Below are 116722 nucleotides of genomic sequence, written 5' to 3' on the forward strand. Positions count from 1 at the left end.
ATGACTTTAAACACAAAGTTGGTTGCATTATGTTGTTAAGCCTTGAACCTCATAGAAAGGTATGTTTAATCATGAGAAAAGGTATTTTAGGTGCTTAAATGCAAGTTACACTTCTCTTTGACTCTCTGCTGAAGTGAGACAGAATGGGATCATCAAAGCAGCTCCCAAAAGATCTGAAAAACAAAGATTATTCATTGTCATGGAATTGGGGAAGGCTACAAGAAGCTTTCCCAAAGGTTTCAATTGTCAATTTCAACTGTAGGGAACGTTGGAATATCCAACCCCTGCGCAACTTCAACTTTGTGACTGATGCTTGAACATTATCCTGAATAATCTGTTGAAACTGGGTTGAATTCATCCGACTATCCACTTTAACGAGGGCCCCAGTCCCTGAAGTGGCCACAGCATGATTGAACCTCCACCAAATTTGAAAGTAGGTAGCAGGTGTTTTACTTGGAATGCAGTTTTATCCTTTCGCCACGTAAAGCACTTTTTATAATGACCAAATAACTTATTTTTTGTCTCATCAGTCCAAAGCATTTTCTTCCAATATGAATCTGGCTTGTCTAAATGAGCTTTAGCATACTCCAAGCAACTGTATCTGTGGCGTGGGCGCAGAAAGGGCTTCCTTCTCAGCACCCGGCCATACAGATGTTTTGGTGCAAATTGCACTGAATTGTTGAACCATGTACAGATACACAATATGCAGCCAGATGTTCTTGCAGGTCTTTGGAGGTGATCTGTGGGTTGTGTGCAACCATTCTCATAATCCGCCGCATATGCCGCTCTTGTACTTTTCTTGGTCTGCTAGACCTGGGTTTAACTGCAACTGTGCCTGTGTCCTTCCATTCCCTGACAACATTCCTTACAGTAGAAATTGACAATTGAAACCTTTGGGAAAGCTTCTTGTAGCCTTCCCCTAAACCATGACAATGAATAATCTTTGTTTTTAAGATATTTTGGGAGCTGTTTTGATGATCCCATTCTGTCTCACTTCTGCAGAGAGTCAAAGAGAAGTGCAACTTGCATTTAGGCACCTAAAATACCTTTTATCATTATTAAACAGACCTTTATATGAGGTTCAAGGCTTAACAACATAATCCAACCAATTTTGTGTTTAAAGTCCTCAGTTTTACATGCTGTTACATCCATTAAAATCAGCAAAACCACAAGGGTTCCCATATTTTTGCACAGCCAGTTTTTCACATTTTATTTAATTTCATAAAACTAAATACTGCTTTTCAAAAAATCTTTGTTTGGAAAACATCCCATTACTTAGCTGTTCCTGGTAAATTAAAGACATACCACTTTTATCTTTTTTGTGTGAAAGCAGAGTCAATTATAATGCCGGCTGAGAGGGGTTCCCAAACTTTTTCATATGACTGTACAAAACATGTTTGCCCTATAGGTTTAAAAAAGAAGAAGAAAAAAAGTTTTAGACGATTAAATAATGGCGGATGTTCACATATTTCATACAGGCGCTACAGTGCTGGTTACATTGGCGTCTGCACAGTAGAACATCTCCACACCATGTGAACAGTCCTGAGGGTAGAGGACCGCCATGGTCAAACCGGTGATCATGACAAACAAGCCGATCAATATCAAGAGGATGGGTATCAGGTTTTCACTGTGGAACCAGCGGCCGGAGGAGAGTTTGAGGTAGCACGCAGATGGAATGATGAAGATGAGAGGTGTGGCACTCAGGACACCCTGGAGGGTAGCAGAGAAGAAAACCGTTCAGGCAAAACAAACACTCATACATAATACATACACAATAACCTCAAATGAACGTAGGTAGGTAGTGGACTTGATGAGTAAACATGACTAACGTTCAGCGTCAACACAACTCCCAGACAGTCGTAGGCCAAAGACATCGCTGTGCAACATGCAACTATGAGCAACGTGATGGCCACATGTTCAGCTTTTGAAAGATCCCTGCTGCAAATTACATTGGACACCACCTGAGAGCACAAACAGGAATACATGAAAATGAATGGTTTTTCCTTAAATGTAGTTTCTGCTAAATAATAGTATTCCATTATGCATTGTTTTTGCAAGTTTGAGTTAGGATAACACACCCACATGCACACACGCACACACACGGACAAACACACACACACACACACACACACACACACACAACCCGTGCAGGGCCAAGTAGTGACAAGCCTCTACAGCTGACATTGTTTAATGTTACCCACTGAGCAGCTCTGCGGGAGCAAATTGGGTGTAAAGTGCCAAGCTTCCCCTTTCTGCTCATATTGTTACAAAAAGCTCAAATCCTCCCAGTACCACTTTCCCCTCACATATGCAAACGTTTAACTGATAAATTCTTTGGTTCGGCGCATGAGAACGTATCACTTACCTCTCGTGTCACAAAACACTCCAGTGGAAATGTGGTTATTATGCTGAGGCCAAAACAGAAGCGACCAAATGTTGCCAGGTTATCATTTCGGCAGTAGTTCTCAAAAACATCTCCTGGAAGAGTGGAAAAACAAGATAAAAAATAAGATAAGACATTTGTGATCTTAGAAAATCAACAACAACAAGTGGCGTGAAGTTCAACACTGATACCTTGTGTGTAGCCGGTGAAGGTGGTATAGCCGGCCACAGCAAATGCGGCACTGATTATCAGTGCAGAGCCGACAGACACGTGGGTGACCCGAGACCAGTTAACCAGCGTGGGCTGCTCCAAGGAACCATAGATAAGAAAGCTGTTGTGGTGGCATATAAAGGCTATAGACACACATAGGGGCACACATGCAAGAGTTTCAATAACACACAAAATTAAATCACATCTCATAATAACGACAGCTTTAAGCCCTCTGATGATTTGCTTCAACTTTAAAGCTCCTTTTGAATCTCAGTATACATGTAGAACTAGAGCATTGGGCATAGACTGAACCTTTGCACACACTTGAATATTGGCCTACAATATGTCCTTGTTGTAGTTTTCTTGTTGTATGAACCAAGAGGCTCTCTTTCCTCACTTGAGATTGGATTCAATGGTACATTGAGCAAAATGTACCCCCTTTGAGACTGTGAGAGACTGCCAACTGTGCCTGCCTTAAACCAGACTTCACAGCACTATATTTTCCTAAGAGTGTGCACATCCCCGTCTAAACAGCCTCCTTTACATAATCCTGAAATGTGTGTTAAGGTCTTGGTGGACTGAAAAAGACCCAGACCTCAGGTTGCACTGCTGGGCAGCGTCATACTCAAACGAGGGATGACAACAGACATTCTTTTTGAGATGTTGCGCAGTTATTTACCAAAGGTAGAACAAATATTTAGACGGGGTGCCAATCTCCGTCATCATCAGAATCAATATCAACTCACCAAAAGACATGACACCAACTGCCTGCATTGCATTCCACTTTGCAAAAGCCCATGCATTCTCTGTAGGGGGGCTAGAGAGAGAGAGTGAAATTCATATTTAGTCACCACGTAACACAAAAGCACATGATTATGTTTGTATACTAAAATGTTGGTGGGTATTCAGTAAGAAAAAATAAAATAACCCCATGTTTCATGCACAAATTTGATTAAAATCACTATGGAAACAGAATATACATACATTTGGGGTCCAAGGGTTGCTGCTTTGATGATTACAATGATGACGATGGTAAATGTCAGCACCATAGACAGGAAGGACACCTGGTAACACACACAGATGTTTTACAGGCAGCTTTGAAATCACTTTATGACACTGACAACTGTGCAATCACCAGACGTACGTACCTTCCCAAGTCTCTCTATGTTTCGATATAGTGACAGAGGCAGCGTGAATGCAATGGTGGTCAGCAAGATCACAAAGTGCCGCTCTGCAAGTATGTGATCCGGACCAACTGCAAACACAATACATGACAACAGTAATGAGTCATTTGAAGCATTTGAACTATCCAAGAAGTGCACTGTGTAGGTTTCAATGTAGGAACTTCATTTATTGCACATGCAGTGTTTGATTATTATCTGTAATCATACCTCCTGGTATTCTCTGAAATACTTTGGTCAGTGTGTCGCCTGTTGTGATGTTGTAACTGATCATGGCTCAGAGAGAAAATGGAGGACAATAGAAAATAAATAGCAAAAGCAGGATAGAATGGAATAAATGGAATAAGACTATTTGCCAGACCATGCTGGGAATTATACATTAAATGCTACAGTATATGCAATGGTTTCATTTGAAGTGAACTCCTTTCAAACATTAAAAAACTTACCAATGAAAGGATAAAGGAACTGCAGCGCAGATAAAATCAGGAATCCAGGGAAACCGAATGTGCTTTTCATCAGTGACTGATAACTGTTTGTCCCTGACAGGTTGCCTCCTTTGATTAGTAAAATGATTGAGTAATCTGCCATGAAATGCAAACATAATGTTTTTAGTTTGTTCGTTTGGCGAGTTCACATTTCCATTTTCATAATGACACCTTCAACATACTCACCTGTGATTAACCCTACAACTATCAATAGCAGAAGGCCAAAGGGGAGGCCCGCTTGGCTCAGTGCATATGGTAAACCTGGACACATGAAATGAATAAAACAAATCAATAAACACGGTGTGTACACATAACTGCAGCTAAGTAATTCAATAAAATAATAAACGATCTCAAGAAAGCACAAAGATATAGAGCACAATTAAGACGAAAGACACAACCAAAAATACATTGTGTTACTGTAAGACACAATAAGGTGCATTAGTATGGCAAGAAACAAGAGAAGTATGGATTAGTATGATTAATACGTATTAATAAGTAATTGCTTTTCACTCATTTGCAGACAGAATATATTTTTACCCTTGATAAAATGAATTTTCACTTTTTAAGTGCAATTCATTTATTTAAAAAAAAGTAACTATCTAGTCTGAACATGCTATGCCGAGTCGGTGCTCTTTTGTGGTTTTGTGACGCTGCATAATGGACCCGGTCAATTTGTGAGAATGAAGGAGTTAATGGGGGCAACAGGCGCTAGTCATATGATACGGAGGCTTTACCACCGCAGGCTGGAACGGTATGAAAGCTTCTCCTTGTTGCACAAAAATTAGCAAATGCAGCTGATTATTTTACCGTATCCTCTCAAGATTAAGAGTTTGAAATACATATTCCAAAGGCAATGATTCATAATTCAAATAATTGATTGCATACAATTTAATGAATAGTGTTGTTAGTCAATTTACAGAGAGGACTACTTGAATTGCGAAGTGAGCATTTACCTATGATTCCAGATCCTATAATGGAATTGATAAAATTAAAAGACGCAGATATCATTGAGTTTCTTGACTTTCTGGCATCTTTTTGGGAAGGAATTAATGATCCAATTTCTTCAGCGTTTGGCTGGAAAACAGGAACACAGTCTAGTAAGTAAAAACAACAATAAACTAACAGTCTGTTTATGTCCTGCGACAGACACATCATTTTAGACGTACCTTCTGAGCCATGTTGAGCACCTGCTGGACGCTGATTTGGTTCCTCTTTGTCCACGTCTCTTGTGTGTTTTCTACTCAATCCTTTGTGGTGTGACTGAATTAGGCGATGTTAGTAAAAGAAAAAAGAAAAAAAAAGTCTATACATTTTTCTCAGCTCTATCCTTGAATACATCTCAACAGCGCCCCTGGCCGGTTATATGTCATTACTTCTACAGAGATTTTCATTGATGAGGAAGTTTAGACAGTCTCTTCGCGAGACTACTCAATACACTCGAACATTCTCCGTTGTTAAAATGTATCATATTTAATAGTCATCGATACGTTTGTCTCCAAATTGAAAGAGGTTCTGAGCGCGATTTACGCACGTGTTTTTCTGTTCTTGTACGTTAGAGTTATTATTAACCGAAAAGCAAATAGGTAAGGTATTGCACGCTGATTACAGTAATATCAATGGAAGCATGAGTCCATGACGTGGCACCATCAACGTTCTCGGTACAATTTTACTATCAGCAAAAGTCTAAATTTCTCCTCTGGAGATTGATAGTATTTTTAAGTGACCGGGAGTTTTAGTTGCCAAATAAAAATAATAATTAAAAAAACGAAATAAAATGTTGTAGCCTACTTAGTTACAATGAATGGTTAAGTTCAATAACTTACTTTTTAACGAAAAATACAATCGTTTGTATCAACAGTCAAGTTATTTTGGTGCCTAGAAATGTTGTTTTTCTTTAGTGATTGTGACATCAGTGCTTCATCGAGGACCTCAAATTGATTTTAGGGGGCGCCCTACCAAATTACCAATAATCAAATCAACGGAAGATATATAGGCTAAAGAAAGAAAAAGAAAGAAAACCTCCCTACTTCCTGGTGAATGGCCATTTAGATAGGCTACTTCGATCCAATTTGAGATATCTGTTCCTAAAATGTCATAATGACCGAATGAATTAAATCGAGTTATGAAGAAAAAGGGAAAACATTAACCCATTAGTGAGTGTATATTATAATGCTATGCAGATCAAGCTGGTGTAAATACTAACTTGTAAATACTAACTTGTTCATACAGCCTATTTGCATTACTGTAATTCTAACTTCTGGGGAACAGGTTACACTTTGAAACTTGATGCCAAAATATGTGATAACGCATTGATGCAAATGAGGAATTAAAGGATTTGGGGATTTTACTGTGAATGTGAATATAAAAAAGACGCCTTTGTTCAGGGATGGAAAGATTAGAGAATAAGAAAGTAATTTGAGATATAGCGTACAATAAGAAAAAATAGAGAACTTTCTCATGTTTGGAATTGTGAAATTGACCGAACTGTTTTCTGATTTTATGGCAGTCTCTTTCTGTTTTTATCCTACAATAATAAACTATGTTCAAGTTGCAGAGAAAACAGTGGCCGCCACAGCAGAATCAAGAATATGACGGCAAATGTATTTATACTTTTGTAAGCCTACTTTTCCAGAAATAACTATTTTTATTTACTTTACTTTTATATATATATATATATATATATATATATATATATATATATATATATATATATATATATATATATATATAAAAGTAAAGTATATATATATATATATATATATATATATATATATAAAAGTAAAGTATATATATCAATATATAAGTTGTAAGTTAGTATATATATATATATATATATATATATATATATATATATATATATATATATATATATATATATATATATATATATATATATACAAAACGTTTTAAAGTTTATACATTCTAAAGTATATTTGTATTGATATTGGGTGCCTTTGATGTGCTTTTAAAAAACTACTATTGGTACAATTCAAAGACGTTTAGAAATGTTTCCTTGCAATGCTGTATGTGTCCACCAGATGGCATCAGACTCAGAGTAAATGTCCTGGCTTAAGCTACCGTCCGAACACCAACCCCACTTCACAAAATAAAATAAAAAATTATATAAATATAGGCCGTCTCACCTTTAGGTTATCTTTCAATCTGACATGGCGTTTTCTCACTGACTGTAGGTCACACAGCTGGTGGCATGATTAAAATAATTGAATAGGCTTGAAAAACAAACAAAAAACTAACCTGGACTAAACTGAACCCCTCCACACACACACACACACGAACTGATCTCATTGTTGTGACTTAAGCTTTTAGTTTCTGATACCCGCCGGATTGCAAACATCTGCGTTCCAGACACCTCTGCACCATAATGTCCACCACAGTATTATCTCAACAGCCATTCTGGCGTCTCTGCCCTCACTTGGTACCCAGGATTCAGAACATCCGGAAGCGCAGCAACACAGTGCTCTGACTCTGCCGCTCGAGGGGCGGATGAAATAGGCGCTCTCTCGAAACCCTGGAAATTACCAGTTCTGCGCTGGGAGAAGCGTCACAACAACTCTAACCTTACAGGTTTTATTCTACACAACCTTTTAAACACGGAGAAGCTCTTCTACTCCATATTCTTTTTATATTGTTCACCTGTCGTGGATGGAAAACTGACGGTGAGTTAACAGAATCTGTTAAAGTTGTATCTCAGTGTTTTTTTCTCTAAAGAAAATGTATCCAATATACACTGAAAAGTTCGTTTATTTCCGTGAAGGATTTATGAAAGTCTGTGGCTGAAAATAAATGTATGCTATTACTGATTTGTTTTTTTTTTTTATTTATTTTTTATTTTATTGTATCTATCGGTCTGCCTATCGTAGAGCTAATGTGTCTGTTCAGCATGGAGTGGTTTCCCTTTATTGGAAATATTAAATGTTTAAAGAAGTGTGCCTGACAGGTGTCACACTTGACAATATGGGGTTGACTGTTTGTATTATATTCTATCATATTAATTTATTGTTGCGAATTGACATTTGCAATGATAGTAGTCTACATGTGGTTGGAAGGGCTGCATGGAAAAAAAGTGATTGATCCATTTTTTGCAAATCATACAGAGACAAAGCCTAGATTGCAAATCGTAGGCTTACAATGTAAAAGTTAATGGGCATTGCAGCAATTATGAGCCCACACTCCATCTTGACGACTTCCTGCTCGCATGACTGTCAACATCATTATTAGATTGCTGTCAATTAGAGATTAGACTGTTCTGTTTGCTTTTCTATCCAGAGACTGCACATACACAGCATAGCCGGCCCGGCAGAGATGATAAAAAACAACAAAACATGAATTAATTCCAGAGAACTATGTTGACAGCTCCTCATCACCAGCTATCATGCCAACGCCCTGAACTAGCAAGATCTGATTCTGTGTCCTGTGGTCTATAAGAGGCGGCGTCAGGCATTAGTAGTGGGCACTTAGGAGTTCTGAGTGTGTCTGTCCCTTAGGAGTCCACAGATGGTGAACTGTGATCACTCTGTGTATTTACGTGGAACGGATATATTTTTTCAGATCCTACTCATGGATGAAAGTCATCCCACTTATCTCTAACTCTCCAACTGAGTTGCCTTTGTTACACTTCTTCAGCTTAGTTGTTGTACTGTGCAGGTGGTCAGCGTAACCAGACAGGCAAGGATTGGCCAAAACCAAGCCATAGTACTGTATGTGTGTGATTTTGCTGAACACCCACACTTTTTATGTATCACAAAATACAACCTTATCAAAGATAGTATAGAGAGGAGGATTGATTACATCAAGTAACTCTTTAACTATACATACTGGACATGTGAATATTATATGGAGACAAAGTGAATTCAAAAAGTGTGAACTCATCCTTAACCCCGATCCCAAAAAACCCACCCGCACCGATTTTCTTTTGTGTGACAAAAGCATTGTCAATGGCAGCTGCAACTGGGCAATTTGAAAACTGCTGAAGCTGATTCTGCTGAAATATCGTACCACATTCCATGTCTCTCTTCTTGACTGCCTGTCTTTATTTCCTCATGCTTAGTTCACATACATGCTAAGTCTGCTTTCAATAATTAATTAACAGCGTCAACGACCACATTCTGAAGGCAGAAGCAGGACCCTAATGAGTGCTCTGTGGAGTGCTGTGTGGTGCAACCACCAAAAATACCAAAACTAATGTGTTGACGTTCTGTTCCACGAGAGTTGAGGGAAACAAATGTACCCATTTTAGGTTAGTCAGTGTGAGGTCATGATGCCGACAGGTTGCAGATAAATTGAAGTGGGCCTATTTGAAGCTTCAAAGTGGCAGCCCATATCTCAAGTTATGTGTAATGAGTTGGGAACGGATTGACAGAATGATGCATAACTCTTTAGAGGTTAGTCACTGCTGGTTGACCTTGTTAGCTCGAAATCAAATCAAGGTATATTTTATTTTACGGTTTCAGATAGTTATCACACTTTTGTTCCAATGCTTGTTTTCAATTGTTTGTTCCTTTTAACCAAAACTATTTTCTGTTCCTCTAAAAAGTGTTGGGCTACACTTATAGTACCGCAATATGGAGATACTGTTGTCTTTAAGATCATTGCACATCAGAAGGACATAAACAATGCATTTGATGCTGAGGAAAGCTATGTACTCAGTACTTACTGCACTATACACTATGTAAACAGTATGTGGTGCTCTATTTTAACACTGAACTGTGATTTTATGTACACTTATCACACTTTTTCCACTCATAAAGGCCACTGCACAGCAGAGCAAAGTAGTTGTGTTATGAACAGTATCGTCCATTAAACTGTGCATATGTGAAGCACATTGCTCCACTTATAAAGCCATTAAAATGTTTTTATCTCCTATAATGTTCACTCAGCTGTAGAATACAGTCCTTTAATGAAAAACCTTGACCAGCATTTTGTGTGAAATGTGATGATTGAAACACTGGTCCTGAGTGGTTTACTTGTACTTAGTGAAAATGTAATGTTAAAAAGCATGTTTTTCATTGCAGTGGTGTGTCTGGGATGGAGATGGGTTTTGGCTTGTTTTGTAATAGAATAGAAACAAATGTTATTCAAAGTGTCTATATGAGAACAGCGCCTTTGGTCTGACATAGAGGTTGTGACCAGGTCTATACACACAATGACTACTACAAAGATCTTGGCTTTTATTCCTCATGAACATTTGATTAGTTCAGCAATCCAGTCATCTTTCTGTTCAAAGATGGCATCATCACTGATGCACATGTGCAAATTATCTTCTCTCTGGGAGAGGAAAACAGGAAGTCATTCAACAACCAGAGGCAATGTTAATGCTCTTGATTTGCACTGCTTTGTACAACAGATGCTGATATTGTTGAATACCAAAGTCCTCTGATCAAACTCCCACTGTTTTCATTCAAGACGCTAATTTAAGTAGACCAGAACGGAATGTCCACAGACACATACAAAGTCAACCCTTTTTTTTGTAGGTGGACCTCCCTTTGTTTTCGCAATTACGTCACACATGTGCAACCCGGTGCTGGGGCAGTTGATTGACCAGTGTGTTTCTGATAGATTTTCTTGCGTCACAGGCCTATGTGTGGAAGTATTCTATTACACTGTTCACATTCAGATGAGGGAAAAGCTCTCAGTGACAGGGCACCCGGAGAGATGCAGTGCAGACTGTAGTGCATTCATATTTAATACAGCATAGGTCTGCCTAACACATCATACCAGTCAGGCCTATTAGCAGGATGAATCTTTTCCTCCCACCCCTCAGGCTCCGAGGGGAAAAGTGGGCTCTTTTCATTTTGAGGGATGGAGGAGAGGAGCAAGAGTCTCACCTGGAATTGATCATTGTCATGTCGAATCGTAATTTTATCTACAGGGGAGCAGATAATTAGATCTAATTTTACCACAGCTGGCAGGAATTTATGTGTTTAACAGCCATGTCTAGGCTCATTATAGCCCGCCACTTCCAGAACAGAACCACACCCACCTTCCTCTCCTCTCCATTTAAATCAGTTTTAATTTGCCAATAGAAGTGTGCTGCCAGGCATACTTTGAATAATTATTTCCAATAAAGTAAAATTCCATGATAAAGATCAAGAAAGATATAACTTCAAAATATATAGTATACTTTTAGTTTTGTCTGCCTCTAACCAGAGCCTCGTGTCCTTATTAATTCTCCTCAGGCCTTTCCCATGTTGGAGGCTAGCTGTTTACTCTGAAGGAGCAGGATGAAAAGATGGCACAGCTGCTTGTACCACCAGGTCCAGACAGCTTCCGTCCCTTTTGCCGTGAGTCCCTCAAAGCCATCGAGAGACGGATCGCAGAGGAGAACGCCAAGAAGCCCAAGGGAGAGAAGAGAAAAGGCGACGATGAGGATAATGTCAAACCCAGCAGTGACCTGGAGGCGGGCAAATCCCTCCCACTTCTGTACGGGGATGTTCCCAAAGGCTTGGTGTCGATACCGCTGGAGGACCTGGATCCCTTCTACTGTAACCAGAAAGTAGGTTTGCTTGATTTCCTGAAGTCTCAAGGCAGAAAAGTTGTAGAATCCTGATTTCAAATTGTTCAAATTGTTTCAAATTTGATCCATTAAAACTTCTGCTTTAAAGGTCAAGCACAAAGTTGCAGACATACAGTAGGTATTCATTTGTGGTCTAATATTCTTAAAGAGTTTGGAGTATAGCCGATCATAGCAGTGTTATCAATCATGGCAGTGTCATCATCATCTAGCCAGTGGCTTTGATGGCTGTCAGATGACAAGAAGACAATATGAGTGTCATCGGCAATAAACAAAATGTGATTAGCAATTTGTTTGCTGAAATCTGTGCTGTAATTCGTAGTGCCTTTGATAAGTCGTTGTAGGTAACCCTATGATGCGGTCATTTATTATGTTTGTGAACTGTAATGAGATAGGTCAGCCAAACAGGATTAAGAGTATTTTCTACATCCCTCTCTTTTTCTGACAGACTTTCATAGTGGTAAACAAAGGAAATTTCATCTACCGCTTCAACGCCGCTCCTGCCTTGTACCTCCTGAGCCCCTTCAACCTTCTCAGAAGAATATCAATTAGGATTTTGGTACACAGATATCCTTTTATCAACATATTCATCTGATCAGCATGAATCATGTTTATGGTGAGCCCAGAGTGAATCTGTGGTTCCTACCCTATATTTGTGAAGGGTGAATGGTTTGTATTGCTAACCTGCATGACACATGATGAATTATACAAAAACATGTGTTCATTTCCCATTATACTAAGTTGCTTCCTTGACAACTGCCTGCAAATTGTTCAGTGTGGTGATCATGTGCACTATCCTTGCCAACTGTGCATTTATGACAATGTCTAAACCGCCTGATTGGGCAAAGAATGTAGAGTAAGTTTCCCAAGAATTGCACATCATATCACGTAATTAGGATCTATGAACCACTCATTTAGTGAAACTGCAGTTTAGTTTAACAATTACGTTTTTCTTCCAACAGGTACACATTTACTGCAATCTATACTTTTGAATCCCTCACGAAAATTTTAGCTCGAGGGTTCTGCATAGGAAAGTTCACATTTCTAAGAGACCCCTGGAACTGGCTGGATTTCAGTGTGATTGTCATGGCGTAAGTAGTTGCCACACGTTATCACAAATACTGCTTTAAGAGTTGTTACAGTTTTTCCCCAAAGGTTTGTTAGTATAGAGCCTGTGTTGAAAGCGCATGAGCATACAACAAACAAGTTGTTTTATTTGTTTCACTGGTTTTTTCTTTTTTTGTAACAAATCACTCAACATCTTACATCTATATCACACGTTATCATTTAGTTCAAAATACATTTTTAGGTTTGAAAGGGTAAGGTAGGTTATTCTATATTTTTCAAATCCAATGATGCATTAGAATTCCTCTAAGTACTCTCTGATTTCCCTTCCTTGTCTAGCTATAAAACCTACTCGTTTTTACTGAAGACATATACAGTATTTACAGCTCACAAATGTGTACATTATTATAACTATATTATAGTTTTATTTAATTTCCTAGAATATCACCATCCGTAAAGTTTGAATACCATGGGAGCTGGTGAAAATATTATTGCTCTGCTCATCACAGTGACCTCATTGTCATTCCGCCTTCACTGATGTGCATGCCTCATTTTATACAGTTTGACTACTTCATATGATACTGTATGTACTAAATGTACTTGTGTTGTCTTTTTTTTTTATCTAACCTGGTTGGCTTCACCCTATGTTACATGTACTGCTGTCTCAGTCAATGTTTTGTTTTCCTGCAGGTATGTTACAGAGTTTGTAAACCTTGGCAATTTCTCAGCAATTCGCACATTCAGAGTGCTGAGAGCTTTTAAAGCTATTTCAGTTATCCCAGGTAAGCAGTAGGAGCGAGTTCATCTTAGTTAGCCTCTTGCACCATTTTCTCCTGCTGCCCCTCAACCTCCCCTGCTCCAGTTACTTTCTCTCCTGCAACTGTCATGACATTGTCCATTGGATGCTCCCTTGTATCAGCAATCTGAACATCCACAATCATTTAAACATATTTTGGGCATTACATGTGAGAGCTTGTTAAAATGGGCATGTCTTCGGGTCTTAAATGGATCCATTCCTGGGTCGACTCTCATTACATGTAAAATGTAGCAACTGTAAGAATATTTAGGAAACAAAATTAAATATTGAATGTTCCTACAGGAGAACAATAGATTTGCATAGTTACTTTGTGCCATTTCCTTATGTTTTTTTTATTCTTTTTTATTTACTTCTCCTGTTTCATGCACGAATGCTTGACTATTCCTTGACCGCAATTTCCTCCTCTTTGCTTATGGTAAATGAAAGCACATCGTTGTGCAATGTTTGTGTGGGTGTGTCCCAATGTTGTTTCATGTGGATCATCAATGCCATGCATGATCATAGCCTGGTGCTACCAGACCATCGTACTTCATTTCAGACTACTGAAGGGAAAATGAAATTTGTCCGGAAGTAGGTAGGTGGGCGGAGCCAGGCTAGCATGATCATATCCCTTGGTTACTTTTTTTTTGTCGGATTACCGCATGAGCCTCAATGTGAAAGAAGGAGAGGGGTGGGGGGTAAATACTGACTGTTTTCCTATTATTTCTACTGTTTGCCGTTGAACAATGGTGAAAGATATTTATCTCACACCTCAAATCTAAAAAGTTGTCGGACAGATCTGAAGACTACAAGTTTGAAAATGTAAAATAAATCAGGGTGTGAGGAGTTACCAAGAAGTGACCTAACCAGACCATGTAGCCAGCTCCACATCACTGCTCGAGGTTGGCAGTTCAGTGATACATCAGCTACTATCACCTTGAATCTTCGATAAAGCTCACCGGCATTTGAGTTGCATTGTGGATAACTTAGGCGCTAGGTTTTGATGAGGAATAAAAAGTCCATTGTTAGACGAACAGTTATGTGGTCTAACAGACCTATGTTAGGTGCATTTCGAAATCCTTGGAGTGCTCTTTTAAACACAAAGCTCACTGGCATCACTTGTATTGTCTGCATAAGCCTTCTGTTAATGTTGAAAGTTGTCTTTCAATTGACTATTCAGATTAACAAGTCATACTGTATCTGGCAGGCCTGAAGACCATCGTCGGTGCGTTGTTCCAGTCGGTGAAGAAGCTTGCAGATGTGATGATCCTCACCGTCTTCTGCTTGAGCGTCTTCGCCCTCATAGGGTTACAGTTGTTTATGGGCCAATTAAAGCAAAAGTGCATACGGTGGCCAATCCATGACTATTCCAACTGGACATACAATGAAACAACATTTGACTGGGAGGGATACATCAACGACAAAAGTGAGTATTTCATGTTTTACTTATTTTACTTATATAAGGGTGAATGGTAGGTTATATGTTGGTTATGGGTGTGGTTACATTCTTTAAACTGGTTAGCTTACACCCACCACTTGTCATTTCATTGACGTTTTCTTTCTATGTACACTGACTTAACTCTTCATTGGGTTCTCCTCTACAATTTATTGAAATCAAATACAACAAACTTGCAATATATTCCATCTGATCATCTAATGTGTAGTCTTAAGAAACAAATATGTTTGATATATCACAGTTAGGATACATATTTTCTTGGTAAAAAACAATCAAACAATCTGGGCAAGCCGAGCCTTCAGCCATGGTGAATCTTTCCAGAGGTTTGGAAGACTGGAAAGATTCATCTCCCCCTTGAGGCAATTCCAAATAAATTAGGAAATCAATGTAGGACTGAACGTTAGCGGAACTAGATAGCTTTTTCAAGTGTAAGGACACTCAGGATTGTCACGATTCGAGGCTGTCCTGATAACGGAAATTCATCACAATCAACATATTGTGAGTGTTTCTTTATTCATCCTGACTAGCGATAACATTTTAGTATCCTATTTGTTTAAGATATGTTCAATCCTCAGCACAGATAGCAAAACTCAGATTTTTCTTCTTTCCGCATCAGGTAATCATTATTACCTCCCAACTAAACGAGATCCATTGCTTTGTGGAAATGGCAGTGAAGCTGGGTAAGAGTATTCCTACAACTACTGTACTAGAAAACTTGAAACAATATAGGATGAACATAATCCCTGTATAATGCATCTGTTTCTGCATTATCATAGTGTGTCATAGTGCCATAGTGTGAAGAGGGGGAGGGATGAGGCGCTCTTAGCCTTAAAGACTTTCTTTGTGTTGCAGGCAGTGTCCAGAGGGGTACTCTTGCTTCAGAGGGGGAAGGAATCCCGACTATGATTACACCAGTTTTGACACATTTGGCTGGGCCTTCCTCTCTCTTTTTAGACTGATGACACAGGATTACTGGGAAAACCTTTACCAGCAGGTAGGCAGTGGGATTAGACAGACTGGAAGTGCTTCAAGGTTTATCAGGTTTCTTGCTATGTTTTCTTGGAAGACAACTTTGTGTTTAAAGACAGCCATCTGAGGTGTGTTTTAATATTTACCAGAAGTGGCTGCACCAGTAAGGATGATCTCTGATAAAGAATGAAAATGTTGCATCCTGACATAAATACAAACCGTTTAAATACAATCAACAGCTTCCCACCCAATGTTTAAAGGTACCCATACAGCACTGTTTAGTGGACAAAATGAAAGGATCAGGAGTAATTCATATTCTAGACTTATATTTTAAGACAGTTTAAAGATTCTTCACATCTGCGATTGATAAGTCAGATGTTTTATGCATAAGAATTTTAAGCCATGTTTGGTGGTAACAGCTTGTTATATTACTTTATAAAGTCCATATTTTCACTTTTTCCTCTCACTGCGCAATGACCCTGTGAGAAGAACGTGTTTAGTTGCAGGTTGATGAAATGTTTGATCTTGTGTGTGTGTGCTTATACTGGCTTCTTTAAATGCACAAAGAGGCACGGCTTGCTGTGTTAAGGAAAGGCTCTGACAACGACAAAACATTCTCATATTACAATATTAAGTGTTCAAACAAACCTCTAAATGAAGTGCAGGTGCATCTCAGTCAGAGTGAACAAAGACACGTCCCTTTGTGACTCACTCAAACACAACTTGAATGGCCCTAATGCTAAATGAATAGGCTCCCGTTCAACATTGTTGTATCAGCAAGTAAAGCAAACAGAAATACAACAAAGGTCCCACGAGCAAATCTTTTAAGCAGTGTGTGTAATTGGGTAGCATTACCTGTTTGAGACTGTGAGCTCTTTTGTCCGTGTTTCTCTGGCATGACATGGGACAGTCAGTGAGTTTTCTTTTTGATAGATAATCATATTCAAAGCCAAATTTGACAACCATTTCGTAAATAAAAGTAAGCAATGTTATTCATTGGTATTTCTTATAGAGCAAAACAACATTGGCTGTTAAATTGGCTGATTTAATCATGTATAGTTTGTCACTTACACAGTAAACATTGTACCAGATAAACCAACCGAGGTGACACTGGCATGGCACGTATTGCAAAAAAAAGCAGACAGTTTTAAAGTTGTTCTTTCCTTCCAGACGTTGCGGGTAGCTGGGAAGCCCTACATGCTCTTTTTTGTGCTGGTGATATTCCTGGGCTCCTTCTACCTAATCAACCTGATCTTGGCTGTAGTGGCTATGTCCTACGAGGAGCAGAGCCAGGCCACCATGAAGGAAGCCATCGAGAAGGAGGAAGAGTTTCAGGCCATGCTCGAGCAGCTGAAACGGCAGCAAGAGGACGCTCAGGTACAGGACACTCTCCGCATAACTCTATGTGCTCACTGAATCTTCACAAGGACTGACTCCAAATCTATAAAAAAAATGTCAGGATGCATCATGCATGTCTTTAGTACTAGAAATTGTATTGTAACTGTAGTATTATATACTATTACAAGTGAAAGTCCTGTTTTGAAAATGTTACTTAAGTAGAAGTACATATGTATTGTCAGGAAAATATGCTGTAAGCATCAAACGTTTAAGTGCCCAATGCAGAAAATTGCCCCCATGAGTGTTATATTACTGCTGGTTACAGCTACCATTGAGGCTGCTGATTCCTCTGTATTTTCTCCCTGCATGGCAAGTTGGGGTTGTAAGCATGCTGTTGTCTGCAGTTTAATATCAAAATTTTACATGATGGGTATTTGATTGGCTGGTTAGATCAATGAATAATAAATATATGATACATTTCTTGATCCGAATTCAGCAATTCAAAATTAAATTTAGACCGTAAAGGGATAGTACAGTATTTTTTAAGTGGGTTTGTTTGAGGCACTTAGGCATAGTTAGTGTATTATCTTATGGAGATGACGATCAGCACAATCACTATAAGGAGTTTGAAGTCAGCCTTGTACCGTGGACAGGGCCAGAAGAAAACAATTTTCTCTCCATATATTTAAATGCTAATGTTTTAGGTTAAAGTGGCTACGAGGAACTTTGAAATATCTTTAAAACAGCTTAATTTTTCCTCTGATAATCATAAATCACCTTTAACAGCAAACGTGACCATCGGTGCAAAGGAAGCAGTTGTTATATAGTTTTTATTAATGCCTTTGGTCTGGTCGCACACCAAGTCAGATTGTCACCTTGCGCATGCAGGCTCTATGGTCACATATTCGTATTGATCGCAGATTTCAGTTTAGCGCAGCAACGCGATTTGAGTAGCCTATCCCTCCAGGTAAGGGAAGGGGAGCCTTGTTTGAGACAGTTATGTGTCGTCATAATGGCTGATAACGGGGCAGAACCATCTAAGAAAAAAAGAAAATTCAGTGAAGAACAATAAAAAGCTAAAAGGGAGAGTGATAGAGGCGCGGGAGGAGGGCGTTGCCAAGCAATGTGTAAACAATTTAACAGGAGTGAACTAGTCCTGCAGTGTTTACTCCTAAGTGAATGAACGGTACTAAAACAAAGTTTTCTTTGCTTCATCATCATCAGATGACCATTATTCATCTAAAATAGTCATTATTTAAAACAACATAAACCCATTACCTCATTGTGATCCATACTGCCGTCTCTCGCTCATTTGCTTTCTGAGGGCACGGAATCTTTCAGCTCCGTGATAGTGGTTTGTGACACTGCATCAACTCATTGCAATCAGGTGTGTGTGTGGCACTGACTGGCATTAGTTGATGCAGTGTCACTAACCACTCTCACCGAGCCGAAAACATTCCGTGCCCTCACACTTTCAACACGGACATGCACTATATTGCGTCCTAATCATTTGACACTCGCAACGGCCTGCACACGCTAGAAAACAGCTTTACGACAGCTGGCGTCGTAAAAATACTACCGCTTTTGTCCAAAGGGGCCGCCAGCCGCCAAAGTTCCTCGTAGCAACTTTAACATTTATAGATGTCGAGAATTTTTTTCTCCCCTGAACTCTGCACTGATCGCCATCTCCACAAGGCAACACACTAACTATGTACTTCACACAATCCAACCTCATAAATACTAAACCATCCCTTCAATGTCGGAAAATAAATGATACTCATTCATAGCAAATTAACTCTTAACTTTTATAGGTACAAAATAGAAATGATGTCAAATTGCAAAGCAGCCTAAAACAGAAGGAGATCTTTTAAACAGATATTGTAATATTCCAATCATAAACAAGGTATTAGTAGTAAGATGTGTACGTACTGTGTATTCCATGTTGTGTGCCGGATGGGCAACACCCCTTTGACATTTTTGAACATAAGAATTCCAAAATATTCATTCCACCTGATTACTTGTTTCTTCCTCTAGGCAGTAGCAAATGCAGCCGCTGCAGAGAGTGGGGATGTCAATGACAAAGGCGTTGGCGCTGAGACGTCCTCAGACAACTCCAAGCTCAGCTCCAAAAGTGCCAAAGAGAGACGCAACAGGCGAAAAAAAAGAAAGGAGGAGGAGGGCAAAGGAGGCGATGACAAGTTTCCCAAATCCGAGTCACAGGACAGTATAAGGAAAGCACGCTGCCGCTTCTCCGTGGAAGCAAACTTGCTGAGCTACGACATGAAATGCTCATCTGCACATCAGGTTCAGTACGATCTGTCAGCATGCTTTACCCATGAAAACAGTGATATTCTCCTACCTATTTATCTTGAATCGTTTCCCTGGCTTCAGCTTAATAGTTCACTTATCCATTCTAGTGCAGTCAGGAAAAATGCAATTCCAGCAGTTGTCCACCATTAACATCTAAAATGTGTTCCCACACAGTTCCAACATTTATGTTAAGTTGTACTCAATGTCATAATTAATTTTTCTATTTGATAATATAAAGATACTGAGTTTGTCAGACAGTAGCATATAACGAGTCTGTCAGACAGTAGCAGCGCATGAAATTAATGAATGTTCCAGTAAATCTTTATTTATTAAGGTTTTCATCAGGGTAAATCAGTCTCTGAGTATGTGTTCTCTTAATTGGATGTCAGATATGTGTGGGGAATTTTGTCAACCTTTGGTCAAGGAGAAGACTCGTCAGCTTTTGAAAAGCTCTGTGCAGAGTTCAAAACCATTGACATGGCAGTAGAAGGAAATGGATTGATAATGTGATCCCAAAGCTTGCATTATAGCCGTAGCCGGTTCAGTGAGCCTTTATGAGTTGCACTTGTGATTGTGATTTTGTGATTACTTTCAAGTCATGCAACTGCTTCTTTCGCTGCTATCGCAATGACATTCTTTTTTTCATCTGTAACATCTTTGTCGTCATCATAATCATCATCATCATCATCATCTTCATCTTCTTCGTCTTTACCGTCAAACACCATCAAGATGCATTTTTTTATTTTGCAATGTCCCTTTTTTACAATGCTTACCATGAGTATGACCATCACCAGCATCACTGCCATCTTTTTCTGCAGCATAATTATCATGATCATCATCCTTACCATTCTCAGCCATCAACAACATCATCTTCAACATCATCTTCATCATGCAATTGTAGAAATAACTTTTATTTAATTTGTACAGTACGTAAGAAGACCGTAACAACAGCGTTCAAGCCTCGCAGGATTATCAAGTGTCCACTCAAGATTATCTTTCTCTTCTAGTCCTTTCTGAGTATTCGTGGGCCCCTGTTCTCATCCAGACGGAACAGCAGGACCAGCCTTTTCAGTTTCCGAGGCCGACCGCAGGACATGGGCTCAGAAAATGAGTTTGCCGATGATGAGAACAGCATTTTTGAGGACAACCTGAGTCGGAGGGGCTCTTTGTTTCTTCCCCGGAGTCGTGATCGACGCAGCAGCAGTATCAGCCAGTGCAGCTTCTCACATTTCCTATTTCAACCCAGGGTGATCAAACACAGCTCTGTAGACTGCAATGGGGTTGTGTCTCTGGTGGGTGGGAATTCACTCCCAGCGTCACCTGTGGGGCTGTTTCTGCCTAAAGTGACAGTAGATATGGCCTCCACCGGAGACAATGTAAGAAAGGGTTTGGGTAGCCCAGATGGCCCTATTTCATTTGCCTACACCCCACAGCTCTGTCCATATTGGTTTTCAATCTTTTCCTTTAATTTTGACTCTCTGTCTCACACTTTGTGTTGCACAGTGTGCCTTCCTGTGAAAGACCATAGAAGTGATTTCTCGCTCGTAGTACTTGAATTATTGTTGATTATTTCCCAAAGCATGTTTCTGTTTTTTCAATATTTTTTATGTTAAAGGTGAGTCATTGGATTATATTAATTTCAGTAGGCAGGTGATGTTTTTGTGGCCTGTTTATTTTTTATTGTTTTGTGTCAAGTCAAAATTCCTGCTTTGGCTATCGCTACTCCAAACTGTGCATCAGAATGCTAACATGCTCACAATGACAGTGATAATATGCTGATATTCAGCAGGCATCAGTCTGCTCTACTGCTGTGGCTGATGTCATTGCTGTTAGCAGGTAGTTGGTCACAAACCAAAGTGTTTGACTAACTAAAAATGTTGTTGTTATAGAAAAAGTCAGGGGATCACCAAAGTCATTGGGATTTGTCTTTTAGGCACCATGTATCTGTATCAAGGTCATGAACACCAATTTGATAGTTGTCAAGATATTTCACTGAAAGACAAAAAATGCAATCGTACTGGTATCATTGTAAAGTTAATATATAAGCAATTAGCAGTGAGCACCCTTTATAAATGTCTATTTCCATCTGTGATACATTGGCACCAAATTGCAGTTTCACACAAGAAGGGGAGCAGTTCACAAGACTTCCCATCACCCTGTTAGACACGAGAGCCATGGCCTATGTTGGATCCTAAAGCTAACTTTTAACTGGTAATGCTGGTTTGAATGGTCAGACATGACAAAAAAACAAAAATTTCACAGTAACAATTTTGTTTCAGACCACTGTTATTGGCAAGCTTAACTGCGGCTTCTGACAATCTGTCTGCTATTATTGTCCTGAGTCATCACTCTTTATACATTTTGATCTAAGATTGACTGTAGGATTGCCTAATGGACTCAAGAAATATGCAACCTTCTAATGCACAATTTGGTTATTTTGTTTTACTTTTTGCAGCTTTGCACAGTAATGCAAAATACTGACATTTATATCCATGTGTGTAGCTACTGTATATCCGTGGTAATGGTGGTGGTATTTTCTGTAACACAGTTGCATCTGTAACAATTGTTGTCCAGGCTGACACCACTGACACAGAGTACAGACAGGCCGGTGGAGGAACACACCAAGAGTTTATGGACTTCCTCGATGGCCCTGAGGCCAGACAGAGAGCTACTAGTATAGCCAGTGTCATAACCAGCACAATGGAGGGTAGGTAAATTGTACACCATGGCGTGAGTATCTTATCTTGATAATTGCTTTGGCTATTGAAAATGGTACTTTCAGATAATATTTTTTTTTAATTTTGCCATCACTTGTTTCCATCAGAGCTTGAAGAGTCGAGGCAGAAGTGTCCGCCTTGCTGGTACAGCTTTGCCCACACCTTTCTCATCTGGGAATGTTGTCCAGTATGGTTAAGGATCAAGAGGGTGGTTAAAGAAATTGTGATGGATCCATTTGTGGACCTTACCATCACCATCTGCATTGTACTCAACACTTTGTTTATGGCCATGGAGCATTATCCAATGACCCCTCATTTTGCCCGTATGCTATATATAGGCAATCTGGTGAGTTAATTGAAGAGTACTGAAAATGTTCAATGCAATATTGATATCATGTTTATAAACTATATTAATATATATATTATTATTTTCTTTAAAGGTATTCACTGGCATCTTTACGGTGGAAATGGTCCTCAAAATCATTGCTTTGGACCCGTACCATTACTTTCAGACGGGATGGAATATATTTGATGGAATCATTGTCAGTTTAAGCTTGATGGAACTTTGTTTGGAGAAGATTGGCATGTCTGTTCTGAGATCATTCAGATTGGTATGTTTAAATGTGTCATTGTCCATATGTTTATGTGCATTTTGAGTGCAGAAACATGTGAAACTAACTTCTCTTTTTTTCTTTTTACAGCTGAGAGTATTCAAGTTGGCTAAATCATGGCCAACTCTCAACACACTGATCAAAATCATCGGTAACACGGTGGGGGCTTTGGGCAACCTGACACTGGTGCTGGCCATCATTGTGTTCATCTTTGCCGTGGTGGGAATGCAGCTGTTTGGAAAAAGCTACAAGGACTGTGTGTGTAAAATCTCTGAAGACTGCACACTGCCCCGTTGGCACATGAATGACTTCTTCCATTCATTCCTCATTGTGTTCCGAGTGCTTTGTGGAGAGTGGATAGAGACCATGTGGGACTGTATGCAGGTGGCTGGGACAGCCAAGTGTCTCGTTGTGTACATGATGGTCATGGTTATTGGAAACCTGGTGGTACATTATCTTCTCTTATGGTCAATTCATGAGTCCAACTTGTCCAAATCTGTAGTTTATAGCTACACATTTTGTTGTTATCATAAAGTACAAAAGCTTAAAAAAATACATTAAATAAAAAAATACATTAATTCTTATACGCCACTGTGTCTTGTGATAGGTGCTGAACCTGTTCCTGGCCCTGCTGCTGAGTTCATTCAGTGCTGACAACTTGGCAGCGACAGAAGATGACAGTGAGATGAACAATTTGACAGTTGCCATTGGGCGGATTCACAGAGGATTTGCCTATGTCAAGTCCCTGCTTCGAAGCAGCTGTAACAGTTGCTGTCTCAGGGGTCAGAAGAAAGAAAAGAGCGAGGAAAGATCTATGGATGAGCTCCACAAGCCTTTAGGTGCAAATGGTATCCCCAACCATACTATCAAAGACTTCCCTAAGAGTGGTAATGGGGACGTGACCGGAGTGGACAAAAGTGGTGACAAGTACATAGTCAGCAGCAAAAGTGACGATTCTATAATGTCTTTTATCAACAATCCTAGTCTGACTGTCATCGTTCCTATTGCTGTGGGGGAGTCTGACTTTGAAAATCTCAACACGGAGGACTTCAGCAGTGCCTCGTCCGATGCAGCAGGATGCAATGTGGTAAGGTTGCTTGTGTGGATTGGTGGGCTTGGTCTGCCGAGGAGCATTACTGTTAGAGATGAGTCAAATACTGCTCTTTAGAAACCAAGCCGTATCAGCTACATGGCAAGCAGACTAATGTTTATGATGTGTGATGGATGAAGAAGGGTTTCAGTGATGGCTGTGGTTCTTGGGGAACATGCAGTATCTGTTGTTGTAGCTAAGTGGTGTGACACATTGCAGGAGACACGTTGTAGCACTTTGCGCACACAATGAGGAATGAGCGTGTGACGTTACGTTTCCCCTGAAGACCCCATATACCATGATCCTTGAACTAGGAGAGGCCATTTAGACAGGAAAATACCAGCGTGTAGATTACATTATGTGCCATTTAGGTCTGAGTGCTTTGGATCCTTCTCTTAAGGGGGCTGTTAGCTTTATGTTTGAGAAAAACTCAGTGTGAAAGACAAAAAATAAGGTCTGTCTGTCCATAACATGATTGTTGCGAAATTACTGTTGCATATTAACTTCTTTATTTGCTTTGTGAACTTACTTTTAAAAAAAGAAATTTGCAGCTTGAAACTATTTTGCCTACAGTCAATATTATTTAAAGTCATCGCTGCTGATGGCTTGCAGATGCTTTTAAAGTTTGAGGAGACTCGTAAGAACACTTTATTATAAATTACACCCATCATGAAGATTGCCTGCCTCATTTAAAATGACAATCTAATAACCTTTTCAGCGGATCACTCATCATTCTTTGACCTTACTTTATTCACCTTCCATCTTCAATTGGATGCTGGATGTTAGAATATATTATTGATTCAAACGTAATCATGTTTGCAAAATCATATTATATTGTCTATTTTGACTTCAATTGTTTGTTTAGTTGTATTTATTAGTTTAATTTAACGTGCATTAGATGTGGAGTCAGCGTTTCTGGAGAACGATTGTTGTCAAAATCACTTTTTGTCAAAATAAGTGAATATATTCTCACAATCTGTTACCTACATACTGTGTGTAAACTGAAAACAAAACTGGTGTTAATACACAGCTTATACTAAAAATGGCACATAAACAAAGGAGCCCACTTTACCTAGCAACATGCCCATTTACAGAGCCTACGATGTGTATTAACACTGGATCATTTTTCAGCGCGCACACAGTATGTACATGTAATGAATCGTGAGAAGATTTTCACAGATGTGATTTTGACAACAAGCATTCTCCAGAATCGCTCAGGAGCTTGACAAAACTGTGCATAGAATTTGCATTGTGACATCAAATCCATTGAACTACAATGATTATGCACTGCCAAAACAGGATAAACAGTATGTTGTTTTAAATTACATTCATAATGGGATGATGTGATTTTCTCATTTCACAAATGCTTTCTGGTAATCATGCTTCCGATGATTCAAAATTACACTGGATATTAAACAAAAGAAAGATAACATTAAATGTTCCACAGTTTACTGGTGGTTCTGCTGAAGCCCTTCCGACAGAAACAGAATGGATGGAATGAAAGCCCAAACCATCAACTCATTGACAATAGTGCTTGCAGTAACATACTTACATCATTCCCTGCGCTGCATTAGCTGGTCCCAGGACATCCTAGTGCTTCTGCATTCTGCAGGAAGGCATTGAAGTTGTTTTCATCTACCAGCTATTAGGACACACCCTGTAGAAAGCCATAAAACAACAGGCTGAGGTAGAGACCAACACTTGGTGGCTAGGCTTCAAATCTCCATAGATGTTTTGTTCTGCCTTACTAAATGATATTTGTTTTTATATTTCATCTGACTCATGCATAGCGCAAGTACTGAGCATATTTTGTGTCTTTTATTGGAACACATAGTTGTAGTTGTATGTTTTAAACATTTGAAATAAGAGCAAATAATCAGTGTCACGATCACCTGTGGCGTGATTTCAAGTATTTGAGAGTTGGCTATCCTCTATCACAGTTGATTAGGAGGCTAAATAACAGTAGCAAGTGTGATGTAGACTCTTGCCTTCTCTGATCAAGGGTGCTTGGTTGTAATTTTGCTGTAGAGGTGATAGAGGAGCTCTAATGTTTGTTTGTTGGTTTCAATTATTTACACAGCAGAACAAGGACATGCTTATGTTTTTTATTCCCATAAGATTTTTTAAATCATGTTACAGCACATCTTAATTTATCCATGTTTGTTATAAGCCATCAGACATCTGATTCACACTGGAAATGAATGCCTGTCAATAATCCTTCTGACAAACCAATTGCACATGTCTTGTGCGAGTCTCTTGTAATCTTTTAGACAATATCTTCAATTAAATTAAGTATGGAGTGCATGAACTGTGTGCACAGACGGTCGCTCAGCATGTTAGCACCTTACATGTGCCATGGTTTTGTTATATTTGCTCATCTAACATTGGTTTTAATCGTCTTCATCCGCAGATTATAGATGATGACGATAGATGTTCCAGCTCCTCTGAGGGCAGCACAATAGATGGCGCGCTAGGCGGGGAAGGGGGAGAGTCTGTAGAATATGACATGGAAGAAGCTATGGAGCCTGACGCCTGCTTTCCTGACGGTGAATACTACAACTACCACTGGTGTTATTCTGTTAATACTCCATACTACTCTGGTAAATCCCCATCTACCCTGTGTCTCTGCTCAGGCTGTGTGCACAAGTTCCAGTGTTGCCAGGTAAATGTGGATGTGGGCTGGTGGAAGATATGGTGGACGCTAAGAAAGACCTGTTTCCGGATAGTGGAGCACAACTGGTTCGAGAGCTTCATCATCTTCATGATCCTGCTTAGCAGTGGAGCACTGGTAAGTGATATTTTGGTGATCTAAAGGCAGTAGATTCTCCAACTACTGTGTATGAAAATTATTTCATTTCATGTAGCCTAATTACACTCAACAAAAATATAAACGCAATACTTTTGTTTTTGCTCCCATTTTTCATGAGATGGACTTAAAGATCTAAAATTCATTCCAGATACACAATTGTACCATTTCTCTCAAACATTGTTCACAAATCTGTCTAAATGTGTGATAGTGAGCACTTCTGCTTTGCTGAGATAATCCATCCCACCTCACAGGTGTGCCACATCAAGATGCTGATCTGACATCATGATTAGTGCACAGGTGTGCCTTAGACTGTCCACAATAAAAGGCCACCCTGAAATGTGCAGTTTTGTCTCACAGCAAAATGCCACAGATGCCACAAGCATTGAGGGAGCGTGCAATTGGCATGCTGACAGCAATGCTCGTGCATTGAATGTTCATTTCTCCACCATAAGCCGTCTCCAGCAACTTCGCACAGCCATTGAAGAGGAGTGGACCAACATTCCACAGGCCACAATTGACAATCTGATAAACTCTATGCGAAGAAGATGTGTTGCACTGCATGAGGCAAATGGTGGTCACACCAGATACTGACTGGTTCTGAGTCCCCAGACCCCCAATAAAGCAAAAAAATGCACATTTCAGAGTGGCCTTTGAAATGGCCTTTTATTGTGGACAGTCTAAGGCACACCTGTGCACTAATCATGATGTCAGATCAGCATCTTGATGTGGCACACCTGTGAGGTGGGATGGATTATCTCAGCAAAGCAGAAGTGCTCACTATCACACATTTAGACAGATTTGTGAACAATGTTTGAGAGAAATGGTACAATTGTGTATCTGGAATGAATTTTAGATCTTTAAGTCCATCTCATGAAAAATGGGAGCAGAAACAAAAGTGTTGCGTTTATATTTTTGTTGAGTGTATTTAGCGAATCAACTTATGCCAACCTCACATCAAACGACTTCTCATGCGATTTGACAGTCGCAGACAAAAATTTACAATGTCGGACTGAAATCACGAGAGTCTTGCTGGAGTTGTGGCGCGCGCCCGTAATCTCAGTCGTTTGGTGTGAGGTAGTCATCCGACCCGATTGCAGTCAGTTCTTCTTCCCGTCTTGAAGTTCCGACAGTATCATACATGTTTGATATTATTGTGAGTCTTTAGGGTTGGCTCATGCAAATAGGTTAGTTAAAGGACGTGAACAACCAATGGTTGCGCTCTCTCCAGCACCAAACACGACGCAGGAGGAGCGGCATTAGTCGCGACCTGTGTCAGCCTGTGAGATACCTTTTTCGGACACTTTAACCTAGTCTACTTAGGATAAGGGTCTACCCAGTCCATTTTACCAGCTTAAAAAATATTTTTATTTGACTGAAATAATTTTTAATCCCCGGTAGCAGGATTGGAAATAATATTAATCCCAAAATAATTCTAGTTTTAGTCTTGCAATATGAGACCCCCTGTCTTTGCAAAATCCCAGTCTGTGACTAAGAGCTCAGAGAATTAATTACTTATTGTCAGCCCAAATAATTTTAAATGTATGGATATCTGTGTGTCGGATAACAAAGCGATTTCATTTCATGGTTTTATCTGTTTTGAATGCAGACCAGGAAACAGCTGTCCGCCACCAAGTTTTTAACCCTTTGTCTGCTTTTAAGTTTTCGGATCTTTTTAACTCTGCTTCTTTTACCGCTTTTAACCAAAATTTTAACACGGAGGAGCTGGTCTCCAATTTTAACCAAACTTGTCTATCTGTCCTTGACAATGTTGCTCATTTTAAATTAAAAATATTGAAGCCTAGTCCACAGCCCTGGCTCAACAATTTTACCCACGAGATTAAGAGAGAGTTTAGACTTTATGAACGTAAATGGAAAAAGACCGGCCTTCAAGTATTCTATAACCTATGGAAAGACTCAATGAAAAAATTTCAATCAGCAGTAAAAGAAGCAAAACATTCCTACTTTTCTAACCTGATTTAAAAAAACTTTCGAACCCTTGAGTTTTATTTAAGGTTTTAGATTCAGTCACCTCCTCTTCTCCCTCTTATTTTAATGATGCTACCCAAGAGACCTGTGAGGAGTTTTTACAGTTTTTTAAAGACAAAGTCGATTTTATTAGGCATCAGATTACCCCTATAGACAGCATTTTATCCACCAGTGGTGACATTTGTATATATTTTACCCATTTCAACCTGTTTCACTGTCCTTTTTATCCGAAATCTTAACAGACATGAAACCAACCACATGCAGCCTTGATTTTATTCCCACCAAGTTTCTTAAAGAGGTTTTAAATACAGTCGGACCCAGCCTTTTATCTATTATTAACAGTTCTTTAATCCATGGTCTTTTTCCATCTGCTTTTAAGCATGCTGTGGTCCAACCTCTTTTAAAGAAACCCAACCTAGACCCCTCTGATCTTAATAATGTTAGACCTATTTCTAAACTTCCATTTTTATCAAAAGTTTTAGAAAAAATTGTGTCCTCCCAACTTTTATCTTTTATGTCACAAAATCATTTATTTGAAAAATTTCAGTCTGGTTTTAGAGCATTGCACAGCACAGAAACTGCCCTCCTCAAGGTAACCAATTACCTGCTTTTAACTACTGACAGAGGAGAGAGTGCCATTTTAATTATTTTAGATCTAAGTGCCGCTTTCGACACTATAGATCACACAATTTTAATAAATCGTCTTAAATCTTTTATTGGTATCAGGGACACTGCACTTGGTTGGTTCAATTATTATCTTTTTAATAGAACCTGTGCGGTCACCATCGGCAACCACTCTTCCTCTACAACCCAAGTAGCCTATGGTGTACCGCAGGGTTCGATTTTAGGTCCTATTTTATTTTCAATATATATGCTCCCACTCGGCCAAATCATCCAGCGGCACAATGTTTCCTTTCATTGCTATGCTGACGACACACAGATATACCTACCGCTGAGACCCAACGATCCCAGAAGCCTGGCTGCTGTTTTAGACTGCCTCAAAGATGTGAACCGCTGGATAGCCCATAACTTCCTCCAACTTAACAACTCCAAATCTGAAATAATACTGTTCAACCCGCCAAGCACCATCACCAGCCCCATCAGCCTCGGTCCATTATCCGATAATGTTAAGCCCACTGCCAGAAACTTAGGTGTCATTTTAGATTCAGACTTCACTTTCATCCCTCACATTAACAAAGTTGTACAGTCATGTTTTCTCCACATCAGAACCATCTCCAAAATTAAACATTTTCTATCACAACCCGACCTTGAAAAAGTCATCCATGCACTAATATTCTCCCGTCTAGATTACTGCAACTCTCTGTTAACCGGCATCAACCACAAATCACTCTCCCGCCTCCAGTTGGTTCAGAACTCAGCAGCTAGGCTTCTCACTGGTTTTAACAGACGGCATCACATCACTCCTGTTTTAGCTTCTTTGCACTGGCTCCCTGTCCGTTTTAGAATCGATTTTAAGATTTTATTGATCACTTTTAAGGCTCATCGGGGTCTTGCCCCCGAGTACGTCACAGACATGCTGACCCCGTATGAGCCTGCTCGCAGCCTTACATCCGCGGGCGAGGCCCTCCTTACTGTTCCAAGGTCGAGGCTCAAGACTAGAGGTGATCGGGCCTTCTCCACAAGGGCGCCTCGGCTTTGGAACGACCTGCCCGCGGAGATAAGGCTGGCTGAATCAGTAACCTCTTTTAAATCACTTCTTAAAACACATTTTTATAGACTTGCTTTTACGTGATGCCGTCTATTTATTCTTTTTATTCTCTTTCTCAATGTATTTTTATCCTAGCACCTATCAATCTTGTTTGGTGTGTTGTGTTGTGTGTGTATATATGAGTATGTGTATTTATCTTTTTGTATGTGTTTTTTGATTAATGTATTAATTTGATTGTACTTGCTCGTATGTATTTTGTTAAAGCACTTCGTAAACCAATGTTTTTAAAGGTGCTATATATATAAAGATATTATTATTATAGTTGTCAATTGATTGTATTTAGATGTGAGGAGATGTCATTCTTTAGTCTTTTCAAAGTCTTTCAAGAGTCCTCTAGTGTGTGGCATTTGTCGGTAACAAATGTCCCAATCCAAGCAAAGTAAGGTCACGTATTTAAATAAGATGTAATTACTTATTTACTTATTTATATTTACAATTAATTACTCACTGTCCCTTTCTTTACGTTCAGGCACTTGAAGACGTCTACATTGAGAAGAGGAAGACCATTAAAACGATTTTGGAGTTTGCAGACAAAATCTTCACCTATGTCTTCATACTGGAGATGTTACTGAAGTGGGTTGCGTATGGATTTGCCAAGTATTTCACAAACGCCTGGTGTTGGCTCGACTTCCTCATTGTCGATGTAGGTTGAACACCTCTGCTTATTCAGAAATTATTCTTAGTTGTTTTTTTGTTTGTTTTTTAAGATGAGAGGCTTGCTGTAGTGACTTGACATCTGTGTGTCCACGAGTTCTAGGTCTCGCTGGTCAGTATGGCAGCAAACTTCATAGGATACTCTGAACTCGGTGCCATCAAGTCTCTGAGAACCCTACGAGCTCTAAGGCCCCTGAGAGCCTTGTCACGCTTCGAAGGCATGAGGGTAAGAGTCAGTGGATTTCCCCAACCACTCTGAGTCACGGTGCACTGCCCTGCACTGGCACAGAGCACAGGCACTCTGCAGTCTGGAAAAGAGAAGCATAAAGCTCTATGACTTTGCAAGACCAAGAGAGCAGATACCCCAAAAATGTCTTGTACATGAAGCATTCCTGCCCTTCCCTAATCCTCTTTCTCCAGCTGTTTTGTCCTGACTGTGACTTATGCCACTTTTCCATTACATAGTACAGACTCAACTCATCTGTACTCGACTCGACTCGACTCGACTCGACTCGACTCGACTCGACTCTACTCTACTCTACTCTACTCTACTCTACTCTACTCTACTCTACTCTACTCTACTCTGCTCTGCTCTCCTCTCCTCTCCTCTCCTCTCCTCTACTCTACTCTACTCTACTCTACTCTACTCTACTCTACTCTACTCTACTCTACTCTACTCTACTCTAATCTACTCTATTCTCCTCTACTCTACTCTACTCTACTCTACTCTACTCTACTCTACTCTACTCTACTCTACTCTACTCTACTCTACTCTACTCTACTCTACTCTATTCTCCTCTACTCTACTCTACTCTACTCTACTCTACTCTACTCTACTCTACTCTACTCTACTCTACTCTACTCTACTCTACTCTACTCTACTCTACTCTACTCTAATCTACTCTATTCTCCTCTACTCTACTCTACTCTACTCTACTCTACTCTAGTCTACTCTACTCTACTCTACTCTACTCTACTCTCCTCTCCTCTCCTCTCCTCTCCTCTCCTCTCCTCTCCTCTCCTCTCCTCTCCTCTCCTCTCCTCTCCTCTCCTCTCCTCTCCTCTACTCTACTCTACTCTACTCTACTCTACTCTACTCTACTCTACTCTACTCTCCTCTATTCTCCTCTACTCTACTCTACTCTACTCTACTCTACTCTACTCTATTCTCCTCTACTCTACTCGCCTTTGATACCATGTCCTTTTTTGTTATTGGGTTTTCCATTGCGAGTAGAGTCAAATAGTACAGTGCAGTACAGTCAGCACCATGTAGTGGAAAAGCGGCATTAAATAACAGTTGCTCACACCATTTTATTTTAAATTACCATCTCATAATACAACAGTGATGTGAGGATGGATTTTTGTTAAAGGAATAGTTTGACATTTGGGGAAATGCCCTTATTCACATAGATGAGTTAGATGTGACATTGTAATACTTATCTCATGTGTGTTCATTAGATCTGATGCTAGGGCCAGCAGATGATTAGCACTCAAAGTGGTAACAGTATCAAAAAGCTAGCCTTTACCCTAAGCTAAAACAAGTTTGCCTATAAACACCTCTTAAATTCCATAATAAACACTTATACTCAGTTGTTCAAAAACAGAAATATAAAAACAGCAAGTTGTGAAAATGTTGGGGGATATCTGCCATAATGTTTTTTGAATTATCCATTCGTTGCCCAGCTAAGCAAACCCTTCCCTGGCTCCAGCTTAATGTTTGACATATATATCTCTAAGCAAGCAAGCGAATTAGCCTATTTGTTTAAAATATCTTAAATCGGCACCATGTCTGTTATCTTACAGTAACATTTATGTTAAACCTAATACTATTACATTATTTTGCTGTGCAATGTAGGCTAAGCATGGTGTAATCAGAGTTTGATGGCTTATGTAATTGAAGGGTGACAGTTGCAGGCTGCTGAAATCAATGTAGCATGTATTGATTGGTTGCTTTCATATTGTGTTGGTCTAGATTTACATCACTGTTGAGTTGATGGTCTCTCCTCATTTGGTAGCCAGTGTATTCTCTCATTTGCATGAACAGCCTTTCAATTGCATCAGTAGCGCTCCATTCATTGCCATTATAATTTCACTGCTTTGGATATTGTTTGCTTTAATATGATTTTCTTCATGTTCTATCTATGTTTCTGTTTACAGTAATTGTGTGGCATCCTCCTACCTCTACAAGGTGTTCTGTTTCAATGTTTCTCTTAAATGTTGCTGTAACCCACAAGACATCTCTCTCCTGCCTCCTCTCCTTAATTCTTTTCCCACCTTTACTATGCAGTTATCATTTGACTTGTGGCTTTGGTGTTAGTCATAGCTGTGATGAGCTCATGCTGTTGTTTGCGCTGGCACTCAAACATTCATTCTTGTGTTTTCCTATTCTTACCATTACCGGAGTTTGCAGTGTGATGCTACATTCTGTGATCTCTGCCTGCTGTACAGATGGGTTATGTTTGTGTGTCGGTGTGCAGGTGGTTGTCAATGCCCTGCTGGGAGCCATTCCTTCCATCTTCAATGTGTTGCTGGTATGTCTCATCTTCTGGCTCATCTTCAGCATCATGGGCGTCAACTTATTTGCGGGGAAGTTCTACTCTTGTGTCAACAGAACCACAGATAAGCCTTTCCTTCCAACAGAGGTGCAAAACAAGAGTGTATGTGATGGATTGGGCAACGAAATTGCCCGCTGGAAAAACTACAAAATCAACTTTGACAATGTTGGCTTGGGTTACCTATCACTGCTGCAAGTGGTAAGTAACTGAATTGTTCTTAAATGGCACATTGTGTACAATTTTATTGTTGGAAAATTGGCAATGATGGAAAGATCAAAGGACTTATCCATTATTTCTATGTATTGTTAATTTCTATAAAGGCTACGTTCAAGGGCTGGATGAACATCATGTATGCTGCTGTGGACTCTGCAGGCAAGGTATAATCAGATTATTATGTTTAGTTTATCTAGTTTATTGCATTTGACAATTTCTCGGATATACTGTGCATCAGTATCGCAGTTATTAATAATCCTTAAGATTTTCATGATATCACACCACATTTTTGATAGCATTTTTTGAAATAGCCATTCATTATATCTAGATTGTGTATTATGAGATTTAAACTGCCCAAAAAAATATATCAACAAAGATTCAAAAGAAACACAATACAGGTTTTTTTATATCGCAAAAAGCCAAAATAATTATCTTCTTGTCTTTTTAAAGGGGATTATTTGTTTTTCTTGTTTGTAACACTGAATTTATATCCCACATTGAAATCCTGTAGCCTGGTCCAACCAGACCATCGTACTTCATTTCATTTGTACAGAAGGTCTGGAAGTGCTGTAATTGGCAAACGTTCACTCACTTGGAGGCGGGTGTCTGTTGAAGTTTAAAACTATTGGATTTGCCCAGTGCCACTCTGGATTAGCCAACCAATCACATCACGTTTGGTCAGACGTATGTCATGAGTCGGCTTCTGACGGTGCGTTTTAGATGTACAGGGAAATAGGAAATTTTCGACTTAACTATATTGTAGTCTATGGATCTACCGGTACCTGGCAACGGTAACTTGCTAGAGCCTAACGTAACATTTAGTTATCTGGATGAGAAAGGTTGTAGGCGTCCATACTTTCCCGAGTAGATGCACTGGAACACAGACAGGTCGGGACTCGGAACTACCAAGTCGGAAATTTCCGAGTTCCGAGTATAAAGGAACGCAGCATTCAACTGAAACTGGAGCGCGACTTCGACGTCATCATTCTCAGCCACTCGCTCTGATCGCTGATTGGACCGCCAAAAATTTGGACGAGCAGAATCCCACTAACACACCCCACCCCCAGACTGACTACTGAAGTGAAATGAAAATTGAGCGGAAGTAGGTAGGCGGGCGGAGCCAGGCTAGTGATCCTGTACTGTCACATACAGCATGAGTTTGTTTGGCTTAGACAAATACACGAAGGTCTGATCGAGGAGGGTTTGCCTCCCTTAGATTTATACTGTACCTGTAGAATAATTTTTTTCAAATTTGTATTGATTAATAACAAACATACACACAAACAACAACAAAGACATGAGACAAACCTACAAACCCCCACCCCTCCCACCCTCAGGAGAAATAAAAAGGCATTTTTGGACACTACATCATGAAAACAGTTTCTAGTAGAGTCACAAAATAAAAATCTGAACCCGAAAAATAGCATCATATGCGGATAATATAAAGTTATAATTTAAGGATTATAACTTTAACATGCTAATGTCTGCATGTTCTGTTCCTATTATAGGTAGAAGACCAACCAGGGTATGAGATCAACCTGAAGATGTACATGTATTTTGTTGTGTTCATCATTTTTGGAGCCTTCTTCACCCTCAATCTCTTTATTGGTGTCATCATAGACAATTTCAATCAACAAAAGAAAAAGATAAGTATCAAATCTGCATTCTTTACAAAATGTGATCATTTCCGGTTCCTCCCTCTTTGGTCTGTGCTGTTTGATATTGCTGTGATTTAACATGCCTCACTCTTTACCTAGGAGGTCAAGACATTTTCATGACTGAAGAACAGAAGAAATATTACAATGCCATGAAAAAGTTGGGGTCAAAGAAACCACAAAAACCTATTCCCAGACCATCTGTATGTACTTTTAACCGTAACTACATCTACATCTGCTTTACGAATCTTTGTTTCATAGCACCTAAAAATGTATTTCTCTGCCTTGTGTCTATTTCAGAACACAATTCAGGGATACCTCTTCGACTTCGTCACAAATCAAGCGTTTGATATTGCAATAATGGTTCTAATTACGCTTAATATGGTAGCCATGATGGTGGAAACAGCTGATCAGTCAGATGAAAAGACCAACGTTCTCAAGTTTGTTAATCGAGGATTCATTATCATCTTCACTGGAGAGTGTTTGTTGAAGATGGTCTCGCTTCGCCAATACTTTTTCAGAAATGGCTGGAATGTCTTTGATTTCGTCGTTGTCATTCTGTCAATCATGGGTATGACAACCCCCTTTTTCACTGTGCTTCTCAAATACATTCATTCTTCCAGTCTATATGTATTTCTCCCAGTTTGTTGAAAATGTGTTGCTTTCTCTCCTTAGGTGCATTTCTCCAGCAACTGATAACCGATTATTTTGTTTCGCCAACCCTGTTAAGAGTCATCCGATTGGCTCGGATTGGCCGCATCCTCCGTCTAATAAAAAGTGCCAAAGGAATCCGCACCCTCTTGTTTGCCTTGATGATGTCACTTCCTGCCTTGTTCAACATTGGTCTCTTGCTCTTCTTGGTTATGTTTATATATGCAATTTTTGGCATGTCAAACTTTGCTTACGTCAAGAGGGAAGCAGGCATCGATGACCTTTTCAATTTTGAGACATTTGGCAACAGCATGATCTGTTTGTTTCAGATCACCACCTCAGCAGGGTGGGATGGCCTACTAGATCCTATTCTCAACAAACATGAAGATGATTGCGACCGTAACAAGGAGCATCCTGGCAGTTCTGTTACAGGGGACTGTGGAAGTCCTGCCGTTGGAATTGCTTTCTTTGTGAGCTATATCATCATCTGTTTCCTGGTTGTTGTGAACATGTACATTGCAGTCATCTTGGAAAACTTCAGTGTGGCCACCGAGGAGAGCGCAGACCCACTAAGTGAGGATGATTTTGAAATGTTTTATGAGGTCTGGGAAAAGTTTGATCCTAATGCAACACAGTTTGTGGAGTACAATAAATTGGCAGTATTTGCAGATGCTCTGGCGCCACCACTGCGCATAGCCATGACTAACAAGCTCGAACTGATCTCTATGGATTTGCCCATGGTGAGTGGTGAGCGCATTCACTGCCTGGACATCCTTTTTGCATTCACAAAACGTGTTCTGGGAGAAGGTGGGGAGATGGACATCCTAAGGGAGCAGATGGAGGAGCGCTTCATGGCCTCCAATCCTTCCAAAGTGTCTTACGAACCCATCACTACCACCCTGCGCCGCAAACAGGAGGATACTTCAGCGGTAGTCATCCAGAGAGCATACAGAAGGTATGCAAGGCAGCATCCTGACCATAAGCCCTCTGCCACATCCAGTTATAACAATCTAAAGGATGAAACACTCACGGACAAAGAGAATATTGTCACAGAAAAAAGCAAAGAAATTTGTACTGCAGATAAAAGTGAACTAACATCTTCAACGACCCCACAACCTTTGTGTAACAGTGTGACACCAAACGGCAAAAACAAATATGAGAAAGACAAAAGTGAAAAAGAGGTTGTGGGCAAAGATGTCAGAGAACAAGATGGATAAAAGAAAATGGCTGGAGATGCAACAAAGACATTTTAAGCGGTGAAAAATGTTTACAACCTATGAAAGTGACAATGGACATCCATTTAACTCTGTTTGTCAGTATGGATACATCTATATGTATGCCAAACTGACCATGCCTACTTTAGTCTAAAGGTTGTTGCCTAAAATGTAAAAGTGGCTCTTTCAGGCTGTAGTGGGACACGTTTGGCTTTGTGCAGGAGCAAGGATGCCTTTTCGTTATTTATGGGGATGATGTTCTGAAAGTCTTAAACTACTATTGCAGCTAGTTCTGCTTTCCAATTATTGTTATATCACAGATTGTTGTATTATTTTACCAACTAGTTTTTCAAGTAGATTTTTTTTTTATATGTTTTACTTTAAGAGTTCGTAGTTTGGTTTTATTAACTTTTTATACACTTTTTTTTACACTTCAAATGTTTTTTTTTTTTTCAGGGGTAGTCTGTACAATTAGCATATTTGCATTATGGCTAGTCTTGCTTACTGATAGCACTTAGAATACTTGAAAAATCCAAGAGAGCACGTCAGAGTTGCTGAAATTAACTACAAATGTAGACCTGCATGAATGAGTGTGCATGCTGGAATATACTATTTTCATCACGCTCTCATGCTTGATGACAAGAAGTATACAGCCAGGACATTTTAATACCACACATAAACCTGACCTTAGCCTATACAGTTCAAACAAATCCTGACAAGTGCGTCGATTATGTTTGATTATCAGTGTCAGAGCGGTTAACACTTTGTCTAAATACATTGCACATTCAGTTTTGTTGAAGCGTCAAATTGTTTCACATATTTCCTCTTGGCCTGCTGTGTGCTACCTGGTACCATTCACAATGGAAATGTGTGTTATGAAACTCAGTATTCACCTGAAAGTTAAGTTGTTTCTTTCAAAGCTGGAAATAAAAGAAAAAGTGTATGTCATTTACAAGCCCTGTTAGCTAACTCACCTAACCACAAATCTCTGATGGTTGGATTTAGGAGGAGATCATCTGTAATATTGCCTATGAAAGCATCAACTCTCCAAAATGCACGTCTCCTCGATATGTCTACCGTTTCTTTTGTAGTTTTTTGTTATTCTAAAAATGAATGTGTGGTCTGTAATGGTTAGAAATGTATTGAAGGGTTACAATTAATTACCTGTGATATGAAACAAAATACGTTCTTCATTGTTTTCTGTTTACCGGCAGACTAGGATATTATACATTCAGCAGGAGCTGTGAGGCGAGAACATGTCTTTCACTCTATATTTACGTTGGTAAATTATGACTGGAAAAAGGGGGTTGTTGTCTGTATGTTTTTTTTGCGTGCTATGTAAACTGTTTTTTTCACAGTTTGCCCCTCAATGTTTATCATGATAAATATCGAAGATGTTGAATGAAAGATGGCTCTGAACATTCTGAATGATTGTCTCGAGGACATGGCATTGCACATCTCATGTGCTCTTGGCTGTTGTCTACTTCTGTTTACATTTTATAGTTGCAGTCAGTTCTTCCCATAGCTAATCCATCCACCCTAAACTTTGTCACGACTACATCTGCTGCTCCATGTTATAAAAGTATAATTCCATTCATATAAGTAAGTATATTTTGCATGTAATTGAAAAAGTTCAATACTTACACTATACTAAATTGGTAATGAAAAACTGTTTTGATTACATAGAATTTAACATCTCCCTTAATACATATGCATAATGCTTGTAGTAAATAAATGAACTGCATGCGAGACACTGCTATAACCCATTTCACTGAAACGCCAAAAGAATAAAGATACTATGTCTGAAGTATGTCAAAACATTCATTTATTTTATCATGTTCTATAAATAAATGTATACTTTGTTTTATGTGTATGTACGGTTAGGTTTCTTTTCATTTAACATTTATTTATTTTTGAGAGTTGACTGTTAGAGTGGGCTAAAGGGGATTATTGGGAATATATTCTCCCAATGCTTTGCTTATTTTGCCTACTTTTTTTGTCATGTTTTTTTCGTCAGTAAGAATGTCAGCATCTGTGTGTGACACTACTTTCTGTCCGTCTCTCTGTGTCTGTTCACATTCTTTGTTATGAAATAACTGTTCTGTTTTATCATACAACATTCACAATTACAGAACACAACTATTTGTAACATTGGATCTTTTTCTTTAACCTTGTGGTAGATATTTGCTTTGAATAATGCGTCCAAGTCTAACATAAATATTGTTCAGTTCATCAAATCAGTTCATCGTTCGTGCTAGAGTCCAATTAGTAATTGGATATTAAAGGGATAGTTCAGTATTTTTGAGGTGGGGTTGTATGAGGTACTTATGCATAGTTTGTCTGTTACCTTATGGAGATGGCAGTCAGCACAGTCATTTTGAGGAGTTTGGAGGAGAAGTTGCTGTAGCAGAAGTCAGCCTTGTATTGTTGCAGATGGGGCCAGCCAAGATATTCTTTTTGCCATGGATATAAATGCTTATCTGAAAAATAAATATTTGTTCAATTGTATGCTAAATTTAGGACTTTTATCACTGCTGATTTGCGGACTGATATCCTGCACTGCACCGGCCAGCGGCAGTTTATTTTTGCACTTTTTTCAAGCGTTGTTCTTTAATAAATTGCTCTTGGATTGGAAGTGTAGTACAGATCCTTTATCCAGCTGGGTCAGAGCGGCTAGCTTCGGTGTTGTTCGACCTGCTTCACAATGTCCAGCTTTTCTTAAAAGGTCCTTCTCTCGATAAAAAAAACTTTCCCAGTACATGTGCCATTAAATACACTCCTTCTCCTCAGTAATCCACGTTGTGTTTTGACAAAGTCTCGTCTAAAAAATTCTAATCTAAAATAGAAGAAATCTGACATAGGCTCAATTGCCTGCTAGCCATGTACAGCCGATGGCGCTGAACGACAAGGCCAGCTAGAAGGCGTAGATGTGTCAATGGACACGCCTAACTCGGAAAACTCGAAATCTGATTAGTTAAAGAACATGTCAATCACCAACATCGTCCCCATTTGCATTATTTGCGAGGGGATTCTCCCTATGGACCTCTTATAAAAAAAAAATTATTCTCTCTGAAACCTGAGGCCATGGGGCAGATTTGTTTCACCCGGAAACAGTGCAGGGGAAAATTCTGATTGGATAAAAGCACAAACGTTTAAATGCGCACTGGAGGCAGCCACTGGACGAAACCAATTATATTACGTAGACTTATGGGCACAAACTTTGTCAAATGGATAGCATTCTTTTTTTAAATAATATTTAAATTTATAAAATATATATTTACTTAAAATCATATTTGTTTCTTCTTCTGACAATCTTAAACCCCAGAGAAGGCTTTGTGGACCCTGGCGGCCCACCACTGCTGGCACTAACACACGCCTACAAAGTGGTCAATTAAATAGAACAATTTATTTTTATAAGAATGTATTTTTATTTAGAATGTTGTTTTTTTACAGTAGAATTAACAAACTTTTTTCTGAGTGATTTCTGTTGTGATTATTTTATAAAATCCTTTAAAGCTGCATTTTTAAGGACCAAATGCCCTACTTCAGCTGTGCTTCATCTTTGTTTGGTAATATCCAGCAGGCAAAAGTTCATGATCATTAGAAGGAAATTAATGAGTAGCCTAATCGTCAGGCTACCCTGATAGCTTCCAGTTGAGTGAGAATATTTAATTTTGAGGGAAAAAATTTATCTTAAGTGCTATCCGTAATCGGAGGCATTCAGCATACGCTTTTATGTTACAGTGCTGATAGCCGCAGTTTGCATTAGTGTCATTTCAGAACCTGTAAAATGTTGAAGTTTTCAGTGTCCATTTCACTAAATGTATTGAGCACTAAAATTGTAAATGGTTCAATTTATTTGAATCTCTTGGGATATTGACAGCACTTATGAATGACTTAAAGAAAAGCACTCGAGTGACAACAAAAAACACTAAATCTGACAATATTTCCTCATTCCTGGTCTAGAAGGTATCTTCAGAATTTAAAATGTGTACATGTTTACGATATATTCATTTTAGCCGTGCAGTCTGTCAAGAAGATAGAATCTGATTACTGAGTGTGCTTTGTGTCTCCTGCCGGAAACTATTAGCATCTTAAGTGGGTGGAACATTTTATTAATTATTTATCACAGCCAAAACATTCATTACAGTCCAACATAGCTTTTGCCCATTGTGGCCACTGCATCCTGAGGGCAGTAAACAAGAAGCTTATGGCAAAGTGCTGATTATTCCTGCCATTCTTTCTCACCATGATGATGTGATTATCAGTTTGCGCCACACCCACTCACAGAACTTCACTGCGCACGTGTTGATTTCCTCCAAAGCCAGTCAGCAGAACAATTGTATGGAAGCCTACAGTTAACATGCTCTTTTAGGCCTCTTGGCTACCATTTTTTTTACTCCATCATCCAGCTGTTTTTCTTGGGATCATGACTTATTTATCTTGTGATCACAAAAATAGTGCTTTTAAAACTAATTTCCACTCATTACCTATAATATTATTGGCCGTTATCCTTCTCGAGATCATGAGGTATGAACAGTAATGATTACAACTTTTGTTGTGAGGGTGTTATCGAGATAACGCTAACTTTCCTCGAGAAAGCTATTATCTCGTGATATCAACGGGTGGCAGTAGGTCGGTGGGGACTTGGGTTAGATACCGGAGGGTTATTCTCTTTGAGTGTGGACTGGTAGCTGGAGAGGTGCCAGTACACATCCTGGGCACTGTCGAGGTGAACCTTGAGCAAGGCTCTGGAGCGCTGCCTCTATACCCCTTTCACACCGCTGAAAAATCGGAGCTAGTTCGGAGCTAGAGCCAGTTGTTTGGTTTCACACCGCCAGAGAGCCGGCTCCGGGTTGTAAAAACCGGTTCAATCCCAACCCCAGGATTGAGCTGGGCTAGAAATGAGAACTGCCTGCACCAGCGGCCGGGGGAGGGATTATCCTGACCAACCAGACCAACTCAAACCTAATGCCCGCCATATTTAAAAACACCGCTACTACAAGACGTAAACAGTCAGTGTGAAACCAACCGGTTCATAACTGGTATAAGGCTGTAACCAGTTTTGAACTGGCCCCAGCACCATTTACTGAATAAATGTTTGTCCCATGCTCTGAAAACTGAAAGCACTGGAACAGAGACAAGCTGGCAATTGCTTAGTAAACACCAAAAGATTTAGAATCTGTAACAAATAAAATATTTACCAAAAATATCATCCACCAACTGATAGAGCCAATATTATTTGCTTCAGCCTATGACTGAAACCAGCACACGCCCGCTCATGGCAACAGGTGGAGTTACAGCCCGTTTTAATGACCAGTAAATCAAGAGTGATTCTGCAGATTCTCCTCGCTGGTTGCCCAGCAACATGACATCAAGCTCCTTTGTAAGACTGCATTAGGGTGGAAGGTCGGAAGTTGGTCTACCGTCCCCGCCCAGGGAGTCTCGCAATGAGATGGGCAATAAGTGGACATCGTTTTTAGACACCCCCCCCCCCCCCCCCCCCCCATTTCGCAGAGGATCTCGCTACTGGCAAGCATGGAGGGGGCTCGGTGAAAGACCAATTTAGAGAGAAATCTGAGAATGCTACCCTTAACAGCTCTGTAATTTTATTTTCTGTAGATAGGCGAGGGAAGAAATCCCATTAGATTAGGTAGTGGTGAGTATACCCCCCCCCCCCCCTCCACCCCACCCCACACACACACACACACACACGTTTTATCTCAACCAATAACTTCCACACTCAACAGCACACACACACACACACACACACACACAAGTGACCACATCAGATAACAGACAACAACTTTTCAGATATAATTCAAGAGGATTGCTCAATTTTTTGGTTGTTTTTTGTTTCTGTTGTGTCAGGTATTACAACAATGTGGTTATTTCAAATATGTAACAAAATAACAAAAATCCCTGACCATCCATCAAAAATATAAAGTGTTGGATGATTACGAGGGAAAATTATGTGCATGAATATGCAATTTATTTTCAAACAACTTTCTTTTTACTTCATCACATATGGAAAAATAAATAAAAGAGTTCATTAGCAAGTGAGATGCTTGTGTTATTGGGCATGGCTCTTTGATCAATAATGGCCTGCACAAGCCACAATGGATACAGCCATTAGAAAGCTATAGCAGTGTATCCCAGGGGGTACATATTCCACTGTATTTCCTCTAATAGGTTTTTAAATGCATTCTTTGTAAGAGCAACAACACATGCAGTATGTATTGCTCTAAGCTAAGTAGGCTACAACACCTTCATTATGTAGCATATAAATATACTGGATGAGCTTTACTGAACATGTCATCAATTGGATTTGGAAAATGGATTTAGGAATAGATGAACACCAAATAGTTTGTGTTAAACATGATATTATTCATCATGTGTATTTATCCTGGTAAAATAACTTCTGACAATAAGGGCTTTAAATCTGAAAGCTAAATTGTACTGCAGACAGACATATCCCATTGCTGCACATGCTCAGAGCTCGATAGCAACCTGATTTACTCTTCCATTGATGTGTGCTGCAGAGAGTAATGATTATGTGCCAGAGTTAGTGCTAAACAGTATCTGACAAGGCATGGAAAGGCCTCTCTTGGAACAGTTGCACTGTGCACCCATGCCGGACACTGACCGCTCCTGCCACGGACTCAACACTGTAGAAGACACCGGGAGTTCATTGTTAACAGTCAATAAGTGGTGTTGCATAACATTGGGCCAACAATTACCACTCCACTGGCTAGATGGAAATGTGTTTCCACTGCCCATGATAAACTATCTGAACATGTGTTAAAATAGGTGAGAATTTGTGAATAATTTCTTTGCTTTTTCTGTTTGTATTTTTGATGAGCTGAAAATTGGTTTATTAACAATAACAACACTAATATGAGATAAGGCATCATCTTTATACGTCTTTCCTTAGCCTGGGGCGATAAATTGTGAATGTCTGGCAAACAAAATGCCAGGCCAAGAACAATTCTACTGACCACATCAATCCAACCTGTGGGGTGGAATCCAAGCCACGGAGCGCCCTCAAGTTATTTCCATATATTGAAAGTAGGTCTAACTTTGACATGCAAGTTGCTTCAAATCAACACATGGGCCTAGGCCAATTCAGCATTATTTTTATTATACTTACTAATAATCCATTATTATTATTATTATTATTATTATTATTATTATTATTATTATTATTATTATTATTATTATTATTATTATTATTATTATTATTATATGATGATGATGATGATTATTATTATTATTATTATTATTATTATTATTATTATTATTATTATTATTATTATTATTATTATTATTATTATTATTATTATTATTATTATTATTATTGCAGCAACCTGGAATTCGTAGTAGCCTACTACTATTAGGCCTAGGCATGTTACGTTTGATTAAAGGCTGACTGCGCCACCTAGAGATGAAAAGGCAAAACTAGCTCGACCGTAATGAAAAAATGGCGTCCGTATTTGCTTATATTTTCACCCTGACTTCAGACTGTCAGGGATCCTATCAGACTGTCAGACCCATCTGTGTAACTTTACCCATCATCGCCCAACAAATGTTACTAAATGTTTGAGGATAGGTATAAAGTAATAAACTATAGTTGGGGTTTGTATCTGCCAATCATCCTCAAAGAGGCAGGATAAATAAGCAGCCGGAGAGGAAGTAGTGCCTGAAAGGACTTGTTTCAGGAAATATAAAAACCCTGCAGACGTACTTGTTACTTAGTTACCGGCTAACGCGTTTGAGGAAACGGAGCAAGATGGCGAGAACACAACAATATAATTTGTAGGCTATAAGTACAATGTAGAAAGTGTGAATAAGTTATTTAACATCAGTTACAAGGTTTAAGCACATAGCGTCTCAGCCAAGATGGAGGACGAAGAGGTAGCGTTGGTAAGCGAACGTGTTTTGATCATACATTAATGATTAAGGCTCCATGTAAAAGCGAGCAGTCAAAGATAGAGGAAAGGTAGGCTACAATTGAGGCATTTGGCATTGTGTGAAAATGAAACTTAACGCCAGAAGTAACCTACGTTAGCTGTAGCCTAATTAGAGAGGAGTTTTCCTTAGATCTTTCAAAACACAAGCAAACAATAGCCTATTAGCGGAAATTACATCGGCTAACAGACAGTAAGCTATGCCATTATTTAACTGAAACTTAGTTGAATAACATATAGGCCTAATTAATTCAAACACAGTGTTCCTCTTTTAACTTTGGTTCTGTTGTGGATGCCTTTATGCTTTGAGAGCATATTTTACAAACCGTAATTTATTTGCTGTGCTATCACCAACAACTCCTGCAAACGCTGTGCCCTCTTTTTTCCCCACAGGCTTTGATCAGGTACTATTGCTATGAAAAGTATTTCAATCATGCTGTCAACGCTGCAGCAGATGGTCAGAGGAAATTCAGCAATGATATCTACACTTTTTACCACGCATACGGTGCCCTCATGCAAGGTAAGCTTAAAAAGAACCGTAAAAGTAAAACAGTAACATGGACCCTTTTCTGTTTTAGGTGTCTGGCCAACTTGCTCTTGTGTCATTATTTTGCTACAGATCAAATTCAAGAAGCCTTGGCAGAGCTGGAAACAATAAGAGATGTAAGAGATTTGTCTCTCTGCACATTAATGGCCCTTGTATATGCTGAGAAGAAAAAGACAAACCCAGGTAAGCCATCTTTGTCGTTTGTATTCCAGTCACAGACGTTTTGCTCTTTTAAAGGACATATAACACACTTGTTGGAAGTGTCTTAAAGTCTCTTTGGATTTTCAGACAGAGAAGTCATTCAAGAACTTGATGCTAAGGTCAAAGAGGATCGTAAAAGTGCATCTCCCAAGAGTCTGTACCATGCAGGGATGTTCCTTTGGCTTTTGGGGCGAAATGATAAGGCAAGGGAGTACACAGAGAGAATGATCAAACTGTCCAACGGCTCTAGAGAGGTGAGATTCACAATTTTGCATGTCTGAGAAAGGCGTCAGTATTACGTTTCCATTTTTATGCAAATTCTGTGAGTGTGTCATGATAAGAGGGGCGGTCTGGCTTTGGACTCTTTTGTACTCTTGTAGGATGTGAACTGATATTTGTTTTTTTAGGGGATAGTCCTAAAAGCCTGGATAGATGTGACATCTGGTAAAGACGCGTATGCCAGAAAAGCTGGAAAATACTTTGACGAGGGACTGAAAGAGAAACCGGATGTTTTTGCTCTGATGGGAAAGGTAAGCTACGAATTTCATATTGAGTCAGCCACATATTTGACCTTACGATGCTCCCATTCATCATATTTGCAATGCCTTTTACAGCATATTGGGGTTCTTCTAACTCAATCAATGTTTTATTTAATGTGTCCAGTCAGGCTTGTGTGTTTGTACTGTTTATTTTAGGTAACACCATATTAAATATACTGTATGTAAGTCCGTTCATTATGTGGATTACTCCTCTGCAACTTTGGAACTATTGCTTTCATCCTTGTTCTTGAAGACTTGTAGCTGTTTCCTTATATTGAACAGTAAAGTGAAAGTCTTGTTTGTACCACCCTGTGTGGATGACTGTGATATTTGGTTTGTCCTAGGCACATTACTATGAATATCGTCAGAACTACTCCGGAGCATTGGAGATGGTTAACCAAGTCATCGTTGTTTTTTCTGGGTTCATGCCTGCCCTCATCAGAAAGATGAAACTGTTGCTCAGCCTTCAAGACTGGGAGCAAACCATAGATGCAGCACACAGGTAATTGATCAGGAGGTTAAGTGGTTTCTCCCAAGTGACACACAGGTCACACCTAAAGTGCAGGCTTTTCTCAGCTCTCTTTCCAAGACTCTATAAATAATCTCAACATGAGTTTGCAGTGTCTCTTGCGAGATCTTGAAGCACAACAATCATGTGTTATCAGCACCAGGAATTAAGATTTACAAATGGCATTCAAGTGCTAATGAAATACTAGCGCAATGCCTCAAACCAGCGCATATAGCCATTGTTTTTGCTCACCCCTTCTGGATCCTAGCTAGTGTCAGGCAGCATACAAAGGCATTCAAGTGAAAGTCCAACACAATTCCGAGGATCTGCTGCTTCAGGTTTTGTTCAACAGCAGGATGAGGGATAACTGTCATTATGCCAAGTGAAGGGCTGCTGTGGAGCCCTCACTGTGATGTTATGAGGTGGGAGAGGTGCAAGCAGCCTACAGTATACCTGACATCCTTTGGCGGCCTTCACAATGCCTTTTAGTTTTAATGTTATTTGCATGGGAGCTCAACACAGTGCTGTAGCAGTATCAGATATTCTATTGCTACCAATCAGATAATTCCAAGCTTATTATGTGTAGGAGATGGACTTCATTCACAGCCCCCTGTGTCATATTTCAGGCTTTTACAGAAGGATAAAAATAACCCGGAGGCACTACGGATGCTAGCTCTGCATTCGTTATGTAGAGATGGAGACGTTACTGAGGTAAAGTTCACGTTTTCACAACGTGGTCATACTTTTGAACCTGTGAGAAGCAAATCAGCAGGAATCTTAAAAATAATTGTGAGATCAATTGATTTTACTGTATGTCCTCCCCATTGGCAGACAGTGAAGCAGCTCTCAAACCTCATCAGCAGCTTGGAGATTGTGGAACCATGCAACCCAGAGCTTTTGTACAGGATGTCTCTCGCTTTCACCCGTGTTGTAAGACCATTTTTAACTTTTTTTTTCCTTTATGAATTCACAATGCTACAATTTTGGTTTTTCAACATCTACAGAGTATTTCTTGTTTTTCAATTTGCCAGTGTGGGCGAAATGAAAAGGTGAATGAGCAGACATTTAGGATGGTGGAAAGAGCCTTCTCTAAAGCATCGGGGGACTCTGATTTAGCCACAGAGTTGGGCTACCAGATGGTGCTTCAGGGGAGAATCAAGGAAGCTATGAAGTGGTACAAGACAGCTATGACTCTGGATGAGACGAGTGTTTCTGCTTTGACTGGTAACGTGTTGTCATTATTAATCAGTCAGGTATCTACATTATACTCAGAGGTCATATACAGTCCCCTCCATAAGTATCGGAACAGTGAGGCCAATTCCTTTATTTTTGCTGTAGACTGGAAACATTTGGGTTTGACACCAAAAGATGAATATGAGACAATAGATCAACATTTCAGCTTTCATTTCCAGGTATTCACATCTGGATCTGATACATAACTGAGAAGATAGAATTTTTTTAAAAGGAACACCAAATTTTTAGGCAAGCAAAAGTATTGGAACAGATAGACTTTAAATAAATTAAAGTGAATAAACTGTAATATTTTGTCGCAAATACTTTGCTTGCAATAATCGCATCAAGCCTGTGACCCATTGACATCACAATGGGTTGCATCTTTCTTTAAATTGGCAGACCAAATGTTTCTGTAGACTTCTAAGTTCATTTTGCTGTTGCCATCATGTGTTACTGTGTTGTTGTCAAGATGAACCTTTACCAAAGTGATGGAAAGGCTAAAGTTTGGAGAAAGACAGGATCTACTCATGATCCCAAACATACAGGCCCATCTGTGAAACACGGTGGACGGGCTCATTATTCTTCATTGATTATGTAACACATGATGGCAACAGCAAAATGAACTCAGAAGTTTACAGAAACATTTTGTCTGACAATTTAAGGAAAAATGCAACCAAACTGATTGGAATATCCTCCATCATGCAGCAAGATATTGACCCAAAACAAAACAAAGGAGTTAATCAGGGGCAAGAAGTGGAAGGTTTTAGACTGGCTAAGTCAATCTCCAGACTTAAACGCTATAGAGCATGCATTATACCTGCCAAAGAGGAGACTTAAAAGAGTAACCCCTTAACACAAACAGCAACTGATTGAGGCTGTGGTGAAAGCCTAGAAAAGCATCACAAAAGAAGAATGCAAAAGTTTGGTGATGTCAATGGGTCACAGGCTTGATGCGGTTATTGCAAGCAAAGGATTTGCGACAAAATATTACGTTTTATTCACTTTAATTTATTTAAAGTCTATCTGTTCCAATACTTTTGCTCGCCTAAAAATGTGTTGTTCCTTTACAAATAATGATATCTTCTCAGTTGTGTATCGGATCCAGATGTGAATACCTGTAAATTAAAGCTGAAATGTTGAGCTATTGTCTCATATTCATCTTTTGGTGTCAAACCCAAATGTTTCCAGTCTACAGCAAACATAAAGGAATTGGCCTCACTGTTCCGATACTTATGGAGGGGACTGTATACATCTTGTATTTCTAAATGTATTACTTTTTTGTTTTTTTGTTTGGCAGGTATAATTCGTTGCCAGCTGATAGAGGGACAGCTTGAAGACGCCCAGCAGCAGTTGGAATTTCTCACAGAGATACAGCAATCGATTGGAAAATCAGGGGTAACACCTTTTTATTATTGAAATGAGAGTATTCTCAAAACAGTTTGAAAAGCACCAAGCAAAAGCAGATGGGTAGCAGCTGCTCCTGGAGGTCTTCAGTATTTTCTTCTTCCTGGGAGACCTTTTGTTTTTACAATAGTGTTTTTGAACCATCTTGTACAGATTACCCCCTGTCAGGTTTTCCTTCCCTGCTTACCATCCTCTATTTTTTCATGTCTTTTTCTTGTCTCTCCCTATTAGGAGCTACTGTACCTACGTGCTGTTCTGGCGTCGAAAAAGCGCCGGCCCCAGGAAGAGGTGACCAATCTGTTGAATGACGCGGTGGACACACACTTCTCCACACTGCAGGGTCTGCCTCTGGGAGTGGAGTACTTTGAGAAGCTGAACCCTGACTTCCTGTTGGAGATTGTCAAAGAGTATCTCGCACTGTGTCCTGCTCAGGTACGACTTAAGAGACTCATCAAGCTTCAGTGTGTTCATTGGCCCCTGAAATGTCACTGCAAATTCTGGGCCTCACATTCAAGCAACGCAAATCCGTGATTTATTTATTTGGTTTGAGAGTCTATGAACTGAAAACAACATTTCCTATTCTTGCATTAGCCTCCAGCCCAGGGCCAGCCTCCTGCTCCTCAGCTGCAGCACTGTGCCACTTTGTTGGATACTGTGGTCAAGATTGTGCCTGGTCTCCCTCAAGGGGTCTTCCTGCTCGCCAAAGTCAGATATCAGTCTGGTGAGCACTGCGTTTGAAATGTCTTGTTTTTTTCGTCTTCTGCTAATTCCATTTTAAACCAAATTGCTTTCGTTATTCGTTCGTTCAGGTGACATTGACGCTGCTCAGAGCAGTCTACAACATTGTCTGGACCAGTGTCCGTCTCATGCAGACGCACATCTGCTAATGGCACAGATCCATTTGACGCAGGGTAACTTCACGCTGTGTTCCCAGTCTCTTGAACTCTGCCTCAGCCATAACTTTGAGGTAAGATGCACTATCAACATGTACGGTATTATTGGCTAAATGTTTATGAGACCGTGTTCATTCAGGCCTTGTATTTGACCTCTGGAAGATGTGTGAATACATTGCAGCGCTGCCACCTTGACCAGTAACATTTAGGAGCATGTCAGCTTGTCCTCCTTTAGGCATAGCAATAAAGTAAAAGATGTAGGTGAAGAGAAAGATAGCCATTTTTTTGTCTACACCAAAGGGAACTTCGAAGATATTTTCAGCGGTGACAAGAACTACACCCACAGTGTTGTGTTGTCAGGTTTGGTGCTCATAAGACCTGCAGTAGTTTGAGCATGTTAATACAGATTCAGTGTTAGTGCCCTCAGTGACCGTTTGGCTGGGTTGGGATGGTCAAATTACTTCTGTGGTGAATGTTATTTCTTGCCAAAATTCAGAGCTCTTATTATAACACAATGATATTGGTTAACTACATTTATCACGTGCCTAAAATGGGTCATTGCTCCTTGTCTGTTCCAGGTTCGAGAACATCCGCTGTACCACCTGATCAAGGCTCAGGCTCAGAAGAAAATGGGCGAGCTGGTGGAGGCTATCAAGACACTGCAGATGGCTATGAGTCTCCCTGGAGTCCGCAGAGCCGCGCCCGCGTCCAAGTCCAAGAACAGGAAGGTTGAGCTGAGTCCTTCTGACTGTGTGTCTGTCGTCTTGGAGTTAGCTGAGGCCCTGTGGCTCAACGGAGAACAGGTACAAATAGGGAGTAAGAAGAGGGTCTGTGCACGATTAACTGTCTCAAACTGTTGATTCAAAGCACTCTATTGTTCTTCATGCTTTATTTGAAGTCGTGTTTTGATCTTGATATTTCAGCACGAAGCAGCAAAGGTGATGCAGGATGCCATCAATGAGTTCTCTGGAACGCCAGAGGAGCTGCGCGTCACTATCGCCAACGCGGACCTGGCCCTGCTGCGCGGTGACACCGAGCTGGCACTGAGCATGCTCCGAAACATAACTCCTGAGCAGCCCTACTACATCCAAGCCAAGGAGAAAATGGGAGACATATATCTCAATCACAGAAAAGAGAAACGTCTGTATGCTAGCTGTTACAGGTGAGCAGTACATTTGGATCAAACAAATGAACAAAACTTAAAAAAAAAAGTACATCACGTCAAAAAACATGATGCAGCCCAACATATGAGCTTAAGACCTTATACATTATACAGGTTTGTCTGAACCGTAATGGCTGAAACTTAATTACAACATGGATCTAGGATGTTGAGCCATTAGTACACCAACATTTCATCCTGCAGAGTCTGGCGTAGGATTTAGAAGTAAATCAAATCACATTTTAAAACAAGCCATTCATTCAGTAAAGAGGAGTCTCCTCCAGTCTCCAGTTCTCAGATGCTCTTCGTATCAACAGACGTTGAAAAGCATGACTGAACCTCAGAGCAGCAGATACACACTGTATTGTCTTGCATAATGAAGTACACCATATGCGAAGTGATATCTGTGTCTTTTCTCCAGAGAAATGGTGGAGAAGCTGCCAAACCCGCATACATACCTCTTACTAGGCGATGCTTACATTAACATTCAAGAAGTAAGTGGAAAATGTCAGTTATCCTCTGTGTGACTTTATCACTACTGTTCTGAGTTTCATTACAGTTGTTCATTCCTGTTCTTAACATTCATGCAAAGGTGCCTTGCTGTTTTCTGATCTTTTCCCTTCTGCTGTGCTTTGTTGGAGCTGAAATGAAATCCACCACCAAGGTCTTACCTTGCATGATTAGTGTATAAAAGGAACAAAGAACCTCTCTCTTCCAATCCCCGCCCTGCAGTTTAGAGCAGAACGATGAAACTCAATAGATGATGCTCTACTGTAAAATATAGAAAATGTACCAGGGAGGCCTCATTATGCAACTCCACCTGTTTCAGAAACGGGTGCTTATTATAGCGGCCCAGGGGCCTCTACTGATTCTCTTTTTTGCATAGGAAATTTCATTTTCTAACGAGATAACCCGGAAGTACTTGGCAGATAGGTGGTTCGAATTCTCAAAATGCTTAGGAAAGGAGCCTCGATGCATCCTTTAACCCTCCTTTAGCATAGGTTACTCCTGACCAATCTATGCGAAAGGAAAGGAGATAGTGGTATCCCATAATCCTTTACGGCGGCAAGATTTAAAGCAACAGGCCACCGCCGGAGTTTACCGACTCTACACGAATACGAACGAGAGGTAAAACAGAAGAGAGGAGAAGAGAAGAGAGGAAGATTTAACTGGGCTAAAACAAAATACACCCCCCCTCACTCCCCCAAAAAGATAATAAATAACTCATAAAAGACCAACATCATAATAGTTATTTTCGTAGCACATCATTTACACCATAAGAAAATAAAATGCCAACTTCACATTTAATGGAGATTACTGGGGGCAGTTAATTTCAACATCAACATAAGTGTAGCCTCTTTTTTTCACATGTGAATTGGGATTCAAGTGGCCTTAAATATTCCCCTTGGCCAAGTCCGACCTAAGTGATTCTCACTCTGTTGGCGACAACCTGATTAAAATCAATAGGAAAAGAACGCATCGATCAAACGAGCGCTTGTTGTAGTCCATTTTCGGAAAATAGTGTAGTTTCACGCAAGTGATTCACGTCAGCAATACTCGCCGTCGCGCAATGACATCGGTTAGGAAAAGTGGAGTCGTATTCATTTGAAACAGTGCTGTCTTTTCCTATGTTCGAAAGGAAGCACCTTTCATCTCTCCTTAACCCCGATGACGTTTAGGGTTAAGGCATAGGAAAGGAGGCTTAAAGGTTAGGAGATTTGACTATTCGTAGAGGCCCCAGGAATATAAAACATTGCTAGCGTAGTGAGCTATCCAACTGAGAGGTTATGTTGTGAAACATAATCTAAAATTTGCTAAACATTGACACAAGACACAGTGGGTCCCCAGCAGAGACCCAATGAATTCAACCAAAGTTGTAAGCTCCCTCGCTAATGTCAGTTTTCCATGCAACCTGGAAAACCCCGAAAGCTGTAGACTAGTGTCCAAGTTGACACCTCAAATATAATAGGGAGGGCAAACTGTTAAACACTCTGCAGTCAGTGGGAACTACAATAGAACATTTTGACACAGTATTTTATGTTGGCTATATAAAAAACAAAACAGGAATAAGAAAGGGAAAGGGAAACATATACAGCATTTTTTTTAAAGTATTCTCATTCATACACAGCCTAAACTGTTAGGGAAAAATCCATTTATTGAGAGGTGAGACAAGCCTCATAATGTCAGATGTGGAAACATACTCTGGTTGTTGTGATAGGTAAGATGACGTCATTTCAAGGCCGAAATAGATCCTCCCTGTGTCAGAAATCTGACTTTATCCAACGTTCCCAACAGCTCTTAATTTTGAATCAAACAGCGGTTTCAGGTTGCTGCATGCTAGCCTCATAATGTTTACTACGTGTTCACAACAATATGTAAATAATGAAATGTGTTTAGACGTCCTGAATAATATTTACGAGAACACTTCAAATGTGTGACACTACTCAATGCGTGACGTGTTTATCCTCAGCCCGAGAAAGCCATCGAGGTGTATGAGCACGCTCTGAAGAAAAACCCCAAAGATGGTGCTTTAGCCAGCAAGATTGGGAAAGCCCTGGTCAAGACTCATAACTACGTCAAGGTTTGTGCCGTTTGAGCTCATTCAACTATAAACAGGATTCGCTCACAGGAGAAAAAAACAATGTTGACACAAGGCTGCTGTCGCACAGGCAATCAATTACTATGAAGCGGCCCTGAAGACTGAACAACAGAACTTCCTGCGCTATGACCTGGCTGAGCTGCTGATGAAGATGAAGCAACATGAGCGCTGCGAGAGAGTCCTGCATGAAGCTCTGGCTCATGAAGCAGGTACTTAACACTTCACAGTATTTCACACACACACACACACAGACACCAACTCCTGACGTCAAACACCACCATGATTCAGAAAAATAGAATCTAGACACAGCGATACTTTGTGCACAGATATGATGCATTTATTATGTATGTGTAAACAACTTGAAGAAAAGAAAATATTATCATGAATATTGTCCACAGAAATGCCAAACTGCGTTGAATCAATGAAAACCTCTCTCCACTGTGTTTTAGAAAAAGTATTCACTAATGTTCCATTTGTCATTTCTGTATTGGTATTTTGTGTGTTTCTAACGTCACTTTTTACTACCCAGTGAATGAACTGCAGGCGCTCTCAGACGATTGCCGTTATCTGGTCCTCTTGGCAAAGATCCAAAATAAGGTTGAGAAAAATGAGGAAGCTTTACTTTCCCTACAAAGAGTAAGTGCTTGCCATTATATGGTTCTCTGACTTATGATCTTTTCACATTTTATATTAAATATTTTGCGTGACCATTTCTTTTTCAGCGTACACATAGTACGGACAGGTAACAGATTGTAAGGAGATATTCACTGATTTTGACAAAAAAAAAAGGGATTTTGACAACAAGCATGCTCCAGAATGGCTGACTCCACCTTTGAGAGACAGACGTGGATTCACTTGCTACAGAGACAATAAGGATAATGTTTGTTGTTATTGTTGTTTCCAAAGTGAAAACATGTCCCTCCTGTCTGTAGGCGCGAGATGTGCAGGCCAAGGTGCTGAAGCGAGTGCAGTTGGAGCAGCCCGACGCCGTCCCCGCGCAGAAGCAGCTCGCCGCCGAGATCTGCTCCGAGATCGCTAAACACTACACAAGTCAGAGGGGATATGAGAGAGCGGTCAAATTCTACAAAGAGGCTCTTGTGTATTGTGAGACCGATCGCAAGGTCAGTGCAGCTGAATCAAAAACGTCCTGTGTACCCACTGCAGCTGTGGTTGACACAGTTGTGGGTTTTTCTTTAGAGCCTGAAAAAACGTCTGATTTACTAACCTTACATTTTTACTAGCAAGAACGTTGTCATGTTCAATCATTATGGATGCTATCCCCCTAACCCAGGTGATGCTGGAGTTGTCCCGGCTGTACCTTACTCTAGATGAGGTCGATGCGTGCCATGAGCAATGCAGCGTCATTTTGAAGAACGACCAGTTTAATGAAGATGCAGTTCTGGTTTGTTCTGGCCGTCTTTCACCACAGTTTTGACTCTAACTTTTTTTTAGCAACTAAACAGGAAATAATTTCTAACATATGTTTGTTCTTAGATGATGGCTGACATTATGTTCAGGAAGACAGACTATGACAAGGCAGTTTTCCACTTCCAACAACTCCTGGAGCGCAAACCAGGTGCAATAAATCTCTTTTGAATGTAATTGTAAATCCATGATTTTACCTTTTCTAAGTAGAACGCATAATAATGTACACCTGTCGCTTTCAGACAACTACCAAACTCTTTCACGACTAATTGACCTGTTGAGGAGGGCCGGGAAGTTGGAAGAGGTTCCCAGATTTATTGATATGGCAGAAAAACATTCTTCCAGGACCAAATTTGACCCGGGGTTCAACTACTGCAAAGGGCTTTATCTTTGGTGAGTATTGGAATAGTGTTTCCTCTGAATATGGTGACAATCTGTTTTAACATTAGCGACTAAAGTTATGCTTGCTGCTCAGGTTCACTGGAGAACCTAATGATGCTCTGCGACACTTCAACAAAGCACGGAAAGACAACGATTGGGGTCAAAACGCTGTGTATAACATGATTGAAATCTACTTGAACCCTGATAACGACATCATGGGAGGAGAAGTATTTGAGACCCTGGATGGTGAAATGGGGTGAGTGGCAGTAAGGAGCATGCTAAGACTCTATTCAGCATATGGGTTCAATATCAATGAAAAGTAATTTTTTTTTCCATAATTGAATTAAAAAAGTGAAACTTTCATATATTCTAGATTCATTACACTTCAAGTGAAATTAAACTAGAATAAAAATACTTTTCAGATGGTCCACATTTCTGTATTTTAAATCCTTTTTTTGATTGGTTTTATGTAATATTCATATTTTTTGAGATACTGATTATTTTTTTACCATGAGCTGTAAGCCGTCATCATCAAAATTAACACAAAAGAAAGAACTAACATATTTCACTTTGTGTAATGAAACTTTGAAAATATGAAAGTTTCACTTTTTGAATGACATTTTCCATGATATTTAAATGTTTTGAGATGTACCTATATATGCCTTTGCTGGAACACCAGCAGACATTCTTCTAATGCTCGCCTCTCATCAGGAACTCCACGGAGAAGCAGGAGTCTGAGCAACTGGCTGTGAGAACGGCCGAGAAGCTTCTGAAGGAGCTCAAGCCCCAGACAGCGGGTGGACACATCCAGCTGCGCATCCTGGAGAACTACTGCTCTCTGGCCACTAAGCAGAAGAGCAATGTAGAGAAAGCCCTCAGTGTTTTCACAGAGGTCGCAAACAATGAGGTGAGTAAACTCCAGATGATGAAGCCTGAGTTACAGCACTCTCTCTTGTGTAAATATACCCACACCGGGAGCTGGGTGTTATTCCAGGCTCTCTGTAAATGTCAGCCATTCCATTTGGTCATAAGCGGCACATTAAACTGCATCGGGCCAAGTTATTACAGTATATATCAATTGGCTTATAATGTTGTTTTTCAGTTATGTGAATTAAACCAGCAAGATTTCAACTGATCATTATACTTACTGTGAGTCACAGTAAGAGAAATGTAGGGTTAGACAGTGAGACCATAAAACACTCTATCTGCCTTTTCTCAGGCTAGGATGAACCAATTTAATTTTTTTTGCACATTTATACTACATAGGATCTCAGAATTCAATACACCTTCATATTCCCACCGGTGAAGTAGGCCTTTAACTTGATGCACTGAATTGAAGTCAGTGTGGTTGTGGGGTAGTTGGGAGAGGTGTTGTCAGTTGCATGCTCTCTAACCAGGATCCTTTGGTTGAATGCAGAAAGACCACGTGCCGGCCCTGCTGGCTATGGCCACGGCGTACATGATGCTCAAACAAACTCCCAGAGCCAGGAACCAGCTCAAACGCATAGCTAAGATGAACTGGAGCAATGTCGACGCAGACGAATTCGAGAAGAGCTGGCTGCTCTTGGCAGACATCTACATCCAGTCGGGGAAGTATGACATGGCCGGGGACCTCTTAAAGAGATGCCTCAATCATAACAAGGTCAGCCTGACAACATTGTCACTGCTTGAGTGTTAATGTGGTTTACAAGGCAGCCCAATTCACACAAAACTTGTATGTTTTTTTTTATCTTTATCTTGGGATTTATGTTACTTTATAGAGTAGTGTATTTAGTTTACGCTGAATTCCTTGTGATAATGATTGCCCCCTTCTTTTTTCCCCCAGTCATGCTGTAAAGCTTATGAATATCTGGGTTACATAATGGAAAAAGAGCAGGCATTCCGTGATGCAGCAAACAACTATGAACTGGCTTGGAAATATGGAAATCGGACCAACCCGACTATCGGTATTTCAACCAAAAGCACATGTCCATTTCTATTTGTGAGAATAAAAGGGATTAAGAGAATTATAGCGCTAATGTGTAATGTCTGTTTTGATTCCAGGATACAAGCTTGCTTTCAACTACTTAAAAGCAAAGAGACATGTTGATGCCATAGACGTGTGTCATAAGGTGAGACACCTGGGGATGTTTACGGTCTTGAGAGAACAGATCTGATTTTTATATCCCGTGAATAATTTTTGCTTCCTTCCGTCCACAGGTTCTGGCCGCTCATCCCAACTATCCACGAATGAGAAAAGACATCCTGGACAAAGCCCGTGTTGCCCTGAGATCTTAGTGTTGGAGCGAGTGAGAGAAAGAGAGAGAGATGAAACAAATGTTTCTGTGATAGAATGACTTGTCACTTGATCCAGTTTTATTGTTTGGCTTTTACTGTAAAGTTTAAAAGAATGTTTATTTTTTTCTTGAAAAGAATATTTGTTTTTAACTATTTCCTACAATTCATTCATATTCAATTCTATATTTAAATGTTTTTTATTGTGGTGGATATTATAATAATGTCAGTATGTGTATATGTGTGACTGTTAAGTCTGTAATTAAAAATAAAAGTGTTTAGTTATGTGGTGCTGGCTTTCTGACATCATTTCCTTTCAGTCCTAAATATTGAATCGATGCTTTAATAAACAGATGATGTATCCTACTGATTATTGTATGAACTGTCAATTTACATTAGCAGCGTCTCTAAAGACAAATGCCACATAGACACACATTTGCATGCGTGACTGCCTGGGGGGAAGTAGGCCACCCAGTGAACATTTTAATGGACATAATAAACTGGACTGGGGGAAAACAGTCCTTTCAGTTTCAGATAGTCACTGTGCGAGTCAAAAGCAGAAATACTTCAAACCGGGCACCAGAGCCGGACCGGCTCCCCGTGGTTGGAACCCGCTTCTCTATTCAGTCCGCTTTGGGAAACCTTGGATATTTAAGGATTAAATACACTGCACCGTCCGCTGGTGAGTAGCCTACGTGTCATCTTTTACACCTTTCATCATTGGTAACGGAAGCTAAGACGTGATTAAATAATCAAAACACTTTCGCATGCACGCGAAATGACGCGTAACTTGAGTACAAATACAATCTGGACCATGTGCGTCGTTTGGTTTACTCTAGTGGTTCGCTTTCAGAAGTTTACGATCCATGAGCAAGTAGTGCTTTTTTCTCGAAGAGCGTGATTGGATGCGGTGGGCTGTGCGAGGGGTGTTGCGCGTTCCTCCGTTATTTGTAACCCAGCAACTCTCCCCCTGAATGGCCAGTTGAACAAATCCTGTTAATGGCACCATTATTGAGTGTGAGGAACTCCGTGGATAATTCAGTCTGCAATATCCCTGCAGGCAAACTGACTGCAGTCAGATTACTCTAGCGTATTTCAAGAAGTTGGTCTTGACCATAATGTTTCTTCGGGGATTTGGACCAAATACTTGATCAAGAAAACGCAGGACTTGCGTAAAGCTGCGACAACATGTCATCGTCAAACTTGCTTGTCAGGATCATCTCTGGTTATGCTTGCTTTTTCACAGCTCTTCTCAGGTATGGATTTTGACACGCGGATGTTCTCTCTGCGCAAGCGCGCCAGCACGTCTCCTCCCTATACCTGAGGAGCGCACCTGGATCCAACGAGACGGAAGTTTTGCGAAGCAAATCTTTTTTGTCTTCGCTAATGGTGCTTTGGAATACGAGCAGCAAATAGAGGATCTCCGGTTGAAGCAGGATGCCATCTGTTGAATTGTATGGGAGTAATTTAAAAGACTCTACTGACCAAAGCCTGTAATTCAGCGACTCATGGTATGTTGTTTGTTTTTTCTACTAGCCTACAGGAATCCAGAGCAAGGGTTGTTTGTTGGATGCATTATAAGCTGATCTCAAGTATGTGATGTGTAGATAGCAACTGGCTTTCTTTATAGCCTCACCAGGAACTGCTACATGTATTTTTTATTCAAAGACAAAGTGTTCTAAATGCTAAATGCTTGAAGTACTAAGATGTTAATGTAGCCTATGGAAAGTAATGAATCACTCAGTGTGTGTGTGTGTGTGTGTGTGTGTGTGTGTGTGTGTGTGTGTGTGTGTGTGTGTGTGTGTGTGTGTGTGTGTGTGTGTGTGTGTGTGTGTGTGTGTGTGTGTGCTGAAACTCCAACTCCAATGCCTTAACATGGATGACTGCATGGTAAATCATCAATACACATCTGAATATGTTTATGTATTACAGCTGAACTTTCGTCTAAAGCCAGCCTGCTCTCCCCTTCAAGAAGAATGGCAACTCTCCGCAGAGTGCTCCGAAGGCGACTGCACCCACTGACACTGGTGATAGTGGCCGTTCTCTTTGTCACGTTTGTCTTCTTCATACAATGGGAAGTGGGGAGCCCGAGCCAAGAGGAGGACCCGTGGCTGAGAGAGATGGCAGTGAAGCGTGATGCCATGCTGGGCATGGTGCTGGGAGCCGTCAATAACTTAAAGGACGTCATGCCAAAGATGCAGATCAAAGCCCCTGTGCGGCAGGACAATGCTGACACCGGGTCCTGTCTACCGGGCCACTACACCGGGGCAGAGCTCAGGCCGGCTCTGGATCGGCCGCCCGAGAACCCTCTGGCTCCTGGGGCAGCCGGAAGGCCTTTCAACACAGACTCACTGAGCCCCGAGCAGCAGCAGGAGAAGGAGAGGGGCGAGAAGAAACACTGCTTCAACCTGTACGCCAGTGACCGCATCTCTCTAAGCAGAGACCTCGGCGCAGACACCAGACCACCAGAGTAAGTCATCCTGTGTGAGCTTTATCTAAAATACTCTAAAGTATCTGTATTATGTGTTTGAAAAAAGCTGAGCAAAAAAACTTCAGAAGACATGGTATTAGTGAATACCTTTGACCAAATAATGTTCAAATCAATTTACATTTGAAAAAAATCTTGTACTTGCACTACCTAGTGGTTTTGAATGTAGCACTGGTGCTGCACAATACCTGCTGTACTTTCCCCTTATTTCTACTCCATGGATTGATGTGCTGGCCAGAATATATCTTTAAGTCACACACTGAAAAACACCCACACATTGTAATAAGGTTGAGGTAATGCAAAACTGACCGCCTAACCCAAACACGTTCATGTGTTTGCTTTTTGCAACTGGTCTCTGGCAGAAACCACAAAGATGACTGGGACTTTGTTTCAGCCCGCCTGCCTTGTTACTGTGGTCAGTTCAGAGAGAAGCACAGTTATGTTTGGCTAAATGACAATACAGCCAAACTTCATGTAAGTCCAAGTACACGTCGGTACTTAATCCGTATGTGACACAGACATAAAGCACCTCTATGTTTTGGCTATCTTATAAAGGCAATTATAAAGTCTCTCCCTCCCACTCTGATATGGCAGGTAGCTCAGAGGCTGCCTCACACACGGTGTTGCAGCTGAAACAGACACCCCACAGGGGAGAGTCTGCAGATGTAATAACTAGCCTATTGTGCCACTCAGGAACTGTGTAGGACACTCAGATCTTTGTGCTCTTTTTTTTCTCTTCTTGCTCTAGATGCATTGAGCAAACCTTCAAGCGGTGCCCCCCGTTGCCGACCACCAGTGTGATAATTGTGTTTCACAATGAGGGCTGGAGCACTCTACTAAGGACAGTGTACAGCGTCCTCCACACCTCGCCTGCCATTCTCCTCAAGGAGATCATACTGGTGGACGACGCCAGCGTGGATGGTAAATTTCAAATACGGCCCTCAAGGTCCAGCCTTCTCTGCTTTGGGTTCGATTTATTTCAACGTGATTTGGAAGGGCAGTTCTTTGGTGTGTGTGTGTGTCTATGTGTGTGCAGTGAGGAGCTCCTGTGCAACTTCTGTGGCAGGAAGGAAACGAGAGGCTGCTAGTGAATACTTTCCTAAAAGGAATTAGCAGTGATTGGGCTTATAAAAGAGAGTTATAGGTGGAGTCAGAGATTCTGGAGACCACATCGCTACCTCTCAAAAAATCTGGGGTTAGCCTAGGCTCTGTAAACTGGTATGTAAACATAGAGGGCCCACTCTAGCTAGCAACAGGCTGGTTTACAGAGCCTCAGCTGTGTATTACACTGGATTTTTTATTACAGTGCATACAGTATGGACAGGTAACAAATTGTGATGAGATATTCACAGATTTTTACAAAAAAGTGATTTTGACAACAACCATTCTCTAGAATGTCTGACTCCACCTTACACTTTGTAAAAAAGGGTTGATGTAAGAAGGAAACAAATTGCTGAAGAGGAGAGAGGTTTCAGGGATGGCGGTCCATCAGAAAATTCAATTAAAATCACTTTATTTGTCCCCGAATGGAAATTAAAATGCACTTAAGAGCAGCATAAATAAACACATAGACACACACAACTCACATATATGACACAAAAAAGTCAGATGGACGCCTGCTGTAAAATGGCTCTCATGACAGACAGCCATGTTGTAGATGTAAGGAAGACAGCTTTGTCCTTTTTCATCTGTTTGCGTCTGTGAATAATGTCTTTTCTTTTACCACTTTAGCATTAATTGAGTCTTATAAATGAGTTTACAAGAATCACTTGTATTATTCCATCCGATTTTTCATTTACGGCCAAGCCCTAATGGATACATCCCATATTTCAGATGTGTTGAAGGACCAACTGGATGAGTATCTGAAGCAGCTGAGAATTGTTCGTGTCGTCCGACAGCGAGAAAGGAAAGGACTCATCACCGCCCGGCTGCTGGGAGCCTCCGTGGCCACCGGTGACACGCTCACCTTCCTGGACGCCCACTGTTAGTCAACACCATTGACGTAACTCACACATTCAAAACCGGTTGCACTTTAAGCCACACCCCATACTAGCACACCTTACAGCTCTTAAACCTAATGTGTGCTCTCCTTTGAGGCCTGGGCACGGCTGTCACGGCTTAAAGGCCTACTTCACCGGTTTGAATATGAAGGTGTATTGAATTCTGAGATCCTATGTAGTATAAATGTGCGAAAAAAATTGAAATCGGTTCATCCTAGCCTGAGAAAAGGCAGAAAGAGTGTTTTTTTAACCCTATATTTCTCTTTCTCGTGACATCACAGAAAGAGAAATATAGGGTTAAAAAAAAACTTACTTTGTAAATATTACTGTGATGTCTTTTACTGTGACATCACAGTAATATTTACAAAGTACGTTTTTTTTTAACCCTATATTTCTCTTTCTGTGATGTCACGAGAAAGAGAAATATAGGGTTAAAAAAACACTCTTTCTGCCTTTTCTCAGGCTAGGATGAACCGATTACATTTTTTTTTGCACATTTATACTACATAGGATCTCAGAATTCAATACACCTTCATACTCAAACCGGTGAAGTAGGCCTTTAACATTCAAAAATGATATATTCAGTGTTTTTCTTTTGTTGAGAAATATGTTGTGATGCAATGTCTCATTTACATGTTTTAATAGGTGAATGTTTTAATGGATGGCTGGAGCCCCTGCTGGCCAGGATAGCAGAGAACGAAACGGCGGTAGTGAGTCCTGATATAACCACTATTGACCTCAATACTTTTGAGTTCATGAAACCGTCCCCATACGGCCAGAACCACAACCGGGGAAACTTTGACTGGGCCCTTTCCTTCGGCTGGGAGAGTCTACCCGACCATGAGAAACAAAGGAGGAAGGATGAAACATACCCTATCAAGTGAGCAAAAATTGTGCATGAATATAGAAATATCAACTTTTTGTTAACTCTTGTGTTTTGTTGGAGATCATTAAAAAAAACTATTCTCATTAGGACTCCCACATTTGCTGGTGGGCTCTTCTCCATCTCGAAAGAATATTTCTACCGTATAGGAAGCTACGACGAGGAAATGTTAATCTGGGGCGGTGAGAACATTGAAATGTCATTCAGGGTAAGAAACGTCACTGCGCTGCGTCATTGTGGATGTACAGCAGTCTTTTGCTATTTTGTCAATGAGCCTTATCATTCCATTATCGTAACGCCTGTGTAGGTGTGTCTAATTGCATGCCATTATGCATCTGTTTGCACCCTCCTCCATTAACCCTCCAGGTGTGGCAGTGTGGCGGACAGCTGGAGATCATCCCTTGCTCCATTGTCGGACATGTTTTCCGCACCAAGAGCCCCCACACCTTCCCCAAGGGAACGCAAGTGATCGTTCGCAACCAGGTCCGACTGGCAGAGGTCTGGATGGACGGTCACAAGGAGATCTTTTACCGCCGTAACCAGCAGGCTGCACAGCTGGCGAGAGATGTACGTACTGCTTCTGACCCCAATGCGCCTCCAAAAATTCTGTGGCCTAGTTTTAAAATACAGCGCATTTGCTCTGCAGCCTTATCTTTCACTTGTACTTCTCGCAGTCATATGTAAGTGGTTTTTAAGACCACTCATTACCCTTCCCAAGACAAGTTAGAGCAAGTCAAACTCCTGTCTGCGGTTAACAGACAAACCAGCATTAAGTCAGATCACTGCTTACGTCACATTCTCTGCAGGGGAAAGCATTTACACTTGTGTGGAGAATGATATAATTTATTAACCATTGTGATTAGCAATGCATGAATTCTGTACAAATAGATTAACTGTTAGGGGCTCAGAGCTCTTAACAGGCAGAGTAAAAAAAAAAAGGGCCTGAAGGAAGTCGGCTTTGGTAAATGACATGCTCTCAGCGTTTCCCAACATGTGGTCCCATAGGTGCCATAAACAGTTCCCTAGGGGCTATACCTCACAGAGCAGGCCAGCCCTCTCCCGCTGGCTTCAAACAGACATGCCGTCGTCAATGACTTCAAGGAATCCGCTGTAGTAGATATCGGTGTGCACGCTACTGTGTGCAGCACTTTTTTTTTTCATTCAAGAGCATGAGGTAAGGCAAGGCAAGTGTATTTACATAGCACAATTCAGACCTAAGGCAGATCTAAGTGGTTAACGGGCACAAAATACATCAAGAAAAGACATTAGAAATTGCATTTAGCCTAATTAAAGAACAATACAGGCAACAGACTAATTGCCAGAAATATTTTATATCTTGTGCACTGATCGAGGTGCCTGAAAAATCCTTTTAAAATGTCCTGTTAGGCTTCAATTGATAAGGGAGAGTGATCGAACTGTTGTCTGTAGTTATTTTTTTGAAAAAGTGACTCATTGTAGCACTGAAACACAGTCATGATTTTGGAAAAGTAAAGTGACAATGACATTAAAAGTGAAATTAAACAAAACATTTATTTCTGCGATGGATTCATATATTTTGTTTCTGTATTTGGATGACAGTGCAGAAATTGGCTCTATGTATGGGAATGCTGGGCGGTCAGTGAGCCCCCCACTTTGGTTTGGATTGAAGTATCAACAATTATTGTATTGATTGCCATGAATTGTAGTACAGCAGTTCATATCTCCGATAAGATCAAATGTAATAACTTTGGTGATCCCTTAATATTTCATCTAGCGCAAACATGACATTCCCATCAGCCTCAGCTCTGCTCTCAATTTACCAAATGTTAGCATTGTTACCAATCTAAACCAAGGTGAACAAGGGAAATTGTATACCTGCTAAACGTCCGCATCTAACAACTGTCATTGTGAGCATGCTAGCATGCCGACATTCATTTTGCTCAAAACATTGTTGTGCAGCCTTCCAGAACTGTAGACTAATTCTTGTTTGTCACAAAGCATTTAAATGTTTAAAGTGTTGCTTTTGTCTCTTTGTATTTTCTTCTACACTTTGAGCCCTCTATAATACCTGAATTTCAGTGTGAATCGGAAACTTTCAAAGACAAATTTGAATCAACGGTGTGACAATCTTTTCTAAATTCAGTGCGTCCGCAAAATGGTGTAACAGAACTGCCTGCCATTGTTTTCACAGAACGCCTTTGGAGATATCTCCCAGCGCGTGGAGCTCCGTGAGCGGCTGCAGTGCAAGAGCTTCTCGTGGTATTTGGAGAACGTTTATCCAGAAGCCTTCATGCCTGATCTCAACCCACTCCGCTTTGGCTCGGTAAGATCACACACATCCCCTTGCACCACCACCAGCCCTCCTCTTTCCAAAACCTCAGAGCTCCGTCTAGCCACTGTGGGTTTCCACTTAGACTCTCCAGAGGGCACGGAGCAGTTCCAATTCGACACCACTGAACGCACTCCGGAGACTACAGTTGTTTGAACAGCTTGCACTGGATGTTGGTTTTTCATTTTGTTTCCTCTCGCCCGCGTTCCCCTTTTCCCTTCTTTTTTCTGTCAAGGTGAAAAATGTGGGCAAGGGCTCGTGTCTGGATGCCGGAGAGAACAATGAAGGGGGGAAACAACTGATCATGTACCAATGTCATGGACTTGGAGGAAACCAGGTCAGTTAGGAGATTCCATCTCTAATTTAAAAAAATGTGACTCACTATAATCAAAGTGGTTGATGGCATTTTTCCTTATTTAAAAAAAATATTTTTACTGTTTCCTTTGCTGCAGTATTTCGAGTACTCCACGCGTCACGAGATCAGACACAACATTCAGAAGGAGCTATGTATGCAGGGGACCGAGGGGTCTGTGACGCTGGAGGACTGCCAGTATAAAGGAGGCAACACTTTAGCAGGAACAGATCAAAAATGGGAACTGAAGGATGTGAGTTTTTTATTTTTTATTTTTTTTGCAGTTTCTGTGGAGTAATTTGTGATTTTGGATACTTGAGTTGTCTAAAGTTTTGTCTTTTTCCTTCATTTAGAATCAGTTACTCTTCATGCCAAAATGGAACATGTGTCTGAGTGGCCGTCATGAGCATCCCTCTCTGGCTGCCTGCAACCCCTTAGACAGATACCAATTCTGGTCCTTTATCTGAGTCTGCATACTACCACTTTACAAAATAGCCACTCTGGATTCTTAGGGATATTAGGACGTGATCATACTGTATGCAGCTAACGTGCAGTTTTTTTTTCTTTTAGATAAATGACATTGAGTTTAATTTATTTTTATACTTAGAAGAACTGAACTGCTGCTGTTTGGACTTTGCGAGAAACCGCTGGGAGGAAGCATTGAAACAATGCTCCCAGTCAGACTGTGAACTGAGATTCTTGGAACAATGAAGATGCACTTTGAGTGTTGACAAAGGGCCTTTTTTGTTTTTGAGATGTTTTCACTACTCGACTGAACATTTTCCCGTGAGACGTATGAATCTAAAACAAAACTTTACGCAAAGGGGGTTTTCAAGTTGGACACAGAATGATCCCAAGAGTATGCACCAAAGAGACTGAAAGCGAAAACCTGAAACGCACAAGTATGATGTGCATTGTCCCTTTTTAGAATTGTTATCCTCTGATTTGTTACCGTCCAGTGCCTTCGATGTCATTTTATATGGGAGTGGGGGGTGGTAAGTGGTTTGGGTAGGGGTGATGGTGTGGGGTTGATGAACAAAAAATGGCTTCCACTGTGTTGGGATCAAAAAGGTTTGACGTGGATACAATATGAATTATTTCATGATTTTTTTTTTAAGTCTTCACTTTCTAGGAACGGAAAACGTTTTGAGACCTTTCGACTGTATTTAATTTCTAATTATCTTCAGTTGTCATTTTATTAGGAATACCTAGCTAAAACTAAAGCAGTCAACCCCTGCAAAACAAATCCCCCTTCATGGAGGTAACAATGCTTTGTTTGAATCTATTGCAGACAGGTGTTGATTTAACTTTATCAACACCTGTCTACATTTTGGATGATGTAGTTTGTGGTGTATTTTTGCTGAGAGATGTTTTTAATATTTACTCGATCCAACCTGTTTATATTTATGAGGGGAGAGTAAATAATCAAAACACCTCTCAGTACAGAACAATTCAGTGCAACAGCATCAAAGTGGCCATGCTGTTGAATCAGCACCTCCCTAAAGCTATTCAAACACAAACTGAACATCATAACCTTTAGTTTGTCGCATTTTAGAGACAGCTGGCCCTTGAACAATTAGTTTGGACTTGGGCTGTTCATGTCAAGTGCTCATGACAACAGTGAAATAGCCCGTATGGATTAAGAGGCCTTTTTGGCCTACAGTCAGTGTTTTATCGCAACATGTTTGCAGTCAAACATCGAGCTGAACTATTCTGATCTTTTTAATTGCTGCAATGTTTGCCTGTATTATTTAAAATGTTATGCTTTAGTGTTCATCAAAAGGGAAATTTAATGTTAAATGAATGCACCGAAGGAACTCTTGTTTCTGTATCCACTGCCTGAAACTGTCCCTAAACAACTTTACAGGAGTCCACTAATCAATTTCTGGTGCAGGCACTGGTCTTAAGATGGCTGTGGACTATTGTTAATTACTTTAAGTTTAAGACTGGGTGAGGTACTGATTACCAGTTTGTGCTAAAAATGGAAACTGTCTTGTCCAACTGCCATGGCAATAGGAGGTCTTATTTTTTAGGTCAATAAATTCAGTTGGGGTAGTACCTTGAGCTACTTTGTGTCATTTCTCCCTGTGATCTGCAGAGGGCGCTTTGCACTAAGAAATTACTGAACTGTTCAACGTTGACATCCATTTTTAATTACATTTATTTCAAAACCATGTTTAAATGGAACTACAGAAAATGAAGTCGGCTCTATCTACAATTCAATAACCAAACACAGTGAAAAAATTTGTACCATTTTGTGCAAAACGTATGCATTTCACGAAATTAGAAGAATTAAGTAAATCAGGCACATACAGCTTTACAACACAGCCAGCATTAAAAAAAGACAATTTTGAGATAGAGAATCAATTTACCCAATACAGATTTTTTTAGTAAACCACAATAAATACACATTTCAATATATCATTCATAATAAATACTGAAAAATAAAATCCAACAAAGGATTATTAACTGGATGCAGTGTCATTGTACCTAGCCTTCTCACACTGTATGCTTTGGCACAATTCACCTGTTACATAGGCCATGTTGATGCCACTGATTGCCTAAAGGCAGTCTGTACATTTATGTTGTACCACAGAGGTGGTATAAGAGGTCCAAGCTACTCAACAGTCACACATAACCACCAAAACTCCCAACACTAACCCTTCTGATTACAAAATACGGGCAGATATCTGCAAGCACAGAAGAGGAACGAATATCTGATATTCATGCGTGGGGCAAAGCGCTCAAGGTAAAGAACTTCAGCAACATATTACAGCAGTGCACTTCGCTTAATTATTGCGCCCCCCGATTGTTGAGTAGTCACTCCAATTTCCTCTCTGTCAGTGATTTTATAAAGAGGGTTTAAAGGTTATATACAGACTTTCGGTTTGAATAAAAATTGCATCTGTCATTTTTTTAATGGCTCATGGGACTCTGGTGTGATATTATGTGTAACTGTTAATTACTGATATGAATCAAGTTTGAGAATATGCTTTGATTGTCAACCTTGAACATATGTGTCCCCCATATTAAAACTGTGGCATATTTATTCTTGTTAAAATAATGGTTTTAAGTACAATATTATTCCCTTGACACACAGTCAATTAAAAGTAATCTCAGTCCACTTTACTGAGGATTTCCTCTAAACGGGAATGTCTATTAAAAACCCTCCAGCTATTGCACTTAACACTTCAAGAAAACAAATTAACATCATTATAAGAACCACACAAATAAACATCTTGGTTATGACAGAGGAATGTAGCCTATACATGATTCAAAAGCATAAGTTCAATAACCAGCTCATTTATGAGATACCGACACATTATTTTAGGTCATTATACTGTATAATAAATAATGTCTCCAGACTGTTTCCTGGTGCATTTCAAATGGAGCCTAGTGTATGTTAATTCAATTGTAAAGATAGTGTTCTGCTGTCTTTGATGAATCATAGTTTCTTGTACTTTTTTGGAGATATGTCAAAGTGCTACTTTATTAATATCCCTGCACCATGAAATGCTTAAAATAATACATCTTAATTCATGGTGGCACCTGCAAATCATTTTATTCTAAGAGTGAAAAGTGAAGGGCCTTTTTTTAGCCACTGTTCAAGTCTTTATCATTTAAAAACCAACTGCATGCACCTGGACCCTAACACACAAGTGCAAAACGCTGTGATTTGATTTCTGACTTTTGATGCTATTGATATTGTATTCCAAACATACAAATAAGAATTCGGGCTTTTTCATGCTTTTCAAAACCATAGAAAAGCATATAATTGTGACAAATGAAAGAAGAGAAATGTACATTATGTATACAACAAATTTTTTATACAAAACAATGGCAATTCTTTTACCCCCTAAAATGTCACTGAGTTTCCCAAAACAGCATGCATATTGTTATCAAAACATTTACAATATGTATACACATAATTCAGGAACAATTGATAAACTGACAATAAACCTTTTTTTTTCTTTTTGCACATTTGACACATACAGTAGACATTGAAAAGTTCTATCTACAGCACACTATCTGCTTGAAACTAGAACTTTACATCTGAAATTACAAGATACATTGCACGGCATGATATAACTGGAGTGAATCGTTCTTCAAGAACACTTCCATCATGAACCTATGGCTTAATAGTTACAGATGAAAATGAATTTCGGTGCTGTAAATTGCTTTTTTAGATTAATGTCAGATTATGCAAAAAAAAAAAAAAAAATGACATAATTACGTTCCCATTAAAATGCCAGTTGTTTGGACTTAAGTCAAGACATAATAAATTAAAAAAACACGTCAAAAGGTTAGACCCCCACTAAATGGCTGTGACCTCTGGGCAATGGTCTGGTAAAGGGATCTTCTTAGTGTTGTTTGCTAGTAAGGTAAGGTCTGAATGTCCGTTAACGCTGGATTCCTGTGGCGGCTGCTCAGCTGTCGTACAGGAGCCGTGGCTGCTGTAGGAACCCTGCGTGTTATTGTTCAGGCAGTTTTGAAACTGAGCCTGCTTCTGCTTGTCAGGCTGCTCCACATACAAAGCCGCTTTATTTGACAACGCCTCTTTCTTCTCCTGATCCGGTGTGTAGGAGGAGGTCAAGGGGTCGGCAGGAGCGCCGTTGGTCATAGTGAAATGCTGATTTATATTGTATTGTTGTTGCTCAGCCGGATTTGAGTAGTCCGTGTACTGCTCGGCAGACAAGTTGAATGGTCCTTGGGGCGCGCTGGCTTTGCACACGCTGAGCGGATCTTGGAATGCTAAGGCTTCCCCGTAGGGTTCACTAGGGGTCGGTTGGCTGGTGGCTTGGCCATTGGAGGCGCCTCCAACACCGGAGCTCCCCATCTGATAGTACTCCGCCGACGAGGGGTTCATTAAATAAGCGTTCCCGTTCACGTGATTCTCGCTGTATCCCAGCACGGAGGACAAAGGGACCACCTCGGTATGAGACACCGACGGGGTTGCAATGGCGTCGCGGAAGTTCTCGGACTTCTCTTCTTCAGCCTCGGCCTCGGAGTCTTCCTCGTCCTCAGAGTCGCTGTTAGCCAAGCTCTGTGTGCTGGAGTCAGACAGGCCGCTGCACACACTGCTGCTGTCCTCCTCTTCATCCTCCTCTTCCTCATTCTCCTCTTCGTCTTCTTCATCCTCCTCATCCTCCAGCAGCTCCTCCATCTGGTCGGTGGTGGCGGCTGTCTGCAGGTGCATGCTGGGAGTCTGTGGCATGGCGTCAGACAGGGAGTACTCCAACCGGTGCTGCTGGGACTGAACCACCAGGGGGTTGTTTCCGTTGGCCAGGTCATTGGGTTCGCCTCGGTAACCGTTGTTGGGGGACGCCTGCTGATGCTGATGCTGCTGCTGCTGCTCGCGGCTCTTCTCAAGCTCCAGCTTCATGATAGTGTGCAGGAAGTGGGTCCGAACGCGAATGGGATTGAACTCCACCCGGCCCGTCGAATTGCTGCAGCCCTCTTTGCTGCAGCCACATGGAAACGACATGCGGTCCACCTGAGGAACATATGATTTTAGGCATTTAATGTAAAAGAAATGTCCTGCATAGTGTGGTATAAGGATGTGATGTCTTTAATATATTCAATCAGTCATTGATCCTTGCACCTTCTCTTTAAATGTACAGTATCCCTGTGTTCCAATAATACCCATACTTCGATGTTATCAAGTATGGTAGAAAAAGATTGAGAATGTCTCAATTTTTTTATATAAAAATCAGTATGCAAAAAGTACCCCAAGAGCCTCAATGTCTAACCACATCCTGTTGCATTCTGCAGTGTGCAAACTAGGGCTGTGCTAAAAAATCGATACGACAATTTTCATGATGTCTTTATCATATCAGCAGCTCCAAAAAAAATGTTTAACTGTTTTGTGAAGTACAACCTCCGTTCCTGTAGATGTCGCAGTAACGCTCAAATTGCCGGGTTTTGAATTAGAATTAAAGTTTAAAAAAATAGTTTTTACTCAATGTGTCGACTGAATTATCAATATGTGAGATTATCGCAATATGCATAGTATTTACAAAGTATCGTGATATATCGTATAGTGACACATGTATCGTGATGCGTATCGTATCATGGAGACCTTGTCAATACCCAGCCCTAGTGCAAACCGGCATGCTCTTTTGGCTGCTCTGACCCAAATTGTCTTACATCACATCATCCGAGCCACCGAATGAAAACAACTAGAAATGTGAAGTACATGTAAGCAAAAGGGTCAAGTCCAAGACGCAATAGGATTTCCCAATACTGCATGCAAATGACATCCTTTTAATGTACAGCTGCTGCATGAAGTATTGTTTTTTTTAAAAACAGTGTGCGCTTTGGAATGCAGTTTTTTGTGTTGTTTTTGTCAGTTTACACGTGCGTGGGTGAAACAGAGGATGTCTGGGTGATTTACCTGGCACTTGATCCCTGCGATGCTGCAGGCGCAGGTCTCGGGGTCGCAGAAGACTCTGCAGTCACAGCCGCAGTCCTCTCTGGACATGCGGATGGAGCGCAGGTCGTGTTTCTCTTCCACGTCAATCTTCTTCACGCCGGAGGAGCGCAGCAGGGCCCGGCGCTTCTTAGTGGTGAGAGGCTGCAGGAAGAAATACTCATCCACCTCCGTGTTGTCCAGGTCAATGTCATCATCAGAGATGTCCTCTGCCGTGAGCGTGTTGGCCTCCTCAGACTCCACTGTGCCATTCTTAGTCAGCTGAACACAAGGAAGGAATCCCATTGTAAGCCATTTCATGAAAGTGAAGGGAGCAAAGAGCGAAGTTACAGAACAAATTAATGTTTTAAACAAAAACATCATTAACATTAATTAGCATGATATTAAGCATCTGAAAAGAGCTGGGCATATTAATCAATCCAAATGAAAGTTATTCGGTTTAGAAGAGGCTGGCTATGCTCTGGTTCATATTATACAATAGTTTAGTATTTGGAACAAATAGTTCTCGGACCCAACCTTCTACAAAAACAATGACTGTTGTCATCGAGACCATTTTTACGGCCACACAGTCGTGTTGACTAAGTTTATAATATTTCTTTTTCAAACAGACTTTTGTAAAAGCTTATTGAGAAACCCAACTTTAATATATGGATTTTGTTTTAAACTATTTTAGGCCAGGTTTCCAGAGGCTTTCAAGACAAGATTCCTCTCCTTTTTGATAGCAGTATCACAGACCACAAAGCATTTTACCTTTAGCTTGAGCGAGTTGAGTTTCTCCTCCTTCAGGTGGTCTCTGAGCATGTCTCTGTGGAGCCTCTCCTGCTCCAGGGCAAACTCTCCCAGGGAGTACTGCCTGATCCAGCTGTGCCTGTTGGACATGCCGAGTGTGCTGCCTCCCTGGCTCGGCACGCTGGTGAAGCCCTGCCGCCGGCCAAAGTAGTACACCGTCACATTCTCAAAATGCACCCTCCTCGTCCGCAGGCGCTTCTCCCTCTTCAAGATCGAGGCCGCTGCAAAGGAAAACGGGTCTGTTGTCATCTTCCTTGTAAACAGATTTTTCTTTTTCTTTTTTTTTCTTTTTTTTTTTACAAATCATTAATCCTATGTGGCAAGAATTGAAGGTCCCCCACTATAAATCACTGATTGAACACTTGATTTTCAGCAGCTTCTTTAATCATTTAGACGTTCTTTAATGTGGGAGTAGAAACAGTTCCATAGCCATGTAAAGCCTGTTAAGATAAGTCACACTTTTATGGCAAAAAGTGGGACACAGACTACCGGACAGCCTTAAAAGCCTGCAATAGGAGGAATTTCTGTCTTGCAAGCCTCAAAGCAAACTTATACATATCTTAGCACAGCTTCGCGGGGAAGGATTTCATTACATCTGATCTCCGTGCTTCCGCTTGGCATACACGTCCTCATCGGTGTGTCTTTTTAAGGAGAGCTCGACAAGAGGGAGGGGCAGAGGGGAGGGCAACAGTGGAGCATAAATAATCCCCTGCCTGGCCCAGAGATGAAGAGCGCATGGTTCACAGAAACAGTGTTCCCAGCACACACACACACACCCCCCCCCCCCCCCCTTCCTATCAGACAGACAGGACAAATAGAAACCATCTGGTTCAAACAGCTCTCCACCCCACGCAATAGGAACAATGCATTTTATCACCGATATGCATACCATACGTAGAGCTGTCAGACTAAGGCTGTCGGGTAGAGCTGACTTTAATTATCTATAAAAAGATATGCAAACAGCTATCAGTTTCAGGTGCACAGGCAGTTAACAGATGTAAAGGTCAAATGCAATCAGCTTTTCTTCGAGGATATAAATATTTTTTTCACATTTATACTAATCAGCAAGTGTTCCTCAGACACAGTCAAAAACAAACACGTCACAGATGTTTTTACTGCCCTTTCAAACACAACAGCATGTGATGTAAAAACCATTAAGGACTTAATTGTTCCATGTCTCTGCCAAGACAGTCAATCACTGTACGCACACGTGTCACTCTGCAGAATAGAAGCCTCGGTAGTGCAAAGCTCCCTTGTTGCTGTTAGCTACCAGCAGCTGCAGCTGACAGAGGCCAAGCTCAGCCTCTGGGGACGCAGCACCCTACTTATGTCTCGCTACAGGGAAGGGCCACTGTCACTTATCTGCATGTCCGTCACACTGCTTTTTTTTATCATCATCAAAAGACAAATCAAGTGATGACTTTGCATTTATTTCAAAGTAAAAACTTGTTTTTGGTAACTGCTATTTTTTAGGAAATTATACACTGAGTAGTCAAATTGTGCATATGCACACACAAAGGCTGTACAAACATTCCACCTTTTCTTTTGTTCTCCTGAGAATTTAATTATAAAAGTTTTTTCACAGTATCTGTACGCTTTCAAAATACCCTGAAATGATTAATAAACTACAACTGTACGATCTGTTCCACTCGCATTCTGTCTCATCTCGCAGGCATTAAAGATTCACACGTTCACTGAGTGACTTATTAGTGATGACTTTAGTGTCCTTTTGAAACTGCAGAGGAGACCTGCCTCATGTGGTTGCTTTATCCTCAATTAAAACCCCATTCTTTAATACAAAGTTACATCTGGCTAGGGATGTCTGTGAAATCTGTCAGCAGCAGATCTCTTTTGAAGCACTTGTGTGTTAAAAAAAAGAAAACCTGGTGAGCTTCACATATCTTAGCTGTGACATTATCTATGAACCAAAACTAGCTTTTCAGATTTGCAGTTGTAGCTCCATTTTTGTAAAAAAAAAAATACATCTTGCCCTTGTTAGTATATATATTTTAATCTAACCCCCAATTTAAAAAAAAAATAGACAAAATTTGATTTATAAAATAAACATAACCAACACAAAATTTAGTGTTCCTAGAAAGTAATACATTCACACAGCAACAGCCGTGTTGCACACACAGAGCTTCAGACTGTCAGATCATTTATCTGGCTGGGCCTGCACACTGATGCTCTTCCTAATGAGGGAAGCTGCCGGTGCATCCTTTATTTCCCCTTTATTACACCACACTGGACTAACTCAGTCTCCTCTCCTCTCCTCTCCTCTATGACCATACATTCATATTACACTCCTTTATCAACGGACACTCATGTTTGCTATATTTGAACTGTGTTGGTCTTGGACTACAGAATCAGGCTGTGTCATTCCCCATCTTGATTAAAAAATTCTCTTCAGCTTTGTTTTCAAATGAAAGGATGACATTCATCTTACTGTCAAATAGCACACATTAGCCAGACTGAGCACAATGTGCGTGAATTTAAAAGCCACTCACGGGTGAATGGGCCCGAGGCAGAGGGGTTGACACTGTCACTGCTATCCCCGCTCTCACTGCAGGAGACCTCATCATCAGACTCCCTCAAGGAAGAGCAGGGAGAGGAGGAGGCTTCCACCTCCTCAAATTTCCTCTTCAGTATTCCACTCATGGCCCGCCGCACCTGCACCTGAAACCCAAAGACAGCAGAGGGGCCACACATTATTTAATATCCAGTTTGGGGCTTTTATAATCCTCACACACTCAATTAGCAATGACCCCGCCGCCCCCCACCCCTTTTTTTACACACACATACACACACACTATCTCTCTCTCTCCTTCTGCTACTGCAGCTCCTAGGCATCCCCCTTGGCGATTGATCACCTTGGCACAAAGCAGCTGAGATGGAAAGGAGAAAGCTGCTAATGACATTCTACTATGACAAGTCTGCCTTACAGGAACGAGACTGGACCATCTTGTCCTGAACTACTGAAAGTCAGGGTAAAAGTATACAATATGATGTGATTGCAATTGATTTATGTTAGATCTACAAGTCACACAAACAAAAGTTGAATATCAACTGAGTAAAAATGTAGTACACTGCATCTTGTAGGGAAGAATGTCTAAAAGGAGTGCAAAATATGAACACACAAAAGCAGTATTGGTGTGCATTTATACAGGTCCACGTGGATGCTAGTGTGCATGTCTGCATAGTTGTGTTGCATACCTACTACAGATAAAACATAACAAAAACAATGGAAAGCCATGGGTGAGCGCAGCTAGAGTCACCACAGACCTTTCGGTTTTAACCACCATTAAATAATGCCTTTCTGGAGAGAAAAAAAATCAGAAAACTATCTTTCTGAGGTGCAGCAGGTCTTTGTTTGTGGTTGCAGCACTTGATACAGAGGCTGTTGTAACAGAAGTGTTACAGACCACTTCAATGTCAATTGAAAGGAGCCATTAACTCCCTCAGACTGATGATGCAATTAGACAAATAAACAAGAACAACCTCATCAGTCACCTAAAAAAAACTAATCGGCATTACACTAGAGCTGCCTCTAATAACTACTGCATTGTCACTGCCAAACAATATATGATTTATTTGATTACAGCTTTTCCCCTTTGAATAACATCCTGCCATTATTCTTCAGCGTAAAATATTGTAATATTGCAGGGCTTATTTATTCTGAACCGCTATTCATTGTATAAAATATAGCCCTTTAATGTATTAAGCTGAGGAGTCTTGTGTGCCTTGTTTTAATGAGCAGCAGGCTGGAACGTCACGTCAGGCATTAAAATAAACCCAAACGTAACAGTGCTGTCTTTCAGTGAGGAAGACCGCTGTGATTGGCAGCTATCCCCTCACCGCTTTCTCTCTTGGAAACTGGAATCAGTAAAGGCAGCATGCGTCCTCCTCACCCAGTCCCTCTCTCTCTCTCTCTCTCTCTCTCTCTCTCTCTCTCTCTCCGTCTATCTGCCAGAACAGCTTGTGGGGGAGTTCCATTCACAGACAGCCACAGTGTTTAATCTGGGCCTTGCTATGCTATCGAGTCATTACAGATGCAAATGCTGGGAGACATGCTGCCTGGGAGAAAGAGGTGCAACCGGGAGAGGAATAGTGCTGTGCCAGCAAGGGTTTCATTGTTCCCAGGAGGCTGTGCTTGTTCAGTGCGGTGACATGGCACCACCGGCATTTGGTGAACATCCAGAGTCAATAACTGTACCTATACAACTAAAGAATGTGTGAGACAAACTCCATCTGGGAAGAAATGGAGGAGTCTTGTCAGAGTAGCCTCACTGCAAAGATTCCTAATCGTAAAGAGTAGATAATAATTTGTAAGCAGATATCTTTAATTGGGCTGCATCCTGACAGAGAAATGAACACTTGTTTAGATTCTGTTAAGCCAATAACTGAGCTGGCTGACAATAGAAACCCATCAATCTAGTATATTGCCTACTGAATGATTATGACGAGGCATTATGACTTTATCAAATGAACTATTCCTGAAACATATTAAACTTCACTTGTGAGATTTAAAACATTGATCAACAGAAGCTGCTGATCCCACATCAAAACAGCCAAGAAACACATTTATTTCACACTACGCTTTGTTCATTGGCATACAGGATGTTGCAATTTCCAGCAGAAATGACCTGTGCAATTTCAGTCCATTTCCTAGTGCGGGCCCTAATTAGATACCACTGTTGGAACCTATTCATATGCTCAGCCCTTAGCTGATGCTGCACTAGGCTTTGATACCAAAAAATGGTTTCCATGGAGATTCTATGTAGGCTACTCTCACAACTAGTGCTTTCCCATTTGACAGTGTTTTCAATGCTTCATCATGTTCAGGAGGCTTTTCATACAAAAGAAGAGCATATTAAGTACATTTCTTAGCAAATGATGACCGTGCATTTATCACTGTTCATTTCCCATATTGAAGCATTATTAGCTCATTTGCATTCTGTTATCATGACAAGCTTAAATAGGCTAATGACACTGGATGGACATGACTTCATAAACCACAGAGCCGTGGGTAATCTAGGGTGAACCTCTTTTAACATGGCTAAATGAAAACCAGAGATGGTCGCTCCTCTCTCCAGCAGCTCTTTCTTTGTCTTCACTGTTGCCTTATATACCACTAATCATGGCTGGCCAGCATCCACTATCGTACTACAAGGGGAAGAAAAATCCCAGAGAAAATATTGCAGCAAAAACCAGCCTGGAGAGCCCCTCCCTGTGTTTGCCTCTCTGTGCACACACATCAAACTAAGTGGAAACCAACTCTCTTTTTTATTATTATTTCTTAATCAACACACTGTAGCACACATGCATTCTGAATACAATTACCCACACTGACAGACACAGAAACACATACACACTGCATCATTCAAAAGGTTTCCCAACAATCCCAATAAGCCGATGTGACAACGTGAGGCTCAAAACACTCATCCCAAGTGATGCCAACAAGCCCATGGCATCTGGAGCAAGTCATGACACATCAGTCCTATACGATGACCAGATGACACCTCTCTCTCTCTGCGTGCGACGGGGCCCTAACAGGAACAACTGACCTGTATCCACTGGCAGACTGTGACTCCTTTCACCTCGTCTCACAGCAGCAGCACCGCGGCCACACACTCATCAATGTGGCTGTTCAAAGAAAGGTGAAACAGGATGAATGGAGAGGTTCCCATTTCGTTTCAGACCACTGACTTGCAGCGACCCCCCCTGAGCTCCACGGGCATGAGAAGAAGAAAAAAAAGGATGCAGGAGTTTGAGAGAGAGAGAGAGACAGGCTTGTAATTTTCCAGCCCCGACTGCACTGTCTGCCGGTACCATATGTTTTACTGTTGCAAGTCGGCAGTCTTCCCCACTTTAAACTCCCCTGCCTGTCACAATGTGCTACTCTCTCTCTCTCTCTATCTCTCCAGTTCTCTCTCTCTCTCTCTGTCCACACAAAGGCTCATTAGCTGCAGCCGGCTGAAAGGCAGGAGCCTGACTGGAGCAGAGCAGAGGCAGCCGGTGAGATCACATGGGTGGGATGTCTGAGAGAGAGAGAGAGAGAGAGAGAGAGAGAGAGAGAGAGAGAGAGAGAGAGAGAGAGAGAGAGAGAGAGAGAGGCGTGCCTCTGCTCCTGCTGTCTGCAGATATTTTTACCAACATGAGCTGGGGAGGAGGAGGGAGGGGGTTGGAGTAAGGGGGAGGGGGAGGCAGAGGTATGGGGTTGTGGGGGTGTGGGGTATAACAGAGAGGGGAATAGTAGAGGTGGGGGTGTGTGGGAAAGACGGGTGAGAGAAAGAAGGGAGCCGGAAAGGATAAGAGAATGGGGCAAAGAAAAAGGAAACGGGGAAACTTGATGATGACCAGAATGCAGTAAAAGAGCATGAAACTACAAAATAAAAGTTTAAAGAAATTGAAAAAATCAAAGATTAATCAAATCGAATGACATTACATATCGTACATAACAGTATGCTGTCATCCAGCCCAGTGGCTTTGCATCGGAAAAAAATAAGGCTAACAAATCAAAGAGAATGAATCAACGTACACTGCTGCCTCATCCACAGGATAAAAAGAGACTGCTCAGCCACTGTAGTGAATGTGGTCCCCAAAACTTCCAATGCCAGTAAGGTTTTGCAGAAGAGTTAGTATAGAGGGGGGCTGGGCTTGTGCAGTCAGAGAGCCTTTATATCATTATTGCACTCAATTGGGCCTATGTCAACATAAAAAGGTCCTGCACTTCCTCGAAACAGGATAGCTCTGGGGCCTGTTTCAGGTAGCTGGTTTTGAGGCAACCCGGAGTTTGTTCGCTCTGAGTTGGTGGAAACTCTGGGTTTTCCGTTTCAGGTAGCAGGTTCAATGCAACCGAGAGTCAGTTACTGCGGCAACATACGCCATGGGTCTAACCTGCTGGATAGGTGGTTAGACCTACCCTGAGTTTGTTTTCACTTTACGCTGCAGCTCCGACTGAAGAAGGAGTGTCACTGTCACACGCGTCCCTGTACAGTTTGAAGCAAAATCACTCCACAGAAATCTCCATCGGGATGTTTTTATCATTTCCTGATGATTTTACGTTTGACCGATCATTTATCTGATCAGTAGCCTTGTTCTCAGCCCTCGGTCCGTTCATATAGGCGGCCACCTTACACATCGTGACATGCTCTACATTCAGATTAATAAACATATTTGTATTGTATGCTTTTTAACGTCTGTGCCACTGAACAGATTTATGTCAGGTGGATTCATGTAACGCTGCGGCTGCACGCGATTGTTACTGTTCACTTGTGCGATCCTAAAGTCACAGACGAGCCCTTTTATATTCATATTATAGCCTAATATGAATATAAAAATTATATAAATAATTATATAATAATTTAAACTGTGATCACTTGAGGAAAATGGATCTGATAATAAATCAATCAGGCTCTTCAATGGAAACTGTCACCTTATGTGTCAGACGTTAATGTCTTTCACTCCCCATTTAAAAGAAGCGACAGTCTGTTTACTGCACAGTGGGCTATTAGGCTACAGCTTCCCAAATACAGCGAATATAAAACACTGTCAGAAATGCTGTGCCGCGCCAGCTTTATTACTTTACTGCTGATATGCGTAACTTTTTAAAATAGACTATGGCTTCTCATACGGAAGCGAAATGATTGCTCTGTTTTTTTCTGAATTGCCGAGGAGATTAGATCAGAGTTATGTGACAATATACCCGTTAATTATTCTCCATAGGCTACCATAAACTCATTCGTTAATATTTCTAACTCCAGTGGGAGGAGCGGAGAAGTTTTTTTTTCTTTTTTTGAGAAGTGGAGAAGTGGGAGGATCACGCATTTGTTTCTTCTGTTTCCATGGTGAATCATGTTATCAGCGATCCATTGACGATGGCTTTTATGCACACGCTCCACCCAGAGTGAACACGCTCAGAGTTGATTAACCCAACGCTGATCCACTGTTCTGTAACCGAAAACCCAGAGTTGCTTATCAACCCTGCGCTCTGAGTTAACCAACTCAGAGCGTATGATTAAACCCAGAGTATGTAAAACCAGCTACCTGAAACAGGCCCCAGAGCCTGGAGGCTTTTATATACAGCCAGTGCAGCATTACTCTATATAAACAAATGACTATATCTACAGAGTACAGAGTACACACACAGCCAACAACGCAGTAGGAAATAATAGTATAGTTTAGCAACAGAACTCATGTTTGCATTTTTTTTATGGGGACATATCTAAATGTGTTGTGGGCTAAGCGGGGTAGTTCATACAATGTCATTATTAATGTTAAATTCAACAGTCATTGATCCTATGTCAGAGGATTTGTGTTGTTTCTTTGATGCGACCGACTAAAGAGAAACCACTGTCATTTGAGACTGCAATGTTCTGCATCCTCACCAGTGTCCTCACTGAACCTCGCCTTCACAGCACCGCACTCCTCCTCCCCCTCCTCCATCCCTGTTGTCTCTTCCTAACGCTGCAAATTACCGTCTCTCTCTCTCTCTCTCTCTCTTTCTCTCTCTCTCTCATACACTAAATGCAACATCATCGGGCCACAGTCTGAGACACATTAGCAGCAATAAGTTAATTTGGTCTTGTGCCTCCAAAGATCATCATACATCTTAAAGGGTTATCAGATTGAAATTGCCCTGTACTAAGTGTATTTATTAAGGAAAATGCTCCTTTATTTCTGTTGTTTCACTGGTATTTCTAATGGTAGTAATAAAGGTAGTATTATATCATTTAAGGGTCTGCATCCCTCCTAAGATTGACATTGGCCATTGAAATAGCCCCATTTAAATATGTGGTTTGCGCACAGGAAGCCAGGGGAAATGTCCTGACAGTACTCAGACTGCTGTACACTCAAAGATTACAGTTGGCCATTATGGCTGAATGAAGAAGCAAAGAACAAGCAAGCGTAATACTACAACAGCAGCAGCAACAAGATACAGGGGCTGGACACAATACTAATGTTTAGTCTATTATGATCCAGTAAGTTATGGAGAAACATGACATTCTTGGTTTTAATGTATTTTTTATCTACTCTCTGACATGGCATGAGCATAGGCATGTATTTGATGTGTCCTTGTTCAGTTACATTCTACAATTGTTCAGCTGTTAAAATAGGAACAAAAACAGCTCTATCCCATTGCCAGTATACTATGATCATATAATATACAATATTTTAATCAGTTATTTTAAAACTGCTTTTTCTTCTGAGGGCTTCTTTCGGGACCTTTTATGAAATTATTAGACCACCTCATCTGCATTTCTTTAATGATTCAACAATGAGCATCCCACACGTACAGTTTTTGCTGCCTTATTATATAAAATGCAAATCATAAGCTGGAGATATGGCAATTGTTTCACCATTGCACTAGTGATGGTGACCTATATTTGCTTTGACTTTCAAGAGGCTTTTTTATTTCAATAAAGGAAAAGTGAAGACAGCAGGCTAAATTAAACTTAGAAAAGGTTTCCAGTTGATCATTTGTGAATCATAATGGAATTTGGGTAATATGCAAAAGGGGAATTCTAAAAAAACGTTGAACCTTTTGTTTAAAACTAATAAGCACATAAAGGTGTGCTATTTTTTTCTTTTTTCTATTTTACTGAGCATGACCAAAGTGGAAGCAGGATAAGAATCACTTCTATGTCCCACATGACCTGCCTCATCAAAAACGTTCCTGCCATAGCTTTTTCTAGGGTCCTTTGCACAACATTAGTGATGCATAGCCATTGGAGGGTGTGCACGTGTAAAAGTGTAAAAGCAATCAATACATAAACCCTTCAGTGATCTCACCAAAACATTTTCCTCTGAAGCGTCTGGCTTTATGACAAAATATCAGCAACTGTTCAGCATCAGAGCCCATGAATCAGAACCTTTAATGGCAGCAACTGGAGTCAACCAAGGATGAGTCATTGCACCCACACTACTCATCACAGCCATTATCCATCCGCATACACAGCTAGTTCACAGTATGTTCAAATACCACAAAGAACAGATGAAAGGTTCCTTATCCCATAGAGGTTCAAGTCCAAGGCCAACGGTCTCCATCAGGTCTCCATAAGTTGCATATTGCAGCTTTAAACTGCAGCATACAGATCATAATGCCATCAGCCATTATTCAACAACAGCTGCAGTGCACCCATCGTGCGGCTCCAAAGGTATAAACGATACTTGGACCGGCAATAAACAGGAACATATACAAATGCATCATGATCACAATCATGCTTTTGCCAAACTCAGTTGCTGCCCGCTGTGTGGTGCAGAGGTCTTGACCACTTACAGTGCAGACATCTCAGAGCCCTGCAAAATTCAGAAAGCATTTGCAAACACATTAGCCTATTATCCCAGAGTATTAACAATTCTGTTTCGGATGTGATTAAAATATTTCTAAAAGCAACATTAACATCCAGTATGGTCAAAGTCAAATGCCCGCCACACTCTCACCTTCCCTGCACACATCATGTGGCGGAGCCAGGGGGCCCCGCAGAATCTCGGCCACCCCATTGGCCACCCCAAGCGCCATATCACAGCCGTCAAAACTGGAAAAATGCGGAACCTTTCTTACACCGCTAGTAGCCTACACTGTCAAACCTTTTAGCCGCACGCACACATCATGTATTTGAATTTAACAGCTCAAGCCTGAATGCCTGTTACTACCATGGTTACTACAGACCTAGTCTCACGAAGCCAGACCAAACAAGTACTACAGACCTGACGCTTCGACTGGCAAGTAAGCGAACCCTTCCATCTCTACTAGTGCGCCCCACTCTGCCCCGCCCCCGCCTGAACTATTTTGCTTTCAGCGATTGCAGTGCAATGGTTATTCAGCATAAAGTTAAAACACTCGCTCGCCCAAGACTGATGTTAAACCGAAACACAAAAGCCTTGGGCGAGCGAAGCAGTGATTCACCCGGTGAAACATGGGGTGAGACTGTAGCTATGTCCCATTACAGAGACCACGCACTTGGTAGGACGCAGTCTCGCGGTCTATGAAGGCTATAGCCTATGAAGGCCGATTTTAAGGCCGATTCCAAGGCCAACGAGCCTTGTTAAATGAGTCCGGCCGTGTCTGAACTGCCATACTAACGTCCTACTCATACTCATTTTGACTTCAATTTGAGTATGTGACGGTTGGGTATGCGAGTTTGGGTATGTGAGAAATTCCCGGATGAGTAGCCTACTAACTTCCGGGAAGATTTTGGGTATGAATCGATCGTACACTTTTCCTACTCAACCGCCCCATAATGCACTGGGTCAATTCTACCCGCCCAGGAAAATGAAATATTTTCGAGCAAGTTGCTAGGCAACAACATTGTTTGGGGTTCCGCGATCTGACAACTGTACGTGCAGTCATTCATAAACTCTTACAATAGATAAGAGATGAAGATAAATACCTAACAACATTAGAGTCACTAAGTGAAATGAGTGTTGTGAGTCTGATAGTGGAGAGAGATTAGAACAGATCGCTGTTCCACACACCGCGGCTCGTCCAGCTCAACTCACAGACAGCTGAGTGCTGATGAGCCGGACAGAGAGCGTCGGAGGGATCCTCCCATATGTCCATGGATCCTCCGCCTCAAAACATCATTATTATAAAACAAGAGGTGTCTAAAACACAGATGATGAACACAGGACTGTAAAAATCTAGTTCAATATCTAACCTGTAGAGGGCGGTTATAAGCTTAACAGTGTCTAAACTGCCTGAATCTTATAAGAAGAAGAAGAAATTCTTCATTGCTTGAGTATACTTCAACTGAGAACGTTTAGACGCAGCTCGCATACACAATCGATCTTTGAGTAGAGAGTATGCATGAGTATGTAGGATGTAGGACGCTAGTATGGCAGTTCAGACACGGCCACGGTCTCCGCAGGTCTCCGTTTACGAGCATTTCCGGTTTACGTAACAAGCCGTTACCTTGCGTGACGACTCGCCGCTCCTGTGCTGCCTAGCAACCCTGATTGCTGCCAACGGAGACAGCCCTGTCAATGGAGGAAAAAAGAAAAAGAAGTTGCCTACCAGACGAAAGGAAAAAAAAGTACAAGAAAAAAGAAAGGAAGATAAAAGTTAAGAAGATGGAGCAACACGTTGCTGTTTTGTTATTTTTTATTTTATTTTATGCAATCTCTGAAAAAAACGCAATGAATCTTGGGATATGTTGGGCCACGAAGGATACATCTGATGCAGCCTTCAAAACCGTGAAACGAAGGCTGCATTTCTCGGCCGCATATGAGGAGCCTTGCAAGGAGCCTTGCAAATGGGACAGCCTTTGCGCGCCGCTATGACGCAATCGGTCTTCAAATGCAGCCTACGTAGGCTGCAACCCCTGAATCAAGACACAGCCTGTGACTGTGGGTAACGGTGTCATCACCTTGCCGGTGAGAAAAGCTCAGGTGGCTTAACGGCTAAAATGATAACTTGCCGCCTGGGATATCATGTCCGCTAACGTTGTTCAGGGGAGGCTTCCGCGATCGGATTGCATTTCACGAGCATGAAAACACAGCCATGTAAGCATCGCGAACTGACAGCGCAACAAGAGGAAATGCCTATAGAGTGAGCCGCCTGACTCCCTCCGTTAGTTTCAGTACAGCCGAAAAAAATACAATCACCACAAAACCTAAACATGGACATAGTTTAAATAAAGCACCTTGTTTTTATGTTCATTAGGGCTTTGATGCAAATTCTGAAGTCTGAACATTTCGGTGGCAGCTGTGGTGCAGTTTTTCAGCAACTCTCATAGGCCTTTCACACCGCCGCAAAATCGGAGCTAGTTCTGGGCTTGTTCGGAGTTAGAGCCAGTGTTTTGGTTTCACACCGCCAGAGAGCCTGCTCCGGGCCGTAAAAACCGGGGGAACTCATACCCCAGGATTGAGCAGGGTTTGATAAGAACTGCTTGCGCGAACGGTTGGGGGAGGGATTATCCTGACCAACCAGAGCAACCTAAACCTCATGCCCGCCATATTTAAAAACACCGCTACTACGAGACGTAAACATAACATAATTACCGAACGTAGCGATCAAATTGACCGGCGAGAATACGCTGTATGGGTCCTGTTTGCTTAAGAAAGCAAAGCGAGAGCCAACAAGTGTAAAAATAAGACGTATTCGCCGCTGTTGTTGTGCTTAAAGCTAGCGGTAGCTTTAGCGTTAGCCACAAGAGCAGCGGCGTCGGGTGACGTACACACACGTTTACAGTGACGTCATGACGTTGCTCTCTTGCCGGCTCCATGGCTGTCTCCGGTCGATGTGAAACCAACCGGTTCATAACTGGGATAAGGCTGTAACCAGTTTTGAACTGACCCCAACACCAGCCTGGAACTGACTCTTGGTTCATTTTGGTGTGAAAGGCCTATCAGACACATGCTTGCCCATAGGCGTAGATTTGGGGAGGTGGGGCGGAGGGAGGGGGCACAGGGGATGTCCCCCCCCACCCCAATAATCAGAAGAGATACATTTTTCCCCCTCAAAAAGTAAGAAAGACAACCCTATTCCCCCAAAAGAGGTAAAAATAACAGTTCAGGATGTTGAAACATTGATATATCTCCTAATTGTTAATACATATTCCCCTATGATTTTAAAATTTAAAGTGTCAATAGTTCACACTGCTGCTGTGTCATGAGTAGTGAGTCCTAAAAAAAATGTTTTGAACAATACAGTAGAGTAAATATTTGAAAGCAATACAGATGCCTGAGAGCCTTAAGGTGCGAACACACTAGGCATTTTACACGCGTAAGATTTACGTGCGTAACGCAGCTAAAATGTTGCTTGATCATTTTGTGTCAAAAATGGTTATACGCGCGTAACGTGCCTAGTCTCCCTCCCGATATTGTATTTCCCTTATCAACCATGGCTGATCAGACCCGACACAACAGCGTGCATGTCCGCACAAAAACAACAACAACACGGCCAACAACTGTGCCAAAAGACAAACTGGACAGCACAAATAGCCTAGCATTAAAACAGCATTGCATATTCACGGCAGCTACATAACAAACACAGTTACAGCAGCATCGGTGCACGGCGGCACAACATAAAGGCAAGTAGCCAAAATTACCCTACCTGGCTGTGACAAGGGACCGTGGCTGGCGTAGATCAACACCGGTGCTTCGCTCTACTTGTCGTGAAAGTCCCGCGGACAGTCGTCATGTTTGGGTTCATAATATGAGGCGCTAGCCGCCCGCACACAACAGGGTGAGTTAACTAATGCTATACGGCGCTAACTTTGTTTATCGGCTAAAGCACAGCCGCACATTGAATTAACCAGGAAGTCCATTCTCCTGGTTTACTTTCCCCACGTGTTCTAACCCCGAGCGGCTTCATACAGCACCGGCCGCCCGCAATACATTTTTCTCCTCGGTGTCTCTCATCATCAGCCTCTGTGTACAGTACACTGTTCTCCGACCCTGCCAATGTATGTGACGTCGCGGGTCAAGCTCAACGCTGATTGGCCAACGCGGCTAATCGTCTCGCGTAGGAGCAACAAAAGTTCAATTTTTTGAACTCCTCGCGTAGCTATACGCGCGTAATATATACGCACGTAATATATACGCGCGTAAACATGTTGCTTTAGCGCGAGTGAAAATGTTGCTTTAGCGCGAGTGACGCATTTACGTGCCATGTACGCGCGTACCAATGGTTCCCTATGGAAAAGGGGCGGGTTTCATACGCGTCTGTACGCGTGTAAAGTGCCTAGTGTGTTCGCACCTTTACTGCTTTTTACAACATTAGGCTATATTTACGTCACTAGGAGCCTGTTGTCTTTTCCTCAACAGAAATTTAGACATGTCCACCATAATAATTAAATAGGCTACAGAAGGCATAAATAAGTACATTAATATTCACCAGAATGCACAAAATTGTATGTTTGAAGTACATTCTTTTCTGGGGGAGTACCCCCAGACCCCCACTTATGTTGAAGCAAAACCGAAGCCCTTGTGCTTGTACTGGCCCCATCCTGGCCACACCAATGAAAATGTCCTGGCTCCGCCACTGCACACATGAGCATCACATTTGCATTGGTATGAATTGTTGAAGGTAAATATATTCATAAATTAATTGAAAATGAATTATTTAACTCATTCATTCGTTCATTCATAATTAATTTTCAGTTATTCAATTAATCGATTTCAAATGTATATTACATTGCAGCGCATCTGACCCAGGATTTGAACTGTCATGTCTATGGTTTTTCAAACTAATGCCATCCTCCTTGTGTGATTGACATGCTCAACAAAACAGTACTAGCCCAACGTGACTGCATATACCCCCAACAATAACAAACACAAGACAAGCAAGTAAAACGTTTGTGATGTGGAAAATAGCCTTAAGTGTTGTTGGAAAATGTATGGGAGTATTTCGGGGATTGACATGGCAGATATGCAACAGAGAATGTATTGTGCTAGGTATTTCATGTAACACTTGCCACATCGAGAGGCAGCACCACATATAAGTACTTGAAAAAGCCCCAAAGGCAGCCATGATGAGTGTATAGCCAAGACGTAGGGATGCTCTAGCCCAGTTTAGGAAACAAATCTCTTTTACAGATCAATTTGCTGGAGTTACTCTGATTGAGAAGGGCTCCATGAGGTTATCAACGCGAAAAGCTCTTCCTCGCAAAAAAGATGGTGTTTAACACTGCGACATGGTTAATATTGAACTGAAGCTTGACTTTAGAAAATTATATTGCAAATCAAATCGCAATATCTGCCAGAAAAAAATGTCCCCAAATAGTTCAGCTTTTGTAAAGACTTATTATCTGCATATGAATATTCTTTTAAGGAGATGCAGTTCTTCCTGGAGGCCCACCAGACTCTTCTTTGAATGTCTACCAAATGTCTGTGTGTGTGTGTGTGTGTGTGTGTGTGTGTGTGTGTGTGTGTGTGTGTGTGTGTGTGTGTGTGTGTGTGTGTGTGTGTGTGTGTGTGTGTGTGTGTGTGTGTGTGTGTGTGTGTGTGTGTGTGTGTGGAGGAGGAACAGGGGTGGGGTTGGGTGGTATAGATCAATATAGATTGCAAATGTGTTTCCTTGTGCCGTATCTGCGTTTGCCAAATGCCTATGCCATTCAATATGGCTGATCGCATCACAGACTAGTGTTTCCACAGTGATGAAGCCCAAATGTATACAGCGCAGATGGCGTGGCAGTTCTTTTTATCAATTCTTTCTTTTCTTTTTTGTAATAGGAGAAACATTTGTTTTTTATTGCAGTAGACCATGTCTGAGTGACTGGGGGGGGGGGGGCATTCCATTGGAACCAACCACCAAAGATTCTGGGCAATGTAACCAGTCTGAGGTTGTGTTCGTACTCATCCATCACAGATGTCACACTCAGCCATTGACGGCAACCCTTTAAAAGAGAGCGAGAACCAAGCAGAGAAGAGAGGGAGATAAATAGATAGATATATAGAGAGAGAGAGAGCCAGGTCTCAGCTGGACTCCCCTGAGGAGAGGCTGTGGCCTGGATGATTATAAAGCTACGGATGATGTCAACGGAGGATCAGTGCCACCGAGAGAACACAAACACACAAGGCCACAGTGGAGTGTGTTTTGCAATAGGTCAGGGGGGCATCTGCATAGTATGTGCTGCTGCAGTGCCATCATGTTCAGGAAGAACACAATAAGCAGTTAATTGCATCCTGTCCCTGGAGAACACGCAGGAACCACAGACCACATATAAATGAATGCAATGGAGGGTTAAAATCAGAGGGTAACAGCTTTTATATAAAACCCGACAGCAACAAATAGTGTTATTTGAAAAAGGCAGCTGCAGAAGACTCATTGGTCATTTTCAAATATTTTATTTGTGCACATTTCCACGCTTAATTTGCAACCGACAATTCAATCCTCAGGTTACATAGTGGTCTCGCACAGCCAGACCAAAATACAGCTAGAAGTATAGAGCACTGAGAAAAACACCTGACAATTTCCTCAGTGACAGTGACAACAAAACATGAACTCAGGCGGATTGTTCCATTGTACCGTAATAAAGGTCAGATCGACAAATTATGCAAATAAATGTGATCAATTGTCAAATTCATCTTGGCACCTAGTCGTCTTTAACTGAATTCCACATGCACACGGGGGGTGGGGGGGAACACAAACACTTGACAATTAAACACAAAAGAACCCCTTTAAGAAAATGTAGCGACATCTACAGATTTATGCAAATGAGACTTCACTTGCCTGAGGCTGCAGACAGATCCGCTCCACACACATGAAAAGGGGGTGGGCAGCAGGAGAGGGGGGGGGGGAGAGAGAGAGCAGCGAACTGCTCAGCACTCAGCACACGGAGGGATCTGCAGCCTGGTGATGCCTGCTGCAGCCTCCCTCCTGAAGCTACAGTACAGCCCAGAGCTGTTCATTGATCTGTTCTTCTTCCTCATAGAACAATAGAGGAAGCATGGCTCTTCATAACCATATGGGTCCAAAGAAAAGGCCGCACCTGTTTGATTTTAACATCATATGAAGCATAAGTTATTATTATAAGTGGTCTCTGTGTTTTACTGTGTATTGCTAAATCCCTTGAATTTGAATATTCTTGTTGAGAGCGTGTGAACTAATTTGACTCCTGCCTTGACGGTGTTTTTCTTTTAATCTTTGACACCAAACAGCAATGGCTGTGTCTGAATGAAAAAGAGCTAAATGCTTAAATACAAGTGTTATATTACAGGAGACATGTCATCCTGCATCTCAAACGTCTTTGTTGTTACAAGCGGTGATCAAAATACACTGCATGGCAGACATGCCCGAACGAGCGTGCACCATATACAGACTAATGTTTTGATTTGCTCTAATTCAAGTCACACGGCATGAAACCATAATCAGTTACTCTCACCCTCGTGTCAATCACAATGCTCACCTAAATTATTCACGGCTCTATATTTTATTTATGACTATATTTTCCCATGCCACCTGAAAGTTCGCAAAAGCCAGTTTGCTGGCAGAGACAGAGCTGCCAAAGCATCTCATACAGACAGGGCGTCTTTCATCTCTCGTACAGGCTGGGAAAGCTGAGGGATGTGGGGTTCTTATTCCACAGACAAGCCTTATCATTTATATATAGAGTATCATGTTGAGATCTTGAATAATTTTTCATATGCAAAACATTTGCATAGTTATCTGAGAAAATTCACGAAGTAGGCCAACTCTGCAGGTGATGATTAGAGTATATGATGAATTACAATAGAATATATATATAAACTGGGGGGGAAATGTGGGCATTGGTAAGGTATGTTTCTGTCTTACTCTCAATTATGTGACTCACTTTATTATAGCCTTTTTTTAACAATAATTGTAATATAGACTATAAAACATTTGAGTTCAACTTGAAATATATTTCTTATAATATTTTATTCTGAAGGGTTATGTGTTACGTGTCATATTGGGAGCCTTTACATTCAAGAGTGTTGTTGGATTTAATACACCCTATTTTTTCGTTGTCCTTTTTAATTACTTCATGGAGAACGAGCGGTGCTTTTTTTCTACAAGGCTTTTTGTTGACGATAGTTTAGCAGAGATTATAATGAGACATTTGGTAAACATGAAAGAAGAGGAAAATTGCATACAGAAAAATGTGTAATGTAAGTGTTTGAACACAAAGAGCGTTGTCAGAGCATGAGACACAACAAACTGTGCCAACTGTTTACAGCACTTTTTTTTTTTTTTGCTCTACATTTCTTTTACTGTACAAGCCACTGTTGCACAACTCTGATATGATGCACATTGGAAATACATGGACATCATTGATTTTATCTTAAATGATTTGATCCTAAATTCTTCAGCGTGATATTAAAAATTCATGTATACAAACTGTAGAGCAGAGCCGGCCCAAGCCTTCATGGGGCCCTAAGCGGAATATGATCAGGGGGCCCCTCTCCAATCGTAGCGCTGCCCAAATGTTTGCCCATTGTTAAATGGTATCCCCACACCCAGTGTTTTCTGCTAGTGCATCCAATGTCCAGATGGGTGAAAATTAGGGCTGTCAAATGATTAAAATTTTTTCACAGGATTCTGTGGATTAATCACGATTAATCATGATTAATTTTACCATTCGAAATATGCCAGAAAAATTCAAATTTTCTCTGTATATTGTTGTACGAAAAATTAGTATTTTTATTAATTGCAAATCCAAATGATGGTTTTAATACTGAAAATAAATTTAAATCAAACTAACATCATGTTGATGTCTACTCACACACACCTCTGAAAACTGCAGACGTTTGTGTCCTCGCGGGCTCTGAACAGAGCGTTTCTCCTCCTGTTGCTCCCGACATCAACTGTCACCCGCGGCAGTTGATTTTATATACTATCTATGCCCCCGACACAGACGTGACCGTTAGCAGTTTAAAACACGGCATGGGCTAGCGTGCTGTTATGTTTGGCTGCGCGCAGCTACTGATCCTGGGTCAGCCGCAACGTTGTGTGACTGTAGTACAGAGCCGATGGGATGCACGGGGCGGATCATTCTGTGCATGCGTTAATTGCGATAAAAAAATTAACGCGTTAATTCCAGAAATTAATTACCCTGTGTTAACGCGTTAATTTTGACAGCCCTATAGTGAAAATATATGACAGCTAAGATCCCGACCCTCATAGGGGGGTCCGGGGGTATGCCCGGACCCCCCTTAAGTTTTTAAAGTGAAATGCATGAATCTGGTGCACTTTGAGAGAAAAATTAAGGGTTAGGGAAATTTTGTGTGAACAAATAATTTGGGGACACTGGGTTGGATGAATTAGAAGCTATTGAAGAAAGGCACATGGATTTTCCATAAAAATATTAATCTAAAATAAAATATCATGGAGGGTCCTCTGGGATGGGCTTGGAGCTCTTTTTTTTTACTGGACATATTTCTCTGTAATATAATGAATGGATTTAAATGCAGTGAGAGGAACGAAGCAGAAGAACTCTGTTGTCCAGCTTTCTTTTTTTCACAGACGAGGCTGAAATAGGCTATAGACTATACAGTGTGCATGGGCAACTGAGGGCAGCCCCATTTCCAAATCTTTTTAAATGAACTCAAGCCATGAGCCATTACTGTGCACGTGAACGTGACATGATCAGTTAATTTCGGATTACCTCCCAGATAAACTGATTCAATTATTAGGCTATTAAAGCGGCTACGAGTAACATTTAAATATCTTTTAAACAGCCTCATGTTTCCTCTGATAATCATAAATTACCTTTAACAGCAAACGAGACCATCGGTGCAAAGAAAGACATTTTTAAATAGTTTTTATTACTGCTTTTGGTCTGGTCGCACACCCAGTCCGATTTTCGGTTCGCTCGTGCAGGCTCTATGGTCACATATCCATATTGGTCGCAGATTTCAGTGTGGCGCAGCAACGTGATTTGAGAAGCCTATCCCTCCAGGTGAGGGAAGGGGAGCGGGAGCCTTGTTTGAGACAGTTATTTGTCGTCATAATGACTGATAACGGGGCTGAACCATCAAAGAACAAAATTAAAATGCAATGAAGAAAAGCTAAAAGGGAGAGTGATATAGGCTACGGGGGGGACGAGGGCGTTGCCAAGCAACGTGTATACAATTTCACAAGAGCGAAACTAGACTGCAGTGTTTACTCCTAAATGAATGAGCGGTTGGTACTAACACACAGTTTGCTTTGCTTCACCATCATCAGATAACCATTATCTGAAATAGTCATTATTTACATAAACAACACAAACACATTACCTCATCGTGATCCATACTAACTGCCGTCTCTCGTTCATTCGCTTTCTGTGAGGACACGTCTTTCAGCTCCGTGAGAGAGAGTAGTTAGGTGACACTGCTGCATCTACTCATTGCAATCAGGTGTGTGTGGCAGTGACTGGCATTAGTTGATGCAGTGTCAAAACCACTCTCACAGAGCCGAAAAGAGTCCTCACACTTTCAACACACGGACATGCACTATATTGCGCCCTTCTCAGTTCACACTCGCACGCCTGGCACGAGCTAGAAAACAGCTTTGCGACAGCGGGCGTCGTAAAAATACCACCACTTTTGTCCAAAGGGGACGCCAACGTGCCATCTTACTCGTAGCGGCTTTAATTATCTAGACCAACACATTGTATTGTTTTTTTGTATGACGAATTACATTTGCATAAGATGATGTCAATATCAAACACACAAACTCAAAAATAAAATAATAATAATTTGGAGGGGCCCCCCTGTCGGGGGCCCCAAGCAACCGCTTAGTTTGCTTATGCCTCGGGCCGGCTCTGCTGTAGAGATTGTAAAACACTTGCAAATAAAACAAATAGTTATGCATTCACACATTGGCTGTCTGAAGCGTTTATATAGTGGCTTAACCATGCACTGACACAACTCATTAACATAAAGGCAGATTTTTTTCTTCTTCTCCTTAACACTTAATTAACCGGCAACAGACAAAGGATTCCAAATAGGTGTCATGGCAACATCTTAAGAGAGCACAATCCTGAAGCATGAAAGCTCAGAGCTGAACCAGGAAGGAACAACAGACAGTAAAAGAGTCACATCAAAAGCTTCCAAATTGGAACTACGAGACCCAGCTGGGACACACAAAGCTGCTCTTTAGTCTAATAGGTTGATATTAGTTCACACACACACACACACACACACACACACACACACACACACACACTACTACCCTACTTCTGTATTTTGGTTTCTGGGCAAATGAAACGTGCCGGTGACAATCAATGAATGTTTAAATAACATGAATTGTGTTCACAAAAACATTTAAACTGATAAATGATAAGTTCCCGTAAAGTCAGAGAATGCTGCTGCCTTAACAGAGGCCATTTTTCATACTACAGAATATCAAATCTACCATAAACAGAAAATCAGCATTATAGTCAATTAAAATCATCTTTCATATTTTATTTTTTCAACGGTCACTGGAATAAAAATAAGAGTGACTTATAGTGTAATTTGTGTGCATGACTATAGGAATCAATGATGAATGTGCTGTATCATCATATTATGTCTATGTGTTTTTTGTATTTTAATTTCTGTTTGTTATTTTTAATTTAAAATGTATTTTCGTAGCCTGTTGTGTACGTAAAGAAGGCTGGCTTTCTCACATATTCTGGGGTAGCTTTTAGTCTACAACTTGGAAAATACAAAGAACAGAAGGGTATTGTCAAAAGGAAAGAGACAGTCCATTATTTTCTTTAGACACGTCTGACTCATCATTTATTTTATTTTATTTTTGCTACATGTTAAGAGCAATCCACTTGCTCTTCCCCAACTCAATTTACAATGATGGCCTTCAGCGTGACTCAGTAAATCTGCCTGAACCTCCAGGTCAAGCCTAAAGCCCTCAGTTCTCGTTTTTCCCACGTTAAATGTAAAAACAAAAATGATGCAGCTGTGCACGGGAACCTTTGAGTGCAGGCCATTCACCCACACGCGCCTCCTGCAGAGAGACTCTCCTTAGTGCCGTTAAGCCAATAACACCTTTCCTGTGACTCTTTAATGGCGCACATTCACTGTTATCAAGCTTCAGCCATCTGTGCTACAGTATGTAATAGCAGCATGGCTCGATCACCACTTCCAGTAAGCCGGTTTAATGATGCAGCCATTTCACGAGTAAATACATCTCCTTAATGTTTCAATGTCCTTTTACTCAGTGCCACACGCACTAATTACATTCGGCTTCTGTGAGAACTTTGGGTGCTGGTAGACCGAAAGGAAAACAGATGGATTGAAGAGGAAAAAATACGCAGTCACAAGAAGGGAGCTCCCACTGCCCTAAACACACACACACACACACACACACACACACACACACACACACACGGCCCACAACCCCCTCACCTATCAGATCTCAGTCAGTCACAAAGATTGGAAATGGTTGGTTAATTGTGTATGCATGGTCGCATGTTCAAGTACATGCATTAGCACAGCAAAAAGCAAAAAGAAATTGAGGAAGGATATAATGATGCTGCCATATTAAAGCCTGCTACGTCACCAACAGTCATGTAAGGATATCACTGTATGTTTTGATTTGATTCATTTAAACCTTTTGGAACGTCCATGGCTTCATGGGAATACATTTATAAATATGTCAAGGCCTTCCCATTTTCTTAGCACTGATGATTGATGTACAGGAAAAATAAATAAACATCAGGCATGTATTATAAGCATTCTCTAGAAAGAATATGTTCCCTTTTCATCATCCTGATATCAGAGGCATCTCTCCAGTGTAATCCAGTGAGAAGAGCGCACAGCTGTCTGTATTGACTAAACACTGTTGTCTACATCAACATCACATCCATATCTTGTTATCAGAGGGTATTTTGTGGCAGCGTAGCAACAGTTGTGCAAGCTTTGCAACGCTGTCTATCTTGTCCAATATGTTAATGGGTTTACGAAGAAGACTGTGGCACTGTGATATTTCAGACAGCCAAGATAGAGGAGAAGATGTGGTCCTACCTTTGGCAAAACTGTATTACACTGCAGCGACCTGCCTCTGTTCTGTGGAAAATGGAAAGAGAAATACTGTATAAGCATAAGCATATATTGACTTTGTAAGCCATGTTGTAGCAATTTTTTTGGTGTATGCTCGCTGTTTGTTGAACCAGCAACACAACACAACACATGTTGCCATGAGCACAAAGCTGTGATTGTGTAATGCATATGTGTTGACTACAATATAGTACACAGGCTTTGTCAGGGAAAATTTGCAATTTCAGCACTGATTTCCGGATGATTGACAGAGCTCCATCTTAATCTCTTTGTGAGCCACTCTTTCCTTCTATATGAGAGGTAGAGGGGTTGAGGGCATCCCCGTGGGAGGCAGCAGGAGGGGAAGAAGCTCTTTGCCTCCTCTGCCTGTTCTGCGGGAGGCTCTGCGGGGGAATCAGACTCTCTGGTCCCCATACGCGGTCTGCTATGAGAGGCTCTCAGCCAGTTGGCCATACACCAGTCAGCCGGCTCCTAGTAGGGCAGCCTGTACAACACACATGTGACCTCGACAATAATAACACAAAGGCACTGGAGAGCTCTTACATACAGTACAGGACCTCGTTCTCTGGCGTTGTGTCTTTCTCACACATAGGTATAGGGCAGAACACACAGTGATTGAGCTAATAGCATGGTCAATGGTTCAGGTGGAACAAAGGAAACATGGTCTTAATGTAGCCTATTAAATAAATGTTTCGAAATTTGAGCGAGCATTTAGTTGTAGAGAATGTCCAGGGAAAGTGACAGCGACCACTGAGGGGAGATGCCCTGAAAAGTTTGACAAATGGACCATTCAGGAGGAATGGGTCCCAGGGTTTTGATGGAAACAAAACAGCAGGCAAATACAGGTACAAATACAATCCCATAAAATCTCCAATTACATTATGCAACAGAGGAAAGATGTGAGACAAGCATAAATAGTCCATATTTTCCTTCATCTGATCAAAATGCACGTGTTAAAATACAGTATACAATACCTAAGATTGGTCACACTCACCATTCATTTCGTTACTACCATATCCAGCCGGTCAATGACGCCTCTCCTCTAAATGACGCCCCTCACTCAGTGGACCTTACAATTCCCCCTTATATCCTCCACTGCTGCTGAGATATCATTCAAAGCAAAAAACGGTGGCGGATCCCTAGATATTGGAATAGCCGGCACAATTCGCATACAACGGGGCTTTAACAAGCGCTCCTTCCGGCTGCTCGGGGGGAACAATGGTGCAGCATCAGACTGACAGCTTCGCGGACAACGTGACTCAGTCCGTCCAATCGTGGTTTTTGTAAACCAGGAATCAGCCGCAGAGCAGAACTCTGCTGCCTGCTGCTGCTGCCCTACTGTCGGCTGCTCCAACGCAAAAGCCTCTCTGTCATCATGTGCGCAGTAGCGGCCCCAGATCGTTAAGACCCTGCATGTGCGCTGACCAGAGCCGGCCCGAGGCATAAGCGAACTAAGCGGCCGCTTAGGGCCCCCGACTGCCTTGGGGGCCCTCTCCAAAAAAAAAAAAAAAAACATTTTTTTTTTTTTTTTTTTTTAGTTTGTGTGTTTGATATTAACATCATATTGTGCAAATGTGAGTTATCATACAAAAAAATTAATAAAATGTTTTGGTCTAGATAATTAATAGCCTAAAAATGTAATCAGTTCATCTGGGAGGAAATCCGAAATTATCTGATCATGTCACGTTCACATCCATGCACAGTGTGTATTGAGTTTATTTAAAAACGATTGGAAATGGGGCTGCCCTCAGTTGCCCATGCACTGTGTATAGTCTATAGCCTATTTCAGCCTTGTCTGTGGAAAAAAAGATACAGTAGCTGGACAACAGAGTTCTTCTGCTTAGTTCCTCACACTGCATTTAAATGCATTCACTATATTACAGAGAAATATGTCCCGTAAAAGAAAAAGAGCTCCAAGCCCAACCCAGAGGACCCTCCATAATATTTTATTTTATATTAATATATATATATTTTTTTTTAAAGATATTTTTTGGGCATTTTTATGCTTTATTGATAGTGCAGAGAGACAGAGGTGAAATGGGGCAGAGAGGGGAGTGACATGCAGAGAACGACCGGGTGGGAATCGAACCCGGGTCTGCTGCTGGGCCCGGCCCGGGAGGAGGACGCCTTACTATATTAATATGTTTATGGAAAATCCATGTGTCCTTCTTCAATAGCTTCTAATTCATCTGACCCAGTGTCTCCAAATTATTTGTTCACACAATTTCTCAGATTTAGCCTCTTAATTTTCCTCTCAAAGTGCACCAGATTCATGCATTTCACTTTAAAAAGGTTAAAAAAATCTCCCGGGGGGGCATACCCCCGGAACCTTCTAGGAGGGTCTGAATCTCGCCTGTCAAATATTTTCGCACAGCCGCACAGTGGAGGCACTAGCGGAAAACACTGGGTGTGTGAATGATATTTATCAAAGATCTATAGTTTCAGCAGCACTAACATTGGAGAGGGGCCCCCTAATCATATTTCGCTTAGGGCCCCCTGAAGGCTTGGGCCGGCTCTGGCGCTGACCATTGCCAAATAGGCAATGGTCATCACTTTTTTTCATCATCACTTTTTATGGGGATTATTAAAACGCAAAAACAATTAATTTAGAATGATGCAATCTTTTATTTGTTTTGCTAATTGTTTGCCACTCGAGTGAAAGGTTATCTTAAGTTAGACTTTGTAAAAAAAAAAGTATCAATTGAAATGTAAACCTATGCATTTAAAAAAATAATATATATATTTTTTATTATTATTATTTACTATCTATGGTAGAAACTAACAAGTGCCAATTTTTCTCTTTACTGATCATGCATGAACCAAAAATTAAATTAAATTAAAAATCTGTTGATAAATAATCAAATTAATAAATGTAATTAAATTTAATTAAATTTAATTTAATATACAATATATATATATATATGTTTTATTACTATTTATTTTATTTTCTGGCCCAAGAATTGAAAATTAAAAAAGGTTTGTAGTTTGTAATTTTGGTAGTTAACTACACAAAAAATGGTTAACTAACCACTTGAATCAATATGCAATAAGTTACCTGTTTAATTGCCAGTAGTTCACTAGCCTATACTTCACACATTTTTATCACATCCTTCTTAAATGACTTGAATTACTGTGGTCTGTGTAATATGTGTACTTCTCAAACAAGCCACACATGGTAATGAAAGTGATGGAGTTGAGAGGGGCTTATAAAAAGAAACAGCTGCCTTGGCAAACACCCATGGCCCTATATCACATTTAATTAGTCCCTGCTGGGTTACGTGAGTTAGGTCAGCCAAATGTACAGGGTCACTTTTTGGTTGGAGCAGAATGCAACAGGGAAGCTGTGTTTTTATGTGTTTTGAATGGAAATAAAACATTCTACATCAAGTCCTCAACATAGGCCATTCACTTGTATGATTTTCTCAAGGTTGAGGGGTAAAATAAATCAGTAAGGCACACTGCCATCGTGTGGCCACAGTGTTAAACTACAGATGCTATGCAGCATCAGACCGATACAGAAAGTCTTGTGTCATGTTCTTTTTCCAGACATAGCCAAAAGTGTGGGTGGCTGGTTCTGAGTCGGCTGTGATTAGGGTGAGAGGGAATTACATTTCTTAATTTATGTTCAGTATGACTCATCCAGCGTGTTTTGCTTGTTAATTAAAAGACATGAAAGGGAAACTGAATGTTGCATTTAGAAAATTTTCATTTCGTCAACCATTTTTAATGAGCGTAGCGGCACAAATATTCTTTCACAGAAAACAAATGTGTCATAGTCCATTTTTACAGCAGACATGTTGGCATTTCTCAGAAGAAAGCATAGGTATACTTACATATTAACATGAATGATGGCTCAGTTCTATTGAAGTGTCCCAGTGAGTCAGAACACTGTTACTGGGGGCCCACCTGCACTGCACAACACCAGGGGCCTGAAACCCAAGCGGCTCTAATGTAATCCAGCCATCATTCATGTTATTATTTACACATCTAAATTTGCTACTATTACAATATCTGCTGTAAAAAACACCTATTGTCACATTAATCCACAAAATCAGCCAGTGAAAAATATACACTGGGCATGTTGTGAATTGTTTTACACTGTAAACACAATCATTTGCATGTGGCCTTGTTACTTTCCCACCTTCCATACCTTGTTACTTCTCTCACTCACATTGTCTCGCCAGTTTTTGCATTGAGTCTGAATAAATGTTTACTTATGTGGTTGAACAGGCGTCAGAGAGGGAGGCCTGTACTTCTCACAAAGAACAGTAGAGGATGCCAAGGAGCTCTTCTGAAAATTACTAAAAAAAAATTATTAATGCAGTTAGTATACCTCGAACCGTTTCAGTCCAACCACAAACCTGTCCAATTACAGTGCTCTGTGTGGGAACACAAAAAGACATGATGAGCCGGCCATGCAAAGATACAGCTGCGCCCTGAAACAAAGTAATGGTGACAAAGACACATGCTGTTTGCAATACTGTTCAGAAGAGTACCTTATTTATAACAAATGGACCTTATAACAAAAGTGGGGGACTTTGAGTACAACCATGTAAGGAATGTGAAAAAACAACAGCTTTCTTGTAGGGACAAAGGCAGCACTTGGTAGGCAATGTGTTTCATCCTTTTGGCATTTGTTTGGATGATTAATAAAAACGACTTCTAACCAATGTATAATTCAACCAATATAAAACAAATGTAGTGAGGTATACTCTTTTTGGATCAGAGCAAACGCCTGAGATTAGTCCAATCAATCCAATACTGTGTTATGACATAAGCTAAAATGTTTTTTATGCTATTTAATTAGTTTGGGAGCACTAACAAACACTGTCTAGTGTTTGCTTATTTATCATGTCAAATGAGAGAATTGTGCTCATTATCATAAATATTTAAGGAGGGCCCAGAAAATAAACCAACCAAATGCTTAAAGAACACAGTGTAAGCCTTTTTTGCACGTGACTGAAAAACACTGTCAGTAAATTGGACTCTGAAATTTGATGGTGCACTAACTATGGCAACATTTAGGGCCTTAGCTTCAGATCGAGGTGTATTTCCATGCTTTTATACTCCCAAATGCTTTTAAAATCCGCATGATTCTTTTGCCAAGCACATGAAAATAAAAACATGTTAACCGTTGATGAAAAATATGTTTTTTACATTCAATGTTTCTCTCTTGTCATGTTATTGAAGAGGTTTACTTTGAAGGAAAGTGGTCCGCTATCAGTGTAACCCGATGGCTGTGAATGCATAAAGGACCATGTGATACCCTTTTCCTAGGCTTTCTGAATTATGCATTCCTCTCAGGTTAACGGTGGATATCCAGTGGCCTTCAGTCAACGAATCAAAGTGAGCGGAACTAGCATGAGGATTTTTCTAGGGCTTTTATAGGCCTTTTTTTTTTCAAAGTTGAGCTTCTATGATTCAGTTCAGGGTATAGAATTGTCTTATTTATGTATTGCCTCTGTTATTTTGTGTGAACAGGTGTGTATGTGTTGGGGTGTTTACATGTGTGTGAAAGGCCACCTGTCATATATGGTACCAGAATCCATGTGTGTGTGTATTTGGGCTCTAGAAAGCTTTTGTGCCCAGACTTTCAATTCTCTTCCTTTATAGAGCCGCTGATGGAGCCCCCTCATTCTGCAAAGAAAATGGAAATCTGTCTAGTGTGGTGACCTGTATTCCGCCCCCTCCTGCAGTCACAGTAGCAGGTGATACCATTGCAACACAATGGAAATTCAATCAAGAGATGGGCCGGAGTGAGTGTCAACCACTCTCCTGTCCCTGTACCTCTCCTGCTGACTCGCTAACTGATCAATTGATCAAACGAGGATCCTTAAACACATTTGGATTAAAGATATTTCAGTGTTGGATATTGGTTCGGAGAAAAGATCAACAACTTCAATTTTGCTAAATGTAAGTCCAAATATTTTTCTGTATGTGTTTTTTTCTGTTCACCTGTAGTAAAAGCTTTATATAGTGAACCATACCAGCACCATGAACATATTCAGTGAATGTGTCAAGTGAATAGTGTCAAGGATACATTTCGCTCGGGTTGTTGCTAGTGAATCAATTGCATCATCCATCAGAAGAAAAGTATGTTGGCCAGACAATCAGCTAACCTTGACAGACCATGCTTTTGTGACAGTATGCAGTCCCACACTGTGACAGTATGAGAGTAATCTACCGGTGGTCATTACAAAATATGCTACCCGAATGCTATTTTAGCAATAGATGGGAAAACGTTCGGTTTGTTTCTAGCTTTAGTAAAGGCATTTCTTCATGAACATTATCGCCCATGTTTTTGCTCTTTTCCAAACTGATCAATCCTCACTAGCACTTCACTGCAGAGAGTCAGTCTGTATGAAGCCATGCTCACAGCTGTGGGGCCAGACAACATTAATGGGAGCATATAAATAAGCAGGTAAACTGTGGGACTCAACGCTCTCGTCCATTAATAGCAAACATCCGTCACCATGGATACAGAAAAACAATTTGCTCAATCCGCTGTAACTAAATTATCTGCAGTTTGCCTTTGAATGTCCTCGAAATAGGCACACTGTATACCACAAGCATGCATGCACTATGAAATAAAAGGTACATTCCTTTAAAAAACTGCCCTAATCGATATTTTATATTATCAGTTGATCAAATAACCATGTGAAAGGGGTTGCTTGTAGTGATATTGCACATCATTTAATTTCATCCAACTTTGCAGCTCATCTCAGCCCTGATGAATGGTTCAGCATCTTTCAGGTAGTTGTTTTGATTTCAAGGCCCACAGTTCAACCATCTTTGTTGGCCCTCACTGCTTTTATCTTTCATTTCAAACACTTCGTACGCTGCCTGCCAAACATCAAACTGCAGACGGACAAAGTTAGTCTGATTAACTGATCCAGATCTATTCCATACCAAAGCACAAGCTTGATGAATGTGCTTCTGCTAGCATGATATTGTAAAGTATGAATAGGAGTAACTTCTCCTTGGGCGCTGTTGTTCTCTGTAATTTAACACAGTGAAAAGAACAATGAGCACAATCAGTCCAACATGAATGATTTTAATTGGGGAAGACAATCTGGCAGAACACAGCACTGCGTGATTAGCGGTGTGCAGCAGCCAATCATGTCAAATTCCAACACTGTGAACTGCTGGAGAATTTGAATGAAAGTGTATCCATGAAATAAAAGATGGATGTGTACACATTTATAAATCCCTATTTAGGTTTAAAAGAATCCAGTGTGTATGTCAAAAGCGCCATGCAGCACATTTGCCTCCAGGTAGCATTTTTCAGATCTTTCATTCCATCTCACACATTAAACAGAAAGGTATTTCTTCTACATAAATAATAATGTAGAAGAAATACACTGTGTAGTTTAGGAATTGTTGTTTCAGGAAGCTGGCTGGCTTTAGGCATGTGGCTCATTTGCATTCATACTCTGTTGTTTGCGAGCAACAGGCATGAGACATTACAGCAGAGAGACTTGTAATAAAACAATTAAATCTTGTTGACCTTAAAACAAAAACAAAATATGTGTTCATGTTTATGTAGCAATAGAATGACTGGCTCAGTGATAGGCACTTCTCGTGAGCCTCTCAGATTTTTGTTAAAAGCAATGCAGTTGTCGCTTTGCCTTTAGTAAAAATAAATAAATAAAAAATATGCAGCAAAAGTATTGTACTCCTCATGGCCTTGAATGGATTAAGCTGGCAGGGAAAAGTAATAGATCCCTTGTATTTTCATTGCCTACCATCATGTAACGTACATCACACTTATGTTGTAGTTACTGTATGTTACCACAGGATGGCTAGTAGGTTCACACAGAAATCATGAAGAGCCGCTGCTTGGCAAGCCTTTGACTGGCTTTGTGAAGGTCCTGGTATTAAGGTGATTTGTTTCTCCTGGCAAAACTAGAAACATAATGTAGGTATACTGTAATCACTGGAACCTAAAAACGACCTTTTTATATGAAATTCTACTCACCAAATTATTTATATCATAAATGGAGATACCTTTGGTTCTGTCCCTCGATGTACTTTATCATTTAAAACTATGGTACATGCAAAAATGCTGCAGGGGCTCAGCCTAACCTGTGTGGTCCTACCCTATACCACAGCTAGATGAAAAATTAGAGAATGATTGAAATGTATTTGATCCAAATAAAAACTAACTATGAATCGATTGAAAATCTTCAAAACTGTAGTATAATGTATTATGATTCATTTGTGTTGTCTTTCAACTTAAATTTGAGCTGACGCAACTTATGACTTAATATGCTTACACCGCAAGACACTCACTGCAGCAAAGATTAATTAAGCATTGTACATTTTGCATAATAGACATGTGTGTTTAGTTAACAATTCAATTTAAAGATAAATCACTATAGGCAGTCTGGTCGTTGATCTAATCTGTCTTGTGTGTGTGTTTGAGTCCCAACCACTGCAGTGCAGAACCAAAGCTTTTCCACAGTCTCCTGGGAACAATTACTCCCCCTTTTATGCTATTATGTCTCTATTGCCCACATGTACATCACAGTATAATGCTAGATTAAATAAAAGTGTCTCATTACTGCCCCCATTAACTGAGCCATAGTGTTGTATCAGTTGAAATGCGCTTACAAAATTCCACCTTATACCTCCAAACCCAAAGGTTTACAACAGTCTAATGTGTTCAGGCCGATGGCCTTTAACATAATGTAACACTAATTCCCAGTTCAGTGCTTGAAGATGGTAGGAGTTTGTATTTGTATCTTTCAGATGGCTTTGTGTTTTATTATGTGGTATGACAAGATTTTTTTTTATGGCAGCACACTTTTAGGGTGACCATAGCAAAATGTCCCCGTCCAAACATTCGGCCACTATAGCACATAGTATGGCTGCAATACACAACACTTTTAACCACACACTTCTGTTGAAAGTCAAGGCATGATTGTTGATATCGCATTTTCTTTGTGACCACATTACAGCACTTGCTCAGTAACTTCACAGGACAATCAGATGTCCTTCCATATTCCCCTATATACTTTCACAGTCATAATAAATGCCTTTAGTTTATATGGTTGTATTACGTGTAATGTTGTTGTCAAATTTAAATATCTGGTTTACACTCTTGGAAAGTATCATACCTAATCAAGCAATGAAGTATTGTGATTCAAAACAGCCCTAGTTCATGTTCACTGTATACACTGGAAATAAACTGGAACCCTACATGTATTTATGTTACGCACCCATCAAACAAACCAATATTGGCAAAGTATAGTTAGTCAGAGTAGGATGATTTTAACCTGAAGATCCTTGAAAGAGACTCAACCAGCTAATTGAAGTTTATACATACAACGGGTACTTAATATAACAAAACAGTCAAAAGAGAAACGAGACACTCCATTTCTCTACCCAACATAGAGCCACTTTAGCCAACATTTGGAGGATTCAAGGGGTGTTCGAGACTGTTTTTTTTTTTTATGTAAGCATGGGCCTGCATTTTAAGTCATGTATGACTAACAAAGTAGGTTTCACAGTGCAACTGATATACACTGAACCAAACAAGGCTGCTTGGCCCTGCAACATCCCTTACTATAGCAGAGTAATGACAAGAATGAATTGGAACAATGGTGTGTAAATAGAATTTTGACTAATGAGGATGAAAGGGTTGATAAGGCGAAAAGGAGAGGACTCGGGGACAATGAATGGAGCTCAACACTGACAAAGTAAGCCAGCTTTGTTCTCTCTAATCTAGATAATATGAGTTGACAATGAGTCCATTTTAGGTTGTTTTTGTAGACTGTAATGGTTAGCTGTCATGGAGTAATTACTGTTAAAGACATTACAATAATGTGCTATTTATTTTGAAAGTCAAAGGTACTCTTTTCCATCTTCTCCAGTGCTTTTGAGCTTATTCAAGTTGCATATTATTCACCAACAGATACACTGTATTCTTTATCAGACTCACAGAGATAAAGTCAAATTTGTCATTAGGATGCATTTGAAGATACTGAATATTTAACTGACAGTTATGTAGGTCACCCGTCTTTGAGTCATGGTGCTTAGTCTTTTGTCACTTGAGACAGTTATTTTTAGGTTCTTTTTGAATTTCTAGCATGGCTTTTGGTGCCGAGATTGGGTGTCAGGCAGGACTATGTCATAGGACAGGCAGGGCCTAAATATACTCCCTGTTGCCATGAATGTTGCTGATGTTGTGTGTTTTTCTCTTGCAAACGGTTTGTGTGATTGTCTCCACTTCTGAATTTGTCATGATAGGCATCTGAAAAGTGGCCAAGTGAATCGACCGGAATAAGATGTTAGGTGTATTGACTTTACAGCTCTGTCACCACTCACTCCCTGTCAACATGTACATGGCTTGATCGTTCCTTCACTCTGGCAGGATCTGGCAGAAATGCTTGTGAAGATCTTGAGGGTGCTGAATGTTTTTCGTCTTGTTCTGTGGTTTTAGGATCCTCAAAGTCTTGCGAGATGAGGGTTAAAGCGTTGGGTGATTGTTTTCCAGGAACCCGACTCCCTAATTGAGTGACAGCAGTGGGTGGAGGCAGTTAGCCATGCCCACGGTCATCAGATGAGCACAAGAAACACATACCTGTCATTCCTTTTTGATGATGCTCCTCCTCTCCAAGAAAAACCCATAATCAATCAAGTTGAAATATTTGTTTACCCATCATGAGTGTATTCTTCTGGGTGAAAGGTTGACATTTGTCCGCAAACTGTCTGTTACTTTGTGATACTTATTTTTGAGTTTTCTTTGGTTAATAGATAGGGGTCATTGCATCGCAATCCCATTGCCCTGATTAAGTGAACGTGTTCAAATATTTAAAATGCTTCGATGCATTCCAGTCACATGCTAACTTTCATCAGGGAGGGAGGGAGGGCCATCCTGCTGAACACACCAGCCTTTCACTACGAGCCTGATGTATCGGGTGTACGAAAGAGAGAGAGAGAGAGAGAGAGAGAGAGAGAGAGAGAGAGAGAGAGAGAGAGAGAGAGAAAGAAAGAGAGAAAGAGAGAGAGTCTGTGTGTCTGGTGTGTATAGTGACTTTTTCTCTACATTTTTCTATCAATCATGTTTTTATGAACTTAAAAATTATTCCTATTCAGAGATATTGTAAGAATTCTAATTTCTGAGAATTAATGATGTCTAATAGCCCCCATCATTAATGCATTTACTCAATGTATCTTATATAATCGAACTAACAATTAACCATTGATAAACATGTGATATAGAAAGTCGTAAATGTATGTATACGTCGTTAAAAACTCCTTCTGGAAAGAGCAGAGACAGAGAACACAGTATTGTAGAAATTCTCTATGCAGTTCCCAAAACCTTGAGGCCAAAGATGTATCCTTTTTTCACAATGGGCCTCTGTAAAGCTCACACCTGCAGTTTATCAGCAGATAGGAAACATTATTCCATCAAGGACACATCGGCAGAGCATAGCGTAGGCGCTTCCGCATAGGGCAGGTCCATCAGCAAGAAGACAGAAGATTGGATGATTTTGAAGAACACGTGTACTAAATAATCCAATGACATGTATATTTGATATTGATAAATATTGTTGAATGTCCGGAGAGACTTCACTTTTTGGCTGCTTGTATTTTGTCTGCTGACACTGCATAAGCTGTATTCCTGACGACATCATTTTTTCATTAAGCAATCTTGTTAACTTTTTATCCGACTCCTCAACATCCTTGCTTCCTCTGACTTCCTCTTAAGAAACGAATACGTAATTAATAATAGTTTTATTAATATTCAGTTACCATGGCAAAGCAGTGGTATTTATAGCTGATCTGACAGAAAATAATAGATGATAAGGAACTTGACGTCTAGACAACGTCTTTAAAAAAGTGAAATTACATGACTGAATTGATCATCTTCATACTAAGCGTTAATTATGTATTTCAATGTAAACTCAATGACTATCTAATTGATTCAGTTTTGACCCTAATCCTGCTCCTTTGCTTTCACCTGAACTGTCAATGCAACCCATATTCATAAGCGCTACATGAGTGTGAAATAATCACAACAGTTTGCTCAGAATGAATAAGTAAGAATTGATTTATACATGAGGGCAGAACGCAGGATGTGTTTTGCATTAATTTCATGCTGACTGCTCATGGGGAAAAATGGCTTTTCAATCTCCTAACCACAGACCTGAAGAAATCATGGTGCAGCACCTGAGACCTCTCGATGTTAGTCTAGTGTTTTGCCTTTGCTGTACAACTGAGGGATTGTTTTGAACTGTATTCACTGGTGTGCCACTCAGTTAATGGATATTTGTTTTCAAGAGTAAGTGTCATATTGATTGGCAGTCATCCAAAAGGCCAAGCACTGAACCTGCAGCACCACTCTTGGAGTCCCCAATGTAAATCTTGAACAGCTGCAAAACGGCAGTGTGTGGTGTGTGTGTGTGTGTGTGTGTGTGTGTGTGTGTGTGTGTGTGAGTGTGTGTGAGAGAGTGTGTGTGTGTGTGTGTGTGTGTGTGTGTGTGTGTGTGTGTGTGTGTGTGTGTGTGTGTGTGTGTGTGTGAGAGTGTGTGAGAGTGTGTGTGTGTGTGTGTGTGTGTGTGTGTGTGTGTGTGTGTGTTTCACAGTGTAGTCAACCAACTCAAAGCCTTCTCTGTCCTGTCTGCTCCAGTCATGAGGAAAGATCAACCACTCTTTATTAGCATACATCCAATTACCCGAACACACAAACACTGGTGGAAGCACCCACACCCACACCCACACCCACCCACACACACACACACACTGAGACGGACACATACACACACACACACAATAATTCACAACCCTGTGCATCTGAAATAATGTACTGCCTTTGCCTGCTTTTTGTTCTCAAGTGAGCTCTGAAGATGCCTAGAGGCTCCAAAGCACAAAGCAACTGACCTGTGTGTGTGTGTGTGTGTGTGTGTGTGTGTGTGTGTGTGTGTGTGTGTGTGTGTGTGTGTGTGTGTGTGTGTGTGTGTGTGTGTGTGTGTGTGTGTGTGTGTGTTTTGGGGGTGTGTGTGTGTGTTTTGGGGATGTGTGTGTGGAGGGAGGGAGGGAGAGAGAGAGGGAAGGGTGTTGGCAGTTGCAGAAAGAATTGATTATTTGCTCCAGGGGGCACTTGTCTCTATGCATCAAAGGCCTCAAATACCTGTCTCTTTATTTTGTGAATTTCAAACAGCAAATGTTTGGACAAACAGACAAACACAGCTGCGTTTTGATTGTGTGAAATATGTTGTATGCCATTTAATGCGTAAGTTAAATGTGTATTTATTTCAGCACTGCAATGTTTCCATATCTCTTGATTTGGATTATGTTTGTAAATGTACTGAGAAATGTTCCTCATGGAACAGATGGATTTTTGCTCAGTAACCTCAGTAGCTCTTTCTCTGTCATTTATTAATTGTTAGTCCCCAGATTAATATTTGACTTTTTGAGAACACTTTAGACACGCCTGCAATGTATGAATATGTGAAGTTGGTAAAAACAATTACACTGTAAATTGTGAAAAATCCCTATGAACAATAATATAAAGCTTAGTTTTTTAGGAAGTGAGATAGACACTAAAGGGGATAACAGAAAGCATGATGCACAAAGGACACATAAAGAGCCATTTATGCACGATATCACAGAGGAGGAAATAGAGCTGCAATATAAATCAGAAATTCTTTTCCAAGAGATTCACACATAAGCTTCCACCATTCTGTCCATCAGCAATCTCAAACAAGGCTTTCTTCCAAAAGGCCAGCTTTGGACAGCTGGGAGGAAGAGATTGGAGCTTTCCCAGAAATCCCTATGTCTTCAGACTTCTTATGAGGCAGAAACACTCACAGTCCAGACTGGCTCTGTATAATACAGTATGCAATAACAACTGCAAGTCTGTAGGGACAAATCTGTTAGCTCTTGGAGCATCATCATCTCATCATCATCATCTTCAACCACTTATCCGGAATTGGGTCGCGGGGGTAGCAGCTAGAGCAGGGGACCCCAAACTTCTGTTTGCCGGGCCACATTGACCAGCTCTGATTGGGGGATCCCGGGGCGTTCCCAGAACAGTGTAAAGATATAATCTCTCCACCTTGTCCTGGGTCTTCCCCGAGGCCTACTTCCAGCTTGACGTTTCTGAAACACTGCCCTAGGGAGGCGCCCAGGGGGCACACTTTCCAGATGCCGAACCACCTCAACTGGTTCCTTTCGACGCAAAGGAGTAGCGGCTCTGCCCCAAGTTCCTCACAAATGACTGAGCTTCTCACCCTATCTCTAAGGAAGACGCCAGCCACCCTCCTGAGAAAACGGATTTCGGCCGCTTGTACCCGCGGTCTCGTTCTTTCGGTCATTACCCAGCCTTCATGACCATAGGTGAGGGTAGGAACAAATATCGACCGGTAGATTGAAAGCGTTGCCTTCCGACTCAGCTCTCTTTTTTCGTCACAACGGTGTGGTAAAGCGAGTGCAAAGCCGCCCGTGCTGCTCCGATTCTCCGGCCAATCTCACGCTACATTGTTCCCTCACTCGCAAACAAGAACCCGAGGTACTTGAACTCCTTCACTTGGGGTAAGGACTCATTCCCTACCTGGAGTAGACAATCCATCGGTTTCCTGCTGAGCACCATGGCCTCAGATTTAGAGGTGCTGATCCTCATCCCAACCGCTTCACACTCGGCTGCGAACCGATCAAGTGAGAGCTGGAAAGGTTTAAGTGCCTTCTAACCACTGTAAACTACTCCAGCTCCAAATGAACTAATACTAATATGTGCACAGCAGCTCTGACATGCCAAAAGTAGGCATTTGTGTGTGACGGTATTTTGCATAGATTTCTTCTTGCCCCAAGCAACAAAACCAGAATTTCGCAGAGCCAATCTGAAAGTGAGCATAGATATTTTCAAGATGGTTATGGTTTTAATCTGGGTGAAGAAGCCTCCTTCTTTCAGTTTCATGTATGTCTGTCAAATGCCTCTTTAGCATTTCCTCTTACTCTCTCTCTCTCTCTCTCTCTCTCTCTCTCTCTCTCTCTCTCTCTCTCTCTCTCTCTCTCTCTCTCTCTCTCTCTCTTGATGTGAGAAGCGTCATTGCTGCGGGTTTCAAGTAGAAAGGTGGCATTGCCTCGATTGCAGACTTGTTATACCTAATTGTCCACAGAAGCAACGTGAGAAGCACCTTCAGGGGCTTATTTAATTCGCTAACAATTTGAGAAACCAAAGGAGAGGTGTTTCTGAGCCCTGTGGGGGCGATTAGCGGCTAAGCGGTATATCCTCACAGCTGCCTTTGCACCCCCTCAGAGCGTTTACATCTGTAAAGATAGAGCAGTGTGCATATTATTAAACTGTATCGTTACTGTGTCCCTGGCAGTCAGGAGGCTTTACTCTCGTGAAAATGCTGGTGATAAAACACATCACATCTTTTATGTACTGGACTCTCCCTCCCTTTTTGAAGACAAAACTGCAGGTATGAAAGTTAGATACAGTATCTCTCCAAAGAGCGCCCTTTCTGCCCAACGTTCAAGGCACTTTGTGTATTGAAAAGAGGATTTGTGTTAGCCTGGAAATCCAGACCCATATCTTGAACGATAGAGGGTCTGGCCACGATCAATAGACCTTTCCAACTCAAGGGACGGCACCTACGCGTGCATTTCAAAGGCCATTGAACGCAATTGGATAGCACTACGACCAATCAGAGCAATGAACAAGGTGACATATTAAGCCCCTTTCGTTTAGCGCAAGGCGGGTTAACTGTTAAATTAAACTTTTGGTGTGGTCGGCAGCCAAAACAGAACATTCCTCTTACTTGCTTATGAAAGATTTGAGTGCCTTCTTCCAAATCGCTAAGTGTCGAGGCGAAAGCCATCTCAAACTCGAACAACAGACCCACAGCCATCTCTGTTTACTATCACGGCTTCGGCGGCGCACTGTCGTCATCCGGTTACGTCTGCCCCAGAGCACCATTCATAGGGCTCTGGCCCGCCCATATCAGAAAGAACGATTTGATTGGTAGCTCAGGATTTTTTGACATATTAAATGAGCTTCAATGGAGAGTGTCCAGACCCTAACAGGCATAGCAAATATAATTAGCTAGCGCCTAGCGGCAGGTCTGGATTTCCAGGCTAGATTTGTGTGTCTCTTGAAACCATTCTTTCTTCAAAGATTATATGGCAGCCATAGCACAGTGAGGAACAGGGCTGCTAATATTGCTATAAACTCTGATTTAGGCAAAGAAAAGGGAAGAAAACAGGTTTTTATAAACTCAAATGTTGTTTCATGCCAGTTGTTTTTGTCCATTTGCGTGATCCATTGTATCTCTAAGTACAAACGTCATCAGGTGCCTGTTTGCCTGGTTTAAATTAAGTATTTTTTTTCTTTTTGTGGTCTACGGGAGATCCAGCCTGTCAAAGATAATGGCCCTCCTGATAATGAACAAAAAGCTTTCTCTCATATTTGGCCTCCACAATAATAGAGTTAGTAACAATCAGCGTCATACACCATTACACTATTTTACTCTTGTTGTGCTCTAGAATTGTCTTTTTAGTTTAACACTGAAATATGCTGATTGAGAGCATGAATACTTGGTTTTCTCTTTAATTTTATTCCATAAGCCTCGTCAGACAAAGTTATCATTAGCTACAAGACATATATGTTTGTCATAGTCTGGACATGCGTGTATACCCCCACCCCCAGTACTACCAGGTGGCCCACGGTCAAAAGCACAAAGCGATACTTTCTGTGTGTGGCAGTAACTCACCCCACACAGAGCAGTGACTATGTGGAGCTCGAGGAAACTGCTGCTACGTGACGCCACAGGGTGCAGACACTTCGGAGCTGCCTCATACCACTTCTTAAAATACAGCATATCACTAGCCTCTCACACCTGACATCATCTGTTAGGCTCGTCTGGCTTCATGGCAGAACTACACACTTCATCTCACCTCATACATAAGATATTCCACTTGAGATGATCAAAAGCCTGAGCAATACGAAATGAATAAAAGCAGTGAATTATTCCTTTTGTGGTTTTGTGGGGGGTTTTCATATCCATTATATTCAATGTGAATTCAGTTAAAGAATAAAAAGTATTTTAAAAAACTGCCTTTTCTTTGCAATTGTGAAAAACCAAGAATCCTTGTGATTCATAGCCTCACTTCTAATGGCATCTGGTAGAGATGTGGCTCATTGTCATGCATCCCGCAGTGCTATCTGCCTGTGGTCCGCATGCAGTGCTCACTTATGCGAGACACACCAAGCCCCTATCAAAATTAAACCACTGTTGGCAATATTTCAAAAGAATTTATCCAAGTCATGGATGAAACCATACAGTTCTGATATAATGCGTATTAAAAGTACATCTGTGGTTATAGAGGTGATAAAAGAGGGAGAGATGTCGAGCGACAGTTATAATTCACTCTAATGCAGATAAAATATGAAGTGTTGCAAATATGATGACAGTGCTGTTAATTAGCAGCGGGCTATTTCTAACATAACTTATGTACTTTGAAGAATTGCAGAGGGAAACTTTTGCATTGCCAGATGAATCTTTTCATTAAACTGAAAGAGCAGTTATTAATAATAATAATAATAATAATAATAATAATAATAATAATAATAATAATAATAATAATAATAATAATAATAATAATAATAATAATAATAATAATAATAATAATAATAATAATAATAATAATAATAATAATAATAATAATAATGGGAAGAATTCAGTCATAATTATCCATTACACAGGAACGATTTTTTCTATTCTTATGTCTTTAATATATTGAACAACCGATCAAATTGCATTGTAATTATACTGTGTTGGTGGATAAATATAGCTACCTTTAGTCTCATTGCCTCTGATATAGAAACCATCAGTATTGTCATCAGTATGTCAGTCAAACATGTCTTTCAGTCACTGTGAATGTGACATTTCCTTTGTTTATTAAGAAAGCTAATTAAATGCCCTGTCATCTAAATAGCTCAGAGGCTGCTCCTCTGGGCCTCACTCTTATTTAATCAGCCTCTGTGACAAACAGCTCAAAGATATTTACAGCATCAGTCTGGGCAAGTAGTCGTGTGAGGAGTGAGGTTTACAAATTGACGCTATAAGGCTCTCGTGTTGGTTGGCAGTGAGCCATTTGTTGGTAGGAAGTGCCATATGTAAAGGCACGCTGAGGGAAGTTATTGAGTAAGTAAAAACATTTACCCTCAAAGCCTGTGTTATTCATTTTAACCTTTTTTTCATGTTATATTAGAATTTATTTTATGACACTGAACATCCCCAAGCATGGCATTGATCTATTCCGCTTTCCAGTAGCCATTAGCTTTATTTAGAACCAGTATAACCCAATGTTGACTGTCATTTTCTTAAACGGTCACTTGTGCTGTTCTCAAGTACTTGGACAGTGGTGTGTGTATGTGTGTGTGTGTGTGTGTGTGTGTGTGTGTGTGTGTGTGTGTGTTTTCTTTCCTTTCACCTTTGATGCTTGGATGAACTCTGCTATGGATCACAGATGACTGGATTCAAGCTGAATTAAGCAGGGTCATCATGAAATGAACATGAGACACACCAGTTACATGTTTCCCTTTCTACTTTCTTGATCCTGTTGGAATTTGACAGAAAAAAGGTGTTACTTTAATGAAGAGAAAAACAAACGTATTATTTCTCAATGTAATGCCGAGATCAAATTATCTTCCTTTTTCAATTATCAGGAAAACATGTGAACAGGAATCATTTGCATTTGCAGTCTTATGTGGTGTGATTTGGCGGGAGCAGGAATCTCAGTGTCACTTTAAAATAGTTGGTCTATGGAAATGCAGGTATGAGTTACACAGGCTATGTGTATGAGCATGGTTGTGCAGATGCCTGGCAGATAAGACATGTCTGGTCTCCAAACACTAGCCCATGCTTCCATGAGATGCCAGAGTCTGGCTGGCGCCACCATCTCCAGCTGGGCCAAACAAGATGAGCTGGCTCCCTGGTCCACCCTTAGAGGTGTCTCCTGTCTTATTTACGACCCCCCCATAACCCGCCTCTCCTCGACAAATAGCATTACATCATTGACCCCTTTTCAAGCCAACTGCACGACACAGCGCACGACCAACATATTTTACAACCATTTACTGTCAATTGAATTTGCACCTGCCTGATATCCACTTTATACTTCTTATGGAAGCAGTGAATAATGAGAGAATCTCAAAGTATTTGTTGTGGATCTGTATGTGCGTAATCTGGCTCATCCTGACAGGCGCCAGCAGCTGCTGGAGTATGCAGAGCTCTCTGACAGGAGCCCTGATGATGAAACCAGTGTGATTAGATTTATTA

The 116722-nt window shown here is 40.8% G+C and overlaps 5 protein-coding genes across 5 annotated transcripts; 3 read left to right on the top strand and 2 right to left on the bottom strand.

Annotated features, from left to right (window-relative positions):
* Window positions 1-1470: 1470 nt before the first annotated feature.
* Window positions 1471-5437, bottom strand: slc38a11 (solute carrier family 38 member 11; the record flags this gene model as incomplete). The annotated part of the gene is made up of 12 exons (XM_080038445.1): window positions 1471-1710; window positions 1830-1961; window positions 2366-2478; window positions 2575-2736; window positions 3340-3410; window positions 3578-3657; window positions 3742-3848; window positions 3985-4050; window positions 4221-4355; window positions 4446-4520; window positions 5213-5333; window positions 5426-5437. The coding sequence occupies 12 exons, from the start codon at window positions 5435-5437 to the stop codon at window positions 1471-1473; spliced, it is 1314 nt and encodes a 437-aa protein (XP_079894571.1).
* A 6071-nt stretch (window positions 5438-11508) lies between these two features.
* scn1laa (sodium channel, voltage-gated, type I-like, alpha) lies at window positions 11509-37611 on the top strand (the record flags this gene model as incomplete). Its single annotated transcript, XM_080038446.1, has 26 exons — window positions 11509-11772; window positions 12239-12349; window positions 12549-12646; window positions 12753-12881; window positions 13546-13637; window positions 14859-15077; window positions 15724-15787; window positions 15960-16101; window positions 17247-17453; window positions 19449-19718; window positions 20732-21100; window positions 22299-22431; window positions 22549-22787; window positions 22882-22983; window positions 23143-23499; window positions 23660-24139; window positions 26553-26688; window positions 26776-26930; window positions 31136-31309; window positions 31424-31546; window positions 33798-34073; window positions 34196-34252; window positions 35597-35738; window positions 35846-35946; window positions 36044-36314; window positions 36419-37611. The coding sequence occupies 26 exons, from the start codon at window positions 11509-11511 to the stop codon at window positions 37609-37611; spliced, it is 5904 nt and encodes a 1967-aa protein (XP_079894572.1).
* Window positions 37612-45395: 7784 nt separating this feature from the next.
* On the top strand, window positions 45396-59053 carry ttc21b (tetratricopeptide repeat domain 21B). Its single transcript, XM_080038085.1, has 29 exons — window positions 45396-45531; window positions 45969-46095; window positions 46195-46305; window positions 46411-46577; window positions 46731-46853; window positions 47207-47364; window positions 47997-48081; window positions 48202-48300; window positions 48402-48594; window positions 49901-49998; window positions 50239-50439; window positions 50599-50728; window positions 50817-50974; window positions 51479-51703; window positions 51824-52062; window positions 52481-52553; window positions 54530-54640; window positions 54729-54867; window positions 55188-55294; window positions 55591-55779; window positions 55950-56060; window positions 56153-56234; window positions 56326-56476; window positions 56559-56720; window positions 57176-57371; window positions 57882-58106; window positions 58290-58410; window positions 58508-58575; window positions 58664-59053. Exons 1-29 carry the CDS (start codon window positions 45508-45510, stop codon window positions 58739-58741), a joined length of 3951 nt encoding a protein of 1316 aa, XP_079894211.1. The 5' UTR covers window positions 45396-45507; the 3' UTR covers window positions 58742-59053.
* A 1023-nt stretch (window positions 59054-60076) lies between these two features.
* galnt3 (UDP-N-acetyl-alpha-D-galactosamine:polypeptide N-acetylgalactosaminyltransferase 3 (GalNAc-T3)) lies at window positions 60077-68827 on the top strand. Its single transcript, XM_080037447.1, has 11 exons — window positions 60077-60249; window positions 60671-61208; window positions 61975-62147; window positions 63060-63209; window positions 63872-64106; window positions 64200-64317; window positions 64476-64676; window positions 66280-66411; window positions 66653-66754; window positions 66870-67022; window positions 67123-68827. Exons 2-11 carry the CDS (start codon window positions 60715-60717, stop codon window positions 67234-67236), a joined length of 1872 nt encoding a protein of 623 aa, XP_079893573.1. The 5' UTR covers window positions 60077-60249; window positions 60671-60714; the 3' UTR covers window positions 67237-68827.
* Window positions 68828-71084: 2257 nt separating this feature from the next.
* csrnp3 (cysteine-serine-rich nuclear protein 3) lies at window positions 71085-76649 on the bottom strand (the record flags this gene model as incomplete). Its single annotated transcript, XM_080038596.1, has 4 exons — window positions 76496-76649; window positions 73950-74209; window positions 73164-73460; window positions 71085-72263 (listed from the first exon to the last, which is right to left on the bottom strand). Exons 1-4 carry the CDS (start codon window positions 76644-76646, stop codon window positions 71085-71087), a joined length of 1887 nt encoding a protein of 628 aa, XP_079894722.1. The 5' UTR covers window positions 76647-76649.
* Window positions 76650-116722: the final 40073 nt, after the last annotated feature.

Source organism: Ammodytes marinus, assembly GCF_949987685.1.
Source record: "Ammodytes marinus genome assembly, chromosome: 12".
In the NCBI taxonomy this organism is placed as follows: Eukaryota; Metazoa; Chordata; class Actinopteri; order Uranoscopiformes; family Ammodytidae; genus Ammodytes; species Ammodytes marinus.

Coding starts and splice junctions, on each gene's coding strand:
- ttc21b (XM_080038085.1), top strand. CDS start 45,508: ATGGAGGACGAAGAGGTAGCGTTG. Junction 50,440..50,598: donor TCGCACTGTGTCCTGCTCAG/GTACGACTTAAG, acceptor TTCTTGCATTAG/CCTCCAGCCCAGGGCCAGCC. Junction 58,411..58,507: donor TCGGACCAACCCGACTATCG/GTATTTCAACCA, acceptor TTTTGATTCCAG/GATACAAGCTTGCTTTCAAC.
- galnt3 (XM_080037447.1), top strand. CDS start 60,715: ATGGCAACTCTCCGCAGAGTGCTCCGAAGGCGACTGCACCCACTGACA. Junction 64,107..64,199: donor GATGAAACATACCCTATCAA/GTGAGCAAAAAT, acceptor TATTCTCATTAG/GACTCCCACATTTGCTGGTG. Junction 64,318..64,475: donor ACATTGAAATGTCATTCAGG/GTAAGAAACGTC, acceptor TTAACCCTCCAG/GTGTGGCAGTGTGGCGGACA.